Source organism: Delphinapterus leucas, chromosome 17 (genome assembly GCF_059928025.1).
Source record: "Delphinapterus leucas isolate spDelLeu-1000000601 "Yukka" chromosome 17, BTC_Dleu_Yukka2, whole genome shotgun sequence".
Lineage (NCBI taxonomy): Eukaryota > Metazoa > Chordata > Mammalia > Artiodactyla > Monodontidae > Delphinapterus > Delphinapterus leucas.
In genome coordinates, this window is record NC_143145.1 from 11,105,693 (window position 1) to 11,249,871 (window position 144,179).

Genomic DNA, 144,179 nt, shown 5'->3' on the forward strand with positions numbered 1-144,179 from the left:
AGACTTCCAGTTCCTAAACAAAGTCCTTGTTTTGTCACCTCTGTTGTCTTTGGGCTTCCCTAAGAACCCCTCGTCTGATAGAATCTGATTCTTGCAGCTCTTTCAGCTGTAATTTGCAGTTCTTTTGCTGGAGCCCTGTTGTTATGGGGGTGAGGTGTGTGAAGTAGAGTGCTGTGTAATCTTATGATTAAAGATCAGTCTTGTGGACAGCCTGTTCCTCCAGGCTGTGACCTTAGCTTCCTTCTCCCCACACTTAGATGACACAGGAAGTCTAGAGGAGGCTGAAGGCAGAGAAATGACTTCCTCCAGGAGGATTAAGGCTCTGGTAAAGTCTTTTTTTTTTAACATCTTTATTGGAGTATAATTGCTTTACACTGGTGTGTTAGTTTCTGCTTTATAACAAAGTGAATCAGTTATACATATACATATGTTCCCATATCTCTTCCCTCTTGCGTCTCCCTCCCTCCCACCCTCCCTATCCCACCCCTCTAGGTGGTGGTAAAGTCTTTTCCCTAGGACAGTAGGCTTTTGTTGTGGAGAAGTTTCTGAGCATACGTCACAATGTTTACTCTTCACTCTGCCAGAGATTCTTCACCATGAGAATGAACTTGGGGTGTTTCCTAGAGATAAAGCTCATAAAAATATGGGCCTCTCTAAGACTGTGGTCCCCAGGAATTTCTCACTATTGAAATAGTCCACACTGAGACTCCAGTGATTCATCAGAACTACCACTTGGATGTTCCTACCAGTTTATTGTCCTATGAGCTTCTGCTTCAGGTAAGGAGATCTTGTCTGTGACTCTAGATCCGCCTGTCTCTCCAGATTTTGGGGGTGGCAGTTTGCCCTATGACCTCAATCCCCTGATGGGTCCAAGAAAAGTCATAGATTTTCAGTTTGTTCAGCTTTTTCTTGCTGTAAAGGATGGGAGTGATGGAGTGGAAACCATTAATTTTGTTTCTTTTCTTTTATGTTTTTCTTATTGAATGTGGAAACAAATCTGGAATCATAGAGATCTAGGTTTGACTTCCATCCCCACCACTTATTTACTCTGTGAGGTTGAAAAGTAATTCCATTCTTAGGACTGTGTGAGGATTACATACAGATACATAGGTGAGCACGTGGCCTAGGATCTGGAACCGAATGCTTGCTCAGTGACTGCTGCAAGGGACCTCAAGGCTCATCAACTCCAAATCTCTACCTCATGTATTTTCCCAACTAAGAGGCTGTCTAGCCTCCGCTTGAAAAATCTTCCATGACATGGAATTCTCTAGCTTTCAGAGAATCTCTGGATAGTGCATGAGGTAGTGCACAAGGACTAGGGTGCATCATAGTGCCGTGTGAGATCTGCAGACAGTGTTCCCAGGGCTGGAAGGGCGCATGCTGGCAAATAAGATGCTTTTCACTAGGCAGGTTGGGGGAGGTTTCATAATGAATTTAAGCTGCATTTTGGGAGAGGGAGAGATAATCTTCTAACCTTTCCTCATGAGGCTAAAGGCATTTTGGGAGAAGTACCAGAATGATAGAAAAGGACCTAGAAGTGAAACCAGAGTTGAGGAAGAGGGAGGAAGAGTCCTAACTGCTGAGGGAGGAATGACTATAGGATTATGTAAATTCTTGGTTCCCAATGAGAAGACCTAAGGAGAGGTTGTTCTGACATTCTTTCCCACCCGTTAGTGTGAAATTAGAAATATTTATTCTTGGTGTGGTCTCAAAATATTCTGTGTTGCTACCACACCCTCGTGGCAGATACACTGTTAGTTGATTACTCAGTACCTGTGATCTCCTTTTTTTTTTTTTTTTTTACCAGAAAGATGATTTTATTTATTTACAGAATTATTAAATAACTTTTCAGATTCTTTTTTCAAAGAAAATCAAAGGGAAAAAGTATTGAGGAAATATAAGTGTGAATTGCACTATAACCAAGGAGGTAAGCTGATGAACCGTCTGTGATCTTCCTTCTTGCTAACAAAACTGTGGTTTTATATGGAATAGCGATTGTTCCAAGCCATCAGTGAATCATAACTGGTCTAAGGCAAAGCCAGTCATGAAGATCCTGAATTCCCAGTGTTCCCAGTGACCCTTGCAGTTAGAGATTCCACGGGAAGCAGTCTGGCAGGAGGTGGAAGGGGAAGCTGACTTCAAGAAAGCTTCCGATTTCCAGATAAATAGTATACATGTTCCTGTCATCGTTCTTCTGCCACTTCTCTCTGCCTAGGAGGATCTGATGTTTGGACCAGAAGTAATCACCTTACAACTGTCTGCTTCCCAAATGCTTATTAAGTGAGAAAGTAAGACTCTAATTAAAGTCACTCTTACTAAGGTATTTTGCTTGTATCTAAGAGCATTTCTAACTAATATCTCATAATTCATATTTAAAATTTTCCTCCTTGCCTCATTCTATACCATCTTCAATTTTTTTCCTGAAACGTTGCCCATTTAGACATTTGCCATGGGCCACTCTGACATGGAGAGCAACAGCAGGAGAGAGCGTATCTGAAGACTCTCATTTCCACATGTTGGTAGGGATACACATGGTACCTTAGAGTAAAAACAGTAAGTTTCCTTCTGTGATGTGCTAAATGGTGTTTAATATGAGGGGGGAGGAGGGCAAGCTACTGACACTCATTGGGAAGCAGGACTTCAAAGACAACAACAGCTAAGGATTCCAGCGCAGAGTTCGCAGCTAGGGTGGTACCGATTTCTAAGCCTTTCTAAAAAATCATGATATAATACTTTTGAAAGAATCACGATAAGGCTCTGCAACTCAGAAATTAGCTGGAGCCACCCGATTTCTTGCACTATATAGATAAGATTGCACAATGCTGGCTACATCACCCCTTGGATTCCTGAGGGGCAGAAGTTCTCCAGAAAGTCATTTCTGGCTCGGAATTCTTGCTGCTTCTGAAGTTGTTTACTTTAGAAATTCTGCTGCCTTCACGAAGGTGTTGTCTCTCTTTCCATTGACAAATAACTGTAGAAAGAAGCCTCTGTCCATGACTTTCAGAAATAAAACAGGAAGAAAAAAATAACAGAATTTATCCAAAGCATTGAGTATCTGGCTTTAGTGGCAGATTGGGGAGCCTGAGGTGTTTACCTGTGCAACATATATGACGTCAGATTAAGAGAAATATTTAATTGGGGGATAAGTATTCGGTGATGAGGGAAGCCTGGGATTTTGGAGGTCTTGTGGGAGCTGAGAACAATGGGATATAAAAAAGGAAGAGTTAATCTTGAGGATCTCTTAGGGGTGGTAGAAAAAAGAGTGCAGAATGCTATGGTAGCGTTAAATTAGTCTCTGAAATTCTGCTGTGAACAGTATGGGCTGCAGTTATGGGGGATTGTTCAGTCAGTTGGGGAGCCCTGTGGTCCTCCCATAAATGACGGTGAAGGGATAGTCAAGGCTGAGGATATGGAATTTCCTTAAATTTGGGAGTGGGAAAATCCTTAAATTATTGTTACCACCCATCAAATTGCTCTGTTCTCCTTTACCTCTCCTCTCTCCTCATTTTCCCCCCTTAGGTTCCTTCTAGTTCCCTTCTCTTTGGGAGAAAAAAAAAAATCCTCCCATTTTCTCTGGAACTCCTCAGCTTTGGTGTCCTTTCATATCTATGTTGACATAGGTAAGGGGCTACCAAATCAAGGTTTTGGGTTTTTTTTCCGGTAATGCCTTTATTGAGATTTCACATACCATACAACTCTCCTATTGAAAGTACACAATTCATTACGTATTTTAGTATATTTACAGAGCTGTACACCATCATTACAGTCTAATTTTTAGAACACCTATATAATGTGTCATCTTCATTCCCATTTTCTATTTGCTGTTGGGAAAAGGGATGTAGGATGTTAGGCACAATTACATATGATAAGAGTTATTGCACTATATATATGTATATATACATATTATATATATATTATATATATAGTTGTTCTTAGAACACTATTTTCTGTTAGCAAATTGGTCTTGAAGGAAGGAAGAAAAGAAGGAAGGAAAAAAGAAAAGGAAGGAAGAAAATAAATGAATCGATTGAGGTAGAATTTTTTACGTTGAAGGTTTATAATTTCTAAAAGTCTTGGAAAACATCTTGGCATTTTCTGAGGAAGGCAACGGTGTGATTTGACCTTGGACAGATTGCACAATATGTTTTTGTTTGATGACAATTTACATAAAAACGTTGAATGGCGATTAGGTTGGTAGTCGGTTTTACATAAATCATAATTTTCCTTTCCCATGTCACCCTGGTAAAATATTTTTCAATGGTGACTGGAGCGCATTCTTTAGCTCCCATGAGCTAAATTTCACAAGTGAAATGAATAGGTTAGTGAATTGTGCATGGTATTTAGCTGTTTGAGGCCTACAGCGCCCTAGTGCAGAAAGTACTGCTCAGGTTTTGCACGCAGCAGATGCAGAAGACAAGGCTGCTTTTGACTTCATTTTGAGCAAATGTACAAGTACTCAGGATGCCATGAAGCTGAATAGGCTTTTTGTCACCTTTCAGAAACAGGGGAGGATGAAAGGAAAATAGAACTCATATCAAGTGTCCCGAGGACAAGAGTTTCAGAGCCACTGCCAAGTTCAGATCTTCAAACGTATTATACAAGTCCTGGACCTCAGCAACAGTTGCCCAGAGAGCAGCCCGCCAGAACCTCTGATCCTGCTTCCTCTCACCTCTTTCTCTTTCCTAATATTCTGATAGAAAGAACCAATCTTGTTAGCCAGATTCTGGCTCCATCACCAACAAGCTTTGCAATCCTGCACAACCTATGAGCGTGAGAGCTTGTTTATGCAACAGAAAATGGGAATAATAATTAGATATCTAAGAGCATTACTGCAAAGATTGTAGGTACTATACCTGGAGTATCTGTATATCACACACAATACACAATAGCCTTAGATCTTGTTTCATTTCGACAGTAAGCCAATACGTAATAACCAGTTTGTTCACTAGTCAAAACTAGCTGGTGTTCAGACAAGTTAAATTGTGGCTTTTTGTACAGCAAAAAGGGACATTTTATGTGTTTTTTAAGAATTATGTCCATTAAGGTATAAAAGAAATCTATAACTTGGCGCTCAGGACTGGTTCATTTGCCCAAAGGTCGGAATAATAAAACTTTTTTGGGGGGGTGGGGGGAGGAGGCAGAAGGATGGGGACCAAAGATTAAAAACTGAGGGAAAAAACCAGCATGTTTAACAACCTAATTAATGGCCAGTTTCCAGTTCAGTGAATTCCATCATTTAAGTAAAGCACTCTAATTACTTCATGTTGAAAGTCATATTTTCTCACATGGGTTGAGGTTTTGAAAGTGTTTATTTACAATTGGTCATGAATTTTTATTTTTTCCAGTTATTCTGTGCAGCTCTTTAGTGAGCACCTGCCTCGTACCTCTACCTCTACCTAGAGTTTATGATTCTTTTGGGAAAAAAAAATCTACTAAGTAAGAGACGTGCCTAAAACAAAGACATCAGAAAACTTGACTTGATGCTATCTCATTCAGTAATCCAAGCCTCGGTGCACCTTCTGATATGGTGACAAGACAGTATCCTTTGATGGTAACATCAGCGAGTTCTCCTGCATGTGTGGAATGAAAAGCTCTTGAAAACAAAGAACTGAGCCTGATGTGTTGCTTGGTCCCTGTCATGTAACTTCTCAGAGTCTAATCAAAGGTGGTATCTGATCGTTACAGAAATAGCAAGAATGGGGGAACCTAAGCCAGATGGGATATGCAGAGCTTCTGTGAGTGTGTGTATATGTCTGTGATCTCGCACCTGTTAGGTAAGCCACCACCTACCCCAGCCAGATGGAACCTCCTGTTAACAGACTTCATTAGCCACAGAGAGATGCCAGGGTCTCCCTTGGGTTGTTTCTCATTCTGTGTCTCCATTCTTGAACACTTAAAAAATATTAGGGTATTTTTGGCCTGTAAGACACCTGCTACAATTGCATAAATGAGTAGTTATGGGACTTTTACTGGAAGGTGGAGGAGGAAAGTGAGTGTACTTAATTTTGGAGCACGGAACACAATGTTATTTTTTGTTCTATTTTGTTTAAGCAAGGCCTGAGGAGAAAAGACATAGTCATGCCGATGGAACCAGACCATCCAGAAATTCCAGATAGAAAGGTAAAGCCAGTCACCCACCAAAGCTGTAAAAATATTTATTCACTTCTCAATTGCTCCTCCAACTTTCTGAATCAGGACTCACCATTCTGTAACTCACGCCCCACCTAAATTAAATTTAAATGAATCTCTTGAAAAGAAGAGGAGGGGAGGGGGAGGGGAAGGAGGAAAAGGAGTAGAATCCAGTTTCTTATTTGAGGACGCTGGTGATTGTTGCCAGTTGTCATGGTAACTTTCCTCACCATGATCAGTCAGCCAGCATCACTTATTTATTTATTTTTAAATTTTATTCCAACAAAAACAGGTCTCCTTCAGTCAAGCACAAGCCGGATAAATGCTTTTTTTCTCAGTGTAAATGGATGGCCAGTTGTTTCCATCATTCAGAGGCTTCCTCTGTTTAAACATTGTCCTCTGCATTTGTTTGTTCACTGTAAGAACCATGGCGACCACATCTAGAATTTATTTTCCTATTTTCAGAGTGATGTTGAACTGTTAAAAGACCAGGAATCACTAGAAATAAAGGATCAGTTTAGAGCCAAGTCTTAACTCCATGTCAAGAAGATGAAGTCCGACCACGCAGTTGAATAGTAAGTTGTAGAGAACACAGCAGAGCAGGATCGTTCCTCTCTTCCTAGCACTGTTCCCGGTTGTGTGTTATTGGGCCAGGCCACGTCCCTTCCTGGGGCTCAGTTTGCTAATCAGTAAAATAGGAAGGCTGGACTAGATGGGTTCAAGGGCCTTCTGGTGTTTCAGAAGAAGGAGGCAGTGATGAAGGTGTATACACAGGTTCTGGAAGGCAGCTGAGAAAAACAGGGTTGGGTAGCAGACCTCTGAACATCATCTTGGGAGAACATAAGACAGTGAGCATAGGTTTTGTTTTAAGTGTTATCTTCTTGCAAATTATGGTACTCATGGCCATACAAAGAGATGGTGGATTTTAACATCTATTATGTTTTAGAGAGTTTGTCTCCTACCTATTCACTGAAGAGTGAGATATTAATTTAGACTATCAAGATGTTTAGACACAGCAACGCTCCCTCCATGTTAACTTTTTCCTTCTCTTTTTTTAAATCCCTCCTTCTCAGTATTATGGGAGCATAGAGGGCACATAAATAATGGCCCTGGCCTCCCTGGAGGAACCTGCTAAACAGAACGCTGCTCTTGGAGAATTTGGATTGGGCCATCTTGTAGGAATCTAATTAGAATCAAGGCCTATTCATTCAAACTGTATTTTATTTCATCATGGCTTCAGCCTCCTCTTGGTCCTATTCTGTTTTTTTTTAACATCTTTATTGGAGTATAATTGCTTTACAATTGTGTGTTAGTTTCTGCTTTATAACAAAGTGAATCAATTATACCTATACATATGTTCCCATATCTCTTCCCTCTTGCGTCTCCCTCCCTCCCACCCTCCCCATCCCACCCCTCTAGGTGGTCACAAAGCACCGAGCTGATCTCCCTGTGCTATGCGGCTGCTTCCCACTAGCTATCTATTTTACGTTTGGTAGTGTATATATGTCCACGCCACTCTCTCACTCTGTCACAGCTTACCCTTCCCCCTCCCCGTGTCCTCAAGTCCATTCTCTAGTAGGTCTGTGTCTTTATTCCTGTCTTACCCCTAGGTTCTTCATGACCTTTTTTTTTTTTTCTTAGATTCCATATATATGTGTTAGCATACGGTATTTCTTTTTCTCTTTCTGACTTACTTCACTCTGTATGACAGACTCTAGGTCCATCCACCTCATTACAAATAGCTCAATTTCATTTCTTTTTATGGCTGAGTGATATTCCATTGTATATATGTGCCACATCTTCTTTATCCATTCATCTGTTTATGGACACTTAGGTTACTTCCATGTCCTGGCTATTGTAAATAGAGCTGCAATGAACATTTTGGAACATGACTCTTTTTGAATTATGGTTTTCTCAGGGTATATGCCCAATAGTGGGATTGCTGGGTCGTATGGTAGTTCTATTCGTAGTGTTTTAAGGAACCTCCATACTGTTCTCCACAGTGGCTGTACCAATTCACATTCCCACCAGCAGTGCAGGAGTGTTCCCTTTTCTCCACACCCTCTCCAGCATTTATTGTTTCTAGATTTTTTGATGATGGCCATTCTGACTGGTGTGAGATGATATCTCATTGTAGTTTTGATTTGCATTTCTCTAATGATTAATGATGTTGAGCATTCTTTCATGTGTTTGTTGGCAGTCTGCATGTCTTCTTTGGAGAAATGTCTATTTAGGTCTTCTGCCCATTTTGGGATTGGGTTGTTTGTTTTTCTGTTATTGAGCTGCATGAGCTGTTTGTAAATTTTGGAGATTAATCCTTTGTCAGTTGCTTCATTTGCAAATATTTTCTCCCATTCTCAGGGTTGTCCTTTGGTCTTGTTTATGTTTTCCTTTGCTGTGCAAAAGTTTTGAAGTTTCATTAGGTCCCATTTTTTTATTTTTGTTTTTATTTCCATTTCTCTAGGAGGTGGGTCAGAAAGGATCTTGCTGTGATTTATGTCATAGGGTGTTTTGCCTATGTTTTCCTCTACCTATTCTGTTCTTGCTTGGGGCTTCCTTTCAAAATGAACTAAGGATATACAAACTCTTTAAGAAAACAAATTGTTTTTTTAGGTAATACACTTAGGACATTTTACTATCCTCAGTCTTTAGGGAGTCTTTGAGTGATGTAACTTGCTGTGTTAAAGGTTCACATTTATTCTTGTTTTACCCAACCACTTACCCTGTTTCTATGAGGCAGAAGCTGGACTTTGCAAGAAGTGAATTGTATTCAAACTAGTCTAGAGCAAAGCCAGATACCATAGTGATGAACTCAGAGAGACCCAAGAACTGAAATGTTAAAGCCTGGTGACATTTTTCCAGTCATACCCCAGTTGAGCTGCAATTTCTCCGTCTGTAACATGAGCAGACTGCGCTGTATGCTCTGTCAGCTCCCACCTAGCTCTGACCTTCTGTGGATTTTTTTTTTAAGTAAGATACATTAAGAAAATCAACATAATTTAAGATTATATTTAGTTTTGTTGTCTTTTAAATGATCAGTCTAGTTATTTCTAGCATGTTTTGAATCTCCAAATACATCGTCTCAGTGTTATCTTTTTCTTAGTTCACCAAGACTAGGGAGTGTACTTGGAGTGTTCTGAACATTGACAGGTTATAAAATTACAGGGTGATCATCAAAGGTGTTTGTTGGATATTTGCGGTATCCTTACTTACTACTGTATTCCTGGATTCTGGTAGAGAATACATAGTCCCACAAAGGCAAAAGGGAACGAAACAATCTGCTTAGTGAAGGTAGCAACAATCACTCTGAATGTTCAAGCCTTTTCAGTAAAGCTTGTGACCGACGACCAAACCCAAAGCTGGCTTTCCTATTTTGTTGTCTAAATATAAACTTTAGAATCTGACTTCAGAACACATGGATCTGAAAAATAGAGTCTGTGTGTTAGTCAGTCAGCCCTCATGGAGGAACTGTGGCATGGCTTGTACTCACAGTCTTTGACAGAATGAAGTATATAAGAGCAAGAGCTACATGATCTTTTCAGTAAAGTTACCCTACCTTCCTTTAAAGAATGGTTCAATGGATTTTAGACTTTCCCCATGTAAATTAGCTGCTCCTTTTCCTGTAATGAATAATGAATGTGGGGCAGGGGGAAAGACTAGGGTGAAACAGGAATAATGCACCCTTCTCTATGGCAATGGGCCAAGGAGGGATAGGAGTCCCCCCACCCCCAAATTATAGGCTTGGAATTTGACAAACCTGGGCTTGAGTCCCTGTTCCATCATGTATTAGTTGTGCACATGGAAAAATGTCCTCTTTTTGTGTTATTTTAATTCCCAAGGTCTAATTTTTCCACATCTGTAATTTGAAGAAAATATTGCCTATCTTGTAAAGTTCTGGTGAAAATTAAATAAGATCATGTGTATGAACTGCTCAGTTAAGCAACAGGCATAAGGTATTTTCTCAACACACAATAACACAATAGTGTTTTTATCACTATTTAGCAAGGCACGTCACTGCTCAGGGTCTCGATAATCTCACCTAAAAATGAGATGATTCAGTATTCACTCAGGTCCTTCCTAAATCTGTGGTAGAATTTCCCACATTTATTTGGCCACAGAAACTTTAAAAAACATAAAGTACTAATAGAACCAACAGTCATCCTTGAGGACATAAATGGTGAATAATAAGCACTGAATCGTGTTCAAGCATGTTCATACCTGTGATCTTCACACATGTGGTGCATATTCATTCACCCATCGTCGCCTCTGGTGGTTTCCCATGTCACCCAGCCAAGGATCTCTGGCAGCTTCTTTTTATTCCCCGAGAGAGCAAACCATTTCTTATAGTATGTTGTCAGTTTTAATTACATACATGTATTTAGGTGTTTGCATTCTTGAAAATACAGTTAAGTTATATTTTAGAAGGTAAACTTAACTTCAGTCGTTTTTGGTGTGAAACATCTATTAACAGTGTTCATCAGTGACTAGCTGGCCAAGCTCCACATCCTGTTTCAGCTAAAGCAGTGTTTTTCAAACTTTTGTGGCAGAGACTCACAGCAAGAAATACATTGTACCTTGCCAGTGCACACACGCGTACAAATGTATATAACTGGAATAAAGTATTTGATGATATAATGACCTCTTCTACAGCTAAACACTCTATTTTTGCATTCCATTCTATTCTATTTTTTCTATATCATATTTAAAGCACTGCTGGTCAAAGCCCACTGCTTTGATTTCCAGACCCACTAATGGGCAGCGCTCTCCATTTGAAAAAGACCTAGGGATTAATCTAGGAAATGCATGGTGTATGTGGCTCTCCTTTACCCAGGCGGGGGTACTTCTTATGTTACACTTCAAGTGTATTTGAAATGGAACCTCCTCTAACCTCCAAAAAGCCTATGGAGGGGGCATTACCTAGGACGGGTCATATTGCCCAGCTGATGAGAGGCAGCTGCAGACTCCCAGGCTTAGAGAAGAGGGGACTATAAGGGAGCCCACAGTTGCCTTGGAGAAAAGCCCAAGGGTAATACTGGGAAGAGGGTGTGGAGGTTCTGCCCATGCCCTTGGGGCTCAGGAGGACCGCTGGGGGATGTCCCCTTCCTCACGACTCATAAGACTGCCACAGTTTGCATCCCTGCCACCCAGGCTCGTCCCACCCGCTCTGCTCCCGGCAATCAGCCTGCAGCTTTCCTTTGCCCCAAATTTCCACATGCTCATGCCTGAGCTTGAAAACCTTCCTCTGTCTGTTCCTTCCCCTTCTAATGTCAAAGGCCTGCTTCCTATTGATCTGTCATATCTGCCCTTGAAACTTTCCTTACCAGTCCCCAATACCAACCTCACCCCCCATCCCCAGGACTGAAATAGAGACTTCATTTTTACCCAAGGCATCCTTTTTTTAAACCCTCCCCATTATAACTCATGTTGCATTGTATATAATTATTTTTCTTTTCCACTAAGCTGTAGACTCCTCCCAGAGGGCAGGGACCTATCTCTTTGTTTATTGTTTTATCACCACGTCCTAGAACACGTCCTTCGCCTATTATCATGTCCAAAATATTTGCTGAAGAAGTGACGTCATGAGTAAAACATACTCATTTTATAAACTGCTTACCATGGGCCATGTTGCTTACTAGGGGCCATCTGCGTTCAAGTACATCACCTCATTCAATCATTGTAACAAAACTGTGAGGTGCGGAGGGAAGATAGAACGATTCGCTGCTTGTAGGTTAAAAAGCTGAGGTTCAGAGAGGTGAGGAGGTTTTCTGAGGTTGCACAGCTGGCTAGTGGAGAAGGGCAAGCATTGAGGCTTTGGATTCTATGCACAGCACAGTTCACACACACAGATCCATTCTCACACATGACCTTCAAAGTTGCAAACAAAAGTCTCACTGACCTGTCCTCATTGTCTGAGTTTTCTGTGAGATGAATGAGCAAAAGGGTGGATACAGACACAAAAGCTTGGGTTCAAGATTGGGCCCATTTTACTGATAATGGAAATTACATCCCCTGAGGATTCTAGAAGACGTTGACCATAGCAGAGAATAGAATTTCTCCTTCCAATTTGGTTAACCCTGACACCTGATTGCATAGAATTTGGAGCAAGAGTTACCTGCAAACATTAAGGAGACGAAGTGTGTCTGTGTTGACACGCATCCTGCATCTGAAAAGTTCAGATACATAAAGAGATGCTTTTGTATAATTCATGTTATTTACTAGAACAATTTTACTGGCCCTCTGAATATCATTGTGCTCTCTGCTATAAATATGCATTTAGACCCTTTCCAAACCACTAGTCATTTGCCCAGCAGGCCATAAAAGCAATGTATCATGTAACCACGTATTGGGATGAAATTTCAAAAGCTCTCCATTTAGGCAGCAGGCCTTAGTGGGTTTGGGGAGCTGTAACGTTATCCATTTAATTATACATTTGAACTCACTGAAAAAAAAAAACCCTGTATTATTTACACAATTGCCTATAATATTCTCTCCCAGCTGTTAGACCTGAGTCAGAAACCATTAGAATGCTAATCGAGAGAAGACTATGAAATATATTTCCTTGGTGCGACTGCAGCAAATTTTGTAGACCCTTTTATTTGAGCCACAGGGGTTTTTTTTTTTCCCCTCAGACCTCTGTCTGAAGGGGGCTCCCATAGCCATGGTTGGGGTACTACCTACACAGCTAATTTGGGAACATAACGTAATCTGCCAATATTGACTGTATTTCTCAAAGACAATGTCTTGCACAAGGCATGGTGCCTTATACTTGAGAAGAAGCAAATTGTTGGAATGGGCAAGTTGCTTTCTTTGGGGGGAAAAAGTTGCTCAAGGAGATGGTCCTGCCAGGGATAGACATTGCATTCACTATTCTCATTTAGATGAACTACTTGAGAGACACAGAGAATGTCTCTTCCTGGATCCCAGGCATTCTAGAGTGTGGTGGAGCAGACACAGGTGTGTGGAAGGAAGCCCAAAGGTCTGTATTTCTTTCCCAATATTTTCGAGCAGCTACACAGTTCCCTGTCCTCTACGCATGCTGGCAACACAGAGGCAAACAGAAATAGTTCTTGTCTTAGGGGACTACAGCCTTCAGACAGGAGGCAGATAGCAAAGCAGAAAATTATGCTCGTTGATGAAGGCTCTGACAGAAGAACCAAGACACTTTTGGCATTGCGCAAGCCCAGAGGTTTTCAGATGCCCCAGGTTCTGGTTTTCTTTTTGCCCCAGGATGTGCTCAGGGCCTCGCAAGTAAGCTTCCTGTCTCTCTTGTCTTCATCCTGCCCACCCCAGCTGGTCATTATCTTGCATTCATCCCTCAGACCTTGGTCACGGGCCTCCCCTTTGCTCAGGTATGTATTGTTACACGGATGTGCACATAGCTTCAGTTTTTCCCTGACTCTTCCTTCGCTATGAGTACTCAATTTTGACTTTTCTATACTCCCCCTGTAAAAGATTCTTAAGCTTGTAGGGGCTTGATGCTTCCAGACACATATATGGTTTAATATCATGTGAGACCAGAGAACTCAGAAACCTCCACGTCTAGCATCTGATATATCTCCTCTAAGCAATGATAACTTTGAATGACTTTGTATCCATTTGCGTCGTGGATAGACTATCCTCTTCTTTATTTTGTTGTCCCTGCTCACTGCTTTATGTTGTTATACAATATAGCTGATGGTTCCCATATTCTCCTGATACAAAACAGTTCCACTGATGTGTAACATTTAGGTAGCTTGCTTCATCAAAGCACAATGACTTTCTGTGGAAATCCTTGGAAAACAAAAGGAGACCTGGGCCATCACCATGATGATATCAGAAACCCTTCTTCCCACCTCTACTCATACTTGAATTGTCATGGGGCTGAGAGACACAGCAATAGTCCTTTCAGCAAAAATGCACTGAACTTACCAAAATGGCAAACGTTGGCTCACGATGGGTTAGAAAGAGGTCATAGGATTTGGTGCGGGGTGCGCGGGGATATGCTATACATTTTATTCAGTTTAACATAAGTAAAGAGATTTGCTGTATTATGTCAAATGTAGGAGAGATCTGGATAGATCATGGATCTGTCCTTCCTGGAAACTGCTTTGAACTTAAGTAGTTTCTTGCCAATGCTGAAATTTACATTTGTGGGTATTTTAGGGCTCTGAAAATCAATCCATGGACCATTAAATGAATCCTTCATTTCTACTACAAAATAGATCCCACCATTCGATAACCGTATGATATAACGGAAATAATTTAAGAACTTCTCGAAGATTCAGTTTATTCCTTTGCATCATAGGAATAGTAATAACCACCTTGTGAGGTAGAATTAATTGAGATGACTTCTGTGAAGTGCCAAGTCCAGTTCTTGTATAAAGTAGGCATTATATATATGGCATTTATTTATTTATTTAAATTGATTTATTTTTGGCTGGGTTGGATCTTCATTGCTGTGCGTGGGCTTTCTCTAGTTGCAGTGAGTGGGGGCTACTCTTCGTTGCGGCAAGCGGGCTTCTCATTGCGGTGGCTTCTCATTGCAAAGCACGGGCTCTAGGCGTGCGGGCTTCAGTAGTTGTGGTGCGCGGGTTCAGTAGTTGTGGCTCATGGACTCTAGAGCGCAGGCTCAGTAGTTGTGGCGCACGGGCTTAGTTGCTCTGCGGCATGTGGGATCTTCCGGGACCAGGGCTCAAACCCGTGTCCCCTGCACTGGCAGGTGGATTCTTAAACACTGCGCCACCAGGGAAGCCCCTATGGCTTTGTTATAATATGCTTAGCTCATCAGGTAGAGTGCTAGGCTCACGAAATTTCATTGCCAACTGTAGAAGATGATTTTGCTTTCCAGTATTTTTCTTTTAACTCTGCTCCAAAGAAAAGAAGGGAGGAAGGGAGGAGGGGAAAAAAAGATGTTAGACAACAATAATAACAGAGAGAGTATTTCAAAGTGTGTGAAAGGTCACATTTCTTTGGGCAGAAACCTGTTCCTCCTATCTCTTGGGCTTGCAGGCCGGGCTGGCTATGCTGCAGAGATCAGAACCCCAGTGTTTATTTGTGCAATCCTCACTTTTGCTGGCAGCTGCTCCAGTCCAGGAATTTTATGGCAGGAAATGTAAAGTGCTGTTGGATTCGGGTGCTCTAGAGTCCTGGGTAGCACTGTCCTTTCTTAAGAAAAAAAAAAGAGAAAGAAAAAAGCAAGAGGGTGACAATCAGCTAAGGTCTATTAAGCTTCACGGCCTTGATCTTATCGTATTGCATCTACTCTTACCAGTTCTTAATGACTACAATGTAATAACATCTTTAAAATTTATTGAGACAATTAGAAGCAAACAGTTCTTTTGACCCCCAGCTCTTTCGAAGTCACACGATGCTACAAGAGAAAGTGGAGCCATGAGACAAAAGTCCTTTTCAAGGTGTTCGTAGTTTAATGTGCATTTTAGATTCCAAAGTGCCATGAGGAAAAGGGAGCTGGACTGTACGACGAAGACACCAGAATTCTGGTCTCAGCTTTTCCTTTAATTTGTGAGCTGATCTTGGGTTGAGGCCGCAGATTGTCTTCCCTGACCTTAATATACTCATATGTAAAATGGGAATGGATCCAAGGTCACTTCCATCTCTAAAATCCTTTTTTGTGAAAAAAAAAAAAAAAAAAAAGAAGGAACTCTATCGGGTGATTGAAAACCAGTGCTGTACTTCAGGTCACCGCCTACACTGTCAACCTCATCATTTACAGGACACTGCTGTGTCCACAGCACTGGTTAGATTGGCAGTGGAACATGTGACTTCTCTCTTACGTCCAAGCCACAGCCTACCGGACAACAAGGCTGAGCATCCCGTTGGAAAGTAGATCAGGAGGCCAGTGACCTTGAGCCTTCATGAGGGAGCCCATGATCAGGAAAATGATAGGCAGGACTGACTCACTTGGAAGCTGAACCCAAAAGGCATGAGGTCAATTCAGGATTGAGGCATAGAGTGCGGTTCCCAAATACACAGCAGTTATGGCAGAGCTGGCTGTAGTGAGGGTCTAACAGAGCAGACAGGAAAAAGCCAGGAGAGGTGTTACGATTGGGACTTTGTGAGAACCTTGAGACACATGCATGTGCGAGTATATGAGTGCACACACACGCATGTGCACACACACACACACACACACACACACAGAATAATTATTTTAGGGCCCAGTTCCAGGCCATTTAGTGCACAGAGTTTAGGCATGAGGGCTCTGAAGTCATGCTAACTGAATTTAAATTCTAGCTGTGTGACCTTGGGTAAGTCATTTAATCTCTCTGGGCCTCAGTTTTCCCACAAGTGATATGTAGTGGGAGCTAATAGTACCACTGATTTTGTGGGATTGTAGATAAAGTTCTTAGCATAATTCATGAATCGTAATAATAGCTTGATAATTTTGTGCCTATTATTATTATTGTTTTATTCATTACATTTATATATACCCCTACAATAAACACCTTTTCCTTGAGGTAATACAAGTAGGTCTTTCCTTCCTTGCAACTAGCAAGTCTTAACTAAGGTAAACTCCCATTCTGCCAGTGTAAAGAATTTTATGGGAGGAAATACAATCTTTGTCTCTGTCTGTCTGTCTGTCTCTGTCTGTCTCTCTCTCTAACTTCGAAACTGTTTAGTCTCCAGTCAAGAGAAATGATCCTTATACTTCAAGGCTGATCTCTATCTCTCGTTCTCCATGAGACTTGCATTGATTATCATAATCTGGTTTTCATCTCTGTTGAATTTTGTCGGCATCCACATAACACTTTGTAGAACTGTATCTGAGAACTTTTCCCACCACCATAGCACATAATTGTATGCTGTTTTGATTGTGGTGTTCATGATATTTCATGCTTAAATCCTCTCTCTCCCAACACAGTATAAGCTTTTTGAGGGTAAGAGCTATGCTTGGCATTTATTTATTTCCCAAAGTGTCTAATATAATGCTGGAATTACCAAAGGAATTTAAGACATTTACATTATTGGATAAATGTGGGTAAACCATGAAGACTTCCTCCACAGAGCTGTCCTTCCATTCCTGATTTCACCTTTGGCTAGCCCATTTGGCAATTTTGCAGTATTTATTTAATAGTGGAAGACTTGAAACTAAACAAGTTTAAAGAAGTCTAGTGCATCCGGTTCTCCTGTTATATGTGCAGCTAATAAACTGGGCAATCATATCTACTTTCTGAATCTCAATTTCAACATGGGCTAATTGAAGCTGATAAATGTTTTGACCTCGAATTTTTCCACCATATTGTTCTAGTATCCATGAAAGATTATGACTGATTTCCTTGTATTTATTCTTTTGTAAACCTCTTTAACGGGGTTTATTTGTGCTTGGAACCTTAGAGTGGTCCCAGAGGCAATGTAGCATGGTGGTTAAGATGAGGGCTTTAGAGTCTCAGACCTGAGTTTGAATTCCAGCTCTGCTTACCTACGAGGTGATTTTCAGCAAGTCACTGAACCTCTGATTCTCAGGAATAAGACCTATCTCTGATTGCTGGTATGAGGACCTGGGATGAAGATGTATATTAAGCAAAATCATTTAGAATATGATGGTAAAGGACAGAGCTTGGACTCTAACTATTTATCTCTAAAACCCACATGGCTGAGCATCAGCTGTCCCTCACTGGGCACTGTGTATTAGGGAAGATTTTTCTTTTCGTCTGGTTGCACTGGTGGAGGAGAGATATAGCTGATCCTTAGAATGGTTTTGCTTGTTGACTCTGAGGAATAGGAGATGCAGTGGATGCACTAGTCGGGGGAGGGGGAAGCTCTGGCTGAGACTTAGATACAGACAAATGGTAAGACATCACCAACAGCCTTGATCTTTGTATTCAGCCTTTACTGCATGTACTGCCTCCATTGTATTACCATCTAAGACCTTGGAAATGACTCTCAAAGGATCTTTCCTCTTTCGGAACTTAGCTTATGCAAACGAATGGGCTATCGACCAACTCTGCGACCTTAGTAGATTTTTCCCCACATCTACAATCCTCTATTTCCTTTCATATAGAATGAGGATGATAATAATTACCTGCCTCTTAGGAGCTGAAGTAATACAATGCATGTGGCTCCTAGTAAGAGCTCAGAAAATATTATCTTTTCGTCTTATCATTATCCATGTAGGATGACAGCTGTGAATGAAGAGGGCTGACTAACACCAGTGGAGTCACAGGGAGGAGCTGGCTAGATGGGCTGGAGGCCAGATGCCTGTGAAAAGCCTTCCTGGGTAGGGATAACAGCACGTGCAGAGTTTGGAGTGATGGAAGAGCAGAGTATGTCAAGGGATCTCTAAGTATGTCAAATGCTGGAGCTTAGGCTGGGCATGTGCTGACGACACGGGGGGAAAAAGAGACAGAAAACGTAGGGCAGGATCACACCAGGCTTTGGTTGACAAATTTTCAGGACACATCTGTTCCTTCTGTTTATTGGCTAAACCAGGAGGCGTTTCCAGCCTTCAAGTTCTCAAGCCTCCCCTGACCTGTGCTCCAGTGTTCCATGGGTCACTTAATCTCTCTGAGGCTCAGTCCACTCTATGGTAACACATTCTGCTTCTTTTTTTTTTTCTCATTAAAAAATTTTAATTTTATTATTACACATTTAACTTTACAGAAAAACAATATCACATACTTTAATTTACAGAAGGATAGAGTGGCATAGAGGAAAGAGCCTTAGAGCTTTAATCTCGGCTCTTCCACTGCAGTGGTTCTATCATTTAACCCACTCTGCTTCCCCTTAATGTGGAGGATTATAATTCTCCATGCTGTTCAGTCTGGGTTTACGTTCTGCTTCTTTATGGGGTTGTTGGCCCCAAACTGCATGGTAAGAGTATACATGTGGATTGTAGATGCTATGCAAGTACAAATTTTTTTTTTTTTTTCTTTTGGCCGCACCGTGTGGCATGTGGGATCTTAATTCCCCGACCAGGGATGGAACCTTCGCCCCTGCAGTAGAAGCGCGGAGTCTTAACCATTGGACTGCCAGCGAATTCCCTAAATATTTTAAATTAAATGTTGCTTCATGACATCACATATTATATTAAAAACAAAATGCATCCTATCGGGCTTCCCTGGTGGCGCAGTGGTTGAGAGTCCGCCTGCCGAAGCAGGGGACGCGGGTTCGTGCCCCGGTCCGGGAAGATCCCACATGCCGCGGAGCGGCTGGGCCCGTGAGCCATGGCCGCTGGGCCTGCACGTCTGGAGCCTGTGCCCTGCAACGGGAGAGGCCACAACAGTGAGAGGCCCACGTACCGCAAAAAAAAAAAAAATGCATCCTATCATCTAGATATTTGATCAGTATAATAGATACAGATATTTGAAATGTAGCAGTAATAATAATGCTACTCTAATAGCAATCATCTTTTTTAGCATTTGCCACTGAAATAAGCCCTCTATAAATATGGCCCCATTTAATTTTCACAATAACTCTATTAGATAAATAATAGTATTCCCACTTTACAGATGAGGTAATTGAGCCTCAGAATAGTTAAGAAAACTGCCTACAGTCCCGCAATTCACAACTTCACAAATAATGCAGTTGGGATTTGAATCTGGGTCAACCCGAGTCTCTTGGTTGAGTCATGCAAAGGAAGCAACAAGATTGGGAACCTGGATGTGCTGAAAAAAAGATGTGGAAAATATCTATGTAAATATAAGGAGAGGCATAATGCCAGAGGGGCAGGTACATTCAGTCCAACAACCAGATACTTGTAAAATGAGTGATTAATAGCTGCTAGCTTGCTTAAATTCCACCTTGTTTATTTTTCTCTTATCCTTCACCCCTTCATAGCTTCATATTGGCTTTAATGTATAACCATAGAAATAAGAAAAGAGAGATATACTGTTGTATTCCCAGTAACCGTTTAAGTAGATGCACATGTTACCAAGGAGAAAATGGAATTTAGAATAGGAACTTCTCAAGGTCACCTGGTTGGCCAGTGACTGACCTAGGATTTGAACCCTGATTCCGAGCCTCTTTCCACTACAGCGTGCAATTTCCTCAAGTCATCTTTATCACAAACAGCCCCATTCTCGTGGCTAAGCACCTCTGTTTCTCCAATTCCCAAAGTTTCATTTGAAAACAATACTGTCTCCACTAAACCGAAGGCTGAAACCACCATTTACCAAATGGGAGAGTTAAATTCATTACTAATGCTTAAAACTCAATTCAGGTATGCTCAGCTACCAACCCAGGTGCTGGCGTGAGACACCTATAATCATCTCTTTATTGTTTGCTCATTTTATGGGGCCCTAGCCCCCCCTCCCCCTCCCTGCCTACCATCAGGAATTCACATCCCGGAGGCTCCTTTGTGGCAGCATGGGCAAGCATCTCAATTTCCAAACATCTGGCTGGCTTCAATCAATGAGGCTCTAAGCTCACCACTCCTGGGGCTGCAGGGGTACTGGTGGGGATAGCTGGATTCAGGATGCACAGCCAGCAATAAGCAACCAGAGGGCCTCTGCATTCTTTTGTTCATGAAAACCTTGGTTTACGCTACCAAAGCTGGGCTGGACAGAGGGAAACATGAAAACAAAGCCTTACTCGGCAACAGGGCCAACAAGCAAGCTTAGTATAGGGCAGGAAAGTCTGCTACTTCCCTCAAAACCAAAATTCTAGTTAGCCACTGCAAGAGAACAGAATCCAAACAGATTTGCAGACCAATCAGGGCAAGAATTGGATGTCCAAAGCAGGGGAGGAAATATCTTTTCTAAAAAGAGAGGATAACGATAAGAAGTTTTTTGCTTTGAATAGTGCTTTATCATCAACAAAATGTAATCTCACGGACTCTCTGGCCAAACTGCTGTGTTCCAATCCAGCTCTTCCCAGTTATAAGCTGAGTGAGCCTGGGCAAGACAAACTTTTGGTGTCTTACTTTCCTGGGGTTCCTAAACCCTACTACTACCTTCCTATTAGGACTTTTGTGAGGATTAAATAAGATCATGCATATGAAGTATTGAGAGCATGCCTGCTACATGGAAATGCTACATACATGTGTTTGCTATTATTTCATTTGTTCTTTACAAACGGCCTGCAAAGAAAATAGAATAGATATCACTGAAACTGTGGGTAATTAGCCAAATCCATTTCACCTGCCTTCACTCATCAAGGTCGTCTACAAAAGACATACATACCTTTCAAGCAGCACGTAGCCTAAACAATAAGATGTTTGCCCCAGTTTTCCAGGAACTTGGAGTCAGCTGTGTCTAGTTCGAGCTGAGCTCGTTAAGACCGGGCATGCGCAATTGTCAGCTGCTGACCTTTTGACGTCAGAGGGCGTCAGGTCACGCTAAGGGCCTCCATTCCTTAAAGGTGCAGACGCCGGTAGCTTAGTTAGAGAACAACAATTACCGCACCTTTTCCCAACTGCATTTCCCCGTGCTCCCCACGCCTTGGGCCGTCCTGCTTCATGATTCCTTATCCCATAAATACCCCAAGCCGCTTGCCTTCAGGTAAGTGGATCTGAGACTAGTTTTCCCGTCTTCCTGATTGGCTGCCTCGCGAATAAAACCTGTCTCTGCTGCAAACCTCGGCATCTCAGCATTTTGGCTTGCTGTGGTTCGGGCAAAAGGAACCTGGTTCAGTAATATTATCTCCGTCGGAAGAATGGAAGCTACGAGTGGTTAAGAAGTTTAAAAGTGTACCAGTAGTAAGTTGTAGAGGTAAGGTTAAAACCTAGCTCCAGTGCTTTTCTTTTTTCTTTCCTATTTTCTTTCGGTCCGCCATGCGGCTTGCGGTATTTTAGTTCCCCAACCAGCGATTGAACCTGGGCCACAGCAGTGAAAGCACCGAGTCCTAGCCACTGGACTGCCAGGGAATTCCCCAGTGCTTTTCTTTTTTCTTTCTTTTTTTTCTTTTTGCGGTACGCGGGCCTCTCACTGTTGCGGCCTCTCCCGTTGCGGAGCACAGGCTCCGGACGCGCAGGCCCAGCGGCCATGGCTCACGGGCCCAGCCGCTCCGCGGCTTGTGGGGTCTTACCGGACCGGGGCACGAACCCGCGTCCCCTGCTTCGGCAGGCGGGCTCTCAACCACTGCGCCACCAAGGAAGCCCCCCAGTGCTTTTTTTTTAGTAATTCATTAATCCATTTTTTAAAAAAAATAATTAATTTATTTTTGGCTGTGCTGGGTCTTCGTTTCTGTGCGAGGGCTTTCTCTAGTCGCGGTGAGCGGGGGCCACTGTTCATTGCAGTCCGCGGGCCTTTCACTGCCGCGGCCTCGCTTGTTGCGGGGCACAGGCTCCAGACGCGCAGGTTCAGTAGTCGTGGCTCACGGGCCCAGTTGCTCCGCGGCATGGAGGGATCCTCCCAGACGGGGTCTCGAACCCGTGTACCCTGCATTGGCAGGCAGATTCTCAACCACTGCGCCACCAGGGAAGCCCAAATCCATTTTTTAAAATTCCTTCATTCGATGTGAATTGAGCCCTTGCTATGTACGAGCCACACTGTTAGGGCCACAGAGATGTATCTTGACATAGGTGTTTCCTGAAAGATATCAGAAGGTCATGGTTAGTGCCTGATAAAAGCATTGGTTTGAGGAAAGCTGGAAGTGATTTGGTGGTGTGGATGAGGTAAGTTTTCCTTTAATACCAGGCTTTCATTACTAAGCCAAGGTTTCTCAAGGTTTAAGTGGTGGAACGAGTAGAAGTCATGAAGTTTTGCTGTTCTTTGGGAAACATCATGAACTACTGATCTGCTCCGTTAACGAAAGAGACACTATCCAATTCGTATTATACTTGGAAAGTTTAGCGGTAAAATTTCAGGCTCAGGAGGAGTTGAACTCTCCTGATTCAAAGCCCATTTCATCTCTTACTGGCTGTGTGACTTGGAGTCGATTAATGAACCTCTCTGAGTCTCTATTTGCTGCTCTTTGAAATGGGGATATCAGTCAGACCTCCCACTGAAGGAAAACAAGGTGATGCAGCACTTCCCAGTCTTATTTGAGCATTGTATACTTTTTCCTATCCTGACTGACGTCCTGCAGGTAGCCTGCAAGACACCAACATAGAAAATGACCCTGTTTTATTGATTTTTTTTTTTTAAATTGCATTAGTTTTTTCTTCATGGCTGTGCCTGAGGAAGGAGGGTAGACAATGATGTAGTGCATGATTGGGGCTGCAACTCTACCCTGCTCAGTCATGGGTAAAAACAATCTGGTGTTTATCAATCTTTGAGGCCTTTTACTGTGAGTGTATTCTAAAATCAGCTATCTGATGAACTTTTTTTTTTTTTTGCGGTACGCGGGCCTCTCACTGTTGTGGCCTCTCCCGTTGCGGAGCGCAGGCTCCGGATGCGCAGGCTCAGCGGCCATGGCTCACGGGCCCAGCCGCTCCGCGGCATGTGGGATCTTCCCAGACCGGGGCACGAACCCATGTCCCCTGCTTCGGCAGGCGGACTCTCAACCACTGCGCCACCAGGGAAGCCCTATCTGATGAAATTTTAAAAAGTGTTTATCTAATGCTTACTGTGTGTTAAATACTGTTCTAGTCATTGAGGAAACGAGATTAAGCCACATAAGGCTCACCCTCTCATAGAACTTATATTTTAGTGCAGTGACAGATAACAAACCCCAAAACAAACAATAATTTAAAGCAGTAATATATACTAGGAATGTTGGCAAGTAATGGCACTGCTACAGTTCCTACTACTAAAATGGTAATAATAGTGATAATTATAGCCAGCAGGAGAGAGCTAAGTATATCATAGGCAGCAGTCTGATCTCTATTCATTCACTTATCACCAGTCTTTTTTTTTTTAATGGAGCAACTTTTAGCATCTCTTAGACTAGTTTTATGGGGTTATGGTTTGGAAAACATAGCTATTCATTTCAAGCAAACAATCTTCAAGTAGAGCTTTCAGCATGCCCGCCCCGAACATTTGCAGGGCCCAGGACAAGAGTACAAATAGCGGCCCACATACCATGTGTCTAAATATTTAAGGGTTACAAATCAAGCGAATAAACTTTCAAATCTATCCTCCTGGCTTGACAAATATAATGTCATAACAACGGGGAAGGCCAGGTTTGGATTTAGAACTCTCAGAGCCTTGGATTTTTGTGCTGGAAGGTGGTGGCCTGGGAAGAACTGGCTCCTGGGAACCACATTCCTTCTTGACCCACCATCAGTAAGAGGCTTTGCTCGAAACACGTGGACCCCAGTCCAGTCCCACAAACAGCCATCACTTGGCTACCTCTTGGAATGGATCTTAGAAAGTATGGACCAGAGATTCCAGAGTTCTGGGTATCCAGCAAACAAAGAAACATAAAGTACAGATAGAATGACTAAGTTACTTCCAACCCTGACATTTCATGATTCGGGTTTTAGTGCTGGAATTTGCATGATCTTAAACCTGCAAAATATTGATGCTATGCTCTGTGTGTACAAGATGTTTTGTCTGGCAAGAAGTGTGCCTTGTGGAAAATTCTAAACAATGGCCTAGGAAACACAGAATTGGGAATTATTGTATAGACGTGTCTTGACAATAATATTATTAATTGATCACACAAGGCCCTAGAATCCAAAGAAATGTCACATCTCAGAGCAGGTAAGAGTAACTTAAGTTCAGAATTATGGGCAAAACATTTCCCTTTCTTGGACTTCAGTTTCCCATGTGAAAACACCAAGTTTTGGATTCTGAGTTCCTTCTAGCACATTTTTATGATTTTTATGACGTGATCTGCAAGAGCTTTTCCCTTGAATAGAAAGCAAGGGTATTTAGTAAGGGGAAGGGTCTAAAGAGTGAGATGTTTAACAAGAGCAATAATTACATATTATGTTCCAGTCTTTTATAGCTTATGTAAAAGGTTTTTGAATGCATTATCTCACTGGATTTTCATCCCCTGCCTGTGATGCTGGTATCTTTTCCTCCATTTGCCACTAAAGAAAATGAAGCCTAGAAGAGATGAGTGAATCACCCACAATCTCTCAACCTCTGAGTGACAATAGAGCCAGCTCTCAAATCCATATATACAGCCTTTAAAGTGGGTGAGCAGGTTTCCAAACCTTTGCATTTGGGAAAGATGGTCTTGCAGGTGTGAAATCCATTCTTTCTGAAGGAAGAGGGGGGTAAACAGCAGCAAGCATAAGCATGTCTCTTATGACTCATTAGTCAACTTAAGGCAGACCTTTATTTCAGACGGGAAATCATTATTGCAGCTGCTACTAGGCCGACACATACGGACGTACACACCCTCCTCGCAGCAGCATTGTCTCACTTTGCCCTGGACACCCAGGCTCCGGAATAATGCAGCCAGCGGGACACTTTCCTGGCACATATGTTGTAAAATGCATAATGGCTGAGGGCATGTTTCGGAGCACTGCATCTCTTTCCATCCCTTCAACAGATTGTGTGTGCAGCCTGGCCGGTTGCCCGCAGCATTCTACCTGCCGCATCGGGAAAGGCTGAACCTCGATGGAGAAGAAAAGGAGGCTCCACTGTACGGAACGCTCTCCCGTGCGCATGCTCCGAGAGATTTCATGCCAGGCAGAGGGCACAAGATACTCCGATAATTAAGTATCAAAGGTGAGTGGTAAAAATGAAAGAGGGGAGGCGGTGTATGAAAAAGTAAACATGCAAAGCCTTACAAAAAAGCACACACCTAAATGTAGTCACTGGAACGAATCAAATGAAAGTAAGTCAAAACAAGAGATGAGTGCTAAATTCACCAAATGGAAACACATTTTAGGGACGAAATCTTGCTTGTGTTAACACACAAACCATGGTGGGCAATGATGTATCTGGCCCCCAACACTCTGTTCCTGGGTGGTCAACTCACGTGGACTCGGATTTCAGTCTCTGCTCCTTTCCTTAATATCTGTATGACTGTGGGTCGGTTAATTAAATTTTTGAGTCTTAGTTTCTTTGTTTGGAAAGTGGGGATGAATTATACCTACCACTCAGTTTTTGTGTGTGTGTGTGTGTGACAAATGTGTTATATATTCTATCCAAACTGGCTTAGGTCAGCATTTGGAAAATAGATGTTTATCTGGCCTGTGGTAGCTGCCGGATAACCAGAATCGCCATCTTCATTAATTTATATTTCCATCTTCCATGCTTAACACTGGATCTTCATTAAATGTTGAATGCACTTGTTAAAAAATTTTAAATCAAATTTAATGGGGCAGAATTTACATACAATAAAACACTCAGTTCAAGTGTAAAGTTCAATGACTTCTGATAATTCTACACCTTCATGTAATCACCACTACCATCAAAATAGGGAAGAATTCTCGTAGCCTAAACTGCTCTCTGCTCTCCCTTTCAACGACCCTCAACTTCCAGCCCAAGCAACTACTGATCTGCTTTTTGTCACTACGCGTATTGCACACTATTTATTTCCTTCCTTTTCACGTACTTTGGGTTTAATTTGCTCCTCTATATCCAGCTTTTCAATGTGTGAATTTAGATAATTGACTTTAGTGCTTTCTTTTCCTGCTTTAGCCACATCTCAGAAATTGATACGTTTTAATTTTCTTCCAGTTTAAAATATCTTATAATTTCCCATCTTATTTCTTCTTCAATCCATGGTTTATTTAGTAATGCACTGTTGATTTCATAAACATGTAGGGAATTTTGAGTTATCTTTCAATCTGCTGGTAATTTCAATTTTAATTCTGTTATGGTCAGAGAGCATGCTCAGCTTTATTTCAGTTGTTTAAAATTTGAGACTTCTTTTATGGCTAAGAACATCATGGTGAAAGTGTATATTCTTTTAAAAAATTTTGTTGAGATGGTAGATTTCATGTTAATTATTCTCACCACAATAAACTTAAAAAATTTAGAAAATTGTCATTTATATTTACCCATATATTTACCACATTTAGCACTCTACATTCTTATGTGTTGATTCAGCTTTCCTTTTGGTATCATTTCCATTCTTCCTTTAATTCCTTTAGTTTTTATTTTTTGTAGGCCATATCTGTTAGCAATAAACTCTTGCAGGCTTTGTTTGTCTAAAAATGTCTTTATTTTTACCTAAGTTTTCAAAAGTGTTTTTTCTGGTTATAGAACTACTGGTTGCCTGTGTTTTTCTTTCAGCACTTTAAAGGCTGTAAACCATTTTCTGTGGTTTACATAGTGTTAACCATTCTCATCTCTTATTCTTATCTCTGTTCCTCTGTAAATAATAACTTTTCTATAGAAGATTTTGAGATTATATTACTGGTTTTTACAATTTGATTATGGTTTGTCATGGTGTCATTTTCCTTTTATTGTCTGTCTTGGCAATTGCAGACCTCCTTTATATTTATTTATTTTTGGCTGCGTTGGGTCTTCATTGCTGCATGCAGGCTTTCTCTAGTTGTGTTGAGCGGGGACTACTCTTCGTTGCGGTGCGCAGGCTTCTCATCGCAGTGGCTTCTCTTGTTGTGGAGCACGGGCTCTAGGTGCGCGGGCTTCAGTAGTTGCAGCACGCGGGCTCAGTAGTTGCGGCACGTGGGCCCTAGAGCGTGCAGGCTTCAGTAGTCGTGGCTCATGGGCTCTAGAGTGCATGCTCGGTAGTTGTGGCGCATGGGCTTAGTTGCTCCACGGCATGTGGGATCTTCCCGGGCCAGGGCTTGAACGCATGTCCCCTGCATTAGCAGGCAGATTCTTAACCACTGCAACACCAGGGAAGTCCCATTGCAGACCTTCTTAAATCTGGTTTTAGATTTTTCAACAAATTTGAAAAAAGTTCAGCCATTTTTTCCTCAAGTGCTTTATCTGTTCCATACCCTCATGCTCTTGTATATTATGCTATGGTGTTTTGTATTCTCCCACAAATCGCTGAAGCCCTGTTGATTTTTTTTCAATAATTTTTTTCTCTGTATTACATTATGAATAGTATGTGGCTGTATCGTCAATTTCACTGACATTTTGTTCTTCAGTGTCTAATCTGCCATCTCATTCAGTGAAATTTGCTTTCCAAATGTAACCTTTTTCATTTTCCAAAGTTTCACTTTCTTTTTTTATATCTTCCATTTTTTCTTCATTGTGTTTATATTTTTCAAATCCTTGTGCATATTGAGTGTATTTGTAGTGGTTACTTAAGGTTCTTTGTTGTTCATTCCATCATCTGTCTTTTCTGAGTCTGTCTCTACTGATTTTTTTTTTTAATATGGGTCCGTTTTCTTCTTGGCATGTCTGACAGTTTTTGTATACTGAATATCATATTTTTTGTGGTCTTCAGCACTGAATTTTTTGTTGTCTTCTCTTAAAGAGTGTTTAATTTTGTTCTGCCAGGTGTGGCTAAGTTACTTGGGGATCAGCTTGATCCTTTTATACCTTGTTTTTAAGTTTCATTATAAACTGCCCTTTATTCAGTGCTACTAAATAGATCCTTCTGTGATACTTCCTAATGCCCCTGGTTTTCCTGGAGAACTCTCCATTATGACTGGTTAGAACCTGAGCATATCCTATCCTTGTGTGATATTATTCAGCTCACAGTTTCCTAGTCATTCTTTGCCTGGCTTCTTGGAACCTTACTGGACGCACACATGCTTTTGTGCTTACTAATAGACTTGAAAGAGCCTTTACAGACATGTCTGATGCTTAAGAAATTCTTTTCCACCTCTCTAGCTACCTGTTTTACTAATTTCAGCCATGCTACCCTCTTTGAACTCCAATATCAGTCTCTTCAATTCAGTGGGAATGCCATATTCTCTTTGGGTGCCCTTCCTTACACTGCAGTCTGGAAAGTACATCCAAGTAGAAATTTAGGGCAATTGTAGGGCTCATATATTTTGTTTCCCTCCTCATAGGGATCACAGTCCAGTGTAAAATGTTGGAAGATATTTGCTTCACATATTTTTGTGGGTTTTGTTTGTTTGTTTGTTATTTAGGGTAGGAGGGTAAGTTTGGTCCCAGTTATCCATCATGGCTGGGTGAGAAAGTTGATGTATTTCTTTTTTACAAAGGTTGATAGCATTATTAAAACCAAATGATTCAATTAGGGGCTAAAATGACAGCATCAGCTAATGGTCAAGGGCTTTCTATTTCTGCCTCCGTCACAAGTCAAAGTTTCATGCCACACCAGGGCTTTATAGTGGTGTTCTCCTTTAGTTCCTGTAATGAGGTCAAGCCTGTGGACAGTTGTCAATTGAATTGATACTACTTTTCTTTCAAGATTGGTCAATTTTAAGTTTTTTGTCCTTTGGACTCATGCCTACTTCCTCCATCAGCAAGTGAATTTAAGGAAAGTTTCTTCCCCAAACATTCTTTTATCACTAGCTCAATATTAGAGTTTTCTGCCTGTTTTGTTATTTCTGCGGCTAAGCTGTAATTTCATTGAGAACAGTCCAAAAGTTTGTATTTATAGCATTTGGCATAGTACCTGACTCATAATATGTCTTCTAATATCAGTTGGATAAAAAAGAGTAATTCAAGTTATGTCAAATCATCTCCCTTAAACTTTGCTTTAATTCTTCCAGCTAACTGTGGAAAGTGCAGATCTTTTTAGCTATCGCCATATATTAATCTGCGTATGTTACCAACTCTGTTTGCTCCAAAATTATAGAATTACAATATAAGTTTTAGGTATTTAAAATTCAAATTTCATTCTGTACACTATCTTTGGGAAATCTTTTCCAAGCCTACACTGTACAATGATGAATTCTAAATATCCTATCCATCTTTCCTCTCTCTCTTGAACTCCAAACTGGGTGTTTGCACTTGAATATCCCACAGGGCTCTTAATCTTAATTATGTCCAAAATAGAACTCCTCATTTTTCCTTAATTCTGTCCTCTTTTTCTGTGTTTTCTCTCATGGCTTTTGGATAAACAAAGTCCAAAATCCTTCGCATAGCATACAAAATCTTTCCACATCGAGTCCCTGGTGACTTCAACTGTTTTGCTCATAACTCCTCTGCCCTGAATGTGCTCTTATACCTCCCAACTCTCCATAACATTTTACAATGTTATTTATTCTATTAATTCACTTTTTTCACTTACTTATCCTTTCAACCTACTGCAGTGGAAGTTTTCTGGCTTCTCCAGATATATTCTCCACCCTTTTCACCTGCTCTGGGCCTGAGCATTCTTCTGTATGGGCTATGTGAATGGGGTTCTTTGCCTCTGATATCTGGTGGGGTTTGGTCTAAGAAAATCCAGGGAAGAGATCAAGAATAGGAGATCTATGGACTAAATGTGTCTCCCCAAATTTATACTTTGAAGCCCAAACTCTTAATGTGATTGTATTTGAAGATAGGACTTTTAGAGAGTAATTAAGGCTAAATGATGTCGTAAGGGTGGGGTCCTAATTAGACGGAAATAGTGGCCATATAAGAAGAAGAGAGTTTGCTCTCTCCATGAGCATGCACAAAGAAAAGCCTTTGTGGGGACACAGTAAGAAGAAGGTGGCCATCTGCAAACTAGGGAGAGAGCTCTCACCAGACAGTAACGCTGCTGACACCTTGATCTTGGACTTGCAGTATCCAGAACTTTGAGAAAATAGATTGTTACTGGTCTACCCCCTAAGCAACCACCATTCTACCCTCTGTTTAAATTCAGCTTTTTTATGATTCCACATGTAAATGAGATCATGCATTATATGTCCTTCTCTCTCTGGCTTATTTCACTTAGCATAATGCCCTCAAGGTCCATCCATGTTGCTGCAAATGACATGATGTCTTTCTGTCTCATGTCTGAATAATATTCCATTGTATATAAAATATACTACATTTTCTTTATCCATTCAGCTATTGATGGACACTTAGGTTGTTTCCATGTCTTGTCTGTTGGGAAGAATACTGCTATGAACATGGGAGTGCAGCCAGCAATCCCACTTCTGAGTATATATCCAAAGGAAATAAAATCACTATTTTGAAGAACTGTCTGCACCTGCGTGTTTATTTCAGCATTATTCACATCTATTGCATCTTGAATTTCACTAGAAAAGTGGTGCTTTATCCGAGTGAATAGATAAAAGCAGTGGGTCCTAATGAACATGAATTTGAGGCCAGAAAATCCTGTTAGCATCATCAGCACCTACTTCATCCAGAGCAGACTCCCAAAGCTTGCTTGAAACTGTACAGCAAGGATTTGTCCTTCTCTCTAAGCATTTAATGTTTGTTTGCGGTCTTATTCCTATGTGTGGCTGTGTCTACCCTCATTTTGTCCCATCTCCCTATTATATCCTTGTTAGTTTCTCCCTCTACCATTCCCAGTCAGTATCTCAATTTGCCCTGATGTGCTTTGCATTTGGCATGAGTCTAGGTCCTGAACCCTGCTTGGAGTAACACTGATTCGACATGCCCTTCAAATATGTAGGCAAAGGCATATCATAAAACTCTCAGGAAATCAAAAACTTTCTGAAGTCAGTGGGATTTTGTTCAGCTTTGTTCAGGTTTGAGGGTTGAAACGTGTGTAAGCAAAAGAAGGTATATTAGCAGGGAGGCATTAAAAAAAATCCCTTAGTGGAGAAATCTGGTAAAAATTAAGTGATGGTATCGTACCCTTTCAGGCATTTAAGGAACTTGTCTTATAAAAAATGATGCTTTTTGGAGATGACATTAAATACACTTTGTTCCCTGGTTAATGCTGCTCTGTTTTGAAATTTTCTTCTCAGAGTTTGACACCAAGACAACTACTTAGGTAAGGGTGAGGTATGACAAATCACCCCTAGCTTGTGATTCCACTGTTCCCACCAATGGCTGTTAGAGCCCAGGGGCAATACACCCTATTGGGAAGCAGTTCAAAGGCAAGATACTCATGACCAATATGAAGAAGATGATGATATGATGAAAGGAAAGGAGCAGAAGGGAGAGGAGCGGAAGGCAGGGCAGAGGAGAGGGGAGGAGGTGAAAGAATGGGAGGTGAGGGAGGGAGAAGAGAGAGGAAGAGAGGGGGATGGAAATGCCTTAGTTAGGTTGTTGCAGGGAATTTCGATGGAAGCTATTAAAACATTATAAGCCTGAATACTTCACGTTATAGAAAGTGTTCCTCCTTTCTTTCTCTAAAAAGAAAATGGCTTCATTTTTGATATGGAAGTGTTCAAAAGAAAAGAGAAAGAATTTTCAAAAATTTAAAAGTTGTTTTTAAAATAAAAAACAGAAGAAAAGGAATGAACTAGGCCTCCTAGTTCTGCTGACCTGAGACAGCCATTGCTCAGTCTTCTGGTGCCCTGTGCATCTCTTCAGATTGTGTTCACCGAGCTGTAGGCACCATGAGTCCGGGACCATGTTTTAGCGTCAGTGGTTAGAATAGTGTCTTGCACAAAATAGATGATACAATTTTTGCTGTTGAATGAGAGAATGAAAATATGCATATGTAAATGGTATTTTAAAAAATGAGATCATGTTATACCTAGAATATTGCAGCCTAACGTTTTTCACTTAATAATCTATTGTATACGTTTTTGCCATATCAACATATGAGTATTTACCTCATTTTATAGGTACTCCAGAGTAGTCTACATTTTGCCTCCATGGATAATACTGCATTAAAACAATTCATAGATATACAATAAAGTTTCCACTGTTCATTATTATAAACAATATTGCAAGAAATATTAAAAAAAATTTTTGCTACTATCTGATTATTTTTCTTGGGGTAAATTCCTAGAAGTGGAATTGCAGGATATAAATCACATATTCTTACGGTGTTTAATTCATATTGCCAAATAGCCTTTCAAAAAGATTTGACCAATTTACCTTTCTACCAGCTGTATATGAAAATACATTTCAACAGTTTTGATAAAAAATTAGGCATTGCCAATCTTTTAAAATATGCATTTCTATGACTACTGTTAATACTGAACTTTCTAATCTGTTGTCCTTTAGTCTTTTCTTCCTTCTTGCTATTTGCATTTCTTCCTTTTGTGATTATTTTTGTATCCTTTGACCTTTTAAAATCTACCCCTATGTCTTTCCTTACTGATTTTTAAGAGCTCTCTGTATACTGGGAACATTAATCTTCATGGTATCTTATACATTGCAAATATTTCCCCTTCTTTCTGCCATTTGCTTTTTAGTTCTGTTTATAATGGTGGTAACGGTGATAGTGATGCTGTTAGTGGTGTTAGTTTTGTTGTTTGATGGTGGTGGTGGTTTTGAGTAGTGATGATGGTGTTGTGTCATTTTACCTTACAGAAGTTTACATTCTACCTGTATTTACTGTTATAGTTTCTGCCCTTGGTGCCATTCCAGAAAAAAGTAATAATAAAAGACCATTGCTATGGCAAAACTATATATTTTTTAAAGTGTATATTTTGTCCTAAGGCTCTTATGATCATATACATACAATGCACTCACATGCATTTTAATCTTAATCTATCTGGAATTAACTTGAGGTAAAGTGCGTAGCAGAGTCAAAGGATGAGGGGCCCGTCACTCATTATCTCAGATTAAAAGACAAAACTGATGATACTCTTCCCAATGAGGGAGAGCTATGCTGCTGAGACATGGTGCCCTGCAGTGAGATCAGAGCAGGTGGCAGATCTCACAGGGGGCTGGGGAAGTGTGGAAGTCGGAGATGGGGGGTTTAGGGGTAAAAGTGATCTGGCATCTGCATAAGGGAGGTTCTTTGGGGGAAACTGCTGTTGATTGACTCTCAGAGGTGTGTTTCCTAGAGTGAATCAGTTCCTGGTCAGCTGTCTTTCCAGAGCCAGGGACTGTCACTGTTTGAATGGCTTGAATAAGGAAGTTCACTGAGGGGAGTTGTTGTTGATCAATTCAACAGGTTTAAAGGCAGTTCTGGTGCTTACCTGTTACCATGGCTACAGACAAATCAGCCTTTTCCTACAATTGCAGGAACTTTTACAATTCTCAGTGGGGATCTATTTTTTTTTCCCTAAGTGATGTGAAGGGAAGGGGAGATTTTGATTTTGTTTTCATGCGTATTTCTTTGTACAATGTGCTTTCCTTGAGGTTAGGAAGTGTGCTTCCTTTTCCCTTTACCCCTAGTCCCAAACAGAGGGCTACAACGTGAAAACGTTCAGTACGTTGAATTCTGGGAGCCAGGCTGTCGAGCACCAGCCCAGGCTATGGCCATAAACAACCATTTAAATGATCATGAATTCATGGATTTGAATTTTGGCACTGGGAAGGTCCTTCAAAAAGCAACCACTGCTTCATATTCCCAGTAACACTCATGTTTATATTTGAGAAGGCAGGCATAAATGATAAGAATGAGAAACATTCATAATAATACTTTCTATCATGATAACACCCAATATTATTTAGTACTTAGCACATCAGTCAGTGTTAAGTCCTTTATACGGACTGCTTCATGAGAGCTTCACAGTAATCCTTTGAAGTACTTCCTGTTGCCTCCATTTTATAGACAAGGGAGTCGAGGTTCAGAGAAATAATCAATGAATTACATGGGGGCTGGGGTGAGGGATGGGTGGAACTAGTATTCATTTAGTGAACATTATATTACACAGTTTTTCAAAATATGCAGACCGATTTTTCAACCTGGATTATCTCCTATTGACCGATAAGTGAGAAGGGTTTAATTTTAGAGAAGGCCAGGGAACTAATGCTAACTGGCACTATGTTCCATTCATAACATAATTTAGTCTTCACCATAGCCCTGTGAAGTGGCTGTTATCACCTTCTACCTTCTATAAATATGGAACTTGAGACCCAGAGAAGTCAAGTACATTGCCAAAGTCACACAGTTGGTAAGTGGCTGAACCAGGATTTTAAACACAAAAATGCTGTTTATTTATTTCCAGTGACTAGAATACGTTGTCCATCCCTCCTATTCCCGTGTCTGAAACAAAGTGATTCAGCATACTCTGATTTTTGATGAGCTGACTTAATTATGAGCTTAGTTAAGGGAATTACAGGAATGGGTCCTAAAATCTTATTCTCTTTCTTTTCAGAAATTTAACCTGTATTCTGAATTTGGCTATTTCAGCAAGTTTTGTGACTAATCTGAAATCCATTTCTGTGCAACCCAATCCCTCATGTTGTTGCTTTGATTCCTAAAAGGAGAGAGATGGCTTTCCCAATTCAATGTTATATTATTTTCTGATTCATTCACAGTCTTGGGGGTAATTAATCACTGAATGTTAAAGTAGAAAGAAGGTGTGATGAGTCTTCATGATTAAGCTAAGGAGGATGGGACCAATGCCATTAACAGAGTTCTTCCCATGAGAAGAAGCGGAGAGCCTTGTGGCTCTGGGAGTTGTCCATGTTCTCGTTTCAGTCCTCTAAGTAATCTCCAATTGACTCTTGATGACCGTAGAGCTTATTCCAATAAATGCAGTATTTGCCAGATGGCATATTGCAATCAAGAAAGTGACACTAAAAAGTAGTTCAATAATATCATGGTGGTCACTAATTTCAGCTAGAAAGTTTTTACTAAGGAGCACCTATGCTTTGTGGGATTTCAGTCACTCTTTTGGCAAAATTAAGTCTTATTCTCTTGACGTCTTTTAGAAGAAGGGTGATAGTTAAGTTCAAGGGGACAAAAAGTGAAAATATCATTAGTGGTAAGTATAGTCTCTCTATCTCAAAGTGATTACAGATGGCTTTGATTCTCCACTGAGACTACATCACCTAGAATGAGGAAACTCAAATATTTGTTGAATGAAAGAATTAGGGTAAAGTGGTCTGAGTCCTGCGTAGTAAGGTCTCTTCATCTGTGTAGGTACTTGGCATTTTCATCTGGAAAAAGAAGAGGTTGGTTAACACTTATTCAATATTTATTAAGGGCTACCATCTTTTTTTCTTCCAGATATTGCAAGGTGAAGGGAAACAAAGATGAAAAGAACAGATTTCTTTTTTTTTTAACATCTATATTGGAGTATAATTGCTTTACAATGGTGTGTTAGTTTCTGCTGTATAACAAAGTGAATCAGCTATACATATACATACATCCCCACATCTCCTCCCTCTTGCGTCTCCCTCCCACCCTCCCTATCCCACCCCTCTAGGTGGTCACAAAGCACCGAGCTGATCTCCCTGTGCTATGTGGCTGCTGCCCACTAGCTGTCTGTTTTACATTTGGTAGTGTATATATGTCCGTGCCACTCTCTCACTTCGTCTCAGCTTACCCTTCCCACACCCCATGTCCTCAAGTCCATTCTCTATGTCTGCGTCTTTATTCCAGTCCTGCACCTAGGTTCTTAAGAACCTTTTTTTTTTTTTTTTTTTTAGATTCCATATATATGTGTTAGCATACGGTATTTGTTTTTCTCTTTCTGACTTACTTCACTCTGTATGACAGACTCTAGGTCCATCCACCTCACTACAAATAACTCAGTTTCATTTCTTTTTATGGCTGAGTAATATTCCATTGTACATATGTGCCACATCTTCTTTTCCATTCATCTGTCGATGGACATTTAGATTGCTTCCATGTCCTGGCTATTATAAATAGAGCTACAATGAACATTGTGGTACATGACTCTTTTTGAATTATGGTTTTCTCAGGGTATATGCCCAGTAGTGGGATTGCTGGGTCAGATGGTAGTTCTATTTTTAGTTTTTTAAGGAACCTCCATACTCTTCTCCATAGTGTCTGTATCAATTTACATTCCCACCAACAGTGCAAGAGGGTTCCCTTTTCTCCACACCCTCTCCAGCATTTATTGTTTGTAGATTTTTTGATGATGGCCATTCTGACCAGTGAAAAGAACAGGTTTCTGTACTCGCAGGCCTCAGCGTTTAGTTGAGACAGACATGTAGACAAGCAAATAAAGCAGTATAGTAATTCCTTTGGTAGGCATATAAACAAGTTGTAGGGTGCAGGAAGTACCTCACTGTCTGAGAACTAGGTCAGAGAACCTTCTTGCAGGAGGTGATGTTTAACTATTATAAGAAGAACTGAAATGCGATGTTTCTTCAAGCCAAGGATGGGTACTGGAAATAAGGATAAGAATTAGGAGAACGTATAAAGAAGCAAAAAGCAAAGAGAATACAAATATGGTTTTGGTGGAGGGAGAAAGGCTTTATAGAAAGTCAATAAATGGTGTCATATATCTTTAACATGCAAGTCATTCATATTTATTGAATGCCAGTATATGTGAGTCATTCTGCTAAGCACCAAGGATGTTGAAAATTAAAGAGATATATCTGGTCTCTGCAATTACAAAGATTCCTAATAGTCCAGGGTGAATAGACAACAAATTAAATAATTAATTCCAATTGACTGTGGTGTGGATCATCGTGGAGAAGTACAGGGGGCTTTGTGAACACAGAGCCTAGGAAACCTAACCAGTTTGTAGGGGAAAAAGGGTTAAAAAGGTAAAAAGCTGGGACTTGAAGGACGATTAGGAACCAGCTGAGCAGGAGGGACAGCATGGAGTGAGAGAAAATGCTTAGGAATGTTCAAGATACTGGAAGATAGGTCAACTAGATCTTAGAATTTAAAGCAGGGTGTGTGAGAGAGCAAGCTGAGGAGGTGAGATGGTCAGATAACAAAAGGTATTACTAGCCACATACTAACAGTGAGCATTACCACAAAGAGCTCTAGATATCCAGGAAGCTATTTGAGGGCATTGATCGGGGAAAGGCAAAAAATTGCACCCTCGTATTTTAGAGTGGCTGAAGATTTATATCTAGCTTCAAGAACTAAGAAATAGAACAGGTTACGGGGCACAAATTCTGGCCTTGGAGGGGCAGGAACCCTAGTGTCACTAACCACATTGCAACAGATGTCATCTTACCTGCTTTCATAATGCTGTCATATTCGTGATCTTTTGCAGTTCTTTGAGGAAGTGAAGGGAGAGCATTATTATCCCATTGAGCTGACAAAGAGGCTGCATCTCTGGCTGGTTCAGACATTTGGCCAGGGTTACTTAAGTGCTGTGTTGCTTTTATAGCCGAGGCGGCCCCAGACCTCTGGCCTTCTATTGTGGTACATTGCCTTTTCCACTACATTTACTGTGTGGGTTTTCAAAGGCCCATGCAAAGCCAAGTATTTCCATGAAAAATTGATTCCTTTCTCTATTGCAGTCCTCAAAATGACACAATCCCTCATCCCCAACTGCCCAGGCTGTTCTTAATAATACTTCCACCATGTTACCAATTACAGCAACTTGTGGATGAGAAGCCTTGCCTACATGGTGTGATGTAAAGGGACTCTGAAAAGACACTACTGTCCTTCGAAGTCTTCCCAAATTTGCCTCCCATAATTACAAAGCGTTTTGCCTTAACATTTTCATTTGTTTGAATGAAAAAGCAGTATCTACAAGATGAGTCAGATCTCAGCTTTCATCACCTACCATCCAAACTGGGGATGCTTGTTCTACCCATGGCAGGAGCTCAATGATCCAAGACTTGCAGACAATCACAGTTTGCAGGAGGTGATGTTTAACTATTATAAGAAGAACTGAAATGCAATGGTTCTTCAAGCCAAGGATGGGTACTGGAAATAAGGATAAGAATTAGGAGAACGTATAAAGAAGCAAAAAGGAAAGAGAATACAAATATGGTCTTGGTGGAGGGAGAAAGGCTTTATAGAAAGTCAATAAACGGTGTCATATATCTTTAACGTGCAAGTCATTCATATTTATTGAATGGCAGTATATGTGAGTCATTCTGCTAAGTCATTCTGGGAGGGCTGGAAAGAACCTTAGGTATCTTGTTAGATTTCCCCATTTTATGGGTAGAGAAATTGAAAGTCTGAAAGAGATTGTGACAGGTCTAAGGTGACATTGGTTGCTGGAGCCTCTGGGTGATGACTACACTCCTGGTGTCCTGTCCCCCAATCCTGATTATCCCGAACACCATGCTAAGCTTATAGCACAGCTAGCACCCAATATGTGCCAGGCACTGTCCTGAGTGTTTAGAAACAGTAAATACTCATAAGAACACAATGAGGGAGGTACTATTATTATTTTATGGATGAGGCACAAAAATATTGAATTTCAGAAACCTACAGAGCTGGCAAATGTCAGAGCTTGGATATGACCCTGGGCAGGCCAAGCTCTCAACTACCATAGCATACTGTCTTTGAGGAGAAGCTCGGCAGCTATGTTAAGGTAGAAGAGATGCAGAAGGTCCAAAAGCAGCAAAAGGGAAAGGAGTGTCCGAAATACAATCTAGGATGATTTTCTGATTTTGTAAAAAGGCTCTATTCTTTCCAAACGCTTGAGTGACCACGAGCCCTTTGGTTCTCAGTATAGCCCAGCTTATGCCTTGGAGAAAGAGCAAAGCTCACAGATTGACCACAGGACTAAACACAAGCCAAATGAGTACCACAGGTGCTGAAAAAACAATTAAAGCATATGCTTAGGCAAGATTAATAGAGATGAAGCGTACAGGTCAAGGGAGGTGATAACTCCAGGCATTTTCTCTGACACAGCCCACGTTAGAGGTGCTGTTTCAAGTGTAGGTGGCTTATTTTAAAGTGTGCATTGGCCAAGTGGTACCACTTTGGGATGCAGAAGCAAGATGGGGGAATGACCTGAGATTTATGTCCAGCCAGGAATGGGGGAGGAATTATCTATGCTTAACATGGGGAAAAGAAGGCTAAGAAGATGTGTGAGGCTCCTTAAAGAACAGCTGTACAAAGAACAAATCCTTCTTGCCTTGCTCCAGCTGGGCTAAGGCAGCATGTTTCATGCCAGTAACTGCAACCGTTACACAAAATAGAACGGGACGAATCATAGAACAATCAAGTAGTAAAGTTCCGTGTGTATTGGTGTAGTCAGCAGAAGTTAGGTAAAAATGTAACAAGAATTATTTTAAGGGTGGGGGCTGGTGAGATGGGGGAGATAAAAGAGTAACTTTGGCTAACACGATCACCTCGTTTCCTTGAAATTTTAAGGATTTGGGAAATCTTTTGCAAATGTGATATATTCAAAATGGCTTCCCAGTTATTGAATATATATTACTGTGAACCAAAGATACCTAAGAAAGGGGAGCTTTGCTTTCCAGGATGGAAAGCGTGATGCCTAGCTTCATATGATTCAGTTAATTAACCACCACTAATCCCTAGACATAGCACAGCTTCTGCGGATGGTTGCGTTTCACTTTTGTGGGTGGCAAGAAAAGGAAAAGAAAAAGGAAAACTAGCACAAAGCAAAATACATGTGGTGGCAACTAATGGAGTTATTCTTTTTTGCTGCACTGGTGTCTTGGGAGTGGAAGTATCTCTTGTCTATGCTGGTGAATAGAAGCAGACATGAGTTATTATTATGGTCTCTGCCTCATAATTTCTGTGTCACCAAGATGTGCTCTGTTTATTACTGCACTTCGAAAGCTTTGGAATAGTAGCCACATAAAGTCTCTCTCCATGGATTCTATTACCACACCCTTCAGTTGCTCCAGGAAACTGAAGCTGTAGAATCACACTTCTGGGGAGACCTAGCTCTTAGCCTTGTTTCTTCCTGGTTGTGCAGTCCATGGGGAAAATTTTGTGATCGATCATTAAAGCGGCAATAATCCCCAGAATCTTCTGGTTTCTCCCTGTGCCTCCTTGCACATTTGAGGAATTGAGACCCAGGGAGCTGAGAGGGCTAGTATAAAATCATAGAAGATATTAAAGATTTGGACTTCTAATCTCATTTATTCCCAGATGAGTGGATATACTCTTCTGGAATCCAACTGACCTCCTTTAGAAGTTCTAAACACGTATAAGATGGGTGAAGGAAATAGGTGGTGACCAGTTTACCTGCTGTGCCAATCTCTTGATGCATGGAATGCCCCAGTTTCCACAGGGTGGAGATAGTGAAGGTTCCTTGGGGATTTAAAAATGAAAGACAGGGTAAGAATAGTTCTAATTCTATCAAAGCTCCTTGAGGATGCTCTGGCTTCTAAACTGTCCCTTAGTAAGGAAGACAAACAGAAGGTCTTCAAGCACATCAAACCTCAGTTTCCGCACTGTAAGAATGGCACTGGCCTTAGGGACTGTTGTTAAGGGTAAAATGAGACCAGATGTGTCGAGCACCCAGCACTGCTCCCAGTACAGGGGGGCCCTTTGTACCCTCCCTTCTTCCTGTCTTACTTAAAGATGGGAAGATGTATCTCCAAGCATTGGTTGTGGTACTCTGGTCTCTGCACAGTGGTGGGGCTGGAGTTAGGGACAGGCTTTTGGAATATGGGGAACATACCCTGATTCTAATCTCTTCATTAAGATTTTTAAAAAGCTCCCGAAGGACAGGGATCAAATGAAATCCCTTATTTCCCTTACAGTGGATTTGCACAGCACCGAAATTAAAGTCAAAATCCTATCTAGGGCCCAGAGGCCTTATGTGTCCAGAGCCCTGGTTCCCCCTCTCATCATGCTTCTCTTTCTCTACTTCTTTTGCTGCATGGAGTGAGAACAAAAAGTTATCTCCACACTCCCTATGTGGGCTTAATTAGTACTAGCGGAGTAGTTCATTAAAGTTAAAATTCTCCTGATTATTTGTGTACCTGCTAAATAATTCAACAGTTAAAAAAATGGTAGCATCCAATGCTGGCAAGCCTCCGTGAAATTAATACACTGATATAATACTGGTTGGTGTACGACTGGTAATTGTTTTGTGATTGCAATTGCCAGTATGCGTCAAGAACCACAGTAAAGGGGCTTCCCTGGTGGTGCAGTGGTTAAGAATCCGCCTGCCAATGTAGGGGACATGGGTTCGAGCCCTGGTCTGGGAAGATCCCACATGCCACGGAGCAACTAAGCCGGTGCACCACAACTACTGAGCCTTCACTCTAGAGCCTGCGAGCCACAACTACTGAGCCCACGTGCCACAACTACTGAAGCCCGTGCGCCTAGAGCCCGTGCTCTGCAACAAGAGAAGCTACCACAACGAGAAGCCCGCGTGCCGCAACAAAGAGTAGCTTCCACTAGCCGCAACTTGAGAAAGCCTGTGCGCAGCAACAAAGACCCAATGCAGCCAAAAATAAATAAATAAATAAATAAATAAATAAACACAGTAAAGATCATGTCCTTTGATCTAGTTATGTCACTCATGAGAATTTATCCTGAAGAAAGAAGCTAACTGAAATAAAAAGGCCATGTTAATAGAGATTATCTTTGTAAATTTATGTATCTTTGTAAATTTACATCTTCAAAAACATTGAAACACTTGAGTGGCCCTACTCAGTAAGTTATGATTTCTCCGTTCAATAAAGTGTTATGGATAATTAAATATAATAATTATAAAGATAATGATAAAACATTTGCAAAATAATGTTAAAATATCAAATAGTACATACACTATGACAATAATTGTATAAATGTGAATTTGTGTGGACAAGAATAGTAGGGACATATGGAAAACAAAAACTCTTGTATTAGGTTATGGAATTTTCCTAGTTGAAAATCAAGTGTATGCTCATAACTTTTATCCAAGGTAAATATAGTTTTTAAAAAGAAATGAGCCATAAATTAATAAGAAAATGTTATTAATTAGAAACACATTTTTAAAGTATTTTTAAAAATTTTCTGATTTCTATTTGGAAAATATCTTGCTTTTTCCTATTGACATGTGAAAGTGAGAGACACTTTTACTGTTCTTTATATGGGAGATAAAGTTTCATTTATTTTAGTTTTCTCTGTACCTTTCTCTATACTTTCCTTTCAATCAAAAATATCCTCTCCCCAAACTTCACTTCTAATTACTCATCCTTTATTGTTTTCTTCAAATGCCTGTCCTCCAAGAAGCATCCTGAAGGCCTTCTCAGTTACTATTCCATTGATTTATTCACAGGAGATAAATTTTTAAAAAATCTTGACTACTCGTCTATCCATCCATCCAGTCAACAAAGAGACTAGGCTTCCCTAATCTCTCAATTGTCATTTGGAATTTAAGGTATTAATTTTGAGACCAAGTCTGTTTTTCAGAGACATTGGCAGGAAGGAAAATGACAGAAATCTGTTTTTTCTTTATATATTTTTCTTTTTTGGGAATGATAATTTGTGTCGGCCACAGTTCTGGTGGAGCATTTGTCTAATTTAACTATATTTCTCATAATACTCTAAGTCAATGGCTAAATGAGTTGCCTTAATTGCACTGGAGTTGAGCTTTAGCATTTTTCCAATATCTGGTGAAAATATCCATTCACATAAACAAAAACTCCATAATAGCTACATGTGGAAGTTCTGAGGTAATGTCTCCTTTTCTCAAAAAAGCTTCATTTTGGAATTTTCCAGAGTGACCCATGAAGCAGTTTGAGATTCTCCATTCCCATTGGGTCAGATGAACTTAGTGAGAACAGACAGGGGAGATGTTGAATGACTGCCATATTACAATCAAGGTTTCTAGTCTCCGGTTCACAAAAGGATTCCTAGTCACACATGGAAAATAACAAGTGCCCTAGGATAAGTGGGTAGGGAAGAAAAAAGTGGAATAGCATTTCTTGAGTGTCTACAGTGTGCCAGTTCTATGCACGTGCTTTTTAATATCATATTTCGTTCTCAAAAGAGCTAGGTGATTTCTCATGGGCTATTAGCCCGTTTTATAGGAGAGCCCTGGGACCAGGAAGGGTACTTATCCAGGGAGTGTTAACCTGAAGGGTATAAGCAAGCCATGATGTGTCCTGTCCTGAAAACATGGCCATATTATCATCAGTTGTCCTCTCTTTGGAATTTGAAATAGGCAACAAGGAGGGGATAAGAGAGAGAGCAGGAACAGCTAAAGTTTTGAAAATGATGTGTAGAGAGAGGCCATGAAGTAGAATCATGTTGGAGATATATTGGGATGGAGGATAGGGTGTGGGTACAGAATTATGAGAGGATGAGAAGTTATGAGTAAGCTGAAGCCTTGAAACTATGAGTGAGTATAAGCTTTGAGACAGAGAATAGATGTAAAAAAAATTGCAACCCAAAGACCTTACTAAAACAACAAGACTGTCTCCGTGGCAAACCGAGACTGCCCTGAGGACACTTGTGTCTTATTCTTTGTTGTAACACTACAGCTAAATGCTGTTCAATGTTATCCAGTAAAACTTGATTAACACTTATTAATTAAATCAGCGCATTTGCTTTTTCATCCCATTGGAACATCTTTCCACTGACTTTGGTTGCTATGCAATTCCTATATTGTTATATAGTTCTTCATGAGTTTGTGCCTCAACTCCACAGTTGTATTAGAAGATCTACATGCCAGAAACAGCGATGGAAGTATCTCTGTACGCCTCTTTTCACCAAGTCCAATGTCGTCATTAAGTGCCAAATGAATATTTGCTGATTGACGCATCAGTACATTAAAAAATACTGATTTGCAAGAGGGCCTTCTAATATTTATGTTAGCACAGTATCTTCAGTAGAGTATAGGACCCTTTATCCATCCCTATCTAACTTCTTACCTCCACTGGACCTTCCCTAAAGATGTTATCCTTGTACAGTATTTTGTGACTTTGCTCATCCTTTTTCATCTCCCTGGTGAATTATTTTCATCTTTTAAGTTCCATAAATTGTCCCTGGACACAGTCTTGGACAATTACATTCACTTTGACTCTCAGCACTAGTATTACAAAAAGATCTCTAAAAACATTGCATCATTCCATGAAATAATAGGTCATTTGTCAGGCAGAAGTGAAATGTTTGCTCTTAGGAATCAATACATACAACAATGATTTTCAACATGATGGACACTTTTATTATTTGACATGTACCTTCTAAAAATGATTTACCGTTAGGCAGTACCATTCTCGACTGTTTCAGTATTATGGTCCAACAGTATTCTTAGGGCAAAATGGTGTGATAGAAGATCTGTGAGATGCTCTCGGATGGCAGAGTCAATCCACGAGAAGACTCACATTTATATCTTTGAGCTATTTTGACCACAGTTTGGGAGTGTGAGGACTTTTCTGGTAGCCATCTCTTTTGTAAGTTCCTGCAGAACTTGGTTTTGCAAGTGCCAGGGAATGCCACTGCTGCCTTCTGCTTGATCTCATTGTTTCCAGCTAATACAGTCAGATGGCGTTTGGGCACATCCAGTAAAAAGCCAACCACAAAAATGAACAGTTGCTGCTTATAAAACCCCCACGTTGTTATATAATCCAGATGACAGCACAAGTGTGAAATGCTGTTAATATTCAGCTTCAACCACAGTTTTAACACTTGTAGACAGCAAATGTGTTGCTGAGGTATCCAGTTTTACATTAGGAAAAGTCCTGGTAGAAATGGAAACTTTATGAGCTGGGTCTATTGCACTGAAATTTTACTGTGCCTGTTACATGCTGAGGTACCAAGGGGCAGTGAACTAGATACACATAAAGAACCAGAGTGAATTTCCCACAAAGCCTCTGGTTGGTTCTGCCATCCTTCAGTGCTCTGAGGTATGTAGCTGTGTGCTTATTATGGTGCAGTTTTAGCCTGAAAATATGAAGCTGAATAGATGTGTTATTGGGTCGTTTATAGAACTGACTTTGTCTCGCAAGGAACGTATCACTATACTTAGAAATGCCATTTAAATATGGCAGGAAAAACAAATAATAACATGCATTAAACAGCAAAATAACCATAAATCCTTTGCTTTTGTTTACTTACGAAGTCTCGTAATACTAATACCTCTACCTCTGTGTTTATCCATGGCTTATATAGTTTTATCAGGTAGCAATGTCTTTGGATCCAAGTAGCAGGAAATTTAACTAAGAGTGGGTGTCTCCTGTAACAAGAAACTTAGAGGTAGTGCTGGTTCAATGGCTCAGTTATGTTGAGGTTCAACTATGATTTACTTGGCTTTTCTCTAATGGGCTCAGGTGGTTACTGTACCTCCAGACATCATTCCCATATTCAAGTTAAGATGGTGGGAAGGAGTAATCATGACTTTCTTTTTTTAAATCAGGAAAACACAGTCTTCTTTTGGAAGCCCCAGAAAGCTTCTTAAGTTTCACAGGCTAAAATTTGAACCACAGCTACCCTGATGTCAAGAAAAATAGAGCATAAGATGATAATGATTGGCTTTAACCAATGACGGTTAATCACCCAGGAATGAGTACATCATGATTCAGAACAAAATCTAGGTCCTTTTGGCAAAGAAGGAAGGTGTTCTGGGCATAGGGTAGACATGTGACAGTGTTTGCCAAAATACCCTGCAGGTCCCGCTCAAGTCTCTCTTCCTCTATCCCGTTGGTTTTCCCCATCTTTGCTTCTCCTCCTTGCTCTTTCCTATCTGACCTGGGCCAATCAGTTTCTCAGTGAATCTGGAAGTGGTGTCCAAGCCATAAAGTTAATACTGAATTATTTATAAAAATTATACACATTTAAGGATGGGAGAGGAAGGCAGTAAAACGAAGTGAATTTAAAAGCAGGGGCTTTGGAGTTAGGTAGAATAATTTTTGAGTCCTGGTGTGGGAGATTTAGCTTCCTTAAATGTCAATTTTACCATGAAAGCATGAATAATAATGTTCAATTAAGAAAGTGGTATTGAAGATTAAATGCATGTAAAATACTTGTAAAACTGCCCGGCCCGTGGTAAAGCACTCAGTAAATGTTAGCTCTAGTGGAATTGTCATTGTTTAAGACTTGAAGACTATTTTGATGTCATATGATTTTATACAAATTTTAAGAAATATTTAGAGCTGTGTGTGTTAGTTTAGAGTAACTAAACATCTAGTAAATGTGTTGCTGTGCTTCAGATAGATGTATTAGTTTATTGACAACATACATGCTGGGCATCACAGAAGCCTAAGGTCAGGTGTTGGAGATTCAAAGATGAAATGGTTGATAAGTTTAACAGTTTGAAAAAATACATATAAATAACTCTTACATACATAGAAACATACATATTGATACCTAAGGTGGCTCATTTGGATGTTCATCACATTAGAGTGGTTCAACGTGATTTGAGGTAGAAAGATTAGTCCTGTTTAAAACCCAGTTGTTGTATAGATAAATATAAAAGAACCATTTGGAATATATGCCTGACCAATTAAAAATGTTACCTAATATTATTTGTTTTCTACTTTATTTTCTATTTGTATAGACTGCAAATGTTTAATCTCCATGTATATATGTTTGGTGCGATAGAATTACAGAATATTAATTCCAGAGGATAATAACAGATGTCAGAAACCCTTCATATAAGGAACTAATACAAGTGAGATGATAAAAATGATAAGTGGCCAACGTTTATTAAGCGAATATGCTACTTTCAAAAGTTCTTTATATGTGCAAAGATCTTTACATGCATTATTTCATTGAATGCTGATGTCAGCTGTATGAGTTCTAGTATTCTCCCATTTCAGATGTGAGAAAAAACAATATTTAGAAAGAATATATAATTTGTTCAAGGTTACACATCTAGTAAATACTGTAACTAAAATGCAAACCCAGGTCTATGTCAAGTGAGCATTCAAGGTCTTATCTCCAATGATATTCTGACTACACTTGTCATTGTTTACTAATTACTTCAAGTATTAATATTTGTTCAGTAAATAAATACATAAAATAAAACCTAGTTAGAGACTTTCTAATGGAAGATGTTCCCTACTGGTCACTATTTTATTAAAGCCATGGTACCATGTTGCTTTTATTTTTATAAGATTCAAGAGGGCTGACATAAATGAGCACTTCTCTAATGAGATCATTTATTTTCTAGAGTGGACTTGATTCTCCCACTGACCTTTAATCTCCCCCATTTAAATTTCACAATATAAGTAACAGGTGTTCTTATTAATATTATGAAAAAATTAGGTTTAAAAAAAGGAAACTGTGTCCTACACATTGATCAGCTCTCTCTGGGACTTTTTGATTTTTGAATGCTTCCTTGTTCACCTCACTTAAAATGTCCATTCATCCACCTTAAGGGAAAGGAGAGGACTAATCATGACGGCAAGACAAATGATATTCCAGTTTTTATCAGCTGCGCTTTCTCAGAAGTGTAACCAACTTCAGTTAACTGAAGGAAGAATTAAGAAACAAATGTTAAGAAATTTGTGATGCTGGTAAGGCATCCATGTTTTGGCCTTTATGATCCATAAAAATCAGGTTGTAGAGTCACACCTGGTTCTACCAAATAAAACAGCTCCCTCCTCTGTATATCTATTTCATTTTCCCATGAATACCTAAAACCCAACATGTCCCAAACCAAACCCATCACCTTCTACCTCCTCCCCACACCACCCACAAGCAAATGATCTCCTTCTCCAGGGTACTCTGCTCATTGATTGGCATTTCTACCCAACCCATTTCCCAAGCCAGATATCTGAAGGTTGCCCTTGACTCCATTTTCCCTCGCTTCCTACATCTAACCAAGTCGTGAAAAATCTAAAATTAATAATTTGCAAATCTCTGTTCTTGCCATCCACCTGGCACTGCCTTAGTTCAGACCACCATCCTTTGTCAACTTCACTGGAATTATTGCAATGGGGTATTGTCTCCAGTGGCGAGTGGCTCCCTTCAAGCCATTCTGTAAACTCTAGCGTGGCGATCTTTGGTTTAAGCAAGGCTGATAGTGTTGCTTTTCTGCTTGTCAATCCTCAAGGATTTCCCTTGACTTCGGGAAGAATTCCAAATGCATTAGGAGGATTTCACTCTATCAGTGGTCTCTGCTTATCTCTTCAGTTCCTCTTCTCACCACCTCCCCCGAGCTGCCCCACCCCCACTCCCCCTTCCCCGCTGCCCCAGGCATGCTTCCATCAAGATGAATGCTGTTTGGTTTTTCCAGAGGATTCTGGCCTCCATCACTCCCTGTAGTCTGCACAGGTATTCTTGCTTCCTGGAAACATTTGCTTCTCTTTACATCCATTTGAGTGAGTAATTTTTCAGATTTCAGCTTAAAAACGACTTGCTTTTAGAAGCCTTTTCCTGATTTCTAGGACTGGACTTTCCCTTATCTCAGGGCTTACCCTACTATTCAATGACCTTGTTGAAGAACTGTGTTTTTTTTTTTGTTTGATTTTTTGCGGTGGCCTCTCCCGTTGCAGAGCACAGGCTCCGAATGCGCAGGCTCAGCGGCCATGGCTCACGGGCCCAGCCGCTCCGCGGCATGTGGGATCTTCCCGGACCGGGGCACGAACCCGCGTTCCCTGCATCGGCAGGCGGACTCTCAACCACTGCGCCACCAGGGAAGCCCAGAACTGTGTTTTTGTTACGAAGATTACATCCTGCAGTCTGTCCTAGAGCCCAGCATACAGTAAATGTTCAATAAATACTTACTGAAGATACGGCATGCTGATTGGAAAAAGGAAATTGGGGGTATTTGCTGAATTACTTCAGCAAAGTACTTTGCCTCAATTATTCGATATTTTGAGATAAAGCCTGGGGGTAGGGAGAGAGAGTGTGTGTGTGCATGTGCATATATGTTTAACTTGAGTGTTAGAGTTATTACTGTCAATCTTTCCTTATCTAAGCTTGGATGGATAAACAAGTCTTGCTCAGAGGCCAGAGGACTTAGAGCAACTTCTGGCTTTTGAGGTACTCAGTTTTCTATTGCTATGTGACAGATTACCACAAAATCAGCAGCTTAACACAATACCCATTAATTAGCTCACAGTTCTGTAGGTCAGAAGTCCAGCATGACATGACTGGGTTCTCTGCCCAGGGTACTGCAAGTTTGAAATTAAGATGTCAGCTAGATTGAATTTTCATCTTCAGGCTCTAGGAAAAGAAAAAAATCCCTCTTCCAATCTTATTCTTGTTGTTGGCAGAATTCAGTTCTTTATGATTGTAGAACTCATGTTCTTATTTCCTTGATGGCTGTCAGCTCTCAGCTTGGAGAAGCCATTCGCATTCTTTGCTCTGTAGCTCCTTCCATCTTCAAGCCAGTAATGGTGTGTCAAGTTATTTGCATGCTTTGAATCGCTGGCTTTTCTACTACCAGCTGGAGAAAACTCTCTGCTTTTAAAGGGCTCATGTGTTGAGGCCAGGCTCACCCTCATACTCTTTTTTTTTTTAATTTTTATTGCAGTATAGTTGATTTACAATGTTGTGTTAGCTTCTGCTGTACAGCAAAGTGAATCAGTTATACACATACATATGTTCACTCTTTTTTAGATTCTTTTCCCATATAGGTCATTACAGTGTATTGAGTAGAGTTCCTTGTGCTCTACAGTAGGTCCTTATTAGTTATCTATTTTATATGTAGTAGTGTGTATATGTCAATCCCAATCTCCCAATTTATACCCCCCCCTTTTCCCTCTTGGCAACCATAAGTTTGTTTTCTATTTGTCTTAAGGTCAGTTGATATGGGATCTTTATTACCTCTGCAAAACCCTTTCACAGCAGTACCTGTGTTAGTGTTTGATTGAATAAATAAGAAGTATGAGCACACCAGGGTCCAAGAGTCTTGTGGGCCATTTCAGAATTCTGCCTGCCACATCAACAAATTGTACAAAAAGTGAAAACCAAATAGAAAAACGACAACAAAATTTGGTGCTGAGAATTAGGTTTGGGTGGAGGGAGACATGTCCTAATTTTGAAGGGAAATTTGGTTTCCTGATATCACTCTTCATATTATATAATGAGAAACTTGTCCAATGCAAACATCAGTTGACGTAAATTAGAGGCTGTGTTTTAGGTTCAGCTCCATGTTTCATGGCTTTCTCACTCTCCCTGATTGACCCTGGACACATGTTTTCCCAAATTCTTCATCTTTTTTCATTCATCATTATTATCATTGTTATCATCATTTTTATTGCTACTATGCATTGAGTATTTATTCTGTACCAATGTGCTATGTATCTTATGTTATTTAATTCCTTCGACAGCTGTTACCTAGTTATTACTGTGCCCGTTTCATAAATTCACTTAAGACCATTCAGCATGTAAGTAGCTGAGGCTCTAGCTGCCTGACTCTAAAGTCCAGTATTCTAAGTATTTGTACCTGTGTCTTTTGAGACTGTGATAAACCAGATTCACTCAGGAGCATGTATTGGAAACATAAGGATCAGAACTCAGCATCTCAGAACTTCTAAACATATCCTCCAGACCCTTCATATGTAGTCAGTAGCTGAAGAGACATCCCACCTGCCTTCTGAGAAAGTCGCCCTTGTGGGCATATAACACATTCCACATTTATTTCCTCTGTCATGATCAGTTAATTGTGAACTAAGTGACCAAATCATCTTAATAAAATTGGCCTCTAAATGCTGAATTGTAAACTTGCATGAATCAGGATCATGTGTCCTGTAAGATTTTTTCTTTCTTTTTAAATTGAGTTTCACTTTAATATTCTCAGTAAAATGCAACAATAGGATGTTCTGTTTCAAGAGTTAGACCCAGCTGCTATGAAAATAATATGTTTGAGAAAATTGACTTGACATTTGATGGTCTTACGATTCTTCTGACAGGATATAATCAACTCATTAGGGAGAAACAGAAGCCTTCCTTGTATTGCTATGTAATTCTGGGCATGACCACATTCACTCAAATTTGGGTGGGTGAGCTTTTAGGGCAAACTAGGGCTCTATTGCCTTGGGGCCAGCAGTCAAAGTGACTGAATTTACTTTCTTTTCCTCTGTCCACTGCCCTTGATCTGATGAATGGGAAACTTTACTCTCTTAAGCCAACAGTTTTCTTTTTCTTCTGCTTCTTTTCCTCCCCTGAAGTCTAAATTTATAACAGGGGCTTGGATTTTAAAAGATTCTCTCAGCCTTCCTTCTACTCGGGAACAGCTGGGACAGCTCTCTTGGGAAAGTGATTAGAAGCAGGAAGTGACAATTGGGATGCTTCATTTCAGTTCCCAGGCCTATCCTGAGTCCTCTGTGGGACTCTGAAGGACTCATCTTAACCTCTTTGCTTAGTTCCCTGCTATAAAATTCCAGCTTCCAACTCCCTGCTGCTTTGCCCGTGCTATTCCCCAAACAGGCAGCAGGGAGGAAGGGCAAGACAACCATCTTTAGAGTCTAAATCTCAACTCCCTAAGACCTAGGAAGAGATGAAATGTCTTTAGGCCACATTTTCACATTTGTAAAATGGAACCAGTAATAACCACCTTGAAGAGCTACTGTGTCAGACGAGGTCACTTGTAGAAAATACCTAGCAGAGTTCTTGGCATGTGTCTTAAATTCTACACTAGATTTGTTTTCCTGGAACTTTCAGCCATTTAAGTCTTTCTGTTCAGTCAGTCAGTAAATATGTGCTTGACATTATGTTAAAAAATGCCTTATAATAAAATAATCATACTGAATATGAAATTGAATCATCACAATGATGGTGATTTATATGGATTTCATGATTTTCAGCTTAGAAAGCTTATTATTATGGCTATTCTCAATTATACAGTGTTCTGATTCACTGTATTATAATATCCACCAGAAGAGGAACTATGTCTTTCTTGTCATCACTGTATCTTGAGTATCTAGAAGAGTTCCCAGCACATAGAAGGCATTCCTTGGAGATGTGCTGAGTGAATTGACAAATTAATTAAATGTACTTCAAATATTTTCCAATCTCTATGCCTGACTTCCTCCTGTATACTTTATACCAGGGATCAGCAAACTACAGCCTCTGGACCAGATACTGCCTGCTCTCTGTTTTTGTAAATAAAGCTTTATTTAAGCACAGCCATGCCTATCCATTACGTATTGTCTATGGCTGATTTTGCACTACAACAGAGGATTAAATAGCTGTGATAGAGACTGTATGGATTGCAAAATGCAAAATATTTACTATCCAACACTTTGAAAAAATGTTTTCAGAACTCTGCATTTACCAGACAGAGTGACATTTCCAAAGTGCAAATCTAATTATTTCACTACCCTTGCTTAAAACTCTCAATGACTCCCAGTTGCCCTTATGAAGAAGTCTAAGATTCTTCTGTAATCAGATTCATGACCTGAATCCTGTCAAACTCCACGGACTCGTCACTTGCTGCTCTCCTCTCAAACCATGCGTTCCCTCGTCTGTCAAAGGTACCAGACTTTTGTATAAGCTACTGCCTGTGTTTAGAACATTGTTTCTTTCAAGTTTTGCTTGGTAACCTCTACTCATCCTTCTTGAATTTGTTTATATGACATCCTTTCCGGAAGGCCTTCTCTGAAGTTTCCTAGCTAGGAGCTCCTTGTCCATGGGTCTAGTTGCTTCTTGTACTTTTCTTGTTATGGCACTGATCAGCACTTTGCAAATGATGAAAGCCAAATTCTTAGGGATTATTTGATTTGTCCACAGTCACAGTAGTAAGTAGAGAGATTGGATTTGCACTGAGATAAGTCTGAATCCAATGGTTACTTTCTTTCTATTATACCTTGCTTCTGATTAATTATATACAAAATAATACAGCACTTGGGGCCTCTGCAGGATGGTGTGTAGAGACTACAATGAAGCATGACCTTGGGACTTTTCTATAAATTCACAGTTCCAGCCACAGACAATAGTGAAATTGGTAGCAGCAAAAGGCATATAACAGTTGATTTAGGTGGAAAGTACTGAGAGTTATAAATGTATAAGTTATCTACACTATAAGTTATGAGTATATAAGTTAAGAACAAACTATCTACTGTGTAAGTTATCTACTGCTTCATAACAAATTACCCCAATTTGTAGTGACTTAAAACAGCAAACATTTGTCATTTCAAAGTTTTGTGGATCAGAAATCTGGACATCGTTTATTTGGGCATCTCTGGCTCAGTCTAAGTTAAGTTGCAGTCAAGTTGTTGCCTGTGGTCTCATGTAAAAGCCCGACTGGGGAGAGATCTGCTTCCAAGCTCACTCCATGCTGGCAGACCCCATTCCCTCGGCATGTGGTCCTCTCCTCAAAGCTCCCTCACATCATGGCATCTGGGCTTTCACCAACACAAGTGATCTAAGAGAGGGATAGAGAGTCCCCAACATGGAAGTAACAATCTTTTTATAATCTAATCTCAAAAGTGACATCGCATCATTTTTGCCATCCTCTGTTCATTAGAGGTGAGTCAGTAAGCCTGGCCCAAACCCAAGGGGAAGGAATTATACAAGGGTATAAATACTGGGAAGGGGAGGTCATCGGTGGCCATCTTAGATCCTGCTTACCGTGCTGCCACTGCTCTGCATTCCACAGTTTAACTTTTACATTGTAAATATTCCTTCTAGTTTGATTCAAATTATAGTTTGATTCCTTTCTTTAAAGGAAGCTATAATGTATTTGTATATTGACATTTTAAACTGAATAATTCTTTGTTTTTGTGGGCTATTTTGTGTATTATAGTATATTCAAAAGCGTCCCTGGCCCACTAGATGCCAGTAGCACCCCCTCTTCCCAGTTTTAACAATCAAAAAAGTCTCTAGACGCTAACATTGACTTAAATTAATCAGGCATCACCCTTAGGACTGAGACTGACATAGTGAAGAATGTTGAAAACCACAACAAAATCAGGCTTCTGCTAGGAGTAATAGATATTGGGAGAGTAACTTGTAGTGTCTCTTAAAGCAATCTAAATCCTAACTTATATAGTTCAGGTAACTGGATAATAGAGTAAGGATGTGAAATAGCACTCTATAATGCTAGAAGGGCTCAGGTGATCTAAAAAGTAATGGAGAAGGCACAAAGTTATGAGATATTTTGAGTCCATATAATAAATATGTCCAAATCTTTCAACAATAGAAAGAAGTTCAGACTTAGGAAAACTAAGGTTATCAATGTTTAAAACTTAATTTTCTCTATTTATATCCATTACATGTTGATGTTCCTTAAGAATTTTGAATTCGAGTTTTTTTTTTTTTTCCAGCAGGTAGCCCACCACCTCATTACACATTCTATGAATGAATAAGTGACTCTTTTCCACTCCCTTGGCTTTTACTTTCTATATGCAAACAGAAGATAGTGGAACATAAATATCCCACCCAGAGAGCTTTCTCATGCTCCAGACTGATTCATCTTCTAATTATCTACTCAGTCTACATATGGAGTTTCCATACACCTTTCAAACTGATTAATTTTTAAAAGTAAACTGATCATCTCTTCCTTAGAATCTTCTCATATTTCTGAATTTCCTCTCAGTGATTTCCAAAGTAGAAACATCAAAGTCATCTTTGATTCACCTTTTTCCTCACCTCACTTCCCAAAATGTCCTACAAATTCAATTACCTAAATATTCATTGAATAAGGGCATTTATTCACTCTGCAGTTATTCATTGAACCCCTGGTATGTATTAGGTACTGTGGCACTTCTCTCCACTACCTCTGACACTGTCTTCATTTATGCTCTCATTACATTTTACCTGGATTAGTAGTAGTATTTTTGAGTGACTGGAGCTATTTAAAGGTGAGAGAATGGCATGGACATATATACACTACCAAACATAAAATAGATAGCTAGTGGGAAACAGCCACATAGCACAGGGAGATCAGCTCGGTGCTTTGTGACCACCTAGAGGGGTGGGATAGGGAGGGTGGGAGGGAGGGAGACGCAAGAGGGAAGAGATGGGGACGTATTTATATGTATAACTGATTCACTTTGTTATAAAGCAGAAACTAACACACCATTGTAAAGCAATTATACTCCAATAAAGATCTTTAAAAAAAAAAAAAAAAGGGCTCAGACTGGATAACTAAGGATTATTTGACAAGAAAACCAATCAGAGTAGATCAAACTGTTCATCCTTTTATCATAAGTTGACATCTTTGATTTATAATTAGAACCACATTTGATTCTAGTCTTTTTATATGGAATCCACGGTGAGGAAAAAATATCACACAAACGATGAGCTAAAGAAAAAGTTAGAATACAGCCAGTTGCTTTACAGTAATTGGAATGAGACAGTTACCCCAAGTATTTTCTACTAGTTACAAGCACCAAAACAGCCAGAAGAATTGGTAGAGATTTCCATCTATCCAGTCCTAAAACATCCATTCTGTTGATTGCAGTAGATCAATGCTGGGGTCATTCTTTCCTTTAAACTGTGAAGGAAACTCATATCTATTCTTTCCAGGCATATGTTACTGTCTAAAAATAAGGTAGGTGCTCAGGGACCTTATGTCAACAGTAATAGTGACTTGAAATAGCCCACTCTTGTGAATTAGGAGTATGATATAGTAGTAGGTTGCCTCCCTCTGAGTAACAAGACCCATTACCATCTTTTGGTGGTTAGTGCATGACCAGCAGCAAGTCACTTAAGCTCTCTGAGCCTCAGTTCTGCCCTCTGTTAACTGAGAATAACTGCCTGACTTCTTTTTAATATGATTCCTAGGATTATATAAAAATATTCTATGTGAAAACATTTGAAGGTTATAAGCACTTTACATGAAAAGTTATGTCTTTTCTTATTGCTCTAATTAAGTGTAAATTCAAGCCTCTGGTTACTCAGCCTCTCAAATGATGTTTCCCCATTCTATTTAACGGTAATAATAATATATCAAAAATCTGCAATGACGATTATATGTGAAGCTCAATAATTGTTAGTCCCTCAATATTCTCTACTTCTCTTATAAGATGTATCCTTATGAATGTGACTGATCAAAATATCAAGTGCAATTTTTAGTATTGCTTCTATTCTGTTAGCCCACATAATCTAAATCTGAATTTAAACAAAGCTAGCATTATTAGAAGGAATTGTAGTTCTGGTTGCTGTATTGGCTCTGCAAGATGTGTATAACTGAAGAGGTCATTAATTAATAACTATTTTCCATTTGATTTTGGAGTCAATTGAGAGGTGGACACAAGAGTTAAGATATAGAAAATGAACTGTCAGCTTTATTATTGATAGATCTATTGACTTAGGTACATGAGCAAGTAACTTTGATATTCCACCCTTGAAATGGGATTACTCAGTCAGATTCTACATCTAAAGACTCCCATATGTAGGAACTTCCCAAGTAAACTTAGGGTACAAAGAGTGATGCAAAACATGTTTTTCCTTGTGCACAGATGGCTTCCGATAAAAGAGAGATGAGATCAAGTGTGTGAAACGTATATAACCAATCATTTATCTCAAAATTTTTCTAGATTAAATGTCTTATAGTAAAAATCCCATCACACATTCTTGTAGAAATTGACAAGATGATTCTAAAGTGTACAGAGAACTCTAAAGACTTAAAATTGCCAAGAAAACTTTGGAAAAGAATAAAGTTTGAGGACTTACACTACCTGATTTCAAGATTCACTATAAAGCTACAATAATTCTGAGACTGTGGTGCTGGTGACATAAGGATAGACTTTTACATGAATAGTCAATAAACTTATGACAGAGATATGAATGCAATTCCGTTGAGAAAGGAAAGCCGTATGGAACCATGAGAGACCCCGAATTTCCAAAACAATCTTGAGAAAAAAGAACAAAGCTGGCAGTATCATCCTCCCAGACTTCACACTGTACTACAAACCTATAATAGTCAAAACAGCGTGGTACTGGCACAAAAACAGACATATAGATCAATGGAACAGAATAGAGAGTCCAGAAATAAAACCATGCATCTTTGTTCAATTAAGCCATGACAAAGGAGGCAAGAGTATACAATGGAGAAAAGACAGTCTCTTTAATAAGTGGTGCTGGGAAAACTGGACAGCTACAGGTGAAACAACTTAGAACATTTTCTCACATCATATACAAAAATAAACTCGAAATGAATAAAGACCTAAATGTAACTTTTATGTCTTACATAAAACTCCTAGAAGAGAACATAGGTGGAACACTCTTTGACATAAATTGTAGCAATTTTTTTTTTTGATCTGTCTCCTAAGGCAAAAGAAATAAAAGCAAAAATGAACAAATTGGATCTAACTAAACTCAAAAGATGTTGCACAGCAAAGGAAACCGTGGACAAAACGAAAAGAAAACCCATGAAATGGGAGAAAATATTTGCAAATGATAAAACCAACAAGGGGTTAATATTGAAAAAATATAAACAGCTCATGCAACTCAATATTGGAAAAAAAAAATCAACCCAATCAAAAAATGGGCAGAAGACTGAGTAGGCATTTTTCCAAAGAAGACACACAGATGGCTAGCAGGCATATGAAAAGATGACCAACACTGCTAATCCTCAGAGAAATGCAGATCAAAACCACAATGAGATATCACCTCACACCTGTCAGAATGGCCATCATCATAAAGTCTACAAATAACAAATGTTGGTGAGGAAGTGGAGAAAAGGAAACCCCGGTACAATGTTGATGGGAATGTAAATTGGTACAGCCGCTATGGAAAACAGTATGGAGTTTCCTCAGGAAACTAAAAACAGAACCACTATATGATTCAGCAATTCCACTCCTGGGTATATATCTGGAAAAAATGAAAACACTGATTTGAAAAGATATATGTACCCCAGTGTTTATTTAACAATAGTAAAGATATGGAAGCAACCCATGGCCATCAACAGATGAATGGATAAAGAATATATATATATTCTTATATATATATATACACATATATAAGAATATATATGTATATACATAAGAATATATGTGTATTCTTATATATATACACATATATAAGAATATATATATGTATATATAGACACATATACATACAATGGAATATTAGCCATAAAAAAGGATGAAATTCTGCCATTTGTAGCAGTTTGGATGGATCTAGAGAAGATTATGCTTAGTGAAATAAGACAGACAGAGAAAGACAAATACTGTATGATATCACCTATTTGTGGAATCTAAAAAAAAGATCTTGTTTATTTTTTAAGGTGTGAAATATTTCACATGGCACCATGGGCCCATTACTTGATTTTTATCAAGTTTAACATTATGCTATATTTGTTCCTCATATTTTAAAATAAATTTAAAATTTAGGTGTATCTTTCTATAATTTGTTTCATTCAGTTTTTTTGATAGTTATCTATGTTGACAGATATTCCTCCATTTCATTGATTTTATCTGCTGTATAGTGATCCATTTGTATCACAATTTATGTATTCATTCTGCCATTGATGAACATTGAGTTTTTTCTTTTTTATCTCATTCCTATTCCTTTTGCAAATATATAAGGTTTTTCCCTTGAGTATATATCTAGAAATGGAATTGTTGGGTTATAAGGTATAAATATCCTCAATTTACTTGATGGTACATTTTCCTTCTGTCTGTATCAGTGAGAAAATATGAACTGCAGTAATGACCTCAGAAATGCAGTGATTTAACACATAACGTGCTTCTCCTCCTTTTGCTGAGCATCTTCTTCTGTATCTCGGTTCTCAAAGGAGAAGATAGCTGTCCCTCAGCACTTTGAAAGAAGCCACCCACAAAGGACCACATATTGCATGTTCTCATTTATGTGAAATAGCAAGAATAAACAAGTCTATAAAGACAGAAAGTAGATTAGTTGTTTCCTAGTGATAGGGACCAGGGTTCTTGGCCTTCCCCAATCAATAGAAATCGGCTAGAGGCCAGACAAAAATTCAGGTAAGGCTTTACTGGGGCCCCTGCTACCCCAGGAGGGAATGAAAAGAAGTAACAAGTTCCCCTCCTCGCTCCCTGAGGTGGAGCGAGCTTGTTCCTTGTGTGAGGTGAGGGTAGGGCTATGTCCAGGGGTTGGGCCAGAGGGGGTGGCTTAGGTGTTTTGCCCACCCCTTTGTGGTATTGAATGCAGGGTGCATGCTCAGTACCCTACTTTTGCTTCTGACACCGGTTTTTGCTCCTGGCTCTTCAGAAGTGACAGTTGGAATTTTTGGTCTTTTTGTATCTTTTTTGTTCATAATTTGCCCCAATTGTGTTATTTTGGATCCCATATAGCTTCTTTGTATTTTGTTGCTGGAGGAGACGTGTGTCCAGGTGCCAGCACTGCAGCAGTGCAGCAAAGGGTCCCAAGTCCCAGCTTGTCTCACTAGGGCTGAGAGGAGGGGTAATGGGGAATGACTACTGATGATCATAGTGTTTCTTATTGGGGTGACAAAATGTTACAAAATTAGTTTGTAGTGATGGCTGTACAACTTGGTGAATATACTAAGAAATCATTGAATTTTACACTTTAAATGAATTTAATGTATGGTGTGTAAATTATATCTCAACAAAGCTCCTAAAAATCAACACCGAGGAAGAGATTACTCTTCATATCATTTGACAGATAAGGAAAGTAAGTCCACATAAAGTTCAGTTTCTTGAGCCAGGATTCCAATCAGCCCCTAGCTGATTTCAGATCCCATGTTTGCCACCATACATCCCATCTCAGGTGATGGATCTCATGCATAGCCCATCGCTTAATGTCGACAAAGAAGCACAGCAGAATCCAGAATGGTGAGCGCTGCCCTGCAAGGCAACCACAGTGTATGTCTCGGCGCACTGAATTTTCAGCACTTTCATGAGAAACGACGGAATGGAAGAAGGAAGTTCAGAAAGGGAATAATAACGTTTACAGCCTTCTTCTTAAGGAGGTGTGAGGATAATGAGCCTGCATTATATCCCCAGTTGAGAAATAAGGAACCAGAATCTCAGAGAGGTTTTCTTCCAGTCGCAGAGTTAGCCAGTGGATGGACATCATCCATTGAAAACTATAGTTTGGGAGTTTTCTCATTTTCTCTCTGCAACAAATTGTATGGAAAAGCATGCTTTTTACCGTGGCAAGGTTTACTCATATTTCTTACGATTAACTACTTAACTGAAAAAAATAACTCTCAGCCTTTTTGCATCTAGTTGTTTCTTGGACTAAGACACGATACATCATGTTTTGTTTTCTCAGAGAAGGTCGGCCTTCAAATGTTGCAAGTGACTATCTAAATACGTGAATATTATAAGGACAGTAAACACAGGTGCAGTGTTTCATGCCACAGACCCTGTAACAACTCTTCTTCATCAGGAATGTTTTCCACATTCACAGCCTTACTGTCCTCTAGTTTTGAGTATGTATGTTTAAAAATAGATCCTCATTAAGTCTGTAAAGACTCGCCCTTCAAGTATTCAGGTCTCAGATGTTCTTGGCACATTCTGTCCTGGTGATGTAGACAAGAGAGTTATGTGTTGCAGGCAGGGCAGCCAGTGGACGGTTCTGGCAGGCTGGTTGCCCCCAGTCAATGAGCTGAGAGAAAGGGATTGGTGTCAGGAGCCTGCAGATAGGATTTATGATTTTAGGGCAATTGCTGTGCCTGCTGAAGCCTTCAGAAGAGGAGCCAGTGCTTAGAGAGGCCATTTTCACTTCTCAGGCTCACTTGAGCCTGGTAAATTTGGAGAGGCATATTTCTATCTTCGCTTTAAAGACAAATAAACTGAAAGCCAGTGAGGTTACAGAGCCTGGGCAATCTCACAGAGATATCAGCGGCAGAACTGGCATTTGAACCCAAGTCTGTCTAAAGCTGAAGACAGTGTCCTTAACGGCTCCAACCCAGGGCCTCCCCACTGCTGTGACCTCAGCTGTGTCCTGGGTACTAACCCTCTGAACAGCATCACCAGTTTGAAATGGAAAAAACTGTATCAGTATCTAGACATCTCTCTTCTTGATGTCTCAGACAACATGTCTTCAAAAGGAAACAGCCTTGAGAAGGAAGGAAACAGATGAGGTCCCGTCACTGCCGCTAACCTCATGTGACCTTGGGAAAGAAAGTCACTCCAGATCTCTGAGCTTTGATCATTTCATCTTCTGACGTGGATCTACTAGTCTTCCCATGCTAATGTCACAGGGTTATTGTGAGTACTAAATAGAGTCTCAGATCTGGAAGGATGGTAAAAACACGGGATATCCTTGATTCATTCAGGACCATGACTTGGCAGTGACTCAGAAAAATCTAGGGGGTGGTGAAGATCATCTCTCTGATCCCCTCTCTGTGCTTTATTTCCACTCTGATCACACTTCCTGCCCTATGACCACCACGTGGCAAGTGCTTTCAACCGTATCCCCAGTTGCTACATCAGGGTACAGATATCCAACTAGCAGCATCAGAAGCTGACAGATAAATTCTAGGACATTAGTAATTGACAATCCAAACCTTACTGGTGCTTTTGCATTTAAATGTCTTTTATAAAACAGTAGAACTACCATATGACCCAGCAATCCCACTACTGGGCATATACCCTGAGAAAACCATAATTCAAAAAGAGTCATGTACCAAAATGTTCATTGCAGCACTATTTACCGTAGCCTGGAGATGGAAACAACCTACGTGTCCATCATTGGATGAATGGATAAAGAAGATGTGGCACATATATACAATGGAATATTACTCAGCCATAAAAAGAAACGAAATTGAGCTATTTGTAATGAGGTGGATGGACCTAGAGTCTGTCATACAGAGTGAAGGAAGTCAGAAAGAGAAAGACAAATACCATATGCTAACACGTATATATGGCATTTAAGAAAAAAAAATGTCATGAAGAACCTAGGGGTAAGACAGGAATAAAGACACAGACCTACTAGAGAATGGACTTGAGGATATGGGGAGGGGGAAGGGTAAGCTGTGACAAAGCGAGAGAGAGGCATGGACATATATACACTACCAAACGTAAGGTAGATAGCTAGTGGGAAGCATCCGCATAGCACAGGGAGATCAGCTCGGTGCTTTGTGACCGCCTGGAGGGGTGGGATAGGGAGGGTGGGAGGGAGGGAGACGCAAGAGGGAAGAGATATGGGAACATATGTATATGTATAACTGATTCACTTTGTTATAAAGCAGAAACTAACACACTATTGTAAAGCAATTATACTCCAATAAAGATGTAAAAAAAAAACAAAAAACCCCAAAAACCAGGGGTTCATAATCTGGAGTCCCATTCATTTGTAGGCTTCGGGGAGCTCGTAAAGCATCTGAAATTGTATAAACAATTGTATATGTCCATCTGTGACTTTTTCTGAGTAGAGGCTTAAGTTTCTGACAGATTTTTAAAAGATGCAGTGAATCTCAATAGTTAAGCATTTGTTCTAGGAGATACAGTTTCATGACCACGTGGCAGCCACCTAAATTAGAATCTCCATCACCTTCAGCTGTTGCTGTTCTGTCATAACCAATATCCAATGTATCATTGAGTCCTACCTTCTGATATGTCCTAAAGTCTAATTTTCCTTCAAGCCTGCTTTCATCGTTGAGACTTTCATCGTCTATTGTCAGGAGTATTGAATTCTTTGAAATGGTCTTCTTGTCTCTACTCTTGCTACCTCTGAGCTATCTTCTTCAGTCCTGTCACAGGGACCTTTCCAAAACACCCACATAACCTGTTGCTACCCTGCTTCAACTGACTTCCTAGCATCTTCAGTGCAAAGCCCAACCTCCTTACGCTTCATCATGGCCTTCAAGACCCCTGACTGCCTCGCTCCATTCCTGCTTTTTAGCCATATCTCTCCCCAACTCCCTTCTGTGAGCCCTATGCACTCTGTGCCAGGCGATCACACACTGTTATACTTTGATTTTGCTCCTTCCTCTGTCTGGAATACTATCTTTACCTTATACAGCTAATAAACTCATTCTCAAGCTTCAGGGCCCAACATCACAATGTCATGTCCATCATGAAGCCTTCTCCTTATCCCCATAACTTCCCCCCTAGAAGAGTGAGTCACTCCTTCCTTTACATTCCAAATCTTACCTCTTACATGATTGTTTCTGCCAAGTTGTGTTTTCTTAATTCTGTAGATATCTCCTTTCCCGACAGTACTCTGACCTTCATATTGTCGGAGGTGACCAGTCATTGGCAATAAAAAGCTCACAGTGTAATAGTTTATAAATAAAAGTTTGTCACCTAAAAAGATCAATAGTTTAATAATTAATGCTGAAGAAGTAGGCAACACTACAGACAACAGGGTGTGGGGCCTGGGGTCAGTGTGAAGTTTTCACCATGCTTGACAAATCACACCTCGCGTTGGTGTCAACTGAAAAATTATTCACAACCTAAAAGTTGAGAGTTATGTTTTACTCGGTGGATATTTTTAGGCCTTCAAGCCCGGGAGGCAGTAACCCTGCGAGAACTCAGAGGAGGCTAGGGAGGGAGCCAGCATATACAGGCGTTTTGCAACAAAGGGCAGGTAGTCTGAACATCAAAAGATTACTGTTAATTAGAGAAAATCAGATATCTCAAGTTAAGAAATGTAGTGCTCTTCTGTGTATGAGAAGATGCAAGAGTCTGGGCTCACTGAAATCATTCTTTTGATATGCACCTTAGCTATCTGGCGCCAGTATCCTGTGTTTTCACATCCTGAGTTTCTTCAGGGCTCACCTAGGGAATGGCTGCAGTCTGATGGCTGCTAGGTGGCAGGTATTCTCTTTCCTTCCTGAGTTCCCTCAGGGTTCACCAGCTCACCAGTGGCTGAAGTAGGCAGGTGGCTGCCATCACTGATGACTGTGACATCTTTTGTTTACTGATATGACAGGCAATATTCCATTTCTCATTGCTTGCTGCTTTGATCTATAAAATGGGAGCAGAAGGTCAATAATTGTATATTGGAAATGATTGGGTCAATGGATACAGGCTAGCGTATTGGAAAGAGCATTGAATTAGGAGTTAGGAGCCCTAGATCTTAATATTAGCCCTGCTATCAATTCCTTAGATGGCATTGGCCAAATTGGTTCTTTCTAAGGGTCTGTGTTCTTAGCAAGATAATGTTGACCCAGATTATGCCTCAGATCGCTTCTAGCACTAACATTTTATGAGCCTAAGAAAACAAACTATAACCCCACATTCTGGGCTGGTTTCCTGACCCTGTTTGTCAGAGAGAAATGGAGATATGAAAACTACCACAACTCAATAAAAAATATATCTTTTAATTCTAGGGCCTTTAGTCAGGAGGCAGTGGGGAAGTAACATTTTGGTGGTATTGATCTGGGATTCTGTAAAGATACCTCAATTGTGTAAAACTCTGGCATTACTGTCTGATTTCCCAGAAGAGCCTTTATGAGGCTGTCCTGAGTCAAAGATCTCCTGGAAGACCATCCAGAATTATGACTCAAGCTTGGTAAGTGAATAGGAGGGTCAAGAAGCTCAAAGGCCATGGCAAGAATCAAGATCTTAAATCTAGACCACACTCCAAATCTGGCTGGGGTCCTTGGAACATATAAGCATGAATCAAATGTCCTCTTAAAAAGAATGGGCAGAGTGAAATATTTACCTATGTGTGCTGGATTATTTCTTTCACGATGATAAAACATTTTAATACTAATGGTTTAGTAAGAGGATACTAGACCTGTTTCAACTAGCTGTGTCAGTTCTCTTTGGATAGTCATGTCATCTCCCTGGGCCTTAGTTTCCCCATCTGTGTAATGGGAACAGCTTTCCTTCTTTATGTTGTTGGGAGAAACAGATGAGGCTTTGTACGTGAAAGCACTTTGTAGATTGTGAGGTGAGAGTACCTTTGGAAGGGCTGGTGAGAGTAGGAAAAACATAAAAGAAAATCATATCCTTTCCCTAACTCATGGTTTATTATATTCCGAAACGGGACTGGCTTTTCTCCTGGAGGTGACCAATTTAGAACTTACACTTGAGTTGTTTGGTCTCCGAAGAAGGAGGCACAGAGTGCTAGAACCCAGAATTTTTGGACCCGAAGTTATAGTGACTACTAAACATCAACACGTAACAGGAGAAAGGAGAAGTGGTAAAGTCGATTAGCCAGTACATTTTACTTCCCATCAGACACTGACTCCAGAGGAATGTAAAAATAAATATTTCTCCACCTTTGGTTTGAGTTGTGTTTCAGTCCATCTCAAGTCACCGGTCAAAGGGACTTGGGACTGGCCCCTCTAGTCGCTTCAGCTTCCGTCCCAAATCCTCACCTGGCATTACTACTTTTCTTCTAGTATGTGCCTGTATTAGTTTTCTAGGGCTGCTGTAAAAGCGTTACACAGACTAAGGACTTAAACAACAGAACTTTCTTATCTCACAGTTCTGGAGGCCAGAAGTCCAAGATCAGGCGTTGGCAGGGCCAGACTCCCTCTGAAGGTTCTAGGGAATGGTATGCACAGGCCTGTCTCCTGGCTTTTGGTAGTTCCTTGGTTTGGGGCAGCATAACTCGAATCTTCATGTGGTGTTCTTCTCCCAAGATGCGTGTCTACGTTCAGATTTCCCCTTTGGTAAGGACAGTAGTCTTTTTGGGGTAGAGGCCCATCCTACTTCAATATGTCCTCATCTTAACTAATTACATCTGTAATAACCCTATTACCAAGTAAGGTTACATTCTGAAGTGCTGGGGATTAGGACTTTAACATATGAAATATTCTTTGGAGCGGGGGACACAATTCAACCCATAATGCCACCCTTCTCTGTCAAAAGAGAAACATTTTTTCTTTGGACTCTCTCATCTCCACCTCCCACCAACTTGGTTGTGTGGTCCCTTTTACCCATTTGATCTCTCTCCTGCTTTCCCTTCTCCACTCCGGCTTTGGGCTTGGAGTATTAGTTCATTGGAGTTTATGTTAAATAGGATGGGCAATGTGTCATGGATCCTATAAATGGAGAGATGAAGAGAATGAAGAGTTATTTGAGGTGGACAGGCATCAGGATGGAGGACATGCAGTTGCAGTATTGACTTTCTACCAGGGCATTTCCAATGATTTAATATGATAAAGTGTCTTTATTCTTTCTCTTTCTTGATTTACATGGCTCCCTTCTATAAATCTCCTTTAGGCAGGGGGAGAGGGGTAGACAACTTTTCTTACAACATTCCCGCTGTACCTTGGTACTTCTCCAACTTCATCATGGGGCTGACCTGCCTTTGGATGAAGCTGGACCCACAGAGATGAGAGGAGAACAATGCATATGCACATGCATGCACAGACACATAGATAAACATACAACACAAACAAGTCCTTGGTGATATTGTTAAATCTCTCAATCAAACCCACCCCGAATCTACCTTCTTTCCGGACTTTTAACTATGTAAGTAAAATACAATTTCCTGTATCTTATAAGATTTGGGTTTTCTCTTATTTGAAACAAAATGAGTCCAGCACAATACAATTAGAAAGTTGGAAGCACGAAACACAGGCCAAGAAACAAGCCTCACTTTAGGTGTTTTATAAATGAACCCCACCTCTACAATATTGTTAATGCTATCATTTCCAGAATACCACATTGAGACAGTATCTAAGTTGGTAACCTGGATATTCAGTAAGATGAAATAATAGTCATGACCTTGACACAAAGTCCACTTTCAATATCTTGTTTCCATTTTTCTGCCTTCTCTATAATTTGAAATATTTGAGAGATAGACCTAGTTGAGTAAAGGCAGGAGAGAGAATATTTCTTAGGCATCTACATGTCCATAAAAGGTACTTTAATCCCATCTTATTTTATTCTACAATAATCCTCTATAGTGGTGATTAAAACCTCTGTTTCATAGATATGAAAACAGTGGCTCAAATAAATTATATAATTTGTTCAAAATCCAAGATTGGACTCGAGTTCCTCCTTGTACCATAATCAGCGTTTCCTTGTTTCTCATATTGTTTCAATTAAGAGGGAAACATTTAAAGTATCAGTAGCGTTGCGAGAAAGTAATTATATTCCTTTTGTGTTTGTATATTATCCAGAATATGACTGCAAGAAGGATGCTAGGAATATCAAGTGAATCTACCTGCGTAATTAGCCTGAAGTAATTTCTAATCCCTGTATAATTTGCTCCTCTTTAAATTGTTACTTTTGGTATTTTTAAAAGCAGTTTGGTCTTTTAAACAGAATACAAACACTTAAAATGAACTCATGTAGACCTATATTATAATTCCAGCTCTGACACTTACTAGTTGGTTATTTTAGCCAAGTCACCTACCCTCACTGGGTTTCCAATTTCCCTACATTGTAAAAGTCAGAATAATAATACAAACCTTATTGTGAAAGGTAATAAAAATCATTTGAATGTACCTAGCACAGGGCTTGACATATGGAAAGTTATCAGTGAATATGTAAATGAGCTATAAAAATAGTAGTGGAGAATAAAATAATGAATTTTTATTGTGTAAAAGAGGTGAGCCTCAATCTCCTCATCGTATATTTTAATCTAACTACTTTACATGATCGTTATGGCATGAGGTAATTTGAGATTCTGTAGGAAACAAAGGTTCCATGGAAACTTCCAGTGTCCTAATAACTTCATAATATTGCAACTTAAACTATAAAACCAGTTGGAATGGATGGAAAGTTCCTTGGAAATCTAGTATCTTTTTTTCATTTTTGAGTTCATTTGCTTTAAACAAAGCAGGAACCGTATGCCTGAAATACTATTTCTGTCTTCCTCTATTTATCTGAAGCATGATATTCTTTAGAAACTTTTTGAATTTTAGTAGCTTTTTGAATATATAATTTCTTTCTTTGATCTATCGTTTGTGGTGTCTAAAATGCTCATTTAATCATGCCTACCATGTATTATTATATAACTGTCTCATGCTTTTATCCAATCACTTTGCTATCTAAGAGATATTAATTGAATACTCAATTCTGCAGAGTACTCTGAAGGGGAAAAAAAAAAAGGTGAACCATGAATGATACCTGCTTGTATCGATATTATTTTTGCTTACTCCATTTGAGATAGCTGCAGCCACTCTGTAACCACAACAGGTATTAGCCTGAAGCCAGCATGCGGGGGATTCCAAGCCAAGAGAATTGTTGAGAAGTGCAATCAAAGCCATTGTATTACACCAACTCTGAAACCTACCTTATCTCTGGATTTCTATTCCCGAGAGCTTTATGAACTATTTCCATGTTATGTAGGCTAAGCTCAGTTTGACTTTCTGTTGTTTACAGCCCATGATATTTTAGTTGGTATACCTACTCTTTTATCTCTTGTGTGAGACCCTAAGTTCCTGAAGAGTGGGGAATGGTTTATGAGTTCCTTCATTGATTGATACAGTTTTGAACCTAGGGTGGGTACCCAGAATTTGAATTCAGATATTTATGATTCCATAGACCATGATAACACATATTAAAAATAATGATTCTTAGTGTTTTTAGGGTCATGTTCCTTTCAACAGCTGATAAAAAGGTATTGGCTATATCCACGAGAAATATAAATATATACACTGCTGTGTGCAACAAACAAAATATTTACATGCAATTTCAGGGTTTTATAAGCCTCTAAAGCCATTCATGCGCTCAAGGACCACTGCTAAGAATTCCATTCTAGGTGATGACTTTTGTCTAGAAATTTACATTTCCCCATCCTCCACACTCTTCTTCGAAACCCACCTAAAATGAAATGTGACCTTCCAAACCTACGTAAAAAGGGCACTTGTTTTTTTACTTACCAGTTAATGTCAACGTTATCTACACACTTTCCCTGCTATTAATTTGAGAGACATTAATTTAGTGCCCCATACTAATGGAATAATTTCTGTAGTAAAGGAAGGAAATCTTCAAAATTTGAAATGACCATGATTTTAAAGTACTTTATTTTTTCATAAATCCTGATATTAATAACAGCAGTAATGAGTATTTGTATAGTGGGTTTCAGTCTTCAGAGTTTTTGTCTGTAACTTATTCCACTCTCAACAACCTTGTGAGGTAGTAAGAGTGGACATTTGTTGATTTATGACTGTCCAGCATCCATTAATTTGAGGGACCTGGGTGGCCCCCACTTTGTACAATCTCAGTGGGACTATAAATCAATGTCCACTGCCCTCCTAGTAGAGGACTAGAGGCCCCTGGAGGCGGTGCGTACCTTTCCCTCCGGACTTTCACTCACTGCTTCAAAGAAGCCGATGGGTTTGTAATCTACACTTAGTTGATTAGACTCTTTTCCCCACTACTTTGTATGTTGTGTCAAGTGACTCACAGCGGGGAAAAAAATGGCCCAAATCCTTCATTCCAGGTGTGGCACTCTGCTGAGATGGTAGGATGCTCTTGTTACCTTGATCTTATTCTGATTTTTCATTCTGGTTTTTGCCTTATTTCTCAGCCTGGACACCAGCCTATCGATTTACTTTGTGACACCTTTGACAACATTCCAATACATTCCCTTTTCAAGTTAACTAGATTTAGACTGAGCTGCTGCCAGGAAAGAACTTTAACGATGAAGAAAACATAGTAGACGTTTAAATCTCGGTATTATGTACGAGAATGTAGAGTTGCAATTAGACAGTAAGAAGTGAAGCCAGACCTTTAATTTAAGACTCAGAGGGTTCTGCTCTTTCTGCTGCTCTTTTAGGTAACTCCTTGTTTGTTTGTTTATATATATATATATATAATCATTTGGGTGTGTGTATATAAGGTATATATATAATATATATAGTCATTTCTGTGTTCTTTGTGTGGGAGCAAGGATTGAACAGAATTCCACCTTGAAGTTTGTATGAGTTAAAATGAACTTCAGCTGAATTAACAAAAAAAATCCAAAATAAGAATGTTTTAAACAAGACCATTTCCCCCCCACCCCTCTTTCTCAGGTAAACTGAATCTAGAGGAAAGGGCTAGTTTAGCAGTTGTGAAAAGTTGTCAGGCAGAGTCAAAGCTTCTTCTAGCTAACCTCTCAAATATCCCTAGGAATGTGGCTCTTGTCCTCATGATCAAAGATAGCCTATATATCATCTGTGTTCCCAGATCTAGGGTTGAAGAGGGGAGGAACAGGTCCATATCCCTTTAAGAGACTTATTGGCAATATCTCTCCACATATGTGTTTATACTTCATTGGCCAGAACTCAGTAATATCACTCCCTAGCTGCACAGGAGTCCTAGAACATATTTTTTAGCTGGACAAAAATAGGCCCAGATAGGGCTTCCCTGGTGGCGCAGTGGTTGAGAGTCCGCCTGCCGATGCAGGGGACACAGGTTCGTGCCCAGGTCGGGGAAGATCCCACATGCCGCGGAGCGGCTAGGCCCGTGAGCCATGGCCGCTGAGCCTGCGCGTCCGGAGCCTGTGCTCAGCAACGGGAGAGGCCACAACAGTGAGAGGCCCGCGTACCGCAAAAAAAAAAAAAAAAAAAAATAGGCCCAGATAAATTAAAATTTTTAAAGTTTAATTTTCGTTGATGATTTTATATATATAATATGTATTTCATATTTATATATATTTTTATGATAAATATATCATAAACATATATCCTGATAAATTTTCTCAAACTAAATATATTTCTGTAAGCAACATCCAAATAATTAAACAGAACATTATCAGCACCTAAAATGAGAATTCTTTTCATAAAGAAAAGGAGGGAATAGGTACTTCGGGGCAACTAGTAGTCTCTGGCATAAACCCCAAACCACACTGAACCACAGTAATTTGCTGGATATTTGATGTAAGCAACCATTTCTTCTTCTAACTGAATCACCATCCAATCAATATTTTCATCACAGCATCCCCAGTGGCAAGCTCGGTGACCAGCACAGAAAAGTTGCTCAGTAAGTTAAGCGTATGTTGAACCACCGACTGAGCAAATGAACTTCTCAGACTCCCCCCAAAGCTGAATTATTGAATTAACTAATTTGTACCTGAATTTACAGAGAATGTTTCATAAAATGTTTGAACTTGTCCAGGAAGGGGAGGTTGAAAGTTACATCAAATGTGCTAATGGCTATTTCCTTGTGGCTACTGCTGAGTAATTAGTTACTAAGTTTCGGGCACTAGGCATCTTATATGAATTGTCTTGTTTAATTTGCACAGCAAGTTAGATAGTATTATCCATGTTAAAAACTAAGGCTCAGAGGGATTAAGTCGTTGGCCCAAAGCTACCTGATTAGTAACATTTTCCTAAAATTCCTGTTCCTGTGTCACTTTTCTATGTAAAAAAATTAAATCTCTTTCCTTTGCCTTCTTCCTACAAGGACTCTCTCTCCAGGTCCATTTCATTTTTCTCTGATCCCCCAAATACTCTCTATATCCTGGGTCTTTTAATCAACTCTTTCTAATCTCATTTTACCTTTCCACACAGGCACACAGTATTTCAATTTGCTAATTTACTTGGCCTTCGGGCCTTAGTTTAGATGTTACTTCCTCTAGGAATTCTGGCCTGACCCTCTGTGTTAATTTTCTCCCTTTTGTAGTCCCACCTGATGTCACCTCTCATCAGAGCACATCTCAGCTTTATTGTGATGCTAGCTTTCTTGTTCCATGACCCCTGGGTGATAAGCTTGAGAAGAGGACCATATCGCGTCCACTGCTTTATACTCAAGCACACAGTAGTCACTTAGAAGTAACTGTTGGATGATTGAACGAATCAATGAATGAATGAAGTAGTGGAGCCATGGTTCAAAGCCACTTCTAGGCAGTCCCACATCTTGTGTGTCTATCTAACCCTATGATGTGCAGCATCACTTTAGAGTTCCTTGTCAGCAAGAGAAAGACCTGTCATCGCATATAGCATCCAAGATGGGCTTTATCTTCTCCAGAACAGCACTCACCCATAGAACGTGGCTTTCCTCTGTGCTATAGAACACTTTCCTGCATACTGCATCTCTCATCTTGACGCGAACGGCCATAAAACGTTTCTTTGTGTAACTTTTACCATGATGCTTGCTTTCCATTGCATTCCACTTAAAAGTGTTCCTTTTTGAGGCACCAGAACTCTAATTGGTGAGACCCAATCAGCCCTAGTGGGGCATGTCACCACAGAATACCGATTGCCTCATCACTCCACGTGTTGGAGATCTGGACATTGATGCATGTACTGTGGGGGAAGGTCCAGGACTAGCTCCCGGGAGAGGATCACTCGTCCACTGAAGCATCTCCATCTTTAGCTCTTTGGATTCTGTGAGCTGCATCGGCTGGGGTTTGATTTGCCGTTAAGGGTAGGTGAACTCAACAAATAAGGATGATTTTCCACTCTTACTGTCTCGTTTCCAGCGCAGCCCCGGTCCAGACATGGCAGAAGCCATTTATTGTGGACGCAGAGCTATGGCTAGGGCAGCCTGAACCGCCTGATACACATGCTCTGTCTGGGCTTTTATAGGGCAGCTGTTTCTCTGAGGATCAAGCTCAGGTATCAGGAGTGTGAATTATGAGCCCTAATCAACTCGGTCATGCTTTGTGGCCTGGGAAAAGCCAGAGTGTTTCCCTTTTATGATTTGAGGGTGCACTTTTTTGCAGCCTGTGGAGCAATTAGCCAATCTTTGAAATGGATACCCTGTAAATGCGGTGTGTCCTTGGAGAGCCGCCACGACAGGTTACTCTGGGAGGGGAAGCCGTGTGGTGGTCCCACAACTGCTTTAGTGCTCCGTAAATGGCCTGCAAGTCAGGGGAAACACTGATTGTAAGAGAAAGAAGATAAAACTTCCAGACAGACAGGAACGTCAACACGTCCATGGCTATCCCTCCCCCCACAGGATCATCAAAGTGTTGAAGAGTTTCCACGAAAGGTTCAAAAGGATCATGCTATTTACTTGATTGTGAAAGTTCACCTATTTCTCTGATTGTAACATTGATTTTGTCAGGGCCCAACATCACGTGTGTGTAAAGGAAGAGAGGATCTCCTGAAACGGTTGAGAAAGACCAGGAATCAAATATCCCCCAAGTTTAAGTGAGAATCTGAACCAAGGTGAAGTGGGACCTCTGTCCTTGGTGTGATTATTTCTCCCCTGTACATTTTATAAAAAGTTATTGAGATGAAATTCATTTAACATAAAATTAACCATTGTAAAGTGAACAACTCATTGCTCTTTAGTACATTTACATTGTTGTGCAGCCACCACTACCTAGTTGCAAAATGCTTTCATCACTTCCAGGTAAAACTCTAAAGCCATCAAGCAGTTTCCCCCCGTCTTCCCCTCCCCCCAGCTCCTGGCAACCAACAGTCCGCTTTCTGTTTTTTTATGGACTTACCTATTCTGAATATTTCATACATAAATGGAATCACACAATGTGACCTTTTGTGCCTGACTTCCTGCCTTGTACATATTTAAGGAACCAGTATTAAATTAGATGACTTCATGTCAGGCAAAAAGATAACTTAGTTCCAGAGCTCTGGTTCTAGTAAGCTGCAAATGATCATTTATTTGATATGGGTACTGAAAATATGAAAAAAACAAAAATCATGAAAAATGAATTTTTACTGTCCTCAATAAATAGGACCGTTATCTACCCAATTTCCAAGCTTCCAACTTAAATATCAGCCTTGATTCCTCCCTTTCCTTACGCATCAAGCTTCAATCAGCTAGCAATTCTTCTTTCCAAGTACTCAGAGATTCTTTAATGTACTAATGTTTCTCTAATACACTGCCATTTTTTAAAAAAATTCAAGCCTCTTATCATTTCCTTTCTGGACTACCAAAAGAGCTTTCTAGTTGGTTTCTAACTTCAGTCTTCACTCCCTCTAACCCATTTTCCAAGCAGTAGCTTTTGGGGTACTCTTTATTATTATTTTTACCCTATTAAAAACCTTCAAAGTTTTTGCTGCCTTCAAAATAAATCTGAACTGTGTAACGTAGCCAGCATATAACTAGATTTAGCCTCTCTGTTCTCAATCTTCCGTCTTCCCTGCTATGTTCCACCTATTCTGAACTCCCTTAAGATCCTGACTGCACCCCTTTTTTTGGTCCTCCATAGGCCTTTGTTTTTACTACTTCCTTTCCTGGAATGGCCCCTTCCTTCACCCTTCTTCACCTGCATATCCCCTGCGTTTCATTTCAGGACTTAGCTTAGATGCTTCTTCTAGGAAGTATTCCCTCCACCGCCCACCTCCCCAGCACCTGCAACTTGTCACCCTCCTCAGCTCACATCAGTCCCCTGGAATCAGACTTTTAATTGCTTAGTTTGGTACTTTTCTCTTCCCTAAACTGTACAACGTTTGAAGACAAGGATCATGGCTCATTTATTATTGATTCCCCAGTGCCTAATGTAAGACCTGGTACTAATTTATTGATGGATCATGGAATATTGGGAAAGCTTAACTGACTGGTCCCGAGAGACCAGAGACCAAAGGTTCACTATATAAGGCCATGTCATATTATATTATTTTTGATGAGTTGGATGAAATGATGCCCATCTAGAGTTAAAAGACTAAATGTCAGAAATCCCTTGCTCAGCTGCAAGGGAAGAAGCAGTCTGAGTAGTAAAGTTTCTGTCATTGTCTCCCTGAACCCTGAAATCTGGCCCTATATACAAACAATGATCTTTCCTCCTTGTGAAGAATCTGTAAGTCTTAAGAGTTGACTTAGTCACATTCTGGACTTGCTTCCTGACCTCAGTTTATGAAATGGAGGAAGAAAACTGAATGCAATAGCCCTGAAGGAAACTTACCCAGTGAAACCAAGCTTGAGCCAGAACGGGCTGGCAGTTAAATATGTCTGTGTGTCTGTGTGGTCACTGAATCAACCACTGGTCATTGAGTCGGGGTTTGGAAGACCATCTTACAGGACTGAGGCTGATTGATTTTACTGACCATCCAAGCAGCCTCAAACGTTTGCTGGGTTTGTTTTCACAATTTTTGCCCCCCATGCAGAACTGGTCACTCCCACATTTGTCCTAACATAGCACATAGTGCAGGCAACTGCTATGGCGTTACCAAGGTCTGTAATTATTTAGGGACATATCTGTCTCTCTTTGAGGATAGGGATTGCTTCTCAAATTCTTCTCTTTTTTTTTGCGGTACGCGGGCCTCTCACTGTTGTGGCCTCTCCCGTTGCGGAGCACAGGCTCCAGACGCGCAGGCTCAGCGGCCATGGCTCACAGGCCCAGCTGCTCCGCGGCATGTGGGATCTTCCCGGACCGGGGCACGAACCCGTGTACCCTGCATCGACAGGCAGACTCTCAACCACTGCGCCACCAGGGAAGCCCCTTTCTATCTCTTGTATGTATCACAGAACCTGTACAGATGAAGTACTTAAATTGATAAATTTAATAGCTCTGAATAGTCAGTTATTTCGTAAGAGTGAAATTGTGTCTGATTCTTTTCTCTAGTACTACTATAGTTTCATAAAACCCTCTCAATTATTCTTGGTATTATTGATATTATATAAATTAATAAATTCACCTTAATCGAGAAGCATAATTGTATTACTGATTATACACTGTCTTCCAGACTCTGAGAGTTTAATGGTGCTCCTGTATCAGAGATGGTCCTGGGACCAACGGGCACGGTTCTACTTGTTAGTATTCTGTGTTCTCAAAACCGCACTAGGGAATATATGTTATTAGGAACAACTCAATATAAAACACAAATTTATTGTGAAATTATATGTGTCTCATATATCAAATTTTAGTTGAGGCTGATAAAAATGGTTTGAAGTGAAATTAAGGGCTGTCTACCCTAGTAATGACCAGAATGCAATGTGTCTGGTCTACTTGACCACAGCCAGACCTGGAATCTGTGGGCCTCCTTTGCAGGTGACATTGTCTTGACTCAGTCGTGCCTGTCGGTAAAGACCACTTTTTGGTTTTGGTGATTACATTTTCTTGGAAAAGATAAAGATGCCTCCCAGCTCAGAGTTCAATAGTTGAGACACAAGGAGCTTTATTCTCCTTGTGGGAATCTGAGAATGTCAATCAGAGAACCGCCCAGTCAGTTCGGAGGAAGGGGAAGATCTTCCCACATTCTTTTCTCTGACTCAGTTTCCCAGAGGATGTGTCCAGTTATTTTAGTGAGTCATGAAAAATCCCTAGAGGTGTCATACTTTTCTGAGTTTTGTGCTTTTTTGTTCCCCTCCGGAGAAAATTAAGGTGGAGGGTGGAGAAATAGTGATGATGATTTAAAAAGAGGAGAGGGTTCTAAGACAAAAGTGGCAAAAGACTTAGTCATACAGTCATGAAACTTTGTGTAACTCTGTGGCCTTGGGCAAATCATCTAACCTCTACCCACCTTAGTTTCTTCAGTAAACTCAGAAAAATAGTGTGTGATTTTTTTCTCCTGAAGGCTCAGAATGAGAAATAGGGATGCTGTTTACTAAAAGATGCATTATTAATAATGTATTTTGTATTTATTTTAAATGATACAATTTTGTAAGATCGCTTGCACAGAAACTAGTTCACCTCTGCAGTGTTCTTATCTTAATGGGACCATTGAACCTGTGCAGACAGGGAGAACTTTTTAGGGGCTATCAGTTTAGCTGAGCTTCTTGGTTCTGATTTTGATGGGTGGTCTTACTAAAGAAGTGCTTGAGGAGGAGTGTGATGGACTGAATGCTTGGGTCTCCCCCAAATTCATACGTTGAGGTCCTAACTCCCAATGTGGTGGTATCAGGGGGTAGATTAGGTCATGAGGGTGGGGCCTCTGTGAGTGGATTCGTACCCTTATGAAAGAGACCTCAGAGAGCTCCCAATCTCTTCTGCCATGTGAGGACATAGCAAAAAGAAGGCTATCTGTGAACGAGGAAGCAGGGGTCTTCACCAGACATGAGATCTGCCAGAATCTTCTGGCACATTGATCTTGGATGTTCTCCCCTCCAGAACTATGGGGAAAAATTTCCGTTGTTAATAAGCTACTCAGTCTATGATATTTTGTTATAGCAGCCTGAATGGGCGAAAACAAGGAGCTAGTCCTGCTATCTTCTGCCTCCTTGATTCCAGATGGGCAATTACAAAAAAATACCCATGCCATTTTAATGGGTTTCATCATATATCTTGTTGTCAATTTTATACAGGCCATGACTTCACTTTTATATTAGTGAGAGAACTCTTCAATTTTGGAAGATAGAGACTCTACATGTGTCTCTGTGCCTTAGTTTCTTTACTTATCAGGTTGGGTCCAAAATTCTCATCCTCCTTACCTTAAAGGGAAGCTGTGATGTCACATAGTAAGGATGCTTTGAGAAATGGGAAGGAGTAATTCAATGTGAATTGTTTCTCTTTTAACTTCTCTTTTGGCATATAGCACTGTGCTGGGCAACTATGAGACATGCAGTAAGTAATCACGGAATGACTTAAATGATTCAGATTTCAAATGTTAGATTTGAATGGCCATTGTGACTCTCTACAGATAAACAGTGCTGATTTGTTTATTTATTGCAAAGTTTAGAGAAGGAAAGCTGCATAGGTGCATATGTCTTACCCTTGGATGAGACCAGTGCTTTCTCTTAAATTAGTAACAGTCTTCTGGATTACACAGGCTAATGGCCACCATTTTAGTTTCAATAGATGTATAGCAGGTTTCTCACCCTGGCACTACTGACATTTTGGGCTATATACATCTTTGCTGTGGGGCTGTCTTGTAGGTTGCTTAGCAACATCTCTGGCCTCCACCCACTAGATGCCAGTAGCAATTTGCCCAAGTTTTAAAAACCAAAAATGTCTCTGGACATTGGCAAATCTCTGCTAGGGACAAAATTGTTCTTGCTAGCCAATCTTACATAGTTCTTTAATTGGAAGAGTGAGTAAATGAATGAATGGATAAATGAATGAATGAGTGTAAAGAAAGGAAACAGAAAACAGACTTAGAAGGGTTGTTATACTTCATCAAACTAACAGTCCCTTATTGTCTCTGTTTTTCTCATACTCTAACAATAGAAATAGAAAAAATACAGATATGTATGGGTGCGTCTATGTGCATTCCTCAGCCAGACACAACATACTTAGTAGAGCTGTAAGTTTTAGTATGCCTAATTTCAGGCCTGGGAATATAGGTTGAGATGCTAAAGTAGTAGAGAAATCAGCTGCTGGCTATTTGCTGGTTGATTGAGTCACTCATGTAACAGCTATCTGTGGATCACGTACTAGGTATCAAGGCCTGTACTAGGTATAGTCTAGTGGATTTAAACACATGAATAGCTATCTATAATATCAGGCAATGCAGTACACACTGCCGTGGTAGAATTAAGAACATACTGCTATGAGAACACAGACTATCTGTGTCTTAGGGTGTGGGTAGTTTCAGAAGGATTCTCTGAGGAGCATGGGAAGTATCCTACGATTAATAATTTGCACAAGTTTTGCCAGCTGTGTGTACCCCTAAACAATCAATCAGTTGTTTATGTTTTTCTATAAATTTTTAAGTGCTGAGCCTCTTCCGTTTAGGTAGCTCTCTTTGTGGATAGGAAGGAGCTTGGTGTGTTTGAGAAGTGGCAGGAGGGCTGTTTGAAAGGCGTTGTGCTTGGTGTGCCATATGCTACGACAATGAACAAAACAGACACTTGTGGCCTTCCACAACCTAGTAAAGCAAAATTCCACGCTTTTGTCCTTCACTCACTTCATGTACATCCTTAGGTAAGTAACCTTATCCCTCTAAACCTCTGTTTCCCAAGGTGTAAAATTAGGAGGTAGGATGAGATGATTTCAGCGTTTGACCTTCTAGTATTCCACATTATTATATCTCTCACAGCCATTAAGTTCTCAACAAAAGTCAATTGCTGTTTGGTTTAAGGGAATAAAATGGATGGAAAATGCATCTTGTTAGAGGCTCAGGGTTTTTTGTTTTTGTTTTTTTTCCCACTTTTTTTTTCACGTCTTTATTGGAGTATAATTGCTTTACAAAGGTGTGTTAGTTTCTGCTTTATAACAAAGTGAATCAGTTATACATATACATATATCCCCATATCTCTTCCCTCTTGCATCTCCCTCCCTCCCACCCTCCCTATCCCACCCCTCTAGGTGGCCACAAAGCACCGAGCTGATCTCCCTGTGCTGTGCGGCTGCTTCCCACTAGCTATCTACCTTACGTTTGGTAGTGTATATATGTCCATGCCACTCTCTCACTTTGTCACAGCTTACCCTTCCCCCTCCCCATATCCCCAAGTCCATTCTCTCGTAGGTCTGCGTCTTTATTCCCGTCTTGCCCCTAGGTTCTTCCTGACCATTTTGTTTGTTTGGTTTTTTAGATTCCATATATGTGTGTTAGCATACGGTATTTATTTTTCTCTTTCTGACTTACTTCACTCTGTATGACAGATTCTAGGTCCATCCACCTCACTACAAATAACTCAATTTCGTTTCTTTTTATGGCTGAGTAATATTCCATTGTATATATGTGCCACATCATCTTCTTTATCCATTCATCTGTCGATGGACACTTAGGTTGCTTCCATGTCCTGGCTATTGTAAATAGAGCTGCAATGAACATCGTCGTACATGACCCTGAGGCTCAGGTTTTTGAGAAGTGGCACCACCTTCTTGGGGAAGACATCTTTGCCTCATTGGATATATTCACTAGAAAAGCAAGGGAACTGAGAGGAAATGAGAAATAAGGAATGTCAACGTCAAGTTCTGAAAATACCTGTATGAGTGCGGAGGCTCACATCTGGGAACATTATTTCGGTCTTACAAGACTTCCTTTTTTTGTGTAGCATGTGTAACTAAAAGTTCTTTATCTCACGGATGTGAACTAAAGATATCACGCTCATAGGTGATTTATTCCTAACCTGTTTTTCTACCCAGCGTATATTACACTTATATAAGTTATCTATAATAGTTATAAACCATAGTTACAATTCTTGACCTGGATGCTGTATGAATTCTCAAGCTTCTGCCTATGTAGTATCTAATTTGTTCCTCCCAACAACAATATGATATAGGTTGGGTGAGGGTCATTATTCCCATTTTATAGATAGGGAATTCAGGTTCAGAGAGCTTATTAACTCACCTGAACTCTCACAGGTAAGAAACTTCAGAGGCATGATTCCACTTCATTTGTTTCCAGAGCAATATTCAGAAATGAATAAGACTCAAACCAATGGCAAGCTGCAGGGCAAGAGAAGATATTTGCACCACATATGCTAACCAAAGGACTCTGCAAAATATATAAAGAACTTTACAAGTCAATAAGTAAAAGATAGACAATTCAACAGTAAACCATGGGCAAAAAACTTGAACAGGAATTTCATTAAAAGAGTGTATCGAAGCGACGAATAAACTTCTGAAAGGCTGTTCACCTTTATTAGTCATCAGGGAAGTGAAAATTACAATCACAAAGCGATACCACTGTACATTAACCAGAATGGTTCAAATGTAAAAGATGGAACATATCAGAACATGTTGAACGATAGGTACATTAGTTAATAGGAACCAACCGATAGGGAACAATGATAATAATTAATAGCAAGAATAGCTAGTGAATGTATTGAGTAATGGGAACTCTATACCCTGTTGGTGGGAGTATACATTGTCGCAGCCACTTTGGAAAAGTGGCCATATTGACTTGGATAAAGTTGGATATTTTCATACTCTGTGACCCAGTAATTCTAGTCCTAGGCATCCAAAAGAAAAGTGTACCTCTGTTGACAAAAAATCATGTGCAAGAAGGTTTATAGCAGCACTCTTTGTCAATGTCCAGAACTGAAGTAATCTAAATATTCATCCACAGAGAGATGAATAAACAATTGTGATATATTCACATAATGGAATAGTATACAGCAATGACAATGAAAGGTAACACTGAAGCTAACAACATTAATTTATCTTATAAACATGGAGTTTAATGAAAGAAGTCCTAAGCAAAAGAGTCCCTACAATACCCTTATTGGTATTAGAAATAAGGATAGTAGTTAGCTTTTGGTTCTGGAAGAGGATGCAGGGGATTTTGGGATGTGGAAGGTGTTCAGTTTCATGATATAAATATTGGTTACACAGGGCTGTCAGTTTGTGAAAATCCATTAAGCTATCCATTTATGGTGTTATTCCTCAATAACATTTTACTAAGTCAAACAAGTAAAGAACTGGAGTTATTAGGACACAGTGAGTATCTCTGTATGCCAAGAAGAAAGATGACTCCATGGAAAAATTAACAACAAATCTAGAGGTAGGTTATTTAAGAAAGTATAAGCGAGGAAATGAAGAAGAATGAAAATTAGGATATTAGTGTGTGAATAGACCACTGGCCACCTGCTCAGATGAAGAAAAACAGCTTCATGTGCATTAAGTAAATTGCTGAAGGTCCAACAGGTCGTGCGTAGTTCAGCTGGAATTCTAATCAAAGTCTTTTTACTCCATAGCTCATGCTCCTTCAACTGTACCATCTCAGCAGGCAATATTTTACTTCAACCCTGAAACAATAAAGAATAGGAAAAACAGAAGGAGGTAAAAGCGTAGACGTCATCAAGAAACAATTTAAAATATTGCTTTAAAGTCTGCCTTTCACCATAGGCTCTAGATCCTTATCTACCCTGTTAGCTACTCTTTATCCGAAAAAAGTTCTTTAATTGAAAGAATGAGTGAATGAATGAATGGAGAGGAAAAAGAAAACAGCCTTGGGATGGATGCCACACTCCATCAAACTAATACAGTCTCTAATGGCCTTTGGTTTTCGTATTCTAAGTGAAGAAGCAAATAGAAAAAAAATACACACACACACACACACACACACACACACACACAGACAACACACTTACTTGGCCTACAGCATCAGGGATCTCAATATCCTTAATTACAGCTTATATTGCAGGCTACACAGAAGCACTGCTGATTCCAGTCCTGGCATGACTCCTGTTCAAACATACTTCCCAGAAATCTTAGGCAGCTTGCCATGGTAAGGAAACAATTTACGTCAGATTTTGAGCAGGGGACTCCGTTGAGGGTGGGGAGGAAGGTGGGGGCGAGTCGTTAAAGGTGGTAAGAGTAAAGCTTTTCATGGAGGCTACAGCTGATCAGTATTTCCCTGGTCCAGGATGAGGACAAAGCCCTCATTATTCCTCTTTGGCTCACCATTGCCCCAGCAGCTCTGTTCTGAAAGTCAATGGCTGCCTGAAGATTCCTTTGGGGATACAGAATGAGTCTGGCTATGATGCTAAAGAATTTTCCTCTCTTTTGCTGGCTCTCTTGATGTTTTGCCATAGTTACAAGATTTCTTTTTATTAATTATAGACAGTTTTTAATGTTCCCTTTAGTTCATGGACTGGTATTGAAATGACCTCAGAAATTATTTTGTCAAACTTCTTCCCATTGTAGGAATTATTTGTGTAGCAAAAATATCATTCTCCATTCGATAACTATTTATTCATTGTGACAGTTATTTTTAATATTCTACCTAGTGTTCAACTACTCTTCCCTTCTTGCTAACAGCACTCTCGTGGAGGTTTTTTTTTTTTTTTTTTTTTTGAGTGGAAGCATTATGTCCACACCCAAGCAATAAATTTTTTTGGTGTAAGTCAATCATGATAATCTCATTCTCATTCTTTCAGCATTCTTGGAAGCCTTCGTATACCTTACTTTTGTCCAAGGAGACCTAGGAAAATGAAGTTTTCCTGCAGAATTCTTAAAGAGGTTTTGATTTTCTGATAAAAAGGGACAGACACACTGCCATGTCCTTTCTCATTCTGGCCTTGACTGTGAATATGACAGTTGCTACCTTGTGACCATGAGGGTAATGGCAAGCAAACCACAGACTTTATTGATCTATTGAACCCACATAAGTTACTCTTCTTATATACCTGTTGGTAGGAATGTAAACTGGTACAGTCACTGTGGAAAACAGCATGGAGGTTCCTCATAAAATTAAAATAGAACTAACATATGATCCAGCAATTCCACATTCCACTCCTTGGTGTTTATCCAAAGAAAATGAAAACATCAATCTGAAAGGATATATTACCTTCAATGTTCATAGCAGCATTATTTATTACAGCCAAGATATGGAAGCAACCTAAGTGTCCAGGGACAGGTGAATGGATAAAGAAGCTCTCTCTCTCTCTCTCTCTCTATCTATCTAATCTATCTATCTATCTGTCTCACAAACACTGTATGTTTTCATTTGTATTAGAATCTAAAAAAACAAAGCAAACAAACAAATATAACAAAACAGATACAGATTCACAGATACAGAGAACAAACTAGTGGTTATCAGAAAGGATGTGGGGTGACGGATGGGTGGAATAGGTGAAAAGGATTAAGAATTACCAACTACCAGTTATAAATCACAGGGATGTAATGTTCAGCATAGGCAATATAGTCAATAACAGTAATAACGTTGTATGGTGTGCATAATCTATAAAAATATCAAATTGCTATATTGGAAACCTGAAACAAATATAAGTCAACTATACTTCAATTAAAATTTAAAAAAAAACGATGTCACTAAGGTCAGGTTTTCTGTTTCTTGCAAATACATGTATTATACATGTACTATATTCGAGGCACTGTGTGTGTGACAGCCTTCAGCCATCGGATCCATTCGATCTTCAGTGTCGACCTCAGCTGCCCAGAGCTTCCTAACTTGGGGTCTCACCCTTCCCTGGAAGCCTATATCTTGTGCCTAAGTGAGATGGGGGTGTAGAGACTCAGTCATTTGGGGCCAATGTGGGATGCTCTGACAGGCAATACTTAGTCCAGAGCTCCCCACTGGGTTGACTGACGGTTTGTTGAGCTAGCATTGCATTAATGTCCTTGAAAGGCAGTAGCAAGGAAAAATACTCCTAATGGGTAGAGTTTGGGGCATTGCATCTGGTTATCCATTTTGTGTGAAAAGATAATTGGCCAAGGAAGAGAGAAGGGGTGATATAGGGGTAGAGGACTAAGAAGTACAAACTATGTATAAAATAAGCTACAAGTATATATTGTACACCATGGGGAATATAGCCAGTATTTTATAATAACTATAAATGGAGTAGAACCTTTAAAATTTATGAATCACTATATCGTACACCTGTAACTTACATAATATTGTACATCAACTATACTTCAATAAAAAAATTCACCATGAGAAAAAGATAAGGGTCAAAAAGGGAGGGGCAATAAAGAGATGAATGCGAGAAAGAATGAAGCCGAAGAAAAATGGGGCAAGACAGAAAGAGAGTGCGGACGAGAGAGAGATACGAGTAAAAGAGAAAATAGCTCTCTATGGTAAAAAAAAAAAATTACACATTTTAAGGTGCAAATGAAAGATGAAGTAAACACTGGCAGTACACATTAAAAAGTTTCAAAATCCATAACACAGAGAGTTCCAACACATAAATAAAGGAAATAGATTGGGTTGACCTTTCTATTTCTTATGAAAGTAGTAGGTAAGTTGTTTAATTAATGATTTAAAAGAAGACATCAAGGAGAGAGAGGCATTCTGGATGTGCTGTTCACGCTGGCAGAATGGCACATCGAGGGGCCAGGTTTGGGCCTTTGGGTGCCCTGTCTTCCCGGTCAGTCCTTCAAGAAGCAATTCCAATCTTGGTGAGTAACCAGTATCATCAGGTACTGGTTATTAGTCCAGACTCCATTTTATGAACGAAATATGGAGAATATCGCTCTAATGAGGACTCAGGAGTTCTTGTTTGTCATCACATTTTTCCCCAGTGGGGAAGTTCCCAAGGAAAGTCAAGTCAGTATCAGTAGCTTATTGAACAAAGGCAGTAGACCCGCAGCATCTTTTAAAAGCTGTTTTGGGAACCCGTAGAGAACAGTTGAAAGAGCCCAGGTTTGGGGGGATAGAAAGATCAGGATCTGATTCTCAGTTCTAGCAGTAATTAGAGCAATTTTCTTATTCTCTCTGGACCTCAGTGTTTTATCTCATTTCAAAGAGGTAATGATTTTAAAGGATTGTTGTGGGAGATTAAGTGGGAATTCCTGGCACTCTAAATGCAGGCGTCCCCATTTCCAGGACATCAAAGCCTGAGACTGGGTAATCAGAGCTGCTGCTTCTTCCTTGTACTGTGCCACTGACCTTGACCCAATTTCCATCACCATGCAAACCACGTGGATCTATTAACATATCTTCCCTCAGAATGTCCAGTTGTAATTCAGCAGATGAACTAACAACTGTTCTGGGTCACATCTGAGATCTGAGGATGTACACAGTTACTCTGGTTGAATTTGGGTGATGTCCAAGTTTCCTGCGGACCACGTTTACAATGTCATGTCTTAGGAAGGGCTACTCTGGAAAGTACTGTTTATTACTCACAGATTGTTTTTAGTCTCTGCCAGCGGCCTTTTCTCACCTTTTTCCAATTTTTATTTATTCAACACATTCTTTTAGAATATCTATGACGTGCCAAGCACTGTGTGAAGCGTTGGGATACACGTCTTAGTAAGATCTGGTTCTGGAGATGAAGTGTGAGGAATAGAGACATTTCACTAAAATAAAAATGTGATCAGTGCTAAGACAGAATTATATCTAACATTTTTATGTCATTCTCTGAATCATAGTATCTTCTTGAGATACTGTTAGGGGAAAGTCCAATTTCCTAGTAGCATGTTTCCAGGAAGAAACTTCCACTCCCAGGAGAGAAATGAATTAGGACAGGAACATTTTTGCCTTTTTGAGCCACTGAACCGACAAGACAAGTGCCAGATCTGGGTGTGAAGTTTGTACACAGGTTTAGCTTTCTTTTCTTCCTCCTTGTTGGAACAGGCCTAAAATTGTCCGGTTTCTACAGGGAGAAAAGTTTAATATGATGAAAGCAGTGGTGGTGGAAGGAGTAGTTGGAGGCCTTATTCTGACAAAAGGTTAAAGCACATCCTCTAATTCACCTTCAGCAGTCATGAAACTTTGTTTTGTATTCATTCTTCTGATCCTCCTGTTGGTCATTCTTTTCTGCAGTTAACGTGTGCATTGTTCTCTACGTGTCAGGTTGTGTTTGTTTTTCATGTTAGTCAAATATCCTACATCCTTGCTAATTTTGTATCTGCTTATTTGATCAGAACTTGAGCGAGGGATGCATGAATGTCTGCCAAACGACTGTGACTTTGTTTATTTCTCTTTTTAGTCCTATTAGTACTTGCTTTATATACTTTAAAGCTATGTTATTAGATGTAAATTTAGATTTGGTACATTTTCTCATAGGTTGATCCTTTTGTTATAAAAAAAATTGCACCCTTTAATCTGTAGTAATGTTTCTTGCTTTAAAATAACTGTCAAATATTAGTATATATCAAACTTCTTTTATTAATGTTTGCATTGTATAAATATTCCCAACCTTTTTTTTTTTTTTTTTTTTTTTTTTTTTGCTGTACGCGGGCCTCTCACTGTTGTGGCCTCTCCCGTTGTGGAGCACAGGCTCCGGACGCGCAGGCTCAGCGGCCATGGCTCACGGGCCCAGCCGCTCCGCGGCATGTGGGATCTTCCCGGACCGGGGCACGAACCCGCGTCCCCCGCATCGGCAGGCGGACTCTCAACCACTGAGCCACCAGGGAAGCCCGTCACTTATTTTTGAAGGATATTTTCACCGAGTATAGAAGTCTAGGGTGGTCATTATTTTCTTCAACACTTTGAATATGTCATTTCAGTTTTTTCTGGCTCCTGTCTTTTCTCTTATGTAGTCAACGATCACTACTGCTGGTGCTGATGTCCATTTGAAATATCCGTCTCCCCACCTATCTATTTATCTGTCTATCCTTCTCCCACTGCACTTGAGCTGAGGGACAAACACATGCCTCCCACCCTAGGGTAGGCGAAGGGTGATGGCTCAACACCCTATGACTGTGCAATTAAACTCTCATTCTGCCATTTTCACCTCAACCCTTTAACATCCTCAAGTGAGACCTCCCGCCCTCTTTATTTGGTCTCTCCTGACTATATGTAGATTTACAATATGCCAACAAAAGAAATTTTGGAGAAACTACATAATTAATGTTAAAATACAGCCTATGGGTTTAGACTTATTGAGTAATTGTTATTTAATTTTCTGTAGTTTTCTCTTTTTTCCCAAAAGTTGTACGATGAACATTTGTTACGTTTACAACAGAATTTTGAGTTTTTTTTTTAAAGTGGAGTTAAAGTTATTACCTTGAAATGTATCCTGAAAGACTGTTTAATGATGGAGTGCCTGAATTGTAGTTAAATACCCAAATTATTTTGTTTTAAAAAAAATAACTAATCAGTCCTCTTCCTCGTCACTTCTTAGTTTTCTTAAGCATCTCAATTGAAATGTTATGGTTTCTATGTATTTAAATCAGATGTGAAGTCTTTTAAGGACCCACTGAATTAATCACAAAATGTATCACTTTAGGCATCCTTAGGATATACAGAACTTGTTTATTTTAAGTGAGGTCACTGAATAATGCCCATCTGTTTTTGCCTTTCTTCTCCTCCTTCAGGTTGATGGAGCGCCATGGAAATTCACCGAAGGCTGCTAGCCAGGAGGCTCAAGAAGGAATTGTCAAAAAGGAGAACTATCCAGACATTGTCTTTGCAGCCTAAACAGGAAAGAAAACTCATAGGTAAGTAATAATAGGTGCTCTGTGTGCTTGAGCACTCTAAGAAGGGTATTGTCTGGACCGGGGAGCTGCGGCTTTGGCTACACATTCAATGAACCAAGGTCTATGAGGTTCAAGTTCAGAGAAATGGATTTCTGCCACTGCAGACTCATTAGGGCTGATGCTATCACAGTGCTAAAAGGAAAACCTTATGTTCACCTCAGGGCTGCCAACTGTCCAGCTGCCATCTGCTTCAGCAATGGCAAGGAATGCTCTGAATTTGGACTAGAGAAAACATAGCCAGAGCCAGGCTAGCCAATGAGCCTAATTATAATAATGCTAATAATAGCAAACCTTTATTGAGCCCTTACCCTGAGCCAGCACTGCTGAGAGCAGTCTGTGTGCGTTACCCCGTTTAATCCTCACTACTCCAGTCATGAAGCTGGAGCTCTTATGAGGACAGTTTTGCATCTAAGAAATGAGGCTCAGACAGGTTAAGTAATTTGTCTGTGATCACTCAGCTGGAGCGGAGTAGAGCTGGGTTTTGCACTCTGGTCTGTCTAATGCTGTTGCTCAGAATCCCACCACTTGGTTTTTCTAACTCTGAAGTCCAGTCTCTCGGCAGGGCACTCTGGTCCTCCAGGATGTGACTCAGAGCATCCTGCCCCTTTCCCCACCCCCAGACCCCAGGGTCTCCCCTCCCTACCACCCAATGCCTCTTTTCTCTGGCCCTATCGCAGACTCCACGCCCTGCGCACATCTCGCGTTTCTAAGATCCTTTGCTTTTGCTCATTACTTGTGCCTTAAAGGTACATTCCCTTTTCCCTGCCAAACCAACTCTATCATCCATTAATTCTCTGTGCAAAGGTCACTTCCTCTGTGAATCCTGTCTCAGCATACGCCTCCCAACTCTTGGCCTCCTTAACTGCTCCTTTAGTACCAAGTTCATATTTAAGCACAGAGGTCAGCAAACTATGGCCTGAGGGCCAAATCTGGCCTGCTGCCTGGTTGTGTACGGCCCACGAGCTAAAGATAGTATTGTGTTTTTATATATTCGGAGGAAGAAATCAAAAGGAAGATATATTGTGGCACATGAAAATTATATGGAGCACAAATTTCAGTGGACATGAAGCAAGTTTTATTGGGACATAGCCATACTCACTTGTGGACATATCGTCTGTAGCTGCTTGTGTCCTACAATGGAAGACTTGAGTAGCTGCAACAAATACATAGGGCCCAGTGTCTAAAATATTTGTTGTTTGGCTCTTTATACAGAAACAATTTGCTAACTCCTGCATTGGAGTGCTATCAAGTGGTGTTTTGGAATAATGAGCACCCATGTGTTACTGATTATTATATTGCCTGTGCCCAGCACGGGGCCTTTCTCTTAGTAGACAATAATTTAATGAGCATATGATTGAAAGTTAAGTGAGTATGAAGGACAGATTCTACACCAAGAACCAGCAGTCTTGGACTCCAGTATCATTTCTGTCACTTACCGTTATCTGGCAGAACACTCAAAGTAGGGTAATTTGATAAACATTTTTCACAAAGGGACAGTGCAGTAATTCAGAGCTGGTAGCAGCAAACACGTTACCATCTGTCAACTGGAAGGGTCCAGAGGTGGGAGCAGTTTCAGGATTCCGGAAAGATAAAGTCACGTAGAGTTAGCCTACGTGAGCACCTATAGCTTCTGTAGAGATACACGGCAGCAGAGAGGGTCCTCTCGGGGAAGAAGCCAAGAAAAGAAATGCCCTGACCCCATTCTCCTCTCTCTTCCCACCTTCTACTGGGTCTCCCTATTGGGCAACTCATGCAGGCACGGGAGCCTTGTCAGTGTCATGCATGAAGATTGGCTCCTGGAACGCAGAGGAGGATGGAGAAGATAGCAATCTGGAAGGGCAAGGGAAGACATCCCACGCACAAACTTAGTGACAATCACATCTATTCCTCAGGCTTTAATTTCTTTACCTATAAAATGGGGGAGTTGGATTATCAGATATTTACAATAATAGTAACTGAAACAACAACACTGATAGAGGTTATTTGTTGAGACCTTATTCTGAACCATACATTCATTTTGTCAAATAGCCTTCAGAATAAATATTATCCCCATCATACAAATGAGAAAACTGAGGCTCAGAGAGATAATGCAGGATACTCATTCACATCGTTGTTAAATTGACCCCTCCCCCTTGAAAATATACTTTCCTGAAGTCCCTCCCTCATTTTTACTTACCCTAACCCCAATCTGGTTGCACTGTTTGGGGCAGTAGCTGTTTGGGGTTTCTACTGTCTTTGTTTTATTTATGATTATTATTATTTTTTTTAACATCTTTATTGGAGTATAACTGCTTTACAATGGTATGTTAGTTTCTGCTTTATAACAAAGTATCCCCATATCTCCTCCTTCTTGCATCTCCCTCCCTCCCACCCTCCCTATCCCACCCCTCTAGGTGGTCACAAAGCACCGAGCTGATCTCCCTGTGCTATGCGGCTGCTTCCCACTAGCTATCTATTTTACGTTTGGTAGTGTATATATGCCCATGCCACTCTCTCACTTTGTCCCAGCTTACCCTTTCCCCTCCCTGTGTCCTCAAGTCCATTCTCTACATCTGCTTCTTTATTCCTGTCCTGCTCCTAGGTTTGTCAGAACCATTTTTTTTTTTTGGATTCCATATATATGTGTTAGCATATGGTATTTGTTTTTCTCTTTCTGACTTACTTCACTCTGTATGACAGTCTCTAGGTCCATCCACCTCACTACAAATAACTCAATTTCGTTTCTTTTTATGGCTGAGTAATATTCCATTGTATATATGTGCCACATCTTCTTTATCCATTCATCTGTCAATGGACACTTAGGTTGACTTCCATGTCCTGGCTATTGTAAATAGTGATGCAATGAACATTGTGGTACTTGACTCTTTGAATTATGGTTTTCTGCCATCTTTAAAATTAAGCTCAACACTAACTAGTCAGCCTTGGGGTTACTTGATCAGCCCTTCTGGATTCACTAAGTTCACACAGCCCCCTCTGATCTCACACCTGGTTTCCCATGGACACCAGTTTCAGCCAGGGTCCTCCCTGAAAGATCAGAACTTCCAAAGAAACATGCACCCACCCCCACTCCATCCCCTGACCTCTTTCTTGTTACTATCATAACATAAAACTTGGGCAGGAGTCCTGGTAACAGAGATCTCATCAATAGAATTAGCCTGATGACAGATGTACCAAGTTTTTCCAAGAAACATGTTTGAAGGCTGAATGTTATAGGTCTGAACCCTGGTATGTTTCTTTATTTATTCTGGGCAATTTGCTCAACATTGGAACCCTTGTATATCATAGCATGGATGTGACCTCTTAATTATTCATGCCATTAATAATTGACACCATTAATAACACCGAAATACCATTAATAATTGAGTACATAAAATGGAATTCTCTGGAATTAATTTATTATTATTAATTTTCTGTGCCAGCTAGCAGGCCTCATTAAAATGGTGGTCAGGGTCTGTGCATCAAATTATTTTAACTAGTAATCTCCAGGTTTAAAAGGCCAAGGAATTGTGGAATTCACTTAAGCCACTTCCTTTCCTTGCCATTAACAGTGCCTCCTTTCTCCCTCTAGGAATGGGGGAAAGCTTCTTGTGAACAATTCTATAGAATTCAGCACATCTCACTGCTGGCTTATAAAATGGGGCCTAACAAAAGGGGAAAGAAAGCTACCGTTGGGAGTACAAATCCTTGCATCAAACCTGCCCTCAGGGCTACCGGTCCTCCCAGGCCAGGTCCAGGCATCAGCCCCTTTCCTGCCGCAGACCCCAAGGGCTGTGACCACTCCCCTTCCCTAATTAAAGCTTTGGCCCCTATTCTCTCCTCCAGGATCCCTCTTTCTTAAACTGACCAGAGAAAAATATCCCTGACTCCCCCCATCTCCCCTTGATGCTATCCCCGGAGACAAGCCCCTTGTCCCTTCTAGTAGTTTCAGAGCCAACTTTAATAGAGACACTGAAAGGAGAGAACAAGAATGATCTACATGAGTCGTGTACACAGGCTCAATTCTTTGATTTTACAGAGGTCCAATTCTCATGCAAGCCACTGGAATTCACCCAGCCTAATTTCCTTATCTACAGAATGGTGGAGTGCTTACAGCAAAGTAAGAGTGGTAACCATGGAGAAGCACCGCTCCAGATGCTCATTCTAGGAAGGAGCTGATACCCAGGTGAAGAGGGGCTTCAGCAGACAGACTCCAGCTGTCAGTGCCTTCAGGGTCTGCTCAGGTGTGGAGAACTGCCTTGCCCGGTATCACAGCCTTCTCAGGTAGGACGACCAGCTCACTTGGTTTCTTGGCACTAAAAGGTCTGGCACCATAGGATGGGTCTCTGGGCTGGAGTCTGACCCCATGGGCACATCCTTACAAGCAGAGGCATTTGCCCTCAGCGTTGGACGAGGACCATGGTTTGTGAAGTTTTGGGTGCATTGTCTGGAACAATGGACCACAGTGATTCCACTCTTCCACCCCTCCCCCATGCCAGCTGAGCTGAGTACAGCTGCCACTAAGCCCACTGGGATCTTTGACAGGAAAATTAATGTGATATGTTCCTCCCATGAAGTCCCATAACACTCCGTAACTTTCTAATGGTGCTCTCCACAAGCCAGCTTTTATTATAGCTATTGCTGGAACCTGTCTTCCTCTCTCTCCTGGGCCTGTGAGCCTCAGACCCCTTGCCAGGGACTGGCATGTTTGTGTGTGAAGAAATGAGCAAATGGGTGGTACATTGCAACCTATACTTCCCTCTCTTATATGCCTATTAAAGTTTAAGAGGGCTCCCAACTGGTAGGGGTTCAACGTATATGAAAACCTGTGACATCAAAAATCGACATTCTTCTCCCACCTCCACCTGAATTCCTAAGACTCATTTTGCTTAGCTCTTAGGTTTGTCTGTGCATGAATAAATATGTTAAATAATAGATGCAAGGTCATTTTAGGAATTATTTATATGAGAGATTAAGCCTAGAAATACTCTGTGTCTCTGTTTAAACATAGTTTAATCCAGTCTTTGATATAAAGCAAAATGTGTCAAATTGCTATTCTAAATTGTACTGAGGTTTTCTGATAAAAAGAAATAACCTAATACTGTCTAGTAGCAGGTTCTTATTACTAATCTTCTCTTAGTGGATTGAATGGTTCAGTTAGTTTTTTAGGATCTTTGAAAATCTTATCTGTGCATTCCGGAGTCTTTTCTCTTGTGTCCCTGGAGGTATGTATAAATAGATTCCATCATGTGCTCTAGAATGCAAATTGTGGCGGTTTTTCCATCTCTCTGACCTTGTTTAACCCTCCTTCTGGATTTAGTCTTCCTGATTAACCAGAGGGGGAAAAATTCATAGTATCACTTGGACACTTTGATGAAGGATACTGAACCCCTGTGATAGAAATCGTCTTCTCCCTGATGAAACTTATCAACTATTAATTAGTCCCCTCAGCTGACCAGGGATCCATCTGCATCAGATGGTATTAAATGTTATAGGAAAAGGAAACATCTGGGACTCAGAGGCCCATGAATTTGAAACGCTTTGCCTTCCTGCCACTGGGGTTTGAAATTGAGTACTGCTCTAAGTTAAGTTTAAAACTCAGCTCCAGCAAAAAATGTTAGGTCTTATGTTAGCAGGTATCATCATCTGGCATATTAAGTGTTGATTCATTTATGTGTTTATTGTCTATCTCTCTCCGATATACAGAAGTTCTTCGTGGGTAGGGATTTTTGTGATCGGGACCTAGGACAGAAATTTTTTATTTGTTGGGTGAATGAATCATGAATTTCTGAATGTTCAAACTCATAAGATCTCAAGTGGAAGGGACTGTCAAAGCCATCTAGTCTAACGCGCATTCCATACCCATCTTAACAGTCATCACCTTGAACATATGCCATTCCAGGAAAAGGGGCTTGTCATCTCCCAGAAAGGCAACCCAATTATTTTGCTTTGCGGCATAGAATAAATTTACTCACAGGGAACTTTATCCATAAAGTCATAGCTGTTTTTGTACTTGTTACAATGGAATGAGCCTTACAACTCCCCCATAGAGTTAGTACTTTTCATAAAGTCAAATGCGATTTTTTACAAACATTTATTAAATCCCTTCTTTACTCTAGGTGCTTTGCTTACAGTAATTCACATAATAGGGCAACGAGGTAATCTTTAGTGTACCCATTATCCAGATGAGCCAAGTGAGCTTCAGAGAGGGTCTTATGAAGGCATTCAGCTAAAAAGTGTCGGAGAGTTCAGTTCTGAATTCAGGTCTTAGTGTTATCATGCCCATTGCTCAAATAATGAGTAGTACTTGCAGAACACCTGCACAGCTCACCAAATGCTCCAAGATATCTGTATTACTTGAAATTTATTAGCATCCCATAAGTAAGGAAGGCATTAATCACTCTGAAACTAGAGGTCGAGAGGCCATAAATAGTGGAGTTGAGTTAAAAACAAGTCAACTAAGAGCAAATTTCATAGTTTTTACACTAATACCATATTACTACAAAAAAGTATCTGATCCTCACACTGCTTCAAAAAATTGATATTTATTTCAATCACCTAATAAACACATTATTAATAAACACATTTATTTTTTTTTTGCGGTACGCGAGCCTCTCACTGTTGCGGCCTCTCTCGTTGCGGAGCACAGGCTCCGGACGCGCAGGCTCAGCGGCCATGGCTCACGGGCCCAGCTGCTCCGCGGCATGTGGGATCCTCCCAGACCGGGGCATGAACCCGTGTCCCCTGCATCGGCAGGTGGACTCTCAACCACTGCGCCACCAGGGAAGCCCTAATAAACACATTATTAATAAACACAAATGTATTCCAATTATAAGCCATGGCTGGAACTGAAGGGGAAAAGATGAACCAAGCATAGACCCTGTATCGTATGGGTTCACAATCTTGTTGGAGAGATAGGGACAGTCATAGAAAGGTTTAGGAACATCATGGAAGGAAGTAAGAGTTAGGTGTCAAGCTTGCTTTGGGAAACCAGGGCAGGGCAGGTGTTTCATCCTGCTAGTCTTTGCAGTTCGTTGTGAACACATCATTTTCCCCTAGAAGATTGTTAATATCTGGAGGGCAAGAGATGGTGTCTGGGACATTTTGACGTCCTCTTAGCATATGGCACAGAACTTTGCCCAAAGTCTGTGCCAGTGATAGTGTATGATACAAGCAGCTTTTAGACCATGGCATAACCACTCAGATGCTCAAATAAATCAATAACCCTACATGTAATAGGTTGGGCTGTTTTGGAAGTGTCTCCCCATGAGAGGACTGTTGGAAGTGGCTAAGTGACTCAGCAGAGAGGTGGACCACCAAATCAGGGGCTGGAACTTGGAGGGAAAACGTGTGGTGAGAGACAGGCCAGGTAATTGGAGCTCCCGTGGAATTTCTGATGAACTTAGGGAAGCTCTTCAAGGAGAGGTTATCCATATTGGGAATCTGCCACCCCAGAGGGCACAATGATCAGATGATGTCCAAGCCTGTCTCAGCTCTGGGGCAGCCTGAGATAGCCTGTGAGGGAGAAAAAGAGAGGAAAAGAAGGGAGAGAAAAGAAGCTGGCTGGGTATATGTGCCTTATTGAAGGCCCTGAGGCATGAAGCAGGACCCCAAGTTGGCATAGAAGTGAAATCTTAAATTGTATTAGTGGGTGGTGTTATATACTGATGGATAATTTATTATTGAAATGAGACTGTTTTCACACCTGAAGGTCACTAGAGGGTATTTTATGTGTGTGTGTGTGTGTGTGTGTGTGTGTGTGTGTGTGTGTATAAAAATCAGAGATGGCCTGGAAAAGTTAAAGGCCTATCTCTATAAGTCTGTTGTATAGATTTAAAGGGACAGCTGAAAGAAAGAAGAAAGCTACTTGCTGTTTGTGCACTGTGGAGTCCATCATGATCAACGAAACTTGCTTATGTTGATGTATAGACTGTTCAGGGTGCCCACTGCCTCTATAAAGGCTCGCTGTAAAGCAAGTACTGAACGCTATTTTTGCTTTTCACCTTTTTTTGTAAAAGTGAAAATCCTCTTCTAATTTCTTGTGGTTAGGTACTAAAGTAGGTCTTTAGTAAAAGTGAAGTGGTGTAAAGCTGATTTCCGAACAGTGGGGATACCTGTAATGCGGGTTCCAGGATTTCGAATCTTGCACTGTTATTTAAAGTTATAACGTGAGCACTTCTTCATACTCAAAAAAATTTACATAACTATTTCATGGCTGCATAATGATCCATTCAATGCATGTGCTTCCCCAGTGATTTTGGGGATGTTTGGGTTGTTTCAAGTAATTTACATCTTACACTCAGATTACACTTACATTTTACATTTACATTTTACACATTTTACACTTATTACTCCATGTATAACCATGTAAGGCAGCTGGAACAAGTGAAGTTGAGTTCTAATTCTTTTTTCATAAAGCATTGAATTAAGTGAATTACTACTGCTCACCCAGGGGAATGGACCTGAAAATTAGATTTTCAGGAAGTTTGGGCTTCTTTCAAACAATGGGCTGATTGTCCCACTTGAATTAACTTCTTGGGAATGATGCTAGACAGCAAACAGGAGGAGGCAGTGTCCTGCTCAGAGCAGGGCTCTCAGCTCTCCAGTTAGGTCTGCTACAGCTCCCGTAGAAGATATTATAGAGTCTGAGGATTTAACAGTGAACAGATCCTCTGATTATTTTGACACTGGGATTGATAGTGCATGCGACCTAAGAAAATCCCTTTCCCCCAGAAGTCATTGGACATATCCTGCATCATTAAGCCCCAGCACCCTCATTATTTCATTAGGGCTAAAAAATAACCTTGACTTGTGAGCAAGACAGACTCATTAACTCATTTAGTATATGAGGAAATTGAGGCTCAGAACTTTTCCAAACTCAATCTGCTATTGGGTAGCAACACCTGAGGACCAGAACCTAGGCCTTCTCTCTCCTAGTTCCCTCTGTATATTCATATATATGATTTCATATATATATAATTCATATGTATTTTATGTATATATAATCTTAACACTATTTGCAATAATCTGATATTTATATATACAGATATAAAACCTTGACACTATTAGTGATAATCTGGGATTGGAATACTTTGCTTGGATAATGAAGGCCTTGGAATGTGATGTGGTCTGATTTCACTGGTGCAGTGCGTGTTTGACAATTCTTCAAATTCTTGAATTGCAAGCCAGAGCCATGCATTTAGCAATTAGGAAAACTCAGTGAAGTATGGCCTCACAGAGGGAGAAAGCTTTATTCAAAGTGCTTTTCAGAAAATATAGCATTTCCTTCCCTTGATGAATACAGTGATCTAAGCGTTCCATTATTCAAACACGGGGTGAATAATAATAAGGCGCTGGTTGAAACTATTAAGGAGGGAAAAATACTTGGAGGGATTTATAAGTCTTTGTATTTAAACTTATTCGACCTCTTCTCTTGGAGAAAACATTCCCATGACTCAGTTTGACTCCTTTGCTGAATGTTATTTTATTTTCTGTTCAGGTCAGAGTTGCTAAGAAATCCTGGCTGTTTCCAGTGTAAGAGGCAATGGGTTATAGAATCATCAGAAGTAGAGTTGGGGAATAGCTGCAAAGCTATTGCCTTCGTCCTGTGGGGACGAATGCTGGATTCCACCCTATAATATGTTCCTCGTGTGGTGTAGCTGAATCTGATTTCAGTGGTGGGTGTAACCAGAGACCTTTGCCCCCAAATTCATTGCAAGCGGCTGTGGACAACAAAGGCCACTAGAGGACTGACAAGGGGTCCTCTTGGAATGAACGTCATCCAAAACCCAGCACAGAGTTTTATTAGAACCAGGGAAGGCGACAGAACTACTGGTCGTGACTCCAAAGAAGCTAAAGAAAACCCACACGATTCAGAGACTAATGCAAAGTTATTTCCAGAGCCAAAGGTTTATATCAAATAGTTTTCCTCTTTGACTGAGGGCAGAAGAAAGTACTCATATTGTTGAATTTGGGCCACTTATTTTGGCTTTTTCTTTTTCAACTTTTCTGGAAAATGTGACCATAAACCTCTCTAAAACAGCATCTTCTGTTGGTTAAAATTGGACACACATCACCCGATATAACCAAGGTGCTTATGAGTGCTCAGTAGAACTTAGCCTTAGCTTAACTTGTTTCTTTCTTGGCAATATCCACTTATTTTTTTATTTTATTTTATTTTTTCGCGGTACGCGGGCCTCTCACTGTTGTGGCCTCTCCCGTTGCGGAGCACAGGCTCTGGACGCGCAGGCTCAGCGACCATGGCTCACGGGCCCAGCCGCTCCGCGGCATGTGGGATCTTCCGGGACCGGGGCACGAACCCGTGTCCCCTGCATCGGCAGGCGGACTCTCAACCACTGCGCCACCAGGGAAGCCCTATCCACTTATTTTTATGATTTTTGTAAGGGAGAAGGCATTCCTTTAAGAATTAATGGAAAGAGTTGTAGACAGAAAAGTAGCTTTTATCAGTTATTAGTATGTTACTCCAGGAAAAATTCTAAACTTCCCTGAGCCTTAGAGATAGCTAGCATTTTCATAAATAGTCCGATGACTTGGGGCGCATCATTGCCATTTTACAGACGAGAAAAATGTTACCGAGAGAAATTCCATACTCACACCGAAAACAGAGTTAGTAGGTACAGAGCTAGACTCCGAAAGCTCATTGCTAAAACTCAGTGACTATGCTGAGTCCACTTTACAGTGTATTTTCTCTAGATGGTACTATTCATCGGGCATCTGTCTGTCAGGCCTTCTCTAATCATGTACTTCATCAAATTTTGGACCACCATGGACATAAACTTTTTCTTGATAGAAAAACAACCCGGTTTAATTCTGAACTCCAGTTTGCTTTCAGTCTTCTCCCCTGTATTTCTTGATCTGGTCTGGCATTACATAGTCTCTGTGAACCGTGGATGGAGCAATTGTTTGATGTTTAGAATATGAGAGCACTCATAATATTGTTTCCAGAAACATGCTACTTTCTGACCCATCCCAAATAACCCGTCACCCACCCATGGAGGCTTAGAATCATTCTGTTATGCATGCATGACACTCTAATATAGTTTTTACTTTACAAAAGAAGGTTTTTATTTTATAGTCAAATCAACTAGATTTTGAACTCAAAAGAGGTCAGATGCTGGGTTTTCTAAACTTGTTGGTTGAATTCAGTTAGGCACATAGATTGATTGTAGGGCTTTCTTTCCAGACCCAAGTAAATAAAAATTCACATGGATACATACACACAAAGCCACCTAAACAGACTCATTCTCACACTTAAAAAAATTTAATGAGCCCCTCTTGCATACAAGCCACTATACTAGACAGAGAACCATACATATGCAGTCCCTGCCCTCATGAAGCTTTCTGGCTAGCTGGGAAGACATGTTTGTACAAACAATGGCAAGTGCACTGAGGTTAACGAAGTATAGTGTGCGCTATGTGGGCATGTCCTTAATTAGCGTGGGCAGAGATTGCTAAGAAGGCTTTCTGAGGAGTGTAGCATTTGAGCTGAAATATAAAGGGTGATGAGAATTAATTAGGTAAACTTGGGGTGGGGAGAAAGATCAGTGTAAACAGAAGTAGCCAGCATGATGAGACAGCCTATGACACCTTTATGAAGACAACAGAAGCCCAGCATGGCTAAAGTCTGGAGATGAAGTCATTGTGGTGGGTTGTGATGAGAGGCTTAAGTGATGGATCAAGAATTTGGATTTACCAAAGGCTGAGGGTATGAAGGGTATTAATACACTTTAAATTTTGGAATGACCATATCAGATTTGAGCTTAAAAAGAACATTACAACTCTATGTGAAGAATGCTTTTGAAGGGCAGAAGAATGGATTTGAAAAGACTAGTAAGGATGCAATTATAATACAGCCACATATGCTGATGGCCTTGACTAGGATGAGGAGGGAAGAGCAAAAGAGGATGGAGACAAGTGGATGGATTTGAAAAATATTTAAGGAATATAATTTATCAGCTATTGGGAATTTGTTCCATGTGGGACGATGAAAAAAAGAAAAGGTTCAGGATTAGGCTGCAAGTTTCTGGTTTTAACAGCTGTTGGATGATGGGGAAACTACCTGTTGTCCATAGGAAAACCTAGGGTGAGATGGTCATAAATACTATACTACCTGGTATTTATTGCGCATTTACTATGGACCAGTGCAGTGACCATTCTGAGTGTTTCACATACATCTACTCATTTAATTTTTTGGCAACTCTGAAGTATATGCAGTTATGAATAGTTTGGTCCTATAGCTGGTACATGGTAGTACTGGTACTTCAACACAAATGGTCTGATCTCAGAAGCCTTGAGTTTACTTATTACCCTATTTGAGGGTCCTTGTAGAAAGGCTGAATAGAAAACCAAATGAACAGTTCTGAAGCTCAGAAGCAACGTCTGAGCAAGAGATAAATTAGGGAGTCACTGTAGTAGTCATGATAGGCTATAAAATCTCAGAAGTTTAACACAATAAATGTTTATTTTTGTTCACACAAAGCCCAGTGTGGATGGTGGTCTGTTGGTTCTCGTAGGCAGTTCCACTCTTAAGTGTTAACTCAGGGATCTAAGGCTTCTTCCAGCGTGTGGCTCCACCACTGCCCGGGGCCTTCTTGGAGTCCTTGGCCTGTTCCTGTGCCTTTAACCAGCTGATGAGCTAATGGGAAGAGAGTGGAGGATTTCTCAGGATGATTTTAGAGGCCAGATCTGGAAGTAGTGCTCATCATTTCTATCCAGATTATAGTGGCCAGAGCAATCCATGTGGCCACAACTAGCCACTTACATTTAGCTGTGTGCTCTGAGGAGCATGAAGAGATTTTTCAGAAAATATATAGACGGCGATTGAGCCCAAAGGAGTGAATAGGCTCACCTGGTGAATGACTATAGAATTAGAAAGATGGCCTATGTCAGGTATCTGACAAGCTCTCTCTGATAATGATGATGAATAACAATAGCTAAAACTTTTAAAGCACTTTACTGTGATCTAAGAACATTTACATATATTAATTCATGCACTCCTTACAAAAGTCCTTTTATGTAATGCCATTATATGTATATACACACACACACACATATAGACACACACACACACACACAAAGCTGCAAAGATAGTAAATAACTCACTCAAGGTCACAGAGCTCATAAGTGACAGAACGAGAATTCGAATGCAGGCAGTCTGCTTCCAGAGTCTGTGAGTTTAACCTGTGTCACATGCTACATAATTACTATCTTCAAATACTTGAAAAATGTCACATTAATATGTAAGTATCTTTGCTGTGGATTCCCGAGGGATAGGACTATAACTAACAAACGGAATTTAAATGATGATAGATTCAGCCCAGAAGAAGCCAGCTGTCTCTAACAGAGCTGTCTGGAAGGAAGGAAACTGCACCCTGAGGTAGTGGGACCAGTGGAGGTACTCAGGCACAAGAAGAACAAACCCCTGGCAAGGACGTCACAGAGAGGACTCGGGCATCAAATGAGTGCTTGGGAAAGGTAACATTTATGTTCTCCTCCCACCAACGAAACTTATAAGAATTTGTAAGTATACATTTGACAGTTCCTCCTTGTGAATGTATAACCCTTGCACCCCTCTAAGTTCTGAGTTAACTACTTAAAGTAAATTTCAGTGCCTGGCTCTCCTAAGTATTGGACTGAACTCTGAAAGTAGGAGGAGAAAGGAAAGAGCACATAAAAGAAGAATCAGCCCTTAAAATTCTTACAATTTACTTAGATAAGACATACACATGGATATCATTCTTGTGAATTACCAGCAAGCAATCTACTTAAAATCTAGCCTGGAAGGGACCGGGAAGTGACTTACAGATGACAGAGCCTCTCAGGATTGGCTCAGGTGTATGCATCTCTGCTCCAAAGTCCCTTTTGCTTTTCACTATCAAGGTAGTTGATACTTTAGCATGTATCTGAATCACCTGGAGAGCTTGTTAAACCAACCTCAGCTTTCTGATTCAGTCTGTTGGGTTGGGCCCGCGCATTTGCATTTCTAACACGTTCCCAGGTGATGCTGATGTTGGTCAGGTGATCACACTTTGGGAATCACTGCTCTAATGTAAGACTTATTGCTCAAAACCATGATCCTCTATTTATGTGTCTAGTTCTCCTTCAGACTGTGAACTCCTGAAACGGGACTGTCTTGTTTGTCTTTGTATTTCCAGGGTCTAACCCACTGTTTGTCTCTCAATTAACTCGTGTTGACTAAATAATTGGAAAGAAATGTGTGGTTTTCTAGAAATACAAAGAGGGAAAGAAACTATCTATGGGAGTCAGTTGGGGGAGGAATCCAAGGGCCTCTCCTCCCACAGATTCGGAAACATGATTCATGCAACGAGGTGCCTGAACTGAAAAGCAGCTATCCATACACAAACTACCCCGTTTCACAGTTATGCACACTAGGACTCCCGTCCTCAGATGAGCATCAGAATCTTTTTTTGTCACCTCTCTTCCTTGTCATGTTTCTTCCTCTTCTCTCAAGCTACTTCATGGAAGGAAAATATTCTTTCTCGTACATTGAATTTAATTTTCCTCCTCCTCAAGTCCATTCCCTTTGGACTGGCTTTGGCTGAACTTTGCAATCTTCACTGAAGAGGGAACCCTTTCCCACTGTTCTCCGGGAGAGCAGCCCCTTTGAAGTCACAGCTGGCTTGACTAAACTCATTTCCTCTCTGCACGATGTGCGTCTGATGCAATGCTGGCTGACGCTCCCTCTTGCCGGCTCCCGCTGTTGAACCCTACCCAAGTGCAATGTTTAATGTGAGTGTTTGGCTTGGCTTAAATTTGGCCAAATCATCTGTACTTTGTTTCATTTGAAAGCCCTACTTCTCTCTCTCTCAGTCTCTCTCCCTCTCCCTCAACTAGTTCATTCCAGATGTTTTTGATTTGTCCTTTTGTGGTCTGCTCCACCCAGTTCCTAAATCAGTAAATCATTTTCATGCTTCTTCCAAAATCTAAGGAAAGAAAGTGCTCAATTAGAGAGAGAAACTGATTATAGGTTTCCTAGAGCTTACACTTAGGGATGGCTGCTCCCCTCAGGAAATACCTTTGAAAGGTAAGAGAAAAAGCCTCATAATTGGGAACACTTGAATTTGGCTTTTTTAACTCTAGCATCTCGAATAAGAGTAGACATTGTTGATGTGCTAATATTATAAATATTAATATTTATAATATTAAACTAATCCCTTGTTTTGAGACCTGATGTAATTGCTATTCTTGTTTGAAGTCCTTCCGTTACTTAAGTAAAATAGAGATTCCCATTCTGTGAACCTATATGTGAGCAATAAAACACAGTAATATATTGAATATAATAGTTATGGCCTTTTCCCCTCTCCTGTCATCTCTTATACTTCTCAGCATGTTGATTGTAGTGATGAGGGTCAGGGTAGACAGGATGCAAGAAGGGAGAAATGTTTGCCTTATTATCATTATGAAGAGTAAAGAACTTCCCCCTGGCGGGAACCATAGATCTGGTAGGCTAGCAAGGGAACTTAGAAAAGTCAGTAAACTCCTTGAGTTTGGAGAGAGAGTTTTGGATGTTTTTGAGAGTAGAGATAAAATATTGAGGACATCTGACTATATGAGATATTAGAAGAAAAATGAAAGATTTTAAGAAATTTTATGTGTGTTAAGAATGTAATTTCTCTTTGGTGTCTTTTAAAGTGGTGTTAGTTTAGTCAGCACTTACAGTTCTTCCCAAGACTTTTTTGGAGGGGATATGGATTTTCTGTTGGATTTGACACTAATATGAGACCTACCTTTCAGGTGACACCTATTAAAAATTGTGCTACTGGGCTTCCGTGGTGGCGCAGTGGTTGGGAGTCCGCCTGCCAATGCAGGGGACGTGGGTTCGTGCCCCGGTCCGGGAGGATCCCACGTGCCGCGGAGCGGCTGGGTCCGTGGGCCATGGCCGCTGAGCCTGCGCGTCCGGAGCCTGTGCTCCGCGGCGGGAGGGGCCGCGGCAGTGAGAGGCCCGCGTACCGCAAAAAAAAAAAAAAATTGTGCTACTTATTTTGTTATTTCATCCTGCCATTCGTCTGTATTATCTGACACCATGATACAGCAGAAGGAGAATGACCTTTGGAGCCACACAGACGCTCTTGTTTTTTTTGGGGGGGGGTGGGGGGGAGTAGGAGGGTTCTTTTTTAGTTACTCAGGGTATAATGTATGTAGTTAGGTTAGTGACTTCTCCGAACCATTTCTGAAAAGTGAGTGTATTACTATCCAACTTGTGCGGCCATGATAAGAATTAAATGAGATCCTTTAAACTGCCTGTCACTTAGTAAAATTTGTAACCGGTGTGTTTAACAACCAGGACTCACGGACTGTAATCAAAGCACAGCTTCAATTTTGTATTCAACTCTATTCTTTAATTATTGGGGGCATTTACACAGGCCAGTGGTTGAAAATTTTGGCAGATTACATCATTTTTTGGACATTTTTGGATAATAGAAAATCAATCATGTTCTATATCAAAAACAGACGAGTCAGAAATGTTCAATGAATAATTGACATGATAATCTCCAAATTAATACCTAAGTTTTCATTCAAAAATAAGACCTCGCCCCTTAATCCACTAAAGTGGGGCAGCTCCAATAGGCCAGTCTATGCGGAAGGAAGGGAAGTCCCTTTCGGTAAGATTCCTGTATTTAAATGGCTGATCTTTCCAATGAGATTCCATATCAGGAGATTGCAAGAAAATGGTTTTAATTAAATTGAATTCGTCAGGTTTGCCTAATTAACATATATATAGAGATGTGGTATGGTTGAGTGTTCTATAAATATTTGTTGAATTAAAGAGAATGAGTTACCATGAACTCTGACTTTGCTACTAATTGGCCGTGTTATCTCAGGTGAAGCATCACCTCAAAAGTCAATTTCTTATTTATCAAAGGGTTATTTTGCTGATATCACCTCTAAGCCCTTTTAGCGTTCAAAGCCCCACAATTTTGTAATTCTACACAAGGATTTTTCTCATTATAATAGCTTTACATGTGTACCTTCTCTGGTCAAGCAGATGGCAAGGGGAATGTGGGTCTGGACTGTGTTATCTGTGTGTTTATAGGTGTTAGAGTTAATAAAATTGGTTTCACTTCCAACTTCTGTAAAGAACCCAAGTGTTCTGAATAAGAGAGGCTATGATGGATCAACGGCAATGGCAAGGATGCTACTATTGGGTAACCTTTCTAATTGTTGGTGTTTTGGGGGATTAGGAATCAGTTAAAGGACATAATGTCCCTACAGTGTGGTTTTTCAGAGTCTGTTCTTCGGTTTTTCTTCTAGAGATTATAGTCTTTGTGTAATTTTTGTAGCTGTATAGACAGGGTTAGGTAATTGACAAGTCTCATATGGAAGTGCCATCCGTGAAAGCTCAAATGAGGGAGTGACCACACCACCTGTGGGGTTCAGGGAAGCTTTCACAGAAGAGAGGAACTTAGCAGAGTCTCAGGAAATGATTACGTATTTATGAGGCTGAAAGAGGAGAAAGAGCGATTACCTTAGGTAGAGAGAGGAGGAATCATTAATCATCTCCCCTGTCCTATGGGATCTACCGTAACTAAGAATCAGAGGTCCAAATATCAGCTTTAGCAGTACCGAGGAACGGTAAAGATGCACTTACCTTAGGACGCAGCAATTCTCCTCTGAGATACATACCCTAGAGAAGCTCTCACATATGTTTATAAGGAAACATATCACAGAATATTCGTAGTAGTGCATCTGTAATAATGAAATATGGGAAACTACCTACATATCCATCACCATATATATATATATATATATATATATATACGGTATACTAATCTTTGGGAATACTACAATCAGTTAGGGTGAATGTGCTAGCAATACTTCTATTAACGTGAGTAAACCCTGACAACATAATATTGAGTAAAATATTTTACTCAGGTAAAAAAAAAAGAAGAACTTTTTATATGAACATGTTAATATTGACACTATTCATATATAAAGTACACAAATAAGCAGAATGAAATTTGATATTGTTAAGGAGCACATAAGTAGTATAAATATAAAAACACTCAGGGAAATGATAAACGCAACGTTCAGTAGTGGTTCTCTCTGCAATAGGAAACATGTGGAAGAAGAAAGGGAACAAGAAAGGATATACAAAGAATTGAAATTGTATGGACAGTGTTTAGCTCTTAAGCCAAGTGGTAGGAGTATTTATTCTTTGTTCTCTAGCATTATCTGAACTTGTTGGATATCTGGAATATATGTCCAATATACATACACACACATAATACTTTTTCTCATAAACTTTATGGTTGGCAAATGTACGTTGGGATGTATGCCTCGGGCCCAAGACCCAAATGGGCTTCCAGTGTTTCCTCCTGAACTGACTTCGTCCACCTGGCACAGAGCAAAGAATCCCTGCTCCAGTGACCTTATCACAAGCCAGCAGCCACAGAGAAAAGAGGCAGAGCTACTTGTTCACCTGGCCATTAATCTTCCCTGGACAGAGGCATGTGTGAGAGGGGGAGAGGTCACAAGCTTTTTGTCAACATTTCTAAGTGGGCAGGAGTTCCTATTATATGGCCCAGCCCTTTCCATTTTAATAACTAGAACCTTCAGTTTCTACTTATGCTATTTAGTAAAAAGAGTTTTGTTAATATCAAAATGCATCCAGATTATCTACAGCTACCCTACGTCTGTAAACTATGGCTTTGGTTAACGTACTCAGACTTATAAAGAGTTCCATGATTCTTATTTGGACAGATAAAGGCAGCAAATACCCTTTGAGTGCCCATGATGTGCAGTCTTTTGCAACCTCAGGAACTTATGATGCTCTGAAGAAGCATCTCCAATTGCAAACAGACCGTGAGACAACAGAACCTGATTAGACTGTCCCAGGTCTGTCTGGGTAACCAGTGCACCGTAGCTTTCTTGAGAAAGACTGATGGAGAGTCAAGAAAAACCGGGCAAGGCTAGCAATTTGCTAGTTCTTTCAGGCATTGTTTCCCTCTAAGACTTTCAACACACAACATATTTCCCCTAAATTCCGATACCTGTAGAAAACATTGGGAGGCTATATGTGAAAAAATGGCAAGTTTGGCTGGAGAGTAGAGTCTGAAGGGGAGTGGGCATTGGGAGGTGGAAGCTGGTTTCCAGAAAGTAGTTCTGTTAGGTTCTGATGTCAAGAGCACAGAGCCAGTTAACAGGGACAGGCTTTTGGTTGAAATCAGGCGTGAACTGCCTGGTTACCAGGATGTACCTTGAACAGGTACCTGAGGGCAGTAAGTACGGTTGAAGCCAGAGATCATGACCATTAACTGACCTCCGAGATTTTCAGGAGGGACAAATTAGGGCAGCAAGATAAATGATAAAACGGTGTGTGAAATATAATGGATCACTTTTAGTTCCATCTGATTTATGATAGGATAAAGTCGCAATTTTTTTCATCAAGATAGACTACAAAAAAAGAGAAGCTCACACACGCTTTATTTGGGAAAAGCCTGCCATGACTAATTTAAGTAATCTATAAGCCCCTTCCCAAGTATTTTAGTCTAGAAGCAACATGAAGAAAGCCAACCAGTCAGATTAGAAGAGGCATGCCACAGAAGCTGGGCGTTAGACAGTGAGGACTCTAATTGGCCCCAACCAAAAAGCTCTTTGCCTTTAGGGGGGAAGTTGCTTAGTGTCTGTAAGCCTTATTTTGTAATGCTGCTGATAGTAAAGGTGTTAATGAAATAAGACATGTGTATAAGAAAGGATATAATGGGTCACCCCCAATTGGGCTTCATCTTTTCCCCACAAGTGGTACCTCTAGACTTCAAAGCTGAGTCAAATTTCCGCAGTCACCCAGCACCGTCTGAGAATTCTAGTCATGTGTACCCAGAGAGCATTTTCTCATGGCATTTCTGTATTCCTGTTGCCAGTCTTGACTAGGAGCCAGGGGGAGAAACCATTACAATATTTCAGAAATCCGTATTCAGTTTTACTTTTCTTCTAGTGGTGGGTGGACTTGGGTTATTCCTCTGAACACATCTGCCCTGAATTTGCATGTATGATGAAAATGATTCTTAGTTAAAATGTTTTTGTTGTGTTTAAATTTTTATTTCAAAATATTTTGTTGTAGTTGTGTTTAAATTTTTATTTCAGAATATTTTGTTGTGGTCAGGATACACGCTTTCCTAAAAGGAACTCCCCTATGAAAAAAATGTGGATAACCCAAAGTGGGTGGTTGCTAAGGGAAACCAGCAGTAGACTAGAAACACTACTGTATACATAATTCTAGAAATTTCCCGCTGTTGGGAGGAAAGGGCCAATTATCATTTAAACAGAATGTTTATTGAGGTGTAGATACATACACAAATCTTAAGTGTACAAATCAAGGATTTTTACACGTATATGTAAATATAGATACATGTATATACATACTATATATATAATATTTTCAACACTCCAGAGGGATCTCTCATGCCGTTTTCTAGGTTCATACCTACACTGTTCCTCTCTCACCCCAAGATCAGGTAACCAAACATCTGACGTTTATCATCACATTTTAGTTTCTCCTGTTAGTGAATTTCATATTAAATCATATGGTGTTTACTCATTTGTGGCTAGCTTCTTTCACTCATGCATTGCTATGTCTGTGAGATTCAACTGTGACATTGCTGGTAGCAGATGTTCTCTTATTGTTGCATAATATTCCACTTTATTAATACTCTACAGTTTATCCACTCTAGATAGACATTTGTGTTGTGCTAGGTTTCAGCAATTATGAATAAAACTGCTGTGAAATTCTTGTCCTTCTCATTTGGTAGACAAATATATTCATTTATCTGTCCCAAGGAATGGAATTGCAGGGTCATAGGGTAGACATGTACTTAGCTTTAAAAGTTGATAGCTTTAAAAGTTGATGGTTTCAAAAGTCTTTCCAAAGTCATCACTTTGATGACTAAGAGAAAAAAGTAGCCTTTTCTTTTTTCTGAGAAGGGCGGAGGGAGATAGAGATAGATACTGGACCATACCTTTCTAGGATGCACGTGAAACTGTTTCTCAGATTTTCTTCTTTGTAAGGTGAAAAAGATGGAGGGAATTTTTGTTCTTAAGGAAAAGCAGTTGGGGGAGAAATACTAAGTCCTTCTCTTCCCTTTGCTGCACAGATCACATCCTACAGATGGAAGATTAAAATGAAGATGTCAGGTGAAATCACAGAGGCAAGCTGAAAGTAACCCTGAATCAAACGGCAAAAAGAGTCAGTGTTACTTTTTCTTAGATATACTGTGGAAGAGAAGGAAAAGAACAATACTAATAACAGAAATTAGTGAATACACTGCATAATTATGCCTTTGTGTCACTTTCTCTAAAAGCTTAGAATGTATTATGTTAAATACAGCTCTAGCAGTAATGAGTAACTACTTTAGAAGAAAAACTGTTTCTTGAGGATTCAACTTCCAAAACTATATTACTAAAGTGATAACAAACTCTACAATTTACTGTCTTGAATTTCTTGTTGCCTTGTAAAAGGAACAACAGCTTCAGTTAGCCTCTTATTAGGAGCCAGGTTATCTATTACCATGATACTACAAATCACCACCTTGTTAATTATTCACATATGTTCTTGTTCAAGGCTTGATGAGTTTGTATCATGAATATTTATATGTGGCGGTCCGTCCCAGTCATTCCAAATTGCTCTCAGGATCAGCAATATGAGTACATTGTCAGCTGCAAGCTTTAGAAGGCATCTAACTATTATATGGGGGCTTTGGGGTATTTTTAAATTATTTGATTCTACGCCCAAGTTAAGTGGGGATCTGTCAACAACCTGGCTTGTGATCAGTGCGAGCATATCAGACAGATAATTCAGGTCCCTACAGGAAAAGCTACATAAAACATTTTGTAATGTGAAGTCAGGCACGTCACTCTTCCTCTCTGATGCGCAGCCTCTTCATCTGCCAGAAGTGCGGGTTAGAGGAGGTAATCTCTGAAGGCATCTGCCAGCTCTAATGTTCGATGACTTTATAGTTTTCAGTTAGCAGTGTGGTTATTTTATCAGTGGATCTCAGAGACCCAAATCGTCACTATTGATCAAAGGAAGCTAATCAGTTCAGTTAAACAAATATTGAGGGACTTCCCTGGTGGTCCAGTGGGTAAGACTCCACGCTCCCAATGCAGGAGGCCTGTGTTCGATCCCTGGTCGGGGAACTAGATCCCACATGCATGCTGCAACTAGGAGTGCGCATGCCGCAACTAAGAGGTCTGCGTCGCCGCAGCTAAAGATCCCGCATGCCGTAATGAAGACCCGGCACAGCCAAAACAAACAAACAGTTAAAATCAGACAAACAAAAAACAAACAAAACCCAAATATTGAATGATCACTCTTGGGCTGGCACTGTCCAGAGAAGTCAATGACAAGTTGTCGGATAAATGAATGATTGAATAAATAAATGAATGCCTAGCTGAAGAAGGCACTTCCTGCAAACCAAACAGATGCATTTCTTTTAAATAATGACAGTATGCATAGCTGGATGAAATAGTTATAACAAAGACATAAACTAAAACCATGTCTCAGCAAATATCTGAGTAACTTTCCTGAAAGAGCAGATTCCATCTGATTACAATAGTCAGGGTAGCAGAGTGGGAGAGAGCACAGGACCAGAAGACCTAAGACACATCCAGACCCTCTCACCGAGCAGCTTTGTGACATTGGGAAAATCACACACACTTTTTGAATCTGACTCTTTAACTATCAAGGTGTTAGTGGAACTTCACAGCTTAAGTATCAAGAACACTATTTCTTTGTGTCAATCTAAGAATTAATGAAATGGTGAAGATAAAGTTACTTTACAGACTGAGAAGAACTATTCAAGTGTTTATTGCTGTTATTATTAATAAGCAACAAGATGTAAAGACACAGGGAAATTGGCACTTAATCAGGACAGGAAGACGTCAGAGAAGGCTTGACAAATGTGCCATTTAACACAACGGGCGCTTTCAGTCCATTCCATTTTCTGGGATGCATCAGGCACATATTCAGGAGATCAACACAAATTGAGCATTTATTATATGCCAGAACGTTGTAGGTTTTAAAGGTGCACAAATACTTATAATGTGGTTCTTGACCTTGAGAAGCTCACACTCCTGTGGGATTCCTAAATATTTACTGAAACTTTCTGTGCCAGGCATTGTTAGGTGCCAACAATCGTAGTGGTGAGCATGGAAGGCACTGATTTTGTCTTGATAGAGCTTACATCTAGGCAAGAAAGGGAGATCTTTAATCATACGGTTTCAACACAGTGCCCTACACGTGTGATGAGGGGCTTGTGAATTGCTGTGGGAATACATACGAGGGATGCTCACTTGAGACTAATGGGGAGGGATGGGGGAGTATTTAGGTGTAGTGTGGACCACTACACACTACAAGCCCTTTTGAGGACTTCTCAAAAGCCGAAATGTTTAAGAATCCCCTGTGGATCTGGTTAAAACGCAAGCTCTGCACCAATAGGAAGGGGTGGGGTCTGAGAGTCTGCAATTCTAACAAGCTCCAGCTGTTGCAGCTCACCAATGGCCCTCACTTTGAGTAGGACAGGGTGTAATAGTATTAGATACAGCATTATGTATAGGAAATACAGTGAGTGGAATGAGTTTAAAAGTAGATCATTCATTTCATTTCTGTGATATGATTTAACCCGGTTGATCTTTCTTCTCAGGGAGACAACAACAGTGACATCAACAATAAAACAAAATGATAAAACAACCTTCTTACTTCCCTTTCAGTGATTCTCAAAGGCTGTCAAGAGGCAGGCCCCTTAGGGAGGCATATGTAAATCACCAAAGACTTTAAGAAAATGTCATCCCGTTGGTGATCTCTTTTCCTGAGGATCAGTGCCACAGCAAAGCCCCTTTAAGTAATAGATTTAATAATAATTTAGATAGTAGTTGGCACTTCGTGTCTTTTTTATAGACATGTTGGGATTGAAAGCCACCACTCGCCTCTATAACCTGGCACAGATATGTAGTATTGGACAATCTCCCTGAAATCTGTTGATGGTCTTCTCTCTAATTCCTCTGACTTTCAAATCTCATTACGGAAATAATTTAAAGCATACCTCTTGCCTGCCTTCTCAGGGTGTAGTGTGGGTAAGTGAGTTGGGTGTCAGGTTGAATAACACACATTGATACCAATCACATTGGATCCAGCAAACATCATAGGTGGGCAAGGTTCCAGGCAGACCTGGATTCAGATGCTGGGCACCCTACTCTCTCTTTGTCTGACTTTAATAAAATTCTCAATTTCTCTGAGTCCTAATGGCTCCCCTTTCAAATGGAGCCAATAGTATGTGGCTCAAGAGTAGTTCAGAATTCAGTGAGGTGAGGGGGTACAGCAGCTGGCATATAATAGGTGTTCCCTCAGTGTTAGTGTTCTTTATCTTCCCTGCTGTATATGGAATAAGAGGAGTGTTGATTTTGTGTTCTCCTCCCACTACTTTCTAAGAAACTCTTCTTTCTCAAATAGTAGGTCTGACCGGAAAACACCTGCATATTTTCCTCCCCCTCGCCACCAAATATGTGTGTGCAAAGGTCAAGGCCAAGGCAATAAGGAAGGTCAGCTAGTGTGCTCACAATTCAAATGTTATCAAGTTAAAACATAACTAACATAAGTTAGTTTTGTTAGTTAGTTAACTAACGTAAGTTAACATAACATAGTTAAACAATGTTATCTCTATGTTTCCTGAGTTAGGACTCATGATTGAGTTCCATGCTTTGTAATGATATCTGTCCATAAAATAGACCAGAATATGTCCATGACTGGGAGAGTCAAGAAGACCAATAGGTATTTAATTTTTAGAAGATTTTAGCAATCAGAGTTGTGCTACAATAATACGGGCTATAACAGGAACTGGTGGATATTCCTTTTTTTTAAAAAAAAGCACTTATTTATTTGTCTGCGCCGGGTCTTCGTTGTGGGATGTGAGATCTTTTTTTTATAGTTTTGGCATGCAAACTCTTAGTTGCGGCATGTGGGATCTAGTTCCCAGACCAGGGATCGAACCCCTGCAGTGGGAGCGCAGAGTCTTAGCCACTGTACCACCAGGGAAGTCCTGCTAGTGGATATTCTAACACTGAAGGGTGAACAGATACTGAATATTGATTGTTTTATTAACTCATTCATCAAATCCCTCTCGGATACCTTCTAGGTATCAGGCACTGTGCTCAGTGTTAGGAGTGAAGGTTAGGACCGCACACGTGGTCTCACATATGGCTAGACTGAGAAGTGGAAAGGACTCATGTAGGCAATAACTTGAACCTCCTTCAAAAGACATTTTTAAATTTTTAAAAATGTTTACTTAGTAGGGTGGGGAGAAACTTACTTTCTATAGACAAAACTTTTATAACATTTTATGTTAATATAAGAGACTTAAATGTCTGGATGTAAAATATTTTTACTTATGTGAAATGTTTTTGGGATTGTAATTTTCTGGGCCAGGCAACTTCTTGGTTGTCATATTTAAAGTGTTTACATGGTAGACACTCTGATAAAGACACGAGTCTTAGTCAATAGAATGAAGCTGTGCATTGCTTGGTTTGGGGATTGTAGTTGATTTTGCTGACACCAGATAGTGCTCACCTGGCTGGCCATGGGGTTAGTGGTGAGGCCAGAGCTGCACACTGCAATTTACACATGTCTGCAATAAACTGTGCAAGAGACAGAGACTGAGGCTGCTGAGGCATCAGTCTCAGGTATTTCTGCTCAGGTGTGTCATCTCCCTCCAAGGCAGTGGGCCAGTTTCCCTTTTGCTTGTTATATAAGAATTGAGTGAACAAATATAATCCATTGGGTTCCATATTTCTGATTTGTTCCAGCTTTGTTTTAAAATTCCTTATAGTTTACAGATCCCAAGTAGCTGCCTGGTTGGTCAGCCCCTTAATCCAGCATTGCCTCTTGTTCCCGAGTAGTCTAATGATTCATTAAAAATGGATAACTGGACTTCCCTGGTAGTCCAGTGGTTAAGAATCTGCCTGCCAAAGCAGGGGACACGGGTTCGATCCCTGGTCCGGGAAGATCCCACATGCCGCGGAGCAACTAAGCCCATGTGCCACAACTACTGAGCCGACGCACCGCAACTGCTGAGCCCACACTCTAGAGCCCGCAAGCCGCAACTACTGAGCCCGCGTGCCACAACTACTGAGCCCATGCGCTGCCACTACTGAAGCCTGTGTGCTGCAACTACTGAAGTCCGCGTGCCTAGAGTCCGTGCTCTGCAACAAGAGAAGCCACCGCAATGAGAAGCCCGCACACCACAACGAAGAATAGCCCTGCTTGCCACAACTAGAGAAAGCCCGCACGCAGCAACGAAGACCCGACGTGGCCAAAAATAAATAAATAAATAAGCAAACAAATAAAAACAAAAAAAATGGATAACCAACAAGGGCCTACTGTATAGCACAGGGAACTCTGCTCAATATTATGTGACCACCTAAATGGGAAAAGGATTTGAAAAAGAATTGACATATGTACATGTATAACTGAATTACTCTGCTGTACACCTGAAACCGACACAACACTGTTAATCAACTACACTCCAGTATAAAATAAAAAGTTAAAAAAAGGGCATGAAAGCAAATAATTACAACCTGTTATGATAAATGTCGTGTTAATTATTTCTGGTTGGCACCTAGCAGTGGATAAAGAGAAACAAGGTGAGGCCCAAGGGAGAGGTCATTTTGGTCACTGAGGCTCTATGGCAGCTGGGTTTGATTTGAAGGGAGTTCTAACAACAGATGGCAAATGTCTCAAACGTGTCAAGTATGAGAAAAGCTGTTGTTCTGTATTACTGTTGACTTCGTTTTTAGCCATATTATCTTCGGCTATGGTTTTATAGACTGTGCCTGTATAGCGGGAAAGCTACTGATAAAATTCTGAAAAGGAAGTCCTGTACTGCTTTCCTCCAGAGAATCTATTGATTTTTTAAAAAGGGGAGCCATATTCTGCCACTTGAAATGTAATAGCTGTGTTCTCCTGGGTGTTGTTAAAGTTCAGAATAAGATTCACTTGGAACCTTTTGTCTGTATATCTGTGTTAGATTATGTGAGAATGCTTCCCCTGTTCTTATTTACCTAGTTGACTTGGCCTGTGATGAGTACATAGACCGAATATTCCCAAATACCTAGAAAGAAGGAGGATGTGGGTGGTTTTTGAAGTAGCAAGTCTTAGTGAGTGTCTGTAACGTACGTCACATTATGACCAGTACCATAGAAGATTCTCATCACTTCAAGCTCACTTCACCTCCTCCAATCCTCTCTCAGTGAATGGTACCTCCTCCTGTATACTCACCTGAACCAGAAATGCAGGACACACAATCTCACTGCTCCCTCTCTCTTGCCTTCTGTGTTAAGGTCAGTATGGCCGGTTGGCTGGCCATTCCTGTCCGCTTTTCGATTAATGTTGCACTACCCCACGCCACCTTCCTCTCTCACTGGAGTACTAAAATTACTTTTTAATTATAAAAGATTTGAATATACAGAAAATTATAGTGTCTATGACAAATATTTGTGTACTTCTCATCCCATTATTAACAAATCTTAACATTTTTATACATGCTTCAGACTTTGACAAAGAAGAATATAAATTTAGTTGAAATTCCATTCAAATTCTCTTTGTTTCCTTTCCTTTTCTTCCTTCCTTCATCAGAGGCAAGAAGCCACGCAGTTGTTCATTCTTCCACTTTATGCTTTTAAAACTATTTATTATACATGCAGGTATTTACACACGGCATTTGAAATTCTATGTATTAAAAATATACACATATGACACATATGACATATACACCACTTGTATTCTTTTATCTTTTATTGTTTCTGCTGTTACATACAGATCCATGGTTCCCTTTGTAATAGCTATTGTATTCTATCTGAAAAGCCACAGTGTATATGTTCCTTTGTTGATGGACTTTTAGGTTGTCTTTTTTTCCTCTCCTTTTTTCTTTTTGTTGGTACAAACGGTGCTACAGTGAACAATTTTCTGTGTATCTCCTTTAGTTGCTGTCTTAGAATTTCTCTAGATTATATCCCTAAATGTGGAATGCCTGAATTATCAACATATACATTTCTAGCCTGACCAAATTGTTTATCTTTATAGAAATATATATGTATACCCTTACATATATAAATATATATTATAATATATGTGTATCATAACATTATAATATATATAATGTAGGAATATACATATGTTCTATTGATTGATGGATCAAGGTAGATATTTTAAGGAATTGGCTCGTGTGATTGTAGGGACTGACAAATCTGAAATCCATACAGCAAGCTGGCAGGCTGGAGAGTCAGGTACGAAATGATCTTTCAGTCTTAAATTCAAAGGTTAGAAACTGAGGGAGAATTTCTATGTAGCAATCTGGAGGCAGAATTCTTTCTTCCTTGATAAAACTCAGTCTTTGCTGTTAAACCTTCAGTTGATTGGATGAGGCCCACCCACACCATGGAGGGTCATCTGCTTTACTCAAGGTTTACTGATTTAAACATTAATCACATCTAAAAAATGCCTTCACAACAGCAGTTAGACTGGCATTTAACTGGGAACTATAATCTAGCCAAGTTAAGACATAAAATTAAACCATTACAACATTCTTTGCTATTTTTCTGTTGATTTGTTTGTTCTTGTCTTTCTTTTTCAAAAAAATAATTTTATTTAAAAGAAAAACAGAATTGTAGAATAAATTGTAGAATAAAGTTTGTAACAGGATTATTTTTGTTAAAAATAAGGGTCGAATTTGAATATGACTTTCCTGAGGGGAATAATACTAGGGACTTTATAATCTTTTATTTATTAAACAAACACTTTATCCTAATTTATTGAAAAAGTGAACATTTTTGTTCATTTCTAGTGGGCTTAAGGGGATTCTTTAAATATTTTGAAACCTAATCCTTTATTTGTTTTATAGGTTTCAAATATTATCAGTCAGTGTTTAGCTTGTGTTAACATTTGTTTATGGTGATTTCTCATTCAAAATTTTAAAATTTTGATGTAGTAATTTTATCAGTGTTTTCTTTTATGACTTGTATTTTAAATGTCTTGTTCAGGAAATCCTTTCCTCTCCCAATTTCATATAGGAATTATCCTGTGTTTTCTTACAAAATTTTAAAAGTATACTTTTCACATTTGGGTCTTTAATTACATCTTCCATTAGTATGATACATTTGTTATAATTAAGAAGCCAGTACTGACCCATTATTATTTAGGTAAAGTCCATACTTTATACAGTTTTTCCTTACTTTTTACCTAATGTTCTTTGTCTACAAGTCATTTATAAAGTAGATGTTGTGCAAATGCTTTTTGTCACTCTATGGCTTGTCTTTTCGCATTCCCCCTCTCTTACCTCTGTGTCTTTACACCTGCTTGTGCTTCTGTCTGGAATGGTATCTTAGTAGTTCTGGCTGCTATAACAGAATACCATAAACTGAGTGGCTTTATTAACAATCATTTATTTCTCATAGTCAGGAGGCTGGAATACTCACGTTCAGGTGACAGCATGATTGGGTTCTTGGTGAGGGCCCTCTTCCTGGTTTACAGAAGGCACCTTTCTTGCTGTGTCCTCACATGGCAGAGAGAGAGAACTAAGAAGCCCACTCTCCTATCTCTGGGCACTAATCCCATTCATAAGAGTTCCATCCTTGTGACCTTATGACCTCTCAAAGGCCCTGCCTCCTAATTCTATCACATTGAGGTCTAGGATTTCAAGATAAGAATTGGGGGGTGGGCACAAGTATGAAGTCCATAACAAATGGCTTTGCCTCACTAAATTCTTACCTGCAACCATAGGTTTTGTGCCTAGATGTTGCTTTCTCCATAAAGTCTTTCCAGGCCTCCCTAGATGATAATAGTTTCCCCTCCTTTCTGCCACTGATTCTTCCTCCCGAAGCCTCTATCGGTCTGTATTATTACTGTCTATTTACTGACTCTTCTTCTACTCCGCTTGATCTTCAGATGCTTTGACTGTGCCTCTTCTCCTTGTAGCTCTGGTCTTAGTATAGTGTCTGGCACATAATATGTGCTCATCAGATGTTGGCTGAAACAATCGTCATATGAGTGGTTCTTGGCCTGAGAAAACAAACGTAATTCATTTGGATCATTCAAAGCACAATTGAACTTGAGTTTATGCGATGCTGACTATCTAGGCAAAGGGACTTAGAGTAGGTTGACGTTAACTCTGAAGTTATATAGTAACAGCATCGATATGAGGGGGGTACACTTGAGTGAGAGATTTTGGCATATTCGTATGTGTAAAATAATTGAGAATCTGGTTTAGGACAGCAACTTGAAAATCGAAAGGAAGGGGAGAAATGTAGCAGCATTTTACAATAAGAAACAGCTGGGACTAGTGACAGATTTGTTTCAGTGAAAAAGGAAAGAGAAGATAAAGATAATTTAATAATAATGCTGGTATTATCGAGTGCTTGCCAAGATGCTATCGAACATAAACCTCTCACATTGCTGGTGGGAGCATAAATTGCTACCAACTTTCTATGAAATACTTGGGCATTATTTCTCAAAAGCCTTCACATTCTAACACCATTTTACCCACTATTTCTATTTCTAGGAATGCATCTCAAGGAGATAATCAGAAATGGTAATAAATATTTATGAACAAATATGTGCATTATTTATGAGAGCAAGAAACTGGAAACCACCTAAAAATCCAGTACTATGAAAATGAGTATGTAAATCATGGTATATATGTATGTGAAGGAATAGAATGCAATCATTAGTAATTATATTTATAATGCTTGTTGATGAAAATACTTACGATATAGCATTAAGTAAGGAAAGTAGATTATAAAATTATAGTATCTCAATTATAAAGAGAAAAGTGCTTAGTAAAAGGCTAAAAGAAAACATGTCTAAAATATTAATGATGGTTGCTTCTGCGTAGAGAGAAGAGTTGATTTTCTTCCCAGCTTCACTGAATATGTCTGTAATTTCTGAATTTTTTTACCGTAAGTATTAGTTTGATGACCCAGAGGGGATTTCGGAATCATTTTTAATGGCATATTTTGGAAGTTAAGACAGTTTTACACTCAAATCCAAATGCTCCCTCCTCCAGAAAATCTGATGTCCTCTAAATCAAAAAATAATAACCCCCTCTTCTTATACTTTCACTCATTGATTAATTTATCCATCAGCAATCTGTATATTATGCTCAGTGCTTCAAATAGGCAACATAACACACACTCTCTGCCTTAAAAGAGCCCTGTTTATGAGACAGGTGAGCACATAATTAACAGAGTGATTTAAAAAATGCACAACACCCAGTGGATGTGTCTATATAGTGGCTTGGGACCACAGAGGAAGGAGTGATTAACTTTGTTTTCCTGAGAAGATAATATTTGAGCTGGCTTGTAAAAGTTTCAGTGGCATTCATTTGTTAAGGAATAAGTCATGGGAACGTAGGGATTTGTAATCACAGGTAATAGGAGGTACAAAGATAGAATATGACTGGGGAGAAATTAGTCTAATTAGATTGGGGTAGGTGATTTATGGACTTGTGCTTGGGTTTTACAGTTGTGTACTGTGTTTAGGGGCCATTGAAGGTTTGATTTAGTAGGACTTGACATGACCGCTTTCGTATTGTTTAATGTTATTTTTCCTCTCAGCACAATCCAGGGTCTGACACATAACTGTTGAGACACTTGCTGCTCAATAAATATTGGTGGTAGAAGAGGATTCTGACTTTGGTCATGGCCAAGTATCTGAAGTGGGCAGAGATCTCTTGTAAATATTTTGGAGCTGGAAACTGGAACATGGATGATAGCTTAGTGGAGAGTTTCTCAATATTTTTTCATTATTGGCCCCCAAAGGAGCCTTGTTAGACACTTTTTACTTCTAATCATCCCCATAGGATTTTTTTGCTTTTTAATTTTACTTATTTATTTGTTTTATTGTTTACATCTTTATTGGAGTATAATTGCTTTACAATGGTGTGTTAGTTTCTGCTTTATAACAAAGTGAATCAGTTATACATATACATATGTTCCCATATCTCTTCCCTCTTGCGTCTCCCTCCCTCCCACCCTCCCTATCCCACCCCTCTAGGTGGTCACAAAGCACCGAGCTGATCTCCCTGTGCTGTGCGGCTGCTTCCCACTAGCTATCTATTTTATGTTTGGTAGTGTATATATGTCCATGCCACTCTCTCACTTTGTCACAGCTAACCCTTCCCCCTCCCCATATCCTCAAGTCCATTCTCTAGTAGGTCTGTGTCTTTATTCCTGTCTTACGCCTAGGTTCTTCATGACATTTTTTTTCCTTAAATTCCATATATATGTGTTAGCATACGGTATTTGTCTTTCTCTTTTTGACTTCCTTCACTCTGTATGACAGACTCTGGGTCCATCCACCTCATTACAAATAGCTCAATTTCGTTTCTTTTTATGGCTGAGTGATATTCCATTGTATATATGTGCCACATCTTCTTTATCCATTCATCCGATGATGGACACTTAGGTTGTTTCCATCTCCGGGCTATTGTAAATAGAGCTGCAACGAACATTTTGGTACATGACTCTTTTTGAATTATGGTTTTCTCAGGGTATATGCCCAGTAGTGGGATTGCTGGGTCATATGGTAGTTCTATTTGTAGTTTTTTAAAGAACCTCCATGCTGTTCTCCATAGTGGCTGTACCAATTCACATTCCCACCAGCAGTGCAAGATGTTCCCTTTTCTCCACACCCTCTCCAGCATTTATTGTTTCTAGATTTTTTGATGATGGCCATTCTGACTGGTGTGAGATGATATCTCATTGTAGTTTTGGTTTGCATTTCTCTAATGATTAGTGATGTTGAGCATTCTTTCATGTGTTTGTTGGCAGTCTGTATATCTTCTTTGGAGAAATGTTTATTTAGGTCTCCTGCCCTTTGGATTGGGTTGTTTGTTTTTTTGTTATTGAGCTGCATGAGCTGCTTATAAATTTTGGAGATTAATCCTTTGTCAGTTGCTTCATTTGCAAATATTTTCTCCCATTCTGAGGATTGTCTTTTGGTCTTGTTTATGGTTTCCTTTGCTGTGCAAAAGCTTTGAAGTTTCATTTGGTCCCATTTGTTTATTTTTGTTTTTATTTCCATTTCTCTAGGAGGTGGGTCAAAAAGGATCTTGCTGCGATTTATGTCATAGGGTGTTCTGCCTGTGTTTTCCTCTAAGAGTTTGATAGTTTCTGGCCTTACATTTAGGTCTTTAATCCATTTTGAGCTTATTTTTGTGTATGGTGTTAGGGAGTGATCTAATCTCATACATTTACATGTACCTGTCCAGTTTTCCCAGCACCACTTATTGAAGAGACTGTCCTTTCTCCACTATACGTTCCTGCCTCCTTTGTCAAAGATAAGGTGACCATATGTGCGTGGGTTTATCTTTGGACTTTCTATCCTGTTCCATTGGTCTATATTTCTGTTTTTGTGCCAGTACCATACTGTCTTGATTACTGTAGCTTTGTAATATAGTCTGAAGTCAGGGAGTCTGATTCCTCCAGCTCCGTTTTTCGTTCTCAAGATTGCTTTGGCTCTTCGGGGTCTTTTGTGTTTCCATACAAACTGTGAAATTTTTTGTTCTAGTTCTGTGAAAAATGCCAGTGGTAGTATGGTAGGGATTGCATTGAATCTGTAGATTGCTTTGGGTAGTAGAGTCATTTTCACAGTGTTGATTCTTCCCATCCAAGAACATGGTATATCTCTCCATCTATTTGTATCATCTTTAATTTCTTTCATCAGTGTCTTATAATTTTTTGCATGCAGGTCTTTTGTCTCCTTAGGTAGGTTTATTCCTAGATATTTTATTCTTTTTGTTGCAGTGGTAAATGGGAGTGTTTTCTTGATTTCACTGTCAGATTTTTCATCATTAGTGTATAGGAATGCCAGAGATTTCTGTGCATTAATTTTGTATCCTGCTACTTTACCAAATTCATTGATTAGCTCTAGTAGTTTTCTGGTAGCATCTTTAGGATTCTCTATGTATAGTATCATGTCATCTGCAAACAGTGACAGCTTTACTTCTTCTTTTCCGATTTGGATTCCTTTTATTTCTTTCTCTGATTGCTGTGGCTAAAACTTCCAAAACTATGTTGAATAAGAGTGGTGAGAGTGGGCAACCTTGTCTTGTTCCTGATCTTAGTGGAAATGCTTTCAGTTTTTCACCATTGAGGATGATGTTGGCTGTGGGTTTGTCATATATGGCCTTTATTATGTTGAGGAAACTTATCTCTATGTCTACTTTCTGCAGGGTTTTTATCATAAATGGGTGTTGAATTTTGTCGAAAGCTTTCTCTGCATCTATTGAGATGATCATGTGGTTTTTCTCCTTCAGTTTGTTAATATGGTGTATCACATTGATTGATTTGCGTATATTGAAGAAATCTTGCATTCCTGGAATAAACCCGACTTGCTCTTGGTGTATGATCCTCATAATGTGCTGTTGTATTCTGTTTGCTAGTATTTTGTTGAGGGTGTTTACATCTATGTTCATCAGTGATACTGGCCTGTAGTTTTCTTTCTTTGTGACATCCTTGTCTGGTTTTGGAATCGGGGTGATGGTGGCCTCGTAGAATGAGTTTGGGAGTGTTCCTCCCTCTGTTATATTTTGGAAGAGTTTGAGAAGGATAGGTGTTAGCTCTTCTCTAAATGTTTGATAGAATTTGCCTGTGAAGCCATCTGGTCCTGGGCTTTTGTTTGTTGGAAGATTTTTAATCACAGTTTCAATTTCAGTGCTTGTGATTGGTCTGTTCATATTTTCCATTTCTTCCTGATTCAGTCTCGGCAGGTTGTGCATTTCTAAGAATTTGTCCATTTCTTGCAGGTTGTCCAATTTATTGGCATAGAGTTGCTTGTAGTCATCTCTCATGATCTTTTGTATTTCTGCAGTGTCAGTTGTTACTTCTCCTTTTTCATTTCTAATTCTATTGATTTGAGTCTTCTCCTTTTTTTTCTTGATGAGTTTGGCTAATGGTTTATCACTTTTGATTATCTTCTCAAGGAACCAGCTTTTAGTTTTATTGATCTTTGCTATCGTTTCCTTCATTTCTTTTTCATTTATTTCTGATCTGATGTTTATGATTTCTTTCCTTCTGCTAACTTTGGAGTTTTTTTGTTCTTCTTTCTCTAATTGCTTTAGGTGCAAGGTAAGGTTGTTTATTCGAGATGTTTCCTGTTTCTTAAGGTAGGATTGTATTGCTATAAACTTCCCTCTTAGAACTGCTTTTGCTGGATCCCATAGGTTTTGGGTCATCGTGTCTCCATTGTCATTTGTTTCTAGGTATTTTTTAATTTCCTCTTTGATTCTTTCAGTGATCACTTCGTTCTTAAGTAGTGTGTTGTTTAGCCTCCATGTGTTTGTATTTTTTACAGATCTTTTCCTGTAATTGATATCTAGTCTCATAGCGTTGTGGTTGGAAGAGATACTTGATACAATTTCAATTTTCTTAAATTTACCAAGGCTTGATTTGTGACCCAAGGTATGATCTATCATGGAGAATGTTCTATGAGCACTTAAGAAAAATGTGCATTCTGTTGTTTTTGGATTGAATGTCCTATAAATATCAATTAAGTCCATCTTGTTTAATGTATCATGTAAAGCTTGTGTTTCCTTATTTATTTTCATTTTGGATGATCTGTCCATTGGTGAAAGTGGGGTGTTAAAGTCCCCTACTATGAATGTATTACTGTCGATTTCCCCTTTTATGGCTGTTAGTATTTGCCTTATGTATTGAGTTGCTCCTAGGTTGGGTGCATAAATATTTACAATTGTTATATCTTCTTCTTGGTTCGATCCCTTGATCATTATGTAGTGTCCTTCTTTGTCTCTTCTAATAGTCTTTATTTTAAAGTCAATTTTGTCTGATATGAGAATTGCTACTCCAGCTTTCTTTTGGTTTCCATTTTCATGGAATATCTTTTTCCATCCCCTCACACTCAGCCTGTATGTGTCTCTAGGTCTGAAGTGGGTCTCTTGTAGACAGCATATATATGGGTCTTGATTTTGTGTCCATTCAGCCAGTCTGTGTCTTTTGTTGGGAGCATTTAGTCCATTTACATTTAAGGTAATTATAGATATGTATGTTCCTATTCCCATTTTCTTAATTGTTTTGGGTTTGTTGTTGTAGGTCTTTTCCTTCTCTTGTGTTTCTTGCCTAGAGAAGATCCTTTAGCGTTTGTTGTAAAGCTGGTTTGGTGGTGCTGAACTCTCTCAGCTTTTGCTTGTCTGTAAAGGTTTTAATTTCTCCATCAAATCTGAATGAGATCCTTGCTGGGTAGAGTAATCTTGGTTGCAGGTTTTTCTCCTTCATCACTTTAAATATGTCCTGCCACTCCCTTCTGGCTTGTAGGGTTTCTGCTGAGAGATCAGCTGTTAACCTTTTGGGGATTCCCTTGTGTGTTATTTGTTGTTTTTCCCTTGCTGCTTTTAATATGTTTCCTTTGTATTTAATTTTTGACAGTTTGATTAATATGTGTCTTGGCGTGTTTCTCCTTGGATATATCCTGTATGGGACTCTCTGCGCTTCGTGGACTTGATTAACTATTTTCTTTCCCATATTAGGGAAGTTTTCAACTATAATCTTTTCAAATATTTTCTCAGTCCTTTTTTTTTTTCTCTTCTTCTTCTGGAACCCCTATAATTCGAATGTTGGTGCGTTTAATGTTGTCCCAGAGGTCCTTGAGACAGTCCTCAGTTCTTTTCTTTCTTTTTTCCACTCTGCTGTAGTTATTTTCACTATTTTATCTTCCAGGTCACTTATCCGTTCTTCTGCCTCTGTCGTTCTGCTGTTGATCCCTTCTAGAGTATTTTTAATTTCATTTATTGTGTTGTTCATAGTTGCTTGTTTCATCTTTAGTTCTTCTAGGTCCTTGTTAAATGTTTCTTGCATTTTGTCTATTCTATTTCCAAGATTTTGGATCATCTTTACTATCATTTTTCTGAATTCTTTTTCATGTAGACTGACTATTTCCTCTTCATTTGTTAGGTCTGGTGGGTTTTTATCTTGCTGCTTCATCTGCTGTGTGTTTTTCTGTCTTCTCATTTTGATTATCTTACTGTGTTTGGGGTCTCCTTTTTGCAGGCTGCAGGTTCGTAGTTCCCATTGTTTTTGGTGTCTGTCCCCAGTGGTAAAGTTGGTTCAGTGTGTGTAGGCTTCCTGGTGGAGGGGACTAGTGCCTGTGTTCTGGTGGATGAGGCTGGATCTTGCCTTTCTGTTCGGCAGGTCTACATCTGGTGGTGTGTTTGGGGTGTCTGCGGCCTTATTATGATTTTAGGCACCCTCTCTGCTAATGGGTGGGGTTGTGTTCCTGTCTTGCTAGTTGTTTGGCATAGGGTGTCCAGCACTGTAGCTTTCTGGTCGTTAAGTGAAGCTGGGTGTTGGTGTTGAGATGGAGACCTCTGGGAGATTTTCGCCGTTTGATATTATGTCGAGCTGGGAGGTCTCTTGTGGACCAGTGTCCTGAAGTTGGCTCTCCCACATCAGAGGCACAGCACTGACTCCTGACTGCAGCACCAAGAGCCTTTCATCCACACAGCTCAGAATAAAAGGGAGAAAAAGTAGAAAGAAAGAAAGAAAGAGGATAAAAGAAAATAAAATAAAGGTAAAATAAAATAAAGAAAAAAAAATTTTTTTAAAGTAAAACAACAAACAAAAAAAAACCCGGACGGATAGAACCCTAGGACAAATGGTGAAAGCAAAGCTATACAGACAAAATCTCACACAGAAGCATACACATACACACTCACAAAAAGAGGAAAAGGGGAAAAAATAATAAATCTTGCTCTCAAAGTCCACCTGCTCAATTTGGGATGATTCATTGTCTATTCATGTATTCCACAGATGTAGGGTACATCAGGTTGATTGTGGTGCTTTAATCCACTCCTTCTGAGGCTGCTGGGAGGGATTTCCCTTTCTCTTCTTTGTTCTCACAGCTCCTGTGGTTCAGCTTTGGATTTGGCCCCGCCTCTGCGTGTAGGTCCCCGGGGGGCGTCTGTTCTTCGCTCAGACAGTACGGGGTTAAAGGAGCTGCTGATTCCTGGGGCTCTGGCTCACTCAGGCCGGGGCGGGGGGTGGGGGTGGGGAGGGAGGAGCACGGAGTGCGGGGCGGGACTGTGGTGGCAGAGGCCGGCGTGACGTTGCACCAGCCTGAGGCGTGCCGTGCGTTCTTCCGGGTAAGTTGCCCTTGGGTCCCGGGACCCTGGCAGTGGCGGGCTTCACAGGCTCCCAGGAGGGGAGGTTTGGATAGTGACCTGTGCTCGCACACAGGCTTTTTGGCGGTGGCAGCAGCAGCCTTAGCGTCTTATGCCGGTGTCTGGGGTCTGCGCTGTTAGCCGCGGCTGGCGCCCGTCTCTGGAGTTCCTTTAAGCAGCGCTCTTAATCCCCTCTCCTCACGCACCGGGAAACAAAGAGGGAAGAAAAAGTCTCTTGCCTCTTCGGCAGGTCCAGACTTTTCCCCGGCCTCCCTCCCGGCTAGCCGTGGCGCACTAACGCCCTGCAGGCTGTGTTCACGTCGCCGACCCCCAGTCCTCTCCCTTTGCTCCGACCGAAGCCCGAGCCTCGGCTCCCAGCCCCGCCCGCCCCAGCGTGTGAGCAGACAAGCCTCTCGGGCTGGTGAGTGCCGGTCGGCACCGATCCTCTGTGCGGGAATCTCTCTGCTTTGCCCTCCGCACCCCTGTTGCTGTGCTCTCCTCCGCGGCCCCGAAGCTCCCCCCGTCTGCCACCCACGGTCTCCACCCGCAAAGGGGCTTCTGGTGTGTGAATACCCTTCCTCCTTCACGTCTGCCTCCCAGTGGTGCAGGTGCCATCCCTATTCTTTTGTCTGTTTATTCTTTTTTCTTCTGCGCTACCCAGGGACGTGGGGAGTTTCTTGCCTTTTGGGAGGTCTGAGGTCTTCTGTCAGCGTTCAGTAGGTGTTCTGTAGGAGTTGTTCCACGTGTAGATGTATTTCTGATGTATCTGTGGGGAGGAAGGTGATCTCCGCGTCTTACTCTTCCGCCATCTTCCCCCTCTCCTCCCCATAGGATTTTAAAACCACAGATATACTGTGTATTTGTCTATGAACTTTATGTTTATCTACACTTTATACATAGAAAGGTGAGAATCTTTTTTCGCTTCCCTTCCTTAAGACCAGTTTTTGTACCCTTGGTGGTGGTATCGCCCCTGCGGAGGGTGCATGAGTTAGAGCCTTTCTAAAACATGCTTAAGTAACTGTGGTAAAATACACACAACATAAATGTTACCATCTTAACCATTTTTAAGTATCCAAGCCTGAGAACTCTTTTCAGCTTGCAAAACTGAAACTCTGTATCCATTAAACAACTCCCCATTCCCCACTCCCCTGGTAACAACCATTCTCCTTTTTTCTCTCTATGAATTTGAGAACTGTGGGTACCTCATATAAGTGGAATCACGTAGTATTTTGTGTGTGTGTGTGTGACTGGCTTATTTCACTTAGTATAATGTCCTTAAGTTTCATACATGTTAGAGCATATGTCAAAATTTCCATCTTTTTAAGGCTAAATTATATTCCATTGTATGTATATACAACATTTTGTTTATTCATCCATTAATGGACCCTTGGTTTGCTTTCCACCTTTTTGGCTATTGTGAATAATGCTGCTATGAACATGGGTGTGCAGATATCTCTTTGAGACCCTTCTTTCAATTATTTGGGGATATACCTAGAAGTGGAATTGCTGGATCATATGATAATTCAGTGTTTAAATTTTTGAGGAACTACCATACTGTTTTAAACAGTGATTTTATAATTTTACATTCCCACCAACAGTGCACAGGAGTTCCAATTTCTCCACATTTTGCCAACATTTGTTATTTTCTGTTTTTTGATAGTAGCCATCATATTGAGTGTGAAATTATATCTCATTGTGGTTTTGATTTGCATTTTCGTAATAATTAGTGATTACTATTGGCCATTTGTGTATCTCCTTTGGAGAAATGTCTGTTCAGGTCCTTTGTGCATTTTTAAATCAGGTTATTTGTCTTTGGTTGTAAAGTTTTAGGATTTCCTTATATATTCTAGATAATAACTGCTCTGCTTATCAGATATATGATTTGCAAATATTTTCTTCCATTCCATAAGTTACCTTTTCATTCTGTTGATTTTGTGCTTCGATGGGATTAGAGCTTTTAAAAATTCATTTGATATTAAGATTTTTGATAGCCTTTTACATTCTTTCACTATTTCTTCTTCCCATGGTAATTAGGAGGTTGTAGTCTAGATGGTATTATCCTAGGCCTGGGCAGACATTGAGATGCAACCTGGTATTTTGGGTTTGGGCCATGATGCCTTAGGAAAATCTTAAATGGAGGAACCTATGGATTTATGCATTATTCAGGGAAAGGTGGGCCATGTCTGGTAATTCAACTCAAACAGGGCCTGATGGGAAGGGCGAATCACACTGCTAAACAGGGAGAGTTTAAACAACAAGAAAGGAAAAGAGGCATGAGAAGATTAGACATTCTAAATATTCCTGTACCCCATTCGTTAATGTAACTGTTAGCATGAGTTTGTTTCTTTCTTGTCTGTATAATTTTGTCAACCTGTCTCATTGGTGTTTTTTAGGTGGATATCCAGGCAATTTACCTGAGGTTTCCTTTTCACCTGGAGATTTGGTCAGGACCAGTATTTGGAGGTGTGGTCTCTGGTAGACACAACTCCAGACAAAATCCAGCTAGAAACCTAATACCTCTCAGGAAGTGAGGGAGGCTTGACTTCAGTCTCAATTTATGTATCAACCCATCACCTTGTATAAAGATTAAACTTCTTGCAGTAGGAGGGTAAAAAATCTTCTCTGTTATTCCTGTGGGAGAGAGGTAATGCAGTTAAAACTCTTTCTGATGCCATGACCATAAGATTAATGCTGTAATCCAGTTTGTTATCTGTCTGCTATGTCTCCTTGTGTCTAGCATAAGTCAATAGAGCTTCATTTCTCTAATTGAAATCAGTGTGATGATGGCGTCTGTTTGTGGAAATGAAAGGTGGCTGCCATAACCTGTTGGGAGCTGAGTTAATCCTCTGGGAGCGAGACCAACCTAATTACTCAGAAATACTGGGCTTGCTTTGACTTCTTTGGTATACAGCCATGAGAAAGAGGCCAAGGTGCCATTTAGCAAATCTTTTCTTGAACTGCTTTAAACTCACCTAACATTGCATTGTGAGACCTTTTCATTGGAAAGTGCTATTTCTTGTGTGTTTCACCTTTTTATTTGCAGGTATTCTTAAATGAAAAGGCCAATTTGCCAGTCACATACTAAACTGTTCCTGCCCTATATTGTCACACTCAGTTGTTATTTATAGAAGTTATGCCTTTGTTACTCAAATGTAATGCTTCTCAGAGATACTATTGGGAGAAACACAAGGTTTAACACCTCTCAGAAACCATCTAGTTTCCCCCAATTATTACAACAACAGCATCAATAACAGCAACAATTTGTTGAGTGCATATCATGACTCAGGCACTGCCCTAAACATTTTGTAAATATCTTCTCATTTTGCACTTATAATCCTTTGAAGTAGATGCTGTTAATATTTCCTCCACATATTTGCTTTTAAAAGGAAGCACTGAGATTTTAAGGATCTGTCTAATGTCACACAGCCAATAAGCCTCAGAACCATGTTTGAAACAGGCAGTCCAACTGCACAACTAGATTGCCATGAAAGGTACAGGACCCTCATTAGATCTGAATTTCAGATGAGCAATAAAATTTTTTTTTAGTAAACATACATCCCAGATATTGCAGGAGACAGTCAAATACTAAAAAATATTATATGTTGTTTATCTGAAATTCAAATTTAACTGAGTGTACTATGTGAGTTGTTAGGCTTGTTTTGTCTTTGTTAAAGCTGGCAGCCCTATTTATTTTTATTTTTTGTAAGTTTTCCCCTTTTTATTCTTTTGAATCTTTCCAGTTAAAAGGAGGAAGTCTCACTTGGTGAAAGTATATTTTCAGCACCTCTCTATCCCTTACTTGTTACCTTTACTTCCTCCCTTCCTTTCTTTCTTTCCTTCCTCCTTCCTTCCTTTCTTCCTTCCCTCCTCTTTCTCTCTTTAGCCCTATTTAGATCTTATGTTCGTGAGCACTCTGCTATATAGCTACTACGTCTGAGCAGTGAGGAAACATGTATTACTCAAAGTCCTACAGCCAATGAGTGGCAGAGCTAGCTTCTCTCCTCTCCTTCCTACCCCACCCTAGGCAGAGTGAGTTCTTTCCTTCTCTTGTCATTTCAGATCCTAGGTTATGATTCTTAGTTGAATGCTTCTTTTAGTATATCACAAAACACATTACAAAGACTTTGGGGTCTTTGTCTGGGGGTAGGTATACATTTGCACTATCCACGCTAAATCTCGGTAGCTATAATATTATTGGCACACATTTGGAACATAGTGGTCCTAACATTTAGGGGGAGGAGTGGACATTTTCATCATTCAATAAATATAGTATTTACATATTCATGTATATAGATAAATTTATTATTTTTGTGGTCCTTTGAAGTGTTAAAAGTTTTGCTAAAATATTTAAGTAATAATGATAACATCACATCTAGCATACAGAATCCGACACAGAATGTTGCTTCATAAAGACTTTGGCTTCATTTAATTCTTTTCTCTATTCATAAGGTTTACCTTACAGGGATTAAGACATCTGCATTCTGATCCCAGCTGGGCCATTAGAATTTTTGAGACCTCAGGCAAGCTTCTCTCTGCATTTTAATTCTATCCTCTATAAAGTGAAAAATGGGATTTGGTGTTTCTTTCCTAATGTTCCTTTTGTCCTTGATATTCTGTGGTTCCAGGACTTGAGAAAGATTGGCTCAGGTGTTTCATTATTGATTTTTTTTTTTTTTTTTACATCTTCATTGGAGTATAATTGCTTTACAACGGTGTGTCAGCGTCTGCTCTATAACAAAGTGAATCAGCTATACATACACATATGTTCCCATATCTCTTCCCTCTTGCGTCTCCCTCCTTCCTAACCTCCCTATCCCACCCCGCTAGGCGGTCACAAAGCACCGAGCTGATCTCCCTGTGCTATGCAGCTGCCCCCCACCAGCTATCTATTTTACGTTTGGTAGTGTATATATGTCCATGCCACTCTCTCGCTTTGTCACAGCTTACCTTTCCCCCTCCCCATATCCTCAAGTCCATTCTCTAGTAGGTCTGTGTCTTTATTCCTGTCTTAACCCTAGGTTCTTCATGACATTTTTTTTTCTTAGATTCCATATATATGTGTTAGCATACGGTATTTGTCTCTCTTTCTGACTTAACTTCACTCTGTATGACAGACTCTGGGTCCATCCACGTCATTACAAATAGCTCAATTTCGTTTCTTTTTGTGGCTGAGTAATATTGCATTGTATATATGTGCCACATCTTCTTTATCCATTCATCCAATGATGGACCCTTAGGTTGTTTCCATCTCCGGGCTATAGAGCTGCAATGAACATTTTGGTACATGACTCTTTTTGAATTATGGTTTTCTCAGAGTATATGCCCAGTAGTGGGATTGCTGGGTCATATGGTAGTTCTATTTGTAGTTTTTTAAGGAACCTCCATACTGTTCTCCATAGTGGCTGTATCAATTTACATTCCCACCAAGAGTGCAAGAGGGTTCCCTTTTCTCCACACCCTCTCCAGCATTTATTGTTTGTAGATTTTTTGATGATGGCCATTCTGACTGGTGTGAGATGATATCTCATTGTAGTTTTGATTTGCATTTCTCTAATGATTAGTGATGTTGAGCATTCTTTCATGTGTTTGTTGGCAGTCTGTATGTCTTCTTTGGAGAAATGTCTATTTAGGTCTTCTGCCCATTTTTGGATTGGGTTGTTTGTTTTTTGTTATTGAGCTGCATGAGCTGTTTATAAATTTTGGAGATTAATCCTTTGTCAGTTGCTTCATTTGCAAATATTTTCTCCCATTCTGAGGGTTGTCTTTTGGTCTTGTTTATGGTTTCCTTTGCTGTGCAAAAGCTTTGAAGTTTCATTAGGTCCCATTTGTTTATTTTTGTTTTTATTTCCATTTCTCTAGGAGGTGGGTCAAAAAGGATCTTGCTGGGATTTATATCATAGAGTGTTCTGCCTATGTTTTCCTCTAAGAGTTTTATAGTGTCTGGCCTTACATTTAGGTCTTTAATCCATTTGGGCTTATTTTTGTGTATGCTGTTAGGGAATGATCAAATCTCATACTTTACATGTACCTGTCCAGTTTTCCCAGCACCACTTATTGAAGAGGCTGTCCTTTCTCCACTGTACATTCCTGCCTCCTTTATCAAAGATAAGGTGACCATATGTGCATGGGTTTATCTCTGGGCTTTCTATCCTGTTCCTTTGATCTATCTTTCTGTATTTGTGCCAGTACCATACTGTCTTGATTACTGTAGCTTTGTAGTATAGGCTGAAGTCAGGGAGTCTGATTCCTCCAGCTCCGTTTTTCGTTCTCAAGATTGCTTTGGCTCTTCGGGGTCTTTTGTGTTTCCATACAAATTGCGAAATTTTTTGTTCTAGTTCTGTGAAAAATGCCAGTGGTAGTATGGTAGGGATTGCATTGAATCTGTAGATTGCTTTGGGTAGTAGAGTCATTTTCACAGTGTTGATTCTTCCCATCCAAGAACATGGTATATCTCTCCATCTATTTGTATCATCTTTAATTTCTTTCATCAGTGTCTTATAATTTTTTTGCATGCAGGTCTTTTGTCTCCTTAGGTAGGTTTATTCCTAGATATTTTATTCTTTTTGTTGCAGTGGTAAATGGGAGTGTTTTCTTGATTTCACTTTCAGATTTTTCATCATTAGTGTATAGGAATGCCAGAGATTTCTGTGCATTAATATTGTATCCTGCTACTTTACCAAATTCATTGATTAGCTCTAGTAGTTTTCTGGTAGCATCTTTAGGATTCTCTATGTATAGTATCATGTCATCTGCAAACAGTGACAGCTTTACTTCTTCTTTTCCAATTTGGATTCCTTTTATTTCTTTCTCTGATTGCTGTGGCTAAAACTTCCAAAACTATGTTGAATAAGAGTGGTGAGAGTGGGCAACCTTGTCTTGTTCCTGATCTTAGTGGAAATGCTTTCAGTTTTTCACCATTGAGGATGATGTTGGCTGTGGGTTTGTCATATATGGCCTTTATTATGTTGAGGAAACTTATCTCTATGTCTACTTTCTGCAGGGTTTTTATCATAAATGGGTGTTGAATTTTGTCGAAAGCTTTCTCTGCATCTATTGAGATGATCATGTGGTTTTTCTCTTTCAGTTTGTTAATATGGTGTATCACATTGATTGCTTTGCGTATATTGAAGAATGCTTGCATTCCTGGGATAAACCCCACTTGATCATGGTGTATGTTCCTTTCAATGTGCTGTTGTATTCTGTTTGCTAGTATTTTGTTGAGGATTTTTGCATCTATGTTCATCAGTGATGTTGGCCTGTAGTTTTCTTTCTTTGTGACATCCTTGTCTGGTTTTGATATCAGGGTGATGGTGGCCTTGTAGAATGAGCTTGAGAGTGTTCCTCCCTCTGCTATATTTTGGAAGAGTTTGAGGAGGATAGGTGTTAGCTCTTCTCTAAATGTTTGATAGAATTCACCTGTGAAGCCATCTGGTCCTGGGCTTTTGTTTGTTGGAAGATTTTTAATCACAGTTTCAATTTCAGTGCTTGTGATTGGTCTGTTCATATTTTCCGTTTCTTCCTGATTCAGTCTCGGCACGTTGTGCATTTCTACAAGTTTGTCCATTTCTTGCAGGTTGTCCAATTTATTGGCATAGAGTTGCTTGTAGTAATCTCTCGTGATCTTTTGTATTTCTGCAGTGTCAGTTGTTACTTCTCCTTTTTCATTTCTAATTCTATTGATTTGAGTCTTCTCTCTTTTTTTCTTGATGAGTTTGGCTAATGGTTTATCAATTTTGATTATCTTCTCAAAGAACCAGCTTTTAGTTTTATTGATCTTTGCTATCGTTTCCTTCATTTCTTTTTCATTTATTTCTGATCTGATGTTTATGATTTCTTTCCTTCTGCTAACTTTGGGGTTTTTTTGTTCTTCTTCCTCTAATTGCTTTAGGTGCAAGGTTAGGTTGTTTATTCAAGATGTTTCCTGTTTCTTACGGTAGGATTGAATTGCTATAAACTTCCCTGTTAGAAGTGCTTTTGCTGCATCCCATAGGTTTTGGGTCATTGTGTCTCCATTGTCATTTGTTTCTAGGTATTTTTTTATTTCCTCTTTGATTTCTTCAGTGATCACTTTGTTATTAAGTAGTGTATTGTTTAGACTCCATGTGTTTGTATTTTTTACAGATCTTTTCCTGTATTTGATATCTAGTCTCATAGCGTTGTGGTCGGAAAAGATACTTGATACAATTTCAGTTTTCTTCAATTTACCAAGGCTTGATTTGTGACCGAAGATATGATCTATCCTGGAGAATGTTCCAAGAGCACTTGAGAAAAATGTGTATTCTGTTGTTTTTGGATGGAATGTCCTATAAATATCAATTAAGTCCATCTTGTTTAGTGTATCATTTAAAGCTTGTGTTTCCTTATTTTCATTTTGGATGATTTGTCCATGGGTGAAAGTGGGATGTTAGAATCCCCTACTATGAATGTACTACTGTCGATTTCCCCTTTTATGGCTGTTAGTATTTGCCTTATGTATTGAGGTGCTCCTATGTTGGGTGCATAAATATTTACAATTGTTATAACTTTTCTTGGATTGATTCCTTGGTCATTATGTAGTGTCCTTCTTTGTCTCTTCTAATAGTCTTTATCTTAAAGTCTATTTTGTCTGATATGAGTGTTGCTTCTCCAGCTTTCTTTTGGTTTCCATTTTCATGGAATATCTTTTTCCATCCCCTTACTTTCAGTCTGTATGTGTCTCTAGGTCTGAAGTGGGTCTCTTGTAGACAGCATATATATGGGTCTTGTTTTTGTATCCATTCAGCCAACCTGTGCCTTTTGGTGGGAGCATTTCATCCATTTATATTTAAGGTAATTATCGATATGTATGTTCCTATTCCCATTTTCTATATTGTTTTGGGTTTGTTGTTGTAGGTCTTTTCCTTCTCTTGTGTTTCCTGCCTAGAGAAGATCCTTTAGCGTTTGTTGTAAAGCTGGTTTGGTGGTGCTGAACTCTCTCAGCTTTTGCTTGTCTGTAAAGGTTTTAATTTCTTCATCGAATCTGAATGAGATCCTTGCTGGGTAGAGTAATCTTGGTTGTAGGTTTTTCTCCTTCATCACTCTAAATATGCCCTGCCAGTCCCTTCTGGCTTGCAGAGTTTCTGCTGAAAGATCAGCTGTTAACCTTTTGGGGATTCCCTTGTATGTTATTTGTTGTTTTTCCCTTGCTGCTTTTAATATGTTTTCGTTGTATTTAATTTTTGACAGTTTGATTAATATGTGTCTTGGCGTGTTTCTCCTTGGATTTATCCTGTATGGGACTCTCTGTGCTTCCTGGACTTGATTAACTATTTCCTTTCCCATATTAGGGAAGTTTTCAGCTATAATCTCTTCAAATATTTTCTCAGTCCCTTTTTTTTTTTCTTCTTCTTCTTCTGGAACCCCTATAATTCGAATGTTGGTGCGTTTAATGTTGTCCCAGAGGTCTCTGAGCCTGTCCTCAGCTCTTTGCAATCTTTTTTCTTTATTCTGCTCTGCAGTCGTTATTTCCACTATTTTATCTTCCAGGTCACTTATCCGTTTCTTGCCTTTTGGGAGGTCTGAGGTCTTCTGCCAGCATTCAGTAGGTGCTCTGTAGGAGTTGTTCCACATGTATATGTATTTCTGGTGTATCTGTGGGGAGGAAGGTGATCTTACTCTTACTCTTCTGCCATCTTCCCCTCATCCCCATTATTGATTTTTGTAACTAGTATTGTGATGACATTCTAGGATTTGTCTTTGTTTCATTTATATAAGTCATTTCTTGAATCATACACTCATTCCTAGGTTGGCTGCTTACATCAGACAGTTTGGCCAACTTGTCCTCTATATTAATATGAGAATTGTGTCTAATAATTCTATCATTTTTCTACAGAATTCTGCACAATTCTGGGCAATTGAAGGTGAACACAATCTCTTTCATTGCTTGATTGATTATTTAATATCCTGTGGGCACCAACCAGCTGAAGACTCTATGCGGTCTGGCCCAAATCCACTTTTCTTTTCATGCTCTTTTGTCACCTCTCGACATAGGGATCCAGTCACATCAAGTGACTTCTTCTTACTTGAGTATGTCATGCAGTTCCTTGCCTTTGTATAGTTGTATTTGTAGTGCTCTATTTTCCTTAGCAGTGAAAGCTAACTTGTTTAAGGTTCTTACTACATGCGAGGCACTGTTATACATTAACTCATCCAATTATCTCAACAGCTCAGTGATGTAGGTGGTGTTCTTATCCCCATTTTTCAGAAGTGGAAACTGAGGTATGGAGAGATTAAGCAACTTTTCCAAAGTTGTATGGACAGGGTCCAAGGATCACATTGAGAGCAGCTCAGAACTATAGCACAGAGAACAACAGCTTTGGGGGCAGACAGACCTGGGTCACTTACCAGCTGTATGACATAGGAAAAATGTCCTTATTCCTCTGAGCATCAGATATGGGACTATAATACCTACTTTACATTGTGGTTGTTATAAAAAATTAGGTAAGAAAATAAATAAATATAGAAGCACCTGTTAAGCTAGTCATTTAATAATTACCTTATCTTCCTCTGAGTGAGGAGAAGCTTGATTCAGAGCCTTGGTGTGTTGTAACATCGGGCAGTTTCCCTCATTACTATGTCAGCTCATGCCCGCAGCAGTAGTATGGTATCAGGCACTTTAGAGGTTCTCACTGAAAGCTGAATGCATGCTGGAGAGAGTGACAATCACTGCTCTTAGAAAACACATACTGTGAGTGGCTAGTGCATGGCTTGACTTTTCCTTCACTTTGGTCTCTTTGGCAAGCAAGGACCAGAGTCATAATTTAAAGCCTGATGGTAATGCTGCCTTTGGAAAAATAGAACTAAGACTTGTTACCGGACTGTGTAAGTAGAAGGGTTTGTTTCAGCTTGAGGGACAAGCTAGAAAAAGCTGATGGCATTTCTGTGCCTATGGTTCTTTTGGCCCCAACAGACTTCAGGAATGTCCATTGGTCAAAGGCATGGCAGACCTGTGGTTATGGACTATCTCTACTGCCTTTCCTAGTCTCTGCTCCACATCTTACTTGTCTCTTTAGAAATGCAGGAATGTTTCTTAGTGTGTAGACAAGAGCTGCCTGTCATTGCTCTGTGCCCTTTCCCAGGCTACCTTGGGAGAACAGAGATATCAAGAAACAGTGAGGGGCTTCCCTGGTGGTGCAGTGGTTAAGAGTCCACCTGCCAATGCAGGGCACACAGGTTTGGGCCCTGGTCCGGCAAGATCCCACATGCCATGGAGCAGCTAAGCCCGTGTGCCATAACTACTGAGCTTGCGCTCTAGAGCCCGTGAGCCACAACTACTGAGCCCATGTGCCACAACTACTGAGCCTGTGCGCCACAAGTACTGAGCCTGCATGCCACAACTACTGAAGCCCACACACCTAGAGCCCGTGCTCCTCAACAAGAGAAGCCACCGCGATGAGAAGCCCGCGCACCGCAACGAAGAGTAGCCCCTGCTCACTGCAGCTAGAGAAAGCCCACACGCAGCAATGAAGACCCAACGCAGCCAAAAATAATAAAAAAAAAAGAAAGAAAATAAGAGGACAAAAAATAAGAACAGTGAGGACAAGAGGAAGTAGTAACTTTTTCAGAATAAAAAGGAGAAGGTACAAGTTGGTCAGAAAGGAGAAACAGCAAAGGGGAAGAAGAAGGCAAGAGGCTGGGGTTTCCTTTTGAATGGACCCAGGAGGCTGTGGCTGCTCCAGTCTCTGTTCCTCCTAGGTGTCTACACTCTTACCTCTGCCTTCCTGGTGCCACCACCCAGGCACCTCAACAGAGTAACTGCTATTCTTTCCTCAGGAATCAGCTCAGGACTTGGCCTCCCCTGATCACAAAAATGGGTTTAGGGGTCCCTCCACAGTGTTCCCTTATGACCCTGTGCTACCTCAGCTCACTGCTTCACAGTTTAGTGCACTTTGTAGACAAGCCTATCTTCAATGAACCATGGACAACTTGGGGAGAAGAGTTATTATCACCTTCAATATTCAATAACTCTGTAATTCTAACACACCTGGTAGAATGAATCACTGGGAGATTTCTGTCAACATCACCAATGTATGTACTCCTATCTTGGAAATACTACTTAGCATAGATTATGGGATTAATTGCTGGAGATCTAGTGTACCAGGCTCTGAGTAGAATAAAATATCAATACCAGTCTATCAACATTTATTTCTTGGAATAGGTCATTCATTCACTTATCCATAAACCAACTCATGTTTTCAATAAACATTTATTAAAAACCCCATAGTTTGGGATTCCCTGGTGGTCCAGGGGTTAGGACTCTGTGCTTTCACTGCCGAGGGCATGGGTTCAATCCCTGGTCGGGGAGCTAAGATCCCACAAGCCGCACAGTGCAGCCCAACAAAACAAAACCAAATCCCCAAAACCATAGTTTATCACTCATTCTGTCCATTCATTCATTTACTCAACACACATTTATTGAGTGTCTGTTAAGTGTTCAGACTGTGGATGTATTGGTGAATGTAACAGGAATATTTCTCCAATGGGAATCATACAGGATATTGGAGAAAAGAGACAATGCAAATGTAAAGGCATGGATGTAAAATTATGAATTGCATTAAGTGCTTTGGAGGAAACTAAAAAGGTGCAGTTATAGAGAATAAAAATGAAAGGGTGGTCAGAGGAGGTTTCTCAGAGGAAGTGACAATTAAACCAAACATTGTGCCAGACACTGAACTCAGGAGGAACTGAAAGACTGGTGGGCAATATGCATAGAAATCTACAGTGGGATACCTCCTGCCAAGGACAGTTGCAGAAAATAGCAGTGGATGGAGAACAAAGAATGGATTACCAACTCTAATTAGGCCCACCAGGAAAGCTTTCCCAGAGGAGGTGATGTTTCCACTGACTCCTGGAGAATGAGAAGGCGTATTTGAAACCTTCCAGGCAAGGAAATCAACATTGGGTCTTAACGTCTCTCAACTCCTGCATTTCTGCCCTCCAGTTCATGATGTAAGAAGGATCTTTCTAAACCTCATGTCTGAATATATAAATCCCCAAATTTATAGCTCAAGTAGCTTCCCATCCTCTCTCCAGGAAATACAGACTAAACTCTATGGCATATTTCATAACATGATCTCAGCATTAACAACTGCCCCCTCCTTGCCTATGACCTTTAGCAGTGGATTCTCAGCTGGGCTCCTTCACACATTGACGGGTATCCCAAGGGATTCCCTCTGCTTTGGGAAACTCCAGCTTCCAGACTTCTACTTTAAGGTCCAGATCAGCTGTCACCTGGGTGACACCTGCCCTCATCACTCCCCTACGCCCCCTCACACCTGGAGAGAATGAGTCCTTGCTTTTTGTCCTTCCACAGCATCTTGAACCTAGCTCTATTTTGGAAGTTATCTCGCTAGACTATGATTACCTTGTGGTCTGTCTTTCTTACTAGACTGTGTACTTCATGAAGACAAGAATACTGTCTTAGTAATCTTTGTACTCCTGGGCCTAGAAAGCACAGTGCTTATACTATAGGTGAACAGTCAATAGTTTCTTATTAAGTGCATGAATGGAGAGAAGGAAATGACTTACTGGGTAGATTCTCATGGTAACAGTTTAGTTTAAAGAATATAGGCTGGCACAGGAAGAGAAGGAAATTAAGGAAAACAAAAGAGACTATACTTAACCCTATGAGGAATGTACGAGACAGTAGGAAACATTGGTTCCAAATTTCCGATTTTCTGAATTCATTAAGTCATTGAGGTGAAACAGAATTAAGTATTAGCCATGTATATCCATGGATAAATCTGGGAACTAGCTATAGCAGCCACATCTAATGGTTATATAGTGAGAGCCAACTGGGTAATTTTGAATTTTCTAGTAGCCACATTAAAAAGGTAAAAACAAACAGATGGAATTCATTTTAATTATATATTTTACTTAACCTAATATATTCAAAATATTATCATTTCCACATATAATCAATATAAAATGTTGAGATATTTTAATTTTTGTTTTTGTTTTTTTGCAGTGAGTCATCAAAATCTGGTGTGTATTTTATATTGGGTTGGCCTAAAAGTTCCTTCGTGTTTTTCCTTAACACTTTGCGGAAAAACCTGAACGAACTTTTGGCCAGGCCAATACAGCACATCTCACTTTGGACCAGCCACATTTCCAGTGAACAGTGTAGCTAGTGACTCCCACATCAGAAAGCTCAGAGCTAGAGCATTTGGGTATTTCTGAAAAGATAAACTATTTTTTTCTTTTAAGTTATTATTTGCCTCCTTACTTCCGTTGCATAGGCAGGAAAATGAATGTATACTTAAGTAGAGGGTTTAATTATAATTTTACACAATTTCACCAAGTTGGTTTGTATATGCAATTCAATGTCTTTGGAACTTGTTTTGCCAGGAGGTGGGGTTGGGAAAAGCAGGAAGAAAATGGAAAGAAGGAATTAAAACTCCTTTTCATTTTCACAGACATTTCTGAAAAAAGTATACATTTATAAACCCTTTCTAAAAAGTTACCAAGAACTTTAAGAATGTTCATACCTACTGTTTGACATAGAATCTTACTTCCAGGAATCAGCCATCAGGAAACATTTGGAAATGCATTCTGAGATTTAGGCATCAAGATGTTCATTACTATTTTGGTACACAAATTAATAACTGGTAATATCTTGAAGTCCAGAATTATTGGACAGGCAAACTATGGTATATATTTATAATGAAATATTATGTTGCCACTAAAATTTATGCATGGGAAAATTTTTGATGATGTGGGAAATTGTTTGATACAATGTTAAGCAAAAAGCATAGGAAACAAAATTGTATATTCAGTATTAAACTATGAAAGGTGCAATGATAGACTGGAAGGAAATATGATAAAGTGTAGCAGTATCTCAATAGCAGAATCTTAAGTGATTCATTTTTTCCTTCTGTTTTGATGAGTTTTACAATTTTTCCCACAAGGAGTGTACACTAGGTCTATAAGCAAGCAAACAGAAACATAGAAAATATTTAACCTTGTTCACTTTCTCACAAGCGCTATACCTCTAGCTAGGAACCCTTCCCCATACCTTCTTTTTCCTCCAAACACATATGATCTCCCTCTCTGGCTTTGGGCGAGAATGGCGAGAGAAATGGCTAAAGAGAGGGGCATCTGAAGGCAGCTAAGTGATGGGGTAGCTTACTGGAAGAGAAGCTGGGAGAACAGCCTTCTTGTGTTGGATTTCTAAGCTGACTGGGAAAATCTCATCATCCCCCTGGGTTCCAGTTCCTCATCTATAAAAGGTGATGAAAATCGTTGGAATGAATTTCCCTTAGCCACTTCTAATTCTCTATGATGAGCCCTCTGACAAAGAAAACTTAAGCTTAGCACTTTTTCTCTCCTCCCTACAACACATCTTTTCAGTTCTGGTTTCTCTCATTCTATGTGTTTATTTTACAAATGGTAACCAGCTGTAAGACTGAACCCCTCTACCCCCCAAATATCTAAGTCTTTCTACTACGAAATCCCCATAGTGCCCCAAATGTCATGCCCTTAAGTTCAGGAAGCTTCTCTTATTTAACATATTTTTGGGACACCACCTGTCTCCGAGGTCAGTAGCAGGAAAGAGAATCTTGGATCCATTTTAGAAACTGTTTCAAGTAACAACATTACTTTGAAAAATGAACAGCCCTGTTTTGGAGATACTAAGTTCAAAATCAGAAAATCGGGCTTCCCTGGTGGTGCAGTGGTTGAGAGTCCGCCTGCCAATGCAGGGGACACGGGTTCGTGCCCCGGTCCGGGAGGATCCCACATGCCGCGGAGTGGCTGGGCCCGTGAGCCGTGGCCGCTGAGCCTGCGCGTCCAGAGCCTGTGCTCCGCAACAGCAGAAGCCACAACAGTGAGAGGCCCACGTACCACAAAAAAAAAAAAAAAAAAAAAACAATCAGAAAATCTTTCCCAGTATCTCCTCTCCAAGAGTCCCTTTCTGGTACCAGTATGGAAGGTAGCAGTGTTGATGAATAGTGCCCTGTAGATACCCTAGTGATCTCTACAGCATGACCCATCTGCCTCTCCGAAGGATTATACAAAAGCAGTATCTGCAAAAATAGCTCCAGAATGGGACTTTGTCTCATTCTTATTAGGCATCATTCTGTAATGCCTCTCTTAAGAGATAGATTTTGCCTTTACATTATAGGCTTAATGTCTACATTTTCTCTATGCAAATTAAATCCAAACACATGATTTGACAAACTAGTCTCTGAAATCCTCAGAGCCTTATGATAGCTCTGTTACCTAAAATGGTACCTGGTATGTGGTAGGCTCTTCATATATGTTTATTGACCAGAACTGTTCTTAGATTGATAAATCTCAACAAATGATTGAACTTCTGGTCTTTCCTAGAAATTGTGGGATGTAAGATTATGAAACCTCTGTGCCACCATAGTATTATCAGCTTCCTGAGCTTTTGCTCAGTGGACTTTCATTAAATTATTTACTCACTTATATTCATTCTTTCACCACATATTTTGGAGGTATTATACCAGTTACTACTTTTTGACACCCATCAATTAGCAGCAGACTACAGAAAAAATTTTGGGCTTAGAACATTTGGGATTCAAAGTCAAGTTCTGCTTCTTACCAGTTGCATGAACTTGAGCTATTTAATCTCTCTCAGACTCAGTTCACTTTTTTCTAAAATGGGGATAACACACCTGTGTCACAGGCTTACTATGAGTATCCCATGAAATCATTTGTGTAAATCACTAATTGAGTTTCTGGGATGGACTTGAAATTATTTTTTAAAAGTATCTATATTTAAAGTATGTGGAGACTGTAAAACAATTTTCACAAATGTTACCTCTTGCAATGCTTGCATCTCCCTGGAGAGAAGATGCATTATTTTTAGGTTTTGCATCTGGGGAATTGCATGAATGGTCTGGGGGAAGAAATTTGGGAGCATGGGGACCAGGAGAACATTGGTGTCATGAAACACACTCTTGACCCAATGATGATGTGAATGGCTATTAGTGAGGAGTGCCTGGGGTAACAGGTGCCGAGGCCTTTTGCAAAGTGAAATTTCAGAAACAGCAATAATCTAAATATGGCCTGGTGAAGCAGGGAGTTGACATTTGAACATTTACTTTGCGCTATAGCCTTCATTATCGCCACCATAGTCCTCCACCACTAGACACATTTACAAATGAGGAAACCTAGGGTCAGAGATGTCTATTTGTACAAGATTTCCCCAGCTCCCAAGTAGCAAAGGTGGGCTTTAAATTCAGGTGTGTGTGTGGCTGAGAAATTCAGCTCAAGCAGCAAATCTGAAATTGCTAGTCACAGACGTTTTAAATAACGCAGATAACATCTACTGAGCACCTACTATCTGCCAGGAAATTTCTAAGACTTGTACATGTTAACTCATTTAATTCTCATCAAACTCCATGAAATATATATATTTTTTTAAACATCTTTATTGGGGTATAATTGCTTTACAATGGTGTGTTAGTTTCTGCTTTATGACAAAGTGAATCAGTTATACATATACATATGTTCCCATATGTCTTCCCTCTTGCGTCTCCCTCCCTCCCACTCTCCCTATCCCACCCCTCCAGGCTGTCACAAAGCACCGAGCTAATATCCCTGTGCCTTGCGGCTGATTCCCCCTAGCTATCTACCTTACTACGTTTGTTAGTGTGTATATGTCCATGACTCTCTCTCGCCCTGTCAAAGCTCACCCTTCCCCCTCCCCATATCCTCAGGTCCATTCTCCAGTAGGTCTACGTCTTTATTCCTGTCTTACCCCTAGGTTCTTCATGACATTTTTTTTCCCTTAAATTCCATATATATGTGTTAGCATACGGTATTTGTCTTTTTCTTTCTGACTTACTTCACTCTGTATGACAGACTCTAGGTCTATCCATCTCATTACAAATAGCTCAATTTCATTTCTTTTTAAGGCTGAGTAATATTCCATTGTATATATGTGCCACATCTTCTTTATCCATTCATCCGATGATGGGCGCTTAGGTTGTTTCCATCTCCGGGCTATTGTAAAAAGAGCTGCAATGAACATTTTGGTACATGACTCTTTTTGAATTTTGGTTTTCTCAGGGTATATGCCCAGTAGTGGGATTGCTGGGTCATATGGTAATTCTATTTGTAGTTTTTTAAGGAACCTCCATACTGTTCTCCATAGTGGCTGAACCAATTCACATTCCCACCAGCAGTGCAAGAGTGTTCCCTTTTCTCCACACCCTCTCCAGCATTTATTGTTTGTAGATTTTTTGATGATGGCCATTCTGACTGGTGTGAGATGATATCTCATTGTAGTTTTGATTTGCATTTCTCTAATGATTAATGATGTTGAGCATTCTTTCATGTGTTTGTTGGCATTCTGTATATCTCCTTTGGAGAAATGTCTAT

General features: G+C 40.0%; 1 long non-coding RNA gene across 1 annotated transcript; it reads left to right on the plus strand.

Annotated features, from left to right (window-relative positions):
* The first annotated feature begins 23,773 nt into the window (after positions 1-23,773).
* Positions 23,774-103,717, plus strand: LOC111164429 (uncharacterized). The gene is made up of 3 exons (XR_002642060.3): positions 23,774-25,631; positions 87,484-87,606; positions 91,719-103,717. It is a non-coding gene; the product is annotated as an uncharacterized LOC111164429 (long non-coding RNA).
* Positions 103,718-144,179: the final 40,462 nt, after the last annotated feature.